A 132,356-nucleotide genomic window follows, 5' to 3' on the forward strand; every position below is an offset into this window, starting at 1 on the left:
TTAATGCATACATGTCAGAGACCAAATTCTGATCATTATACACAAGCCATTTAAAAATTCCAAGTATAATTAAAGCTGCTGCAGGAGGATAAACTTTTAACTACAGGACACACAAACAGTTAAAATGATCTGTATGTATAAATCTATACAGACAGATTATTTTAACTGAGACTTAATACTGAGTCTTAGTGTGTATCGCATTCTGTAAGTCACAACATTAAAATAGAGGATAAAGATTTATTTCTTAAATGTAGTACACCCCGTTTATTCCTGTTCACAATGCAGCTATGTATGGAAATCAGTTGCTCAAAGGAAAAAGCTTGGTAATATTTATTATTGGTTTATAGTCCTTTTCTATACACTTTCTCTTTTCTACAGTTTTTCCAATCCTCTTCTGTCAAGTGACCATATTTCAATTATTATCTTAACCAGAATTTATATTAGCATCACTATGCTTATATTTATCCATTTACTTCTTTTTATCTTCAAGGTTTAAGTTTATTTAAATGTTGTTACTTTACTGTTATCACACTATTAGTCTAAATTTAAGCCTGTGCTTAGTGGAGAGTGATGTGAGTGACAGTACCTGTCATTATAATAATCCTCCAGTAACTCTCTCCCTAGTGATGTTATTGTCCCCTTAGGGAAACATGTAATGATTTTCCATAAGTCTAGATGGCTAATGCTAAGAGTGCCTAACTCTCCAAACAAGAAGAGAATGAAATGGAGTGCTGGCAAGAAGCCACACAAGCTCAAAGTCAGTAGATGTCAGTATGGGATTTCAAGCTGAGATGCCCACAGCCTGTTATAATTAGTTTGCAACTTGTATGAATGTTTTTTTTCTGCATAATACTCTGTAAAATTTGTGTTTTAATATTATTTGGTGTGGTGGGTAGCGCTGTACCTACGGGTACTCCGGTTTCCTCCCATAATCCAAAGACATGCAGGTTAGGTGCATTGGCGATCCAAAATTTTCCCTAGTGTGTACTTGGTGTGTGTGTAGCAGGTCATTGATATCGGTCTATCAGACCATTTTCTTCTACTATTTAATATAGAAATAATGATAGTAAACATTCATGAGAAGCATATTGTTAAAAAATGCTTCTTTGACTCATCAGCAGCTTTAAAAATGACAAACATTCCAAGCAATCAGTCCATTTATAGAGCCAACTTTAATAGCGAGGATAATGTAAATAGTAAGGTGGAAACTTTTAATTCTAAAGTGAGAGCTGCTGTTGACATAGTTGCACCTGAAAAGACAGTTAAAAAGTCTTCTAGTATTGTTATACCATGGAAGACCCAAAGAGTGTCTGATTTAAAAAGAACATGTCTTAGAGCTGAGTGTAAATGGAGGAAAAATAAACTGATTGTCCAATATGAGATATTGAAGGCTAAAATAACAGAATACAATAATACAGTCTGTCTTGAGAGGTGCTGCTATTTCTCTAAGATTATAAATAACAATGATAGTAATCCGAGTCTTATTTTCTACAATTGATTGTCTGCTAAACCCAGGTAACTCAAAGGAATGCCTCCAAAATACTTCCAGCGAAACCTGTGAGGCTATTGCTGTATTTTTCAATCAAAAAATTAATGATATTAGAAATAACAAAGTACATCTCCCCAACACCAGGATAGATTTACCTGATTTACATAGAATAATCTCTCAACTGAAACCCTCCACCTGCATCCTTGACCCAATACCAACAAGGTTTTTCAAAGAAGTATCAGGCGGGCTAATTGACAATATTCTTGACATTGTAAACTCGTCATTAGATACAGGGGTCTTCCCAGACTGTCTTAAGACTGCTGTAGTTAAACCCCTACTCAAGAAAAATAATCTTGACCCCTCTGCTTTTGAAAATTTTAGACCCATCTCTAACCTGCCCTTCTTAAGTAAAATTCTAGAGAAAGCAGTCATTATGCAGTTAAATGACCACCTCAATAAACATGCTATTCTTGATAAATTTCAGTCAGGTTTTAGAACAAATCACAGCACAGAAACTGCACTCGTTAAAGTAGTAAATGACTTGCGGGTAAATCCAGACAGAGGCCATTTACTGTATCTGTTCTCATCCTCCTAGATCTGAATGCCGCATTTGACACCTTTGATCACAATATTCTTAGAAATCGCCTTAGTCAATGGGTGGGTCTCTCTGGCAGGGTCCTTAATTGGTTTGAATCCTACCTGGCAGGTAGAAAATTCTTTGTTAGTTGTGGTAATTATAACTCAAAGACGCATAATATTCTATACGGTGTTCCACAAGGCTCTATCCTGGGTCCGCTGCTCTTCTCAATCTATATGTTTCTGTTAGGTCAGATTATCTCAGGGCACAACATGAGTTACCACAGCTATGCTGATGACACACAGCTGTACTTATCAATAGCACCTGATGACACCGACTCTCTCAATTCACTAACACAATGTCTTACTTGTATTTCTGAATGGATGAATAGTAATTTTCTCAAGCTAAATAAAGAGAAAACTGAAATTCTAGTAATTGCTAATAATGGATTCAATGAGGTTATCAGAAATAAATGATGCGTTAGGATTAAAAGTAAAGACGGAAGTAAAAAACTTAGGAGTAATTGTTGACTGTAACCTGAATTTTAAATCGCATATTCATCAGACCACTAGGACAGCATTTTTTCACTTAAGAAACATAGCAAAAGTTAGACCTCTTATATCATTGAAAGATGCTGAGAAATTAATTCACGCTTATGTTTTCAGTTCACTAGATTACAGTAATGCACTCCTGTCAGGACTACCCAAAAAAGACATAAATCTTTTGCAACAAGTGCAGAAGGCAGCTGCTAGAATCCTAACTAGGAAAAGAAAATCTGAACACATTTCTCCAGTTTTGACGTCACTACACTGGTTACCTGTGTCTTTCAGAATTGACTTTAAAATTCTGCTTATGGTTTATAAAGCCTTAAATAATCTCGCTCCATCTTATATATCGGAATGTCTGACACCCTATATTCCAAATCGTAACCTTAGATCCTCAAATGAGTGTCTCCTTAGAATTAATAAAAACTTAAAAGAAGTGGTGAGGCAACCTTCTGCTTTTATGCACCTAAAATCTGGAATAGCCTGCCAATAGGAATTTGCCAGGCTAATACAGTGGAGCACTTTAAAAAACTGCTGAAAACACATTACTTTAACATGGCTTTCTCATAACCTCACTTTAATTTAATCCTGATACTCACTATCATGGCACCATTTTATGTTCTAGTTTTTTGAATGTTAGCTACTCTTTTGGCAAAGTTGTAACTAGTGATGAGCAAACTAGTTTGCACCGCCTCAGCTTCACTGAAATCACAGAAATGTTTGTGAACTTTGTCAAGCTCAGCAAAATGCATTGAAGTCAACAGGGAAGGAGGTATTGAATAACTTTTGAGTGGATTATAATGGTGCAATGGTCTTTTAAGTGTCCCTAATGGCTAGGGAAATTTCTGATAACTATGCCAAATAGGCACAACACTAAAGCATGTGAATTCTTTTCTCCATCCTGTTTGCTTCAACTGTGCAACACTCTGTGTAATACTATTAAAGGTGTAGGCTCACATATTACATACATGTTACATACAAATCCATACAAAAAGAACTTTAAGGCTTAAATAAACTGATACATTTCCAGTTTCCTTCAGTATGCAAGTTTTCTGCAAATTTTTTGTCCACTACTAGGAAACAACATTATATACTGTATTTGGTGAGATGTCACATCCAGCATTGACTGCAACAGTTCTATGATGTCACGCAAGCCTCAAAAACCATCATGGCATGCTAAGAAAAAAAAATGTCTAAGCCACCACACAGCGAATCTACAGGAAAATATTCACTGAAACAAGATCACTGGCGAAATATCATATTTGCTGCAGAAAATACTTTTATGCTTGATGTGCCAGGTACACTCCTACACAAGATGGTGGCACACAACACAAACGTGGAAGCGTTGGATATAAAACAAAAAAATATTTGTGAAGAAGTGCAACTTTGTTTTAGTTAGGGAAAGGATAATTTAGTTTTGGATAAGACATTCTTGGTCCTGTTTTGACTACAACATCGATCTGATGTTCTGACTTTGTTTATCTCTATTTGGACACTTAAAATTACCATTATTTTCCTATTGACTCTACGTTCGGTTAACCTCACATTTGTTGGATCATCTTCTGCTCTAAAGCATCTTGTGTTCATTTAGAACTAGCCAAAAGTCTCCATTGTTCTAACAGAGCCAAGAAGCATACTTTTTAGACATTGCAGCAATGGAAGTGTTGTATAAAGCTAGAAGCTAGCTAGCTTTCTGGTAACATCAGATGACACATAGGTGGAACTTGAATAGTCTGCATAAAGAGACGCTCAGTTGGAATCTTGAAAATCTAGCCCTTTAAGGATTATTTAATCCACTGGATTACAGGAAAACCAACGAGTGCTGGTGAATGTTCTTTCCAAGTATTCCTGCAGCTACAAATAGGCACCCCATATCCTGAAATGGATCAAGGAATATTTCCATTCCATTCCAGGAAGGGAGCAGTGAGGAAGATCCACAGAAAAGAAAAGGAGAGACCATATTGATAAAAGTAAAAAAGTTAGAAGTGCTTTGAAACAGATTGGCAAGTGAGCAAACTACCACACCAGACAGAAAGGAAGGTCCACTGTGGAGTCAAATTATTGTTTTGTGGTCTTTAACCCTTTCAGCCCTCGATTTTCAGTTTTTATGGGAAAAATTATTTTATGAGATATTCTACCTTTAGAGTGACTAGGAACCTCAAAAATGAAGAAAACAAAAAAAAGTCACTATTATTATACAACAGCTGCCAAATACTTCAATCTCCTTGACAAAATAAAATTGAAAGAGGAGCTACTTACTGTGTGGTGAGCACAGTCCAGAAGCATTCATTTTCACTTCCGTGTTTCGCGGACTGTATGCCAGTCTCTCCTAAATGGGCTAATAGTAGCATGCCTGGTTCCAATGGCTGCATATTTATGTACTACTAATAGGATGTCAGGGCCAAAAGGGTTAATGGCTTTCCCTTAGATTGTTCTTCCCTTTTGTATTTATCTGGAAACTCAGATAGTCTGTTTTTTTGGAAATTATTTTGAGTGAGGAAATTTGACCAGACAACACTCCAAGAGACCATTTTCATACAAAATTTTACTTTATCTATAATTCTTAGTTAATGAAACATCTTAGTACAACAAGGTCTCAATCCTTCATTGTAAACTGTAGACAATATCATCTTTACTACATAATTTTCCAATAATTGTTATGGCATCTTCTTTGAATGAAGTTCTGTTCAAAGGCCCTTTTGAGAAAGAGAAACATTTAGAAAAACAGTTTACAAAATTGTCAAAATATTGTCAATGCAGTAGAAGAATCCAGAGTTTTACAGGATACATTTCCTTAATTATTTTTAGAAATTGTCCACATAACTTCCTCTAATACAGTGTTGTATTTGTGAAATTATATTATAAATTGAATGTCAAAGTTTCCATGCAGAGAATTTATTTATTGCAATATAAGCCCACAAAAAGTAGCATATGGCCATGGTGACAGACTAACTAATATTATTTTTGTTTATTTTGCATAGCTTTTCCATCAACCTGCTCAAAAGTGGAAATATTCTAAGTCTACTTGCAAATAGTGGCATAAGAGAAAGACAAATTAAAAAGAAGCAATAAAGGAAAACAAATAATAATACTGATGTTTAAGGAATGCTTGACCCAAAATTGTTTTTTTTATTCATTATCTACTATTGGTGGTTTGTAGTGATGACTGACAAAAACATTTAATGGCATGTTTTCACGGAGAACGAATGTAAAAAACTTTCTAAAAGAATGGGTGTCTATGAAGAACCACACTGGTTCACAGCAAACAATTTAAAATTATCCATGAATAAAATCTCACGCTACTCTCGGCACATAATCCACACGTCACGCCATCCAGTCGTAAGCTTATAATGGGCATGCATTTTTTACTGAAATACTTCCTGAAGATCAGAACAGTGCACACAGAAAACTTACTTTTGAACTGAAGACTTGCACCTTCCCCTTATTTACTAGTCAAGAGTCCTGTCATTATCATTATCACGTTTGGGTGAAGTTTTCCCTTAAGTCATCAGTCTTTTTTTAAAAAAAAACAAGTTATGTTGTATACTTCTAATGAGTGCACTGTAAACCTTTAGGTAGCTGATTGTCAATGTTATTTAATTGTTAAATTTAATTTTTAACTTGACTTTGTCAGTATAGCAAGTCTGGAAGTTACTTCCAAATTCCTTTCATAAGGTGTGCTTTCTATTTTCAGACCTACCATTATATATTCAAATATAACATGTTTACATCTTACGTGCCACTCTTTACAGTTACTTACATTAAATTTCATCTTCACAAATCTGCCCAATCCTCTATGGTGTCCAAGTCCCTCTGTAATGATTCCACAGATCCTAGACTCTCTGCCAGTCCTCCTAGCTTGGTATCATCTCCAGACTTAACCAGCTTGTTCTTTATATTCCTATCCAAATCATTTATATATATTAAAACCACAAGTGGCCCTAGCTTTGTCGCCTAAGGGACACCACTCTTAACATCGCCAATTTCAGACAAGGTTCCTCACACCATCACCCACTACTTCCTTTTAGCCAGTTTTTAACCCATCTACACAGTATACCCTGAACTCCCATTTATTTTAGTTTGATACACAGCCTTTCATGTGGCACCTTATCAAATACATTCTGAAAGTCAAGACAAAGAATTTCATATGCTCCACTCTGATCACATCCTTCTGTTCTGACCCGACTGTTCAGTAAATCACCATCTTCCAGGACTGTTTCATAGAGCCAACTCTATGTGATGGGTGGTGCCAGTTGCTCTCTTTGTGGCTTCTTGGAGTGCGTGGAAAAGGAATGACAGTTAGTGTGAGTGTCCCTTGCCCCTCATACAGGAGTAGTACCACTTACTTCAGCAAAGCCAGGAAGGTGATCTCCAAGTACACAAGTGTGATACTATCAATTTAGCACATCTGGATTTTGCAATATTTGCAAACTCATTAAAATTGTGATGGACTCTGAATGGAAAACTTCCTTAAGGAGAGTCAGATTTTTTTATAGGATTGAAATTGGGGATTTGACTTGGCCATTTTGGGACATTTACATTTTTTGCTATTGAGTTGGTTGTACTGTATGCTTTAGATTATTGCTATATTGAAAGATTAACATTTTCTTTAGCTTCAGCTTTCTTACAAAGGTCGTCAGGTCTTCAAACCAAAATATTTTTAACAAAGCTAGAATAACTAGTTTTAACAAGAGTCCACACTTATGAAATCAAGTATTATTATTATTATTTTTATTTATTTTGATAAAAAATAGTCAATTTTTCACTTAGGTATCACTGGTTACATGACTTTATTAAAGATGAAAACGGACTGACATTACTTGGCATGATATCAGCCTTTACATTAACAAAAGCTGAAATTTCAATAAGGGTTTGTAGACCTTTGATATCCACTATATATATGAGAGCTTATGAGCTTAGTTTTAGTTTCAGAATGTAATAAAGAACAGATGGGGCACGCAATCCACCTAATTTTCTGGCTCAGTCTTTTGGAGCCTACTAGTTATATCTGGATTATCTACACTGCCTATAGTGACTGGTTTGTGGCAATTTTCCTGGGGAATAATAAAGGAAATACTGTTAATTCTGTGAACTTGAACAAAGTCTGGCAGTGAATGCATTAAGGTCATTACACATATCAAGCATGAAGAAGTTGCTGTTACATTAATAAAAGGAACTGATTCCTGTTTTCTGCTCAATTTCATATTTGAAGAGGTTGTGAGAGAGAACTTAAATTCATTGTTTTAAGCAAAGTTTACATTTTTCAGGTTTCAATGTCATTTTAAATACAAATATTTGTACTGCAGTGCTTACAGGAATGATTTCTAATACTAATTTAAAAGTGTGAAAGCCAATAATTTGAAAAACATTTCTTATAGTCCTCTTATATGTGTCCTGCAAACATTCACAGAAATCTGATCATAATTGGATAGCACTTAAATATGTTAGAAATCAAGTGTATATGCACATGTGATTGGGCAATTCAGAAATAAACAACAACCACTGTAAGCATAAATGTGCATTTTTTTCTATCCACTTTCAAAAACCACATAAGCAGAAACTGATTTGAGTCTGACATCTTGTCAGTCTCAGCTTACAATGCTGACACTGGAGATTTATTTTAAGGCCAGGTGTAAATGTAATACAGTTAAATTATATCTGGATAAATTCTAGATACAAAATGTATGTTAAATGTCAGATGTGAAGGGGACCTTTCTTCTTTCTGTATGAAAAACTAACACTCCTTTAGCAAAAGGATACTCTGCAACAAAGACGATTTACTATGCTACCAATCATTCTGGCCCTGCAGTTATAAAATGTGGTGACTTCTACAATGTAAATGTGGAAGGAACAATGACAAACTGGCATCCGTATGTGTCATGTTCAACTTATAGAAACAACAAGCTTGGCATGCTTTGTTTAAATGTTAAATGTAAATCTGTGGCACCATTGAACAAATATGACCACAACCTGTTTCATGTTATTCCCACCTACAGTACAAGCCAAATGTTTGGACACACCTCCTCATTTAATGTGTTTTCTTTATTTTCATGACCATTTACAGCACTCCATCACTCTTCTTCTTGGTCCAATAGCCCTTACACAGCCTGGAGGTGTGTTTGGGGTCATTGTCTTGTTGAAAAATAAATGATCGTCCAACTAACCTGACTTCTGCACAACACAACAGCCGGTCCCAACCCCATTGATAAAGCAAGAAATTCCACTAAATAACCCTGATTAGGCATACCTGTGAAGTGAAAACCATTTCAGCTGACTACCTGTTAAAGCTCATCGAGAGAATGCCAAGAGTTTGCAAAGCAGTAATCAGAGCAAAGGGTGGCTATTTTGAAGAAACTAGAATATAAAACATGTTTTCAGTTATTTCACCTTTTTTTGTTAAGTACATAACTCCACATGTGTTCATTCATAGTTTTGATGCCTTCAGTGAGAATCTACCAATGTAAATGGTCATGAAAATAAAGAAAACACATTGAATGAGGAGGTGTGTCCAAACTTTTGGCCTGATTGTACATGCCTGTTATTAGATGATAACCCACTGCCATCAGGAAAGTAAGGAAGTTGATACTAGGGACTGAAATGACTATTTCCAATTCCTCTGCATTTAGAGTATCTAGCTGGTGTCCGTAGTTTATCAAAAAGTGAATTAGATTGTATCTTGTGTTCTTTAACAATAAAATTCCTGAAGCATATGAAAAAACTCGTAATCCCGGCCAACCTGAAATCCCTTCACACCTCTCCATCCGCGTCTTTTGTGTTGTAAATGTGTCAATCAGCATAAGCAGGAAGCAGCCTGTTGTTCCATTTCCCGTCTTGACAGAGCTCAGCTTGGGCAAAAACTTCTCTCAGCTCAAGCCAAGGCTCCTTATCTATGTGTGAGGTGTCTGGAGTTGTATAGGGCAAATAATACAGTATATCGTTATTTGGAATACATGCATTTCATGTGTGTTCTGTGTCTGCAAAGATCTGGGTAAGTGCAGGATGAAAGGAAGTGCAAGAAATGCTGAACACATACCTAAAGCAAAAACCTTTTCCAAGTTATTCTAATAATGACATGAAGTGTATAATGGTCTTGCCTTTGTCCAGATGTCCACAATGATCAAGAAAGGACTTTGAAATCTTTTGACAAAGAGGATCTAAAGGGTGTATAGAGAGGTTTAAGAAAAAGATGAATGAAGAGGAAGGAAGCTCACCTAAATAAATAGAAACCAAACTAACTTAGAATAACATGAAAGATGTTCAGAATGGGCTCAGAATAATTATTGGACTCGTACAATCCAGAGTTCAGGTGGCAGAAGGGAATGTGGACAAAGCTAACATTGTTAGCAAATTTGATAATGGATTTTCTGTTCCACCACCACAACCATCACCTCCTTGAAATGACCTGTCACCCCACATCATCTCTACTGCATCAAAAACTTCTACTACTTTAACTGGAATGACCAGTGATGAGCCCACCACTGATCATCAGTATGGATTGTACATAACTGATGACTGACTAAGGAGACAATTGAGGAGGCTACAACCTGGAAAAATCACAGGACCAGAAGGAGTTAACCTTTAAGTACTTCAGGCTTGTGCTGACCAACTTTGTAGTTTCCTCTGTCAACTGTTCAGTCTGACTAAGAATACAAAAACTGCTGCTGCTATGGAAAACATTCTCTATTGTCCTAGTACCAAAGGTGGAAGGAAGGCAATTTTTCACTTAATACCTAAAAACCAGTGACCCTTATGTCCCACATCATGAAAACCTTCAAAAGGCTAGTCCTGAACTATCAGTTATGGGACGTACTCTCAATCCATTGGACGTAGTAGTGGAAGAGAGAGTGAAAACAAAACTGATGACTATTATTAAAGATTCTGCACATTCTCTCTCTTTAGCACACTAACACTGAGTACTTTTAGACAATAAAATTATTCAACAGAAATGTGTCAAGAAATGCTACCGAGTTCCTTTATACCAATGTTAATATCCCTTTATAATGCCTCACTATGTTCTTACCTTTAGTCAAACGTTTCTTCTTTTTTACCATTTTTTGTATTTGAGGGGGTTGTTGTTTATTATATTTCTTGAGCTTCAGTAAAAACATAATTTCCCCTTGGGGGCAAATAAAGTTCTTTCTATCTATCTATCTATCTATCTATCTATCTATCTATCTATCTATCTATCTATCTATCTATCTATCTATCTATCTATCTATCTATCTATCTATCTAATTACATGATTTACTATCAGGATCTCGGATATATAGACAGTACAGTATTTTCTTTAAAGCTGACATTTTTAAGTAAATAATACATTTAAAATTTGTGAAACTATCCTCTGGAAAACTTTGATACTTTATCTGTATGGTCAAATATTTGATTGTGTGCCAAACATTTATTATAATCAAGATGCACTGCATCACCTTACAAGTGAAAACAGAGATTAGAGCAATGCAACACAATCCTAAAACTAGAACATTTATGTATGAATAAAAAAGTCACACTCTTTTTCTATGTCAGTGTGGGTTTTCATTCAGGTAATACATTTTTTCATCCATAGTTAGCTTAACTGGAGATTTCAAACTGGTCCTGTTTGAGTTTGGATGTGTGCAAGACTCGGCCGTGTGGTAGTACGTCACCCTTCCTAGATTTTGTTCTTGCTTTATGTTCTGTACTCCCAAAATAGGCTCTGGGCCTTCAAGATTCTGAATTGTATTTAATTGGTCTAAGAATATTTTATTATTATTTGAAGACATTCCAGCTTTTAAACTGAACATCACTAGCTAACCAAGTGTAATAAATTATGGTTCTCTAATGTGTATTTAATGTCAATCTAATTTGTGTCTTTGTAACTCTGCTGTTCAGGCTTAGCAGTTTTGTTATATCACATGTACACATTATGTTATGGTAGTGTTTTTGAAACAGTGAACACTGCTTTTATTAGCCATTCATCAAGAAAAGATGACGGCTGTCCTGCTTTGTAGGACTACTAGCTAAAACTGTACATTTTTTTCTTTATACTATAGTATATATGAGATCTGAGAATAAAAAAAAATCAGTAGCCATATGAGATGTCTAGAGCATTTAACTTTATATTTTATCGTCATAGCAGTGCTGGTTAATTTGGTGAAGTACATGCAAAAGTCAATCAACCATTCTGCATGTGCAAAATAAATACAAAATAATAAGCTTTTATTAACAGCCCATAAAGAACCATTTTAACAAGAACACACAGAAATATTTATTAAATAAATTCAAAATATTCAAAGCCAGGGCTCTGAAACAGTCCTGGGGAGCCCATATTGCAGCTCCTTTTTTCTGTGTTTAATTGAGCTACTAGCCTAATTAAGCAAGCTGTTATTTTCCAGTTTCTGTGTATTGGGATGGTGGGGATATTTCAGAGCATTAGCGAATATTTAGCATTATTACAGAGCATTTTTGTATAACTTACATTTACATTTTGTACAACTTACATGCCATTTTCCTTTAAGCATGAGCTTTATTTTCTTATAAGACACTGTTAGTCCACAAAATGTAAACTTCTTCCTGGACTTTTAGCCTTATGCTACACAAGGTGCTTGACAATTCATGTAAATACCCAAGGAATTTGCAGATCACCTCTTTAATCTTAAAAGAGAAAGTTTTAGAGAAATGTTGCAGCAATGGCTGCTATCCCCACACTCCTGTTTGTTACCGTTTTCTAACCATGAATTATAAGCACGAGGTTAAATGAGCTGTCTTCCTATGTGCTAATACTCTCCATTTGTATAAATAAAGAGAGAAGTTTGGTATTTTTTTATTATAATGTATCATTTATGTATATTACATGAGGATACGGTAAGTTGTGTTTTTAAGTTGTTGGTTTTTAAGATTTAAATCATGATTTTAATTCAGCTTTTCCAGGTGTTTTGGTTTTTTAATCCATTATTTACAAATGACCATATTAGTGGATCTGACACTGAAGTATTTTAATTTCAGCAGTCAGTGTTATTTGCCCAGGTGTCTGCTCTGCTTGTTGTTAATTGTCATTATTAGGATACAAATTAAGGGAGAAAACTAAACAGAAAAAAGCAAATTAATAAGAAAATCCACAAAAGAGTTAACCATTTAAAGCTATTGTAAATATACAGTATATGTATACTATAAATGTCAAACTCACACTGATGTGCTTTTTAAATGCAGAATAAGAGAAGGGAAAATAAACATATACTTTAAACCGATCTCATTTAATTAAGCTGATTCTCTAGTTGTGAAACTGAATTGAACCACAACTTTAATCTCAAAAGAACTTTCTGTAAACTCTCATAACTTATAGGTAATTGCTATTATACAACTTGGATGTCTTAACTTTGATAGACCAATATCATTTATTAGATAGAAGGAGGGGTACGATGTGATGTGTCAGATAAGCCTTTTAAGGATTTAAAGTATGTTTCATTTTGGAAACAACCAAATTAATCTATAAGGAGAAACAGGAATTCCCTCCATCTAGAAGCAGTTCGAACTGCTCAATCCAGCTGCCTCATATGCGTCTTCAGAAAAAGAGACTATCATACCACGCTAAGAAAGAGAAGGTCAAAAAACTTTTGATAACAGATAAAAAAGGTCATTTTTTCCTCCTTTGTCTGAAAAAAAATGTAATGAAATGTCAACTTGTGACAATGTGGAAAATAGTGATACCCAGCAACGTGAAATTTTCCACTATCTGTGCAACTAGATTAATCAAATGTAAATGTGTCAGTCTATTTATTTATTTTTTGCTTCACATGAAGTCTACCAACAGTTATTTTGTTTTCCAGATTATATAGAGTACCCAATTTGTTTACGCTGTTCTTCTAGACAGACCAATCATTTTTAATGAGCTCTTTAAGATTAGGGTCATCAATAAATTTAAACCACATAAACAATATTACAGAATTTGTATGTGGAATGTGTTTTTTCCATTTGCAATGAAATGAGAGGTAGTGATAAGTCCTAGCCCCTGTGGGACACCCATACTAATGTCAGTCTAATATCAATCTTCTTTTATTCCTTGTTCATTATCTCTGCCTTGATGATCCACAAGGAAAAAAAAAATGGTGTTTTCAATGCATATGATTTCCAGCATCTGTTTTACAGGAATTGCACACTTCTGATATTACCCAGGTTGCTGAAGGACAGGTGAGCCAGAGTTTCCAGAGTGTCCAAATGTCTACATAGTTTGAAAAAAAAGCTGTGCCAGTCTCATGGGGAATTAAATAGCTCCACGCCCTCAAGGGGGCTATAGTAGAGTTATTCCTGATTGCTTCCTCTGGAGACTTAGTAAGGCAGTAGAGTGATGACAACAGACCAAATGGCATTATCCCAGACAGGCAACAGCATAGGTGTCACCAGGTCAGGGATGAATAGCAGGGTGCCGACACTCTCTCATTCAACCCACAGAGACCAGAATACAGTTCTAGTGGGAATGCATTGCTCTGAAAAGGAAATAGGTTGCTGTTATGGAGTTCCGTTCTTTTAAGTACTCTAAGGCCTTGTTCACACGGGCGTTAAGTTTTTGGATAAACGAACTTGCTCTGAACGTCCTAGACGTTTATGTTGCATTTTGTGGTGGCGATCGATTGACTTCTACACCGGCGTTCGTTTGTCTCTGTCTAACGCCAGCCTGCAGCCCAAATTGTAGTTTGTGTGTTAACCTGTGGAGGCAGTGTCGGGAACTGGATATGAAAGCCCTTGTCGTTTTATTTGAGGTGCCTTCTTTCAATATGGACCATTTTGCTATGTTAGATATTAATCTTCTTGTTTTAAAAATACTCGTAATACGGCGACGTAGGGAGAGAAAAATTGCCGCCGCTACTGGGTTCATCCTCTGACTGCACAACGTCGGGTTAAAGCAGTGCTTCTCAATTATTTTCTGTCATGCCCCCCCTAGGAAGAAGAAAACATCTCGCCCCCCGTGCGACTATAAATAGTATCATTTGTCTATAAAATTGTTATAAGTACACCTCTGCATAACACTGTATCCTTATTAACGTATAAGAGAATAAAAAGAAAGAAATATGGACCAATTTACAACAAAGAATAGCTTTATTAAATGTAACAGAAAAGATTTAAAGTGCATTCTAAATTCAAAAAAAATTTAAAAGAAAAATAAAAAGCATGTTCCCGAGGTCAAACGCGACCTCCTTGACGGAGCCACGGGGGCGCACCCACTATTTGAGAAACACTGGGTTAAAGGAAGTTTTTGTGCTTTATGAAGAAATGCGAAAATTTCCGCGCAAGTTTTTTAACTACTGTCGGATGTCGGTTTCCACTTTTGATTGTCTGCTGCAGCTGGTGCAATGCTGCATTGCACGCCGATCAACCAATATGCGACTTGGTGTTAGCCCCGAAGAGAGACTACTTGTCACTTTGAGGTACGGAAACAGCAGTCGAGTGTGCGCTTACACCGGTGTTATGCACTGAAATGCCCCCATGGATTGCCCCCCCTACATAATCGTTATCAAATATTATATTAGAACATAAATTAATAGGTTCATGGTTTACAAATTACACAAGACAATAAAATAAAATAAGCAATATGAAAATATATATGTTGTATATGAAAACATAAAAATATTAATATTTTTTCATATACAACATGTAAACTTATATATATCCGGTCCTCCGAAGCGTAAAATAAACGCGCAGAAAACGAACTAGAAGCGGTTTCCTTGCGTTCGTTGGGTTTTGAACGCCAAGAAAAAGCTGCATGCAACGTTTTTTTGATGACGTATAAACGCGCTGCCGGACAAACGCACGTCACCAAAGCCCGTGTGAACACTCTCATTGACTCCTACGTGTAGAAAACACTCGGCGCTTGATCCGCCACCGGACGCTACGAACGCAAAAAAAACGCTCGATTTTAACGCCCGTGTGAACAAGGCCTAAGAGTTCAGGGAAGCAACGCCTATAAGGGCTACTGGAGAAGGTCTAGCCTGGTGTCTCTGTAGGAACAACAACAAGGAGGGAACATCTCGAACCCCATTCAGAGAAACATTTCAGGATGAATGAAGAAGGGACCAGGAAATGAAACATAATCAAGAAATGAGCCAAACAGGTCAAAACCTGGAAATAAGACACTGCCGTCAAAGGCAAAATACACAACAAAGTTTCAATCACAGTTCAAAAGCACACAGATCAAGAACCTGAACACTAATTACCAAAGGTTTGTTTGAATGTCCACAGTTTAAACATTGTCACACTAATGGTGTAATGCAACTTCTGTCACGCCTAACAATCAACACCCACACCCTGGCAAGCAGATCCCAAAAATGTCAGTGCCTGACACCATCAGCATAAACAAGAGGTGAAAAAAGTTTTGCGTATCTAAAGTAAAACATAAATGACAGAACTTGGTGTACATTATAAATAAAAAATAACAAGAACAAAATACCAAGGGAAGAGAAACAAAGAACAACATTTAAAATGAAATAAAATCATAACAACTAAAGTGTAAGAAATAACCAGAAGGACAAAGGAAGAAATTATGGATTTAACGCACCCTTGAAGATAAGCACAACGAGGCAGTTAAAAGTCAGAAAACTAGCAGAGTCTAGAATAAGAAGAAGAGGAAGAGCTGGGGCAAAGGCTCACTTTTGTGAAGAGGAGGCTATACTTGTGACAGCATGGCAAACAGTTTGGAGGTACAGTATTAGAGAAAGTGCTTTTATAGCTGACATTATGATGATCAGGTGAGTGAGAAACTATCAAGCAGCTTGAGAAAACACCTCTAACCGAATACTCAAAGTAGTTGCAGAGATTTTGCGTTTGCTTTATTCTATACTTCTTTGTTGTTTGCTGTCTGTTTTATAATTAATAATAGTAGGAGCTAGTATCCTTGGCATCACTCTGTGTCATGAGAAATGTCACAAGGGTACTTTCTCCTGTTACAAATTTTATAGTCCTCATGTGAAATGAATTTAAAAAACTGTACTTTTGAGAATCACTTTTGGAGACAAACTAAAACCTGAAACTGTCATCTCCAAATCTGAAAATAAAAGAGTGAGGTAATTATTTATTTAGCCTCCTCTGTGTTCACTCCAATTGTGATTCAGGCTTGCAATTCTATGCAATTATGGTTAAACCTGAGTAAGCCCTAATAACTTTTAGAACAGTATTCTTCTGCCATCTAGTGGATGGCATCATGCTCCAAAAAAAAAAAAACTCTAAGGAAACTCATAAATATTTATAACTGGGAATGGAGAATCCAACAAAAAAATGTATGGCAAATGATAAGCTGTAAAGGCAGTTTTAGAACAAACTAAAACCGAACCATTGGTTGAATCAAGCATTAATGATGACACTGTGAATTGGTCATCAGATGTTGACATGGAAACTGATACATAAAACTGTTGTAATATGATGGCGAATTTGGTTTTCTGAAACTTCACCATGGTGCAACAGTAGCTGTGTGACAAAATGTTAAAATAATTGTAATCAAATGCAGGACACCTATTCTCAATGTGGCAACTGTCAGTGTTTGTGTCAGGGCAAATGTGGAAATTCCTAAACCTTGAATGGTGGTAGCCAGCAATAACATTCTGATTGAAAAAAATGTGCACGACATGTCTCATCAAATGAAAAATGCCTAAAACTTTAAAAAATGGACATAAATACATAAAATAAAAACTGAGTTTCTACATCACCTTAACAATTCACACAATTTTCTGATGGACACCACCTCCACTAATCCAGAAGTATTTAATAATCATTTAACCATTTCTCAGTTTAATTTATTGTACAAAAATGAAAAAAAAATACACTTCTTAAATCTCGTTGTCCCACGGTGTTTCCAGACAACAAAAATACATCTTAAGGTAGTGTCACAGATGACCGGGGACACTGCCCGGCCGGGACTCCTGGATAGTCCCCCAGTTGGACAATACTTTTCCTCAGCCACGAGAGGGCAGCCGCCCGGGACTATTTGGGGGTCACAGGGACAGAGCTGGGACGCCCTGCATGAGAGGACGTGGCCTCCGCCAGGGGGCGCCCGGTCAGTGAGAGAAGCCTGGATGGCACCACTTCCGCCACACCAGGAAGTGCTGCCGGAAGTAATTCTGAGGACACCCGAAGTGCTTCCAGGTGCTTTCCTGACACTTCCGCCACACCAGGAAGTGACGTCAACGGGAGCACCTGGGGTCATGATAAAAGGGGCCGCCTCCTTCCAGTAGATGAGCCAGAGTTGGGAGGAAGGAGACGAAGATTGTGAGGAGGAGGAAGGAGGTCAAGAAAGAGAGAAAGAAGGAAGAAGAAGAAAAGAAAGGAGAGGACAGGGTTGGTCATTGAAGGCATTGTGGTGCAGTGAAAAAGAAAATAAAGAAGTGTGTTTTGGACATCGGGCTGTCTGTGTCTGGGGGTACGCTTTCCACAGTGGTTAAAGCTTGACCAGAATTTCAGTAGTTATCTGATATTCATAGATCAATGATATCTAAGACATTACACAAGAATGGCTTTTATTGGAGATGTCAGAGAAGAAAGCCTGGCCTGAAATCCATGCCTCCTACAGATGTGCAGCCAAACATCTGTGAGGTCTGGAGAGACTAAAGGGACCTTTGTGGCCTGAATACTATGTGTGACTGAAATTAAACCCTGCATTACCCTTAATAAAGATTCTTTCAACCTTCTAGTTTTCTTTTATCTACTTCATTGCTTGCTGTTAGAATTTTAGATTTTTTTTTACTTTGATGAGTTAGTAGTGTCAGTGGGATTAGTATTACAAGTGGGAAAACATCTGGCTTTATAAATAAGTAATTAACCTTAATAAGATAATGGCGGTACTTCACCGCTTCTTTGTATATTACTCTTAAAATCCCACCACTCCATTTTATGTTAAAGTCCTTTGAAAATAAATGAGCTATAGTCAACCACTTTTTTTTTAGATTGTTAAGTGCATTGCACACTGGGTTTTCTGTTTGATAAAAATGTGATTGTGAGTTACCGTTAAAAAGAAACTGGTGAATTTCTTATTTAAATATAAAAATCTGCAGCATGTGGTAATGTTTATGATTCAGCTGTAGATAATGATAAGAACGTGAAGTAAAGCTGGTTCCACTCTCTGGCCAGTTCTGCTCCTCTTACATGTTAGGTGGATGGCTTTTCCTTAAATTGCGTACCTGCATTTTTAAAATGGAAATTGCTTTATGCTTGTTTAGGTCTTTTTTAAATACAACATAGAACTGCTCAGAATCAATATATGAGGAAATTTCTTGATGACTAATTATAACCAGCAAAGTAGTCAAATATATGTTTTAACAGTATTTAATTATATAAGTGTAATATGCTGTAAATTGCATACATTCTACCATCAATATAAAAGAAAACTGGACAATAAATTATATGTTTTCTGTAATGTTGGTCACTTGATTGTTTTTGCACGCCATGTTAATGGCTGAAACAGTTAAAACCACAGCATATCTAAATGCATAAGCTAAATGCTCCAAGGTGAAACAAAATTTTTCAGAAGAGTTTTGTGCTTTTGTTTGTTTTGCATTTTCAGAAATTTCTAAATAATTTAGTTATTCTTTCACACTATTGATATAACAAAATAGACATTAATTCTAAAAAATGTGTTTCTATAGCTGGCCCTGTCCCACTTGATAGAAGAGTTGCCATAGTAAATTGGCTTCAGGCAACTTTTTCAAGTGAAATGAAAGCATAAACCACAGGACAGTTGCTGGCTCAAACAACTCTTATTCCTTTGCATTTTTTATGAGAGCATCTGCTGCAACTCTCGTCTCTAAAACCTGGGTTTAGTAAATCACACAGTTCATCCTCTCAGTCCCTAAGCAGGTCTTTAAAAATAAGTGTGATCAGGTATCAGTACTCGTGAAGGAAGACATTTGATATTACAGGTTTAACATGTTTCATGTCAGTTAAAAGAGAAAAAAAAGAGATTCAGATAAAACTTGAAAAATATCTGCAAGAGATGAGTCTCCTTTTTATCTCTGCAGCTCTTTGTATGCTATTTGATTTAAGGTAACAGAGGGATGTGAAAGCTTTATGGGTGAAACAGAGCAATGATTGCCCAGAGTTTCATTGAAGTCTAACATATTGAAAAAGACAGATGAGAAGTAGGGTTTGATAAGTTTTTGCTCTTTACCTTCTGTACTGATGTACATCTGCTGAAATCATTATATGAATGACTAACAGCATTTGTAGTACTGTGTATTTGCCCATTACAATGAAATAAATATATTTACCCTATTCGATGCATCTCGTCCGGCAATATTTTACTGACAATTTTCAAGGTTAGGTGCATGCTTTTAGAAAATAAACTGCAGGACTAAAAAGATTCAGTCTTCCCTTTGTTTGATAAATGCATGTACAGCCTTGAATCAATTGGCATGCATGGATAAGTAAGAACCTGAACATGTGACGTACTAAGCCAATAGTGCAGTTTATTGATTAAGGTACCAGCTGGAAAGCAAGATACTCCATGTTTCTTCCCTTTTTATAAAATATTTTTTACTAATAGAATCCATTTACTTTTGCCTCTTTGGGCCATCACTCTCAAATAAGCCACCTTTCTTTAGCTTCAGTGACCTGTTTTTGAAATCATTTTTTATGTATCATTGTTTACTACAAGAATAAACTGATGATGTTAGGTAGGGAAATTAGTAGTGACATAATAACACTGGATGTCAACTGCAAAAATATGTTCCAAGTGTCCACCCTTTGGTTACTCTCTGTTGTGTCATCGGACTGTAGAATGACATGTCAATGTGCATCTCAGTTTCAATTCAAAGATCAAATTACATCTGTCTTTTTTTGCTTTTTCATGCAGAAGGGAGACAATACGAACTGTGTTAGATACAGTGTGTCAAACATTTGGGACATGGGTTGGATTAAACTAGCAGTGTATATACTGTATAAGCACAAAGTAGAAACTTGCAAGTACAGTAAATATTATAATTATAATAGGGTTACATCCGTCAATCCTTAATATGACTTTAATGTTTCAGGAAGTTGAAGCCTGCAAGGAAAGGATTAAGCACAAGACATGAACCAATCCTGGATCTGGTGCCATTCCACTGTTGCCAGACATATGCATACAGGCACACATCCACACTCTACCATTCAAAGACAATTTAGAGTCACTACTTGAGGGAAACTGTACATCTTTAGTATATGGAAAGAAAGCACAAAATTACAAAGCCTGAGATTCAATTCTAAGTTCTCGGACTAAAGACTCAGCAGTGCTAACTACTGCACACTCCTAAAAATAATGGTTCTTTATTGGCATTTTATGGTTCTTTATTGGGTTGTGTGTTTCCCCATAGAACTATTGCTTGACAAAGCAATGTTTCATTCTGGGAAGGGTTCTTTGCATATGAAGTTGGTTCTTCATGCTTTGAAAAATATCCTTATATGTAAAAAAAACAGAAATCCTTAATTTTTAGTAGGCTACCTAGCAGAACACTAACAGATTAAGAAAATCTGAACTTGGCCTGTGTTATTGTATGCAGTGAGAGTCCTTTCAAAATCATTGCCCATTGGTATTTTGCAAATCTGTTGCCATCTATCCGTGGTTATTTACTGAATGGAGCCTGTAACAGATTTAAATAAATAAAGGTTCTTTCTGGAACCTTTATGTGGATGTCTCTTTTGGGAACCATAAATGTTTATACTATGGCATCGCTCTGAAGAACCACTTTGGCACCTTTATTTTTAAGAGTGCACCACCATATTACCTTATTAACATGAATCATAAATATTAAAAATAACCATGCCATTAATTGAAAGCAAATGACACACTCAAAAAGAATAATTTTATCTAGTAATTCTAGTTAATGCATAAATAGAATGTTAGTTTGTATTTATTTATTCCTACCTAAATCAGCACAGATTGGTAAGCAATGTAGGAACTGATAAGTAATAATCAATAAAACACCCACTCAGGGAGACACCAATATATTGTAGGATTGAGTGTTATTTATCTTACCCACCCAGAGAGACACTAATAAATGTAAGAAATGGAAAGATTAATTTTAAGTTAGTTAATTATCAGTCTTGCCTTCGTCAACTGATCAAATAATTCGTCAACCTTTCTTTTTTTTGGTGGGTGTCTTTAGCCTTTAGGTTTATATTAACACACTCATTTTAAGAAACAGAATAATGTAATTTATTGATGAACACAAGGATTATAGAAATAGTACATAACTGCCTATATATGTTAACATACAAGACAAGATGCAGACAGCATAGACAGACAGACATATAAAGTAGAGAGACTGGCTGTTTATTTGCCATTTAGAGTTCTAATTTATCTTGGCACAGATACTTTTACGATATCCAGTCTTTAAAGGTTATGTCTAATGTTGTGTACATCTATTGCTTTGTTGCTGCTCTGGGTTCAAGATGATGACTCTTTTTGCTTTGGAGGACACTCTTTCCCTTTGCTGTATGATACATTCTCTGATGCTGTTTTCTCAGCTTGCTTTCTGCTGTTAGGCCCTTTGTTGTTTTGTCTGCAAGTTAGGGAAAAGCATTACTCTTTCTGGCATAAGCATTCAAGTGCTGAAGTTCCCTTCTTGAACTAATGGCTGTTTCTCAGCATTCTCATCTCATTGGTCCACAGCTTGGCTTGGCAGAGAGATTTTAAATTTCTGATCCACAGAGAAAGAGGTTGTCAGTTCTCAGCTCCCCAAAATGAGAACAGCTCATCAGCTTTTCGTTTGAGAGAGGACTTTTAGATGATCATTTTGCAGAGTAACAGCACAGTTTTCCCCTGGGCTGTACTGCCCTAGAGAGAGAGAGTCCTGTGGGAGTTTCCAGTAATTTCAGTGACAGTGTCCAACATATATCCAGGATGGGATGAGCGCATCTTAGTTACAAGGGAGGTATATCTTCTCCCGATAGGATTAAAATCACTTCCAGTTACAAAATCATTGTATCCTCATAAGTGAGTTCTTCCATCCATCAAAGTTATCACTCATATGTCCCTCTTGTGCCTTCTGGTCCTAGAAGTCTGCAGTGGTCTTCTGGAGAGGTGTTACTGCAACTCTGATTTACACCTTGGTTATCAGATGAAGTACAGGTAGATCCTGGTTCAATCTGACATTCAGTCACTTAGCTTGGACAGGAAGTGGGGGAAGGCACAGCTGGATGTCTGGTAAATCTGCTGCCTTACAGCACCCTTCAGCTTCCACTAACACTTTCAAAAAAGGTTGAGAGAGATTTGAGGAAGGAATCACATACATGGATGCCAAAGACTGTGCATTGCCATCTTTTATAGATGAGTCAAATGACAGAATTCATTATGTGACTGGCAATGGACATAGCCATATTAAACAACATTCCTGCAGCCATGGATTGACAGATTGATAATACTTCTTCTTCTTTCTGCTGCTCCCATTAGGGGGTGCCAAAGTGGATCATCTTGTTCCATATATTCCTGTCCTCTACATCTTGCTCTGTTACACCCGTCACCTGTATGTCCTCTCTCACCACATCCATAAACCTTCTCTTAGGCCTTCCTCTTTTCCTCTTGCCTGGCAGCTCTACCCTTAGCATCCTTTCCCCAATATACTCCTCTGCAAATGTTTGAAATACAAGATGTCCTAAATTGAGAATAAGTTCCAAAACCAACATTCCAGGAGAAGAATGCATAAATGGCTAAAGTAAGCTGCCATAGAACAAATGCTGCTCCTTGCCTTCAACCTTCAGGACAGGACATCTTTAGCAAACAGAGCTCATGTGACTTGAATTTTATATATTGTTCCAAAGTACCTTGAAATGACCCTATGCAACAACATGCACAAAGCAATTTTAGAAGAAGTCAGTGCTTTGAGAAACTGCTGAACAAAAAAATTTGATTTCTTTAAGAGAAAAATGCATCACTGACATTGGGGCTGATATATGGGACAGTCTTGGAAAATATAGGATATGTGCTTACCCTACCACTAATGGAGTTTGATTAAAACAATGCCGTGTTTGATAGCATTCTTCTTCTTTTTTAGTACACTGACCTCCCACTGCCTTCAGAACTCTATTAAGTGTCTCCGATTTTTACTTAAAGAACCAGACCTCCAACAAGATCTCCAAACCATCTCATATCATTATAATGTTCCTTGTGTACCTGTTTCCACAGACTTTAGAAAAGAGTGGAAAGTCTGTGAAAAACCACACAAATGCTTCTGGATTCTGCATTTCCACGCTTATTCAGCCTCATCGTTGCCTGTCCTCCAGAAAAAGTTAGGATTAACCGTAGCTCTTCATCGGTTGTCAGTATTTCAGCTTGCTGCTACTGAAGGTGCAATAGGCTATTCATTTTGGAATTACTCCTCTTTTAAATTTTCAACTTCCTGAAAAACAGAGTGACTGGTGACAAATTGAACGTAATGCATGGAAATAACGCTTTAACAAAATAAGGTAGTTATTTATTTTTATATCTGTTTCATACTTACTAAGTAGCTCCAACAAACATTCTAGGTGTCTATAAATGTCAAAGCAAAATGTACCCTTGTAAAATACAATTTCAAGAATTAAGAATTGCAGTATGCTTCATTTAAATCTACACTATATTGTAACAAACAAGCTCCCTTTAATCTTCCCTTCCTTTGGCTTTAAAATATTTTTAATGTACTAAATCAGATTTTAAAATTCACAAATAATGTTACAGGCAAAAAGAATGCAAGAAACACAACTGTAGCTCTTTTCTCTAATTGGAAAAACTCTGCTACACTAAGTCTATTCATAAATTAGAATCCCTACTGTCGTAACACTGTTTCCTGTCAAGCAAAACCAAGGGAGTTCTGTATTCAGAACTTAATTTCCTTGTAAATATCTTTCTTACGACCTAGAGGGCAATTCCAGGGGTGAAAGGATACAGTTGAAGGCCATGGTGGAAAACAAATACAGCATGCTCACTGAATCAAAAATATGTCAAAGAGCATTTTCAAAATGGTAAAGGTAATTGTTGAATACAGCCACAGGAAGCATTTTCCTAAAGACAAGGGCATGGTGAAGATATATAAATATAAATTCATTGGCTTCAGTATTTAAATCAAGGTTGAAGTCCCATTATTTTAGCCTAACATACTGCTGATGGAGCTGCTGCTGAGATGGTATATATTGCATTTTAATAATTGCAGAAGTTATTATAATCAGCTGTTTTCTTATTCTAATTCTTTTTTGCTCTCTTGCGGTGTTACTTGACGTTGATGTCACTTTGATCAAAACAGTCTTTTTGACTTTGGAATGGATCTTCACAGTAGCGGTAGCTTCACCAGTGACAGTTCCCATGTTAGGTCCTTCTCATAGTTTAGTTGAAAACTGACCTTTAAAAACATAGATATTTGTATTTTACTATGTACTTTTTTCTGAAAATAATATAGCATTTTGTTAAATAACTAGTACCTGACAGAGTAAAGGAAATAAAACTCAGCAAAAGTGGAATGCAAATTATATTGAAAGCAGGTGTTTCTACACAGGTGTGATCATTAAGCTAATTAAGCAATTAACAGCACATCATGTTTAAGTTTAAGAGTAAAAATGTGTGTCAGAACCAGTTGCTCATTATGTTGACTACCATGGCTCAAAATTAGAAAGAAAGACATAATCAGCTAGGGGCCACTATGAAAAAAGTGTAAACTCTTTAAATATGAAATAACCTTCATTAATTCAAGGTTTAGGGAAAAGTACAAAAGCAACTATTTAACATTTGATTGCAAATTCTAGTCTAAAATAAGAGAAGAAAGTTCATCTAAATCAGACACAGAGAATAGTATGATAGTTGGGCTGCAGCATGTAAACCCTTTATTACACTTCAAAATACACTTTTGTGTGTGAAGTGATGGAAGCAACAGAAACATTCAGAAGATCTGTTTCTTCACAGTATATGTTAGCTATAATGACATGAGGCTGAGGGATGTTTGGGTGAGCATGTAATTACTGACTATCCATCCATCCATCCATTATCCAATCTAAATCCTAACTACAGGGTCACGGTGGTCTGCTGGAGCCAATCCCAGCCAACACAGGGCACAAGGCAGGAAACAAGCCCCGGGCAGGGTGCCAGCCCACCGCAGATTACTGACTGTATAGCTTCAAATATTCAATCATTTGTCTTTTGTACAATGATGAGGTGGTTATGTACCAAATTAAGAAACCTAACTAGCTGCGAGTGGACAAAAAACAAACGAACAATCATTTTGGCTATATTTATGACCATGGATAGGTGGCAGCTAACTTTTAAGAATGACCTAGTGCAGAGGATGTGGACCCACCTGTGCTTGCTGCCCCACTGGTTTTCGTAAGAAGACTCTGGAGGTACCATATCATAGCCATATTGCTAGTATATGAGTCTTATTAATCTTTGTCCTGAGAAAATACCTCCAGATAGACATTGTTTTTAGTGAATACTTCAAGTCTTGCCCTCTGTTGCTGAGGTGTTTCACTAGCATGTTGTTGAGCCATTGCGATTGTTTCCTTTCAACATTGTGTATCTTCATCTGTGTCATTAGCATGATGTCACTGTTGCACAGCAGAGTTTGCTGCACACAGGTCTTTCGTGATGAAGTGCATGCATGCGCCATCTAGTGGCTGCAGTTAAGTGTGAGCAGAGCAGACTACTCCATTCATACACACAGGTCTCTCATTTATATATGTCTAATGGTAAGGATATTCTAAGGAAAACAGTTTTCCCATTAAACATTAAGGTTAAGTGTTGATTGCATTTTATGAAAAGAATATATTCTTGTATGTAAATGTAAAATATTTTTCTGACATGGTTAAAGTATATATTTATTCATTATTACAGAATACCTTCTACTGGAAATTCCAAACTTAATTATTAAATTCAGTATCAAAATCAGAGATTCACTTTTATTTAGATAAAGGCACACTCACACAAGCAATAGAAAAGCAAAGAGAATGAACACACATAAGCCAAAAATTGAATATCCATCATCTTAACCCATTGATCTTAACTGTACTGGTTTTGCTTTCAGCCTCATTGTTGTGGTTGCTCATTTCCTCATTCTTCAATAACTTTCCCACTAACTCTCCATCCCCCCAATCCCCCAATATTTCTGGCAGGACAACCACCCTAGTAGTTACACTTTTTTTTTTTTTTAGATTAACGTCTTGACTCTGGAAGAGGGCATCTATCAAACATTCTGGACAACCCTGCAAAATGCAGAGTTAATAGGCCACTGTATCTTTTAACAGATCAAAACTTTATTTACTTTAGGCTGAAGACATCCTTAAAATCCAGGGATGAGCAGCAAATTCTCCCCTGTCATATGTGTGCCATCTAGAAATGAAGAGAAACAATGCTAGCTTCCCCTTTAGTCCATTTTAACATCATTTTAATGATTGTGCCAATGAAGAATTTTTCTTTAGGTGAGCTTTACCCACTGTGGCAGACGGCCCAGGTCCATGCCCGGCCCGGGATGCCCCTTCACTATATGTTCAGGGGGAGCAGCCATGGACTGTGCAATACCTCCCCCTGGACACTAGAAGCCCACACCACTGGGCTGGAGCAGTGCCTCGGTTTCCCACAGGGCTTCATGGGAATTGGAGTTGGGTGCAGCCTTGTTGGGTTACACAGGTGCTGCCTGGGGGTGCTGCAGCTGGGTTTCCTGAGCCCGTATGGGCAATGTACCCGTAAGCTGGAACTTAGCAGTCAACCACCTGGAGCACTTCCGGGTGAACTATAAAAGGGGCAACAGCCACCACTCAATGGCCAGAGTCGGGAGGAAGAGGACGAAGCTTGTCGGGAGGAGTGGTGGTGCCCAGAAAAACGTGTGTTGTGGTGACTTCCTTTATTTGTTTGGTTTGTTTTGGGACTGTGTTGTGTCTGTGGGACACAGGAAAGATGTGCCCCACAGGTGAAGAAAAATAAAAGTTCCTTTGTTTATTTTAACGTGCCTTTGGTGTGAGTGTGTCAGGTCAGGTGCCTATATAGTGCATTGTTACACCACCAACACTTGCATTAAAAGGAAATCTTCAGTCACTAGTGTGGCCATCCCATGTCCCCTTAATGCTCATTCCATTCTGCCCAGGAAACAAAATAAAATGTATTATGTGTCATTTGTCACCTGAAGTTATCTATATATATATAAAAGTCAATGTGTGTATGTATTTATGTTCCAGCATCATATCAGAACGGCTGGAGCACTTTTCATGAAACTTGGTACACGTTTCTCATTGGTCGACTATAAATATTGTAGGGTGAAATCAGCCCTAACCCACCCCTTCTTGGTAGGGTAGGGGTGATCTTACAGTCTTGTATGCATATTATCATTCAGTTGACACTCGGAACAACCATCAGAGGGCGAACTGGAGGTGACTGCCAGCATTCTTTACGTTTAAGTACCACTGCGCCTGTTGCTTTTGAAATTAAAGAGTTCTACGTGTGCAAGTGTGTGTGTCTGTCCAGCCCGGAAGTGAGAGGTAGAGTTGGGGTGAGGGCTCTAGCTCTGAGGATATGCAGGCGAGGCCAGCACACTGGCAAAAGGAAACCTCCTAAGAAAGACTGTCGCTAAGCTGCTAATGCACAAACGATGCAAGCACTTGGGGAACACGAATCCTCGTAGCAGAGAGATGCCCAAAGTAGTTCTGATGATTTCAATACTTTCTAAGATCCCGTTCTTTTAACAGCACGGGCTTACACAGTTATTATATAGCAGGCGACTGCCAGCATTCTTTATGTTTAAGCAGCACCGTGCCCTTGTTGCTTCACAAATTAAATAGAGTTGGCTGGTTCCGAGTGTCAACTGGATGATAACATACATACATACAAGACCGCAAGACTAGCACATTAGTGAGTCTTTATTGTTTGTTAATTTATTTTTAATTTTTAATTTTAAAAAAACCTGTATTTTCCTCCTGGGCAACACTGGGTATTTCAGCTAGCATTATTCTATTTTTGGGATTATGTCCTGATGTATAAAACCATCACACATTCACATATTCTATTTGTGTTTTGTGATAATCTTGGTAGCACCTAATGTAAGGCAGAAACCAACCCTTTAATAATCATGTAGTGGGAAAAACTGGGTCTAGAAAAGGAGTAGATATATGATAAAATATTATGGAACTCACAAGTTTTTCATTTTTAACACCCTGGGCTCTCAGCTTAAACTGGGGAACTTCGGTTGTGTGAGTGACCTGTTCAAGAATTTTAAATGGATTCAGAAAGAATTTGGACCTCTTAAATTTTGGCACTCTTTATTGTGTTGTAGATTTAATTTTATATGGATAAATTTACCATGTTTGCTCATAATGACAAAATGAATACATGCTTTCAGAAGGTATGCAAATTTAATAAAAATCAAAATCTGTTTTCTCTCATTCATTTAAGTATTCAGACTCTTAATCTAGTACTTTGTAGAAGCTTCTTTGGGAGCAATTACACCTTTGGTAAATCACACTTTGCCAACCAGGATTTGATGATCCTTAAGCTCCATTAGATTGGAAGGGAATCATCTCTAAACTGTCATCTTCAGGACTGTGTTTAAGTCTGGGCTTTGTCTGGTTCACTCGAAGATAGCCAGAGACTGGTCCTAAAGCCACCCCAGTGATGTCTTGACTGTATGCTGCATGTCATTGTGCTGAAAAGTTTAATGCCGCCCCAGTCTGAGGTTGCATGCACTGTGGAGCAGATTTTTTTTTCAAGGAACTCTCTGCATTTGGCTACATTCTGCCTTCCCTCAATTCTGACAAGTCTTCCTGTCCCAGACACTGAGAAGCACTCCTATAGCATGATTCTGCCTTCGCTGTGCCTACCATTGGGATGGTACTAGGCAGGTGATGAGCAGTGTTTGGTCTCAGAAAGACATAGTGCTTGGAGTTCTGCCCAGTTCTCAGACCAGGAAATTATTTTTCTTTTGCTCTCAGTGTCCTTTAAAGGGCATTTGATAAACTCCAAGCAGGCTGTCATATGAACTTAATTGACAGAATTTTGCTAAAATGGTCATTCTTACATCAGGTCCTCAGCTGAAGAGACGGCCAACTGTAGGAAGAAACCTTGTGGTTCCAAATTTCTTCCATTTTACAATCATTATGGTCACTGTGCTCCTGGGAACATTAAAGGTTTGATTTTATACCATTGTCTCGATGTGTGCCTCAACACAATTTGATTGCACACGTCTACAGAACATTTCTTGAACTTCTTCTTCACTGCTTGGATTTTGCCCTGAGATGCAGTGTTGGACTGTTGTATTTGCAGTACTATACAATGACAGTTTACCTTTGTGAACTTGAAAGGTAGAAAAGCTTACGTGTGAAAGTGACATACACTCAGACTGAATTGGTATCATGATTCCAAATAAAGTGAGGGACACATTCATCAGTAAGTGCTTACGTTGGCTATCATGCAAACTAGTAAGACTCACAAGCTAATTGCACTAAACTGGCATCTATATTCTCACTAAAGCAAGTAAGACATATCCTTTAGAGAGCTTCCCTTAGCAAACTTGAAAGCTTGTAAGATTCACATTCTGAACACACATACAATAACAACATGTTGTGCAGCCTCATGCTTTTACTGGTTTTGCTAGGAAGATCTGTTGATTCAAGTATTTTGAGTACTAGAATCTGCATCTCCTGTGGCTCTACTTCTCAGCTACTTAATGGCAGTCCATTTGATAGGGTCTGAAAAATCATTTATTTTAAATGCATATTTTGCAGTTTATAATATCACAAGCATAGCTACCAATTCTTTCAAATTCACATTGACTCCTACACTATCGTCATAACGTGAACAACAGAGAGCACACACAGCACACAAATTGTCTTACTCAATTTTACCACTATCCATTGATGTCTTTCAATGCCAGTGTATAATATGATGTTACAGAAAGGTTTTTCACTTTTAACAGGTTATACTTATTTTTTCAACATGTACAATGTGCTCTCTGCACATGCGACACATTTACAGTATATGTTTAATAGGGTTTATTTAGGAGAGTTTATGACTGTTAATTTTAATCAGAAGCTTGCTTTCTGTCAGACTGGATTAAAAAGAGCACCATAGTTCTTTACAGTTTGAAATTACCACTCCTACATTGATCGCTGCCTTCATGAATGAGTTGTTTAATTGTTCCCACCTGGTTTTAACAAAAATCAACTCATGGTTGTCTCCAGCTGTATATATTACTGAAGTGTTTAAAACTATGGATCAGGTTGTTCCCATCGCCAGGCGACAGGAAAGTTCATCAACAGCATTTATTCTGGAATGCACAATCCTACTCAATGTTTTGGGAGTAAGTAGTGCCAAATGTGCACAACAATGAAATAAAATCTGGATGTAGATCTATGCACAGTAAACACTTAGCCACTGTCATCACTGTGTATAACACAAGGACAATCAACTGTAAAGCACTGATGCTGTCTGAATTCATCACAGACTTCAACCTTAAAATGTTGTGCTTCACTGAAAACTGGCATAAACCAATTGCATCTCCAATTGAGGTGACTCCATCCAGTTATGTTTACTTTGCAGCAGCTCGGAGCTCAGGTAGGACTGGATGACCTGCTGTAATTTTTAGATCTGAGCTGAACATCAAAAAAATATCAACTGAATTCCCATAGTCCTTTGAGTGCCTGGATCTAAAACTAATAACAAAATCTAGTCCTACCTTATTTATTGCTTTCTATCATTGTCCACAAAATAATGGGTCTTTCAGATCTATCTACATTGCTAATCCGTTTAAGTTCCCTTTCCCAGACATTCATTCTTGAAGGTGCTTTTAATGTCCTCATTGACCTTCCTACATGTAAGCTGACAAATTAATTCTTATCCCTGCTGAGTTGTTTGGACTTGGTGCAGCATGTTGATTTTCCTATCTACTCTGGAAGTCACATATTAGACCTAATCTGTATATCTGACTAATCTGCTAGAAACATTGCCAGCTCTGATTTGGGACTTTCTGACCATAAAACAGTACTTTTCACTGTTTTGGTGCCTTTTCCTGCTCTTACCTGTAAACGCAAATTTTCTTTAAGAGACATTGAAAATATCTGTCCCACCATTCTTGCTGAATGTATTTCTGATTTTTTTTCTGTCTTCCCCTTTAATTTTCACATTAGATAGTCCTGTTGACCACAGCCCTAACTCAGGACTAACTCGGCTCTTCAGTCAGCACTAGACAAACAGGATACTTTTAAGCCATGGTATCACCATGGTATAATTCAACAATTTAATCAATTTAATAATAATAACAATAATAATAATAATAATAATAATAATAATAATAATAATAATAATACATGTTATTATTATTAAAAAAACCTAAATAAATGAAATAATACAAGTTCATCCTCCTTTTGTGTTTTCCCTGTGTTCTCTGTCCATCCTACTCCTTTTCAAAATTTTCAACAGGTTCATCCATATTTATTAATGCCCTGCTCTGTAAAATGAGGCCTACTGTCTGTGTACTGGACCTTATCCCCACCACACTTATCAATTCCAGCCTTCATACCATATTCCCGACTGTTACGACAATCATAAATGCATCCCTTGACACTAACTCTGTGCCAGCTACTTTGAAAATCACTTCTGTAACCCCAGCATTAAAAAGTCTGGGTTTGATGCTGATAGTCTGAAGATATTTTGGCCTATCTCTCACTTATCTTTCATGTCTAAGGTTTATGAGTGTGTTGTAGCCTCCCAACTTACTACTTACTTAACTTTTAATATGTTGATGAAACCCTTTCAGCCTGGTCTCAGAGCACAGTACAACTGTGAAACTGCTCTAATTCGAGTAACTAATGATTTGCTAAATGAAGCAGACTCTTTGTAAATCAGCATATTCATTCTGTTAGACGTTAGTGCAGTATTTGATATTGTCAATTCTGATATTCTGCTGCCTAGGATGGAGAACATTCTGGGTATCTCTGGCACTGTCCTCTAGTGGTTTAAGTCCTATCTGACTGATAGGCAAGACTTTGTTACTCTTGGCAACAGCAGGTACAGCTCAGTACCAGTCACACAAGATGTTCCACAAGGCTCTTTCCTTGGCCCTCTGTTGTTCTGTATCTATACACTTCCCCTTAGCCATATTATTCATAGCTTTGGTCTGAGTTACCATTTTTATGCAGATAATGCTCAGATCTCTTTCAGTGTAAAAGGTGAAAGTTCATCAGAGTTTTCTTCTCTCACACCTTGACTCAGAGAAATTAAAGCCTGAATGGAAGATCCAATAAAACCAAAGTCATGCTAACTAGCACTAAAGCTGAGCTTAAGGAAATGAGCTTCTTTTAAATTGCTCTTATTGATGATTATCAGACATTCTTCTTCTGCTAGGAATCTTGGTGCTACTTTTGATTCTTCCCTTTCTTATTTTATCCACATTAATCACATTAACAAATTTTCTTGCACTTCCATAAAATACTGTATCCTGTCTTCACTCATTAATCTCATTTTCCGATGAAGAAAAATGTGTCCATGCTTTTATTACATCCCTAATCAACTACTGGAACACCCTACTGGCAGGTGCCCCTTCCAATCTTTTATCACAGCTCCAGTTTGGATCAAAACTCTGATCCAAGAGTCCTTACACTGACCCATAACAACAAGGACATCACAGCCATACTGCTCCACCATCACTGGCTGTGTGTGACTTACAGCAACCGTCTCCAGCAAAAGGTTTGTGATTGCCCTCTGAGGTCCATCGATTCCAGAAATGGCTCTGTGCCCCAAACCAACCTGTGCTCTTATTGTTGACAGAGCCTTCAGCTCTATTGCACCCAGACGTTTCAACAACTTCCCTAAATTAATGAGATCAGCTGACTCAATTAATTCTTTAGAAAGCAACTTAAAATTCTTTTGTACAGGAAGGCAATTAACTTACCCTGACTTTCTGACCCTTCCTTCAGTTCACCCACTTTGTCCAGGTGCTAAGGATGATTGTGTTTATATCTCAAATTATGTTATTTGTTCAGGGTTTTTTGTAGTATTTGTACTTTATTCTAGTTTAATGTTTCAAATTCTAATTGAAAGCTCAGTGTATTTTGTATTTATCTTCATCTTTTTTCTGTATTTATTTTATCATTTTATTGCAAATATAGTTGGTTCCAATGTTGTGTTGGCCCAGTTGTTCTTTTTGAATTTCTGTGAAGCACTTTGAGTTTGGGAAAAGATATATATATAAATAAAATGTATTATTATTATTTTTAGATATTATTATTATTATTATTATTATGATTATGATTACTGCTAATAATAATAATAATAATTGCTAGATATTTGAACATGAGCATTATAGTATATCACAATGAATGGCAGTGCTCCCTTACAGCTTGGGGTTCAAATCCTAATCTGGTTACTGTGGAATGTTCTCATTCTCCTCATGTTTGTGTGGCTTTTCTCTGGGTACTCCTGCTCCCTCTCAAATCCCACTGCCACAGTTCTCTGTTTTGAGACATTTTTTGTAACTGAAAGGTACAATATACAGTTTCCCTTCATTTTCAGTTTCAGGTGACCTAGCTGTCTCTCTCTCTACCTTTCTCTCTTTATTTCCATATGTTTACCTTGCATTACAAAAATAATTGTATACCACTGCATGTGTTTTCTTGGGTTTATAAGGATCTTATTAAAATTCAAGCATTCAGCATTTTTTCAGAGAGAAATTCATTCATCCATCCAGCTATTTATCCATTACCTCTACCTGCTTTATTCAATTCAGGATTATGGGTCATTGGAGTCTGGCAGGAATGGGCAGCAGTCTATCACTGAAACTCAGATAATTATTGAATCACCACATTGTTGGGATATGGAAAGATGGGGCCAAGATGTGCTCAAGCACAATGTCTGTTTGCTTACCACTTTACTAAATAGTTCTATAATATTATCAAAGCAGCTGAGTAAAATCAATAAATTCTTCATGTTTTTTTTGGTTAGTTCAATGTGCTTTGCAAATAGCTCTTCTAGGTTTTACAATGATTGATGCATGTGTTGCCCACAACTGGAATTCCCTCCTTGAACTCAGATGTCGATAGCGTAAACATTGATGGACTTGGGCAATGAGGACATCAACAAGAGTTGATGCAAATGTGTTTAATGCTTTTATTCCACATAGTTACAAAGTGCAATCAGTGCAGTGCAGTTATGCAGTGATAAGTAAAGTCAGTGAATAACCCAATAAAAACAAGTGCTCACCTGTGGAATTTAAAATGAAATACAAATTTCCAAACCAAAGTTAACATCAGAAAGTTAAGATCGGGTGCTCCCTTTCATTCTGAACCACAGTGCCTCTTTTCATTTCTCAACCCCAGCTCACCCATCTGATATACTCAGCCGGGGGCTGAGACACCAATGTGCGCAGACAACCTTTGAAACGGCTTATGCCCCAACCACCTCAATTGGTCACCAGGCTCTAATCAGGCTCTCTTTATTCTCCTAGTTACGACCTGAAGAGTAACGATGTTGATCAGCTGAACCGCTCTCACTTGTACCTTCACAGGTAATCGACTCGTCCCCACACTGAACACCCTGCAGCCGCTGAGCTCCACATCTGCATGCACCCACAGATGTGCACTTTGTTTCAAAATAAAAACACACATCACTGTGGACCCTTCAGTTCACCACAAATTGTCTGTTCATTGATCAGTGAATGTTTATCTAATATGGCTCGTCTGTTACAGCTTCTGCTTATTCACTTTGAACTATCAATTAAATGAAAATTTTTTTTTTTCTAAAATGTCTTTTTAAGTTTGAGAATTACAATATTTCACCAATTGGTGACTAAAGGACTGACAGCCGTTTGCAGTACTAAATATAACAAAAGTGAAAATGCACAGCCATGCAATTTTACACGGAAGATAAATTTATTACAAGAACATCGGGTGGACTCTGGGTACAAAAAAAAATTAAAATAGGATATCTACAGGTAGGCTGAATTTTGAAATATACACAAAGAAAGTAACTAAGATGGTGTGAATGGCTATCTTTGCTGATTAATGAAACTTGCATTCTTATTTTTGTTTTGAAAACTTATCTGCATTTACAAATAATAACTTTTGGATGGATGACTGAATAGACTGATGGATGGACTTATGGAAAATATTAATAACTGTAGAACAACAACAACAACATTTATTTATATAGCACATTTTCATACAAACAGTAGCTCAAAGTGCTTTACATAATAAAGAATAGAAAAATAAAAGACACAATAAGAAAACAAAATAAATCAACATTAATTAACATAGAATAAGAGTAAGGTCCAATGGCCAGGGGGGACAGAAAAAACAAAAAACTCCAGACGGCTGGAGAAAAAATAAAATCTGTAGGGATTCCAGACCATGAGACCGCCCAGTCCCCTCTGGGTATTCTACCTAACATAAATGAAACAGTCCTCTTTGGATTTAGGGTTCTCATGGAAGGGCCTGATGATGATGATGGTCACGTAGACTTCTGCCTTTAAATCTATCCATCATTGTTGGAGCATCATGAAGCTTTGAGTAGGTGGAGGTGGCGCAGGCCACCACCACAAAGAAACCGGAAAAAGAAACAGAAAAAGAAAAGGTAGAGAAGCTGTTTCATATTAGTCTCATAGGCTGAAAAATATTTTCACAAATGTCATTACCCATTTTATAAAATAGGTACATCTGCTTTAAAAAAATTATATGGGTTTGCAAAATAAATAAGGTACCATAAAAACAGACATTGGCTACAGAAGTACATTACCGTGTCTTTCCTGGATTTTCTGCTTTTGCTTTATGGCCAGAATGAGTTAAAATATTGCTTCTTCATATTAAATTTATTAATGACTGGAGTTTATCAGAGCAAAGACATCAATATCTCTTTAGCTTGGAAAATGATAAAGCAAAGATTTTCTTTTGTACTGAGCTCAAATATTTTCTTCCTTGTGCATGAGTGATTAATCTTGCTCCAGTGGGAATCTCATGTGCCAGAAAGAAGAACCCAAAGACAATGAGTCCATTAAAGTGGCCAAAGCAGATCACAACAAATAGCAGGAGAAAATGGCCTACAGTCCCATAATATGTGCCTTTCTCTTTATTTTACTTTTTTTTTCCTTTTGGTTTGACAGGTTGGGTTATTAATTACTGGTGCTCTGCTTGTGCTGGCACAAAGGAAGTCATGATGAGATGAAACTCTGCCGACTAGAAGAAGAGCTACCTAAGAGTATCTTACATGAATCAGAACTCTCTTTCTGTTTCTTCAAAGTAATGAGGCCGAAACTGTCTGCTCCTCTTTTCCCTATTGGGCTCCCAACCGGCAAAGAATGCAGCTGACTGTCTTAATCCAAGTGGCTTCATTACTATTCAGTTCACATGGTGTCTTTATGAAATGAATGAATTGGTGTCTATTAAATTCATATTTATGAGTGTACGTGAGTTTACTTTTGTATTTGTATAACAAGAAGAAACTTGTTTTTAAAGCAAACAAGACTAGGTTTCCATAGGGGCATGTGCATTAGAGCTCTGTGATGAATGATATGAAAGGGTGAAAGTCCGAGTTTGTGTTTCCAGCCCTTTTCATTGGTCTCCATTGACTACAAAAAGAAAGATTGATTCTCTTTGTGTGCTGTTGTAGTATCGCACTACACTAAAAGAGGAATGGGAATATCAGAAACTTATATCTGCATCAGGGGATCCCTGAAAGATGCCAGAAAGCAAAAGAACTGAGATGGAGCATTTGCAGCCAGTTGGTTAACAAATCAACCACAGCAATATTATTAAGTATGCCTTCAGGTTATTGTAGCCTGTGGTGACTGCATCATGGCATGCAGTCCTGTAGAGTAAGGAGGCCTCCTTTCCGATTGCATGAAGAAACTAGATTCAGTTTTATTTTGTATTCACTTCATAATAAGACAGCAATATAAGCATGTGAGATCTAAGTATTGAATTACTTTGTGGAGAAAATAAAATGTATCTGAAGATCAATGCTAACATAAGAAAACCCATGCATAACCCTTCACTCGCTACCCATGAGCTTTAAAGTTTCGGTGTAACATTAAAATAAAACAGAACAATAAATAATTAAGATTTTATCGACTTTGTCATCATACAGGAAAGTTTCAGAAAAAGTAAACAGCATAAAGAGTTCAGGCAAGATGCCCGGAGAGGGGACCTGAGTTGCCTCGAGAGCATACATATTGTAATCTTTCTAGTTACCAATAAAAGGTGTCATTTTGTTTAACTTCTCACTAGTATTGCCCAAAAATAAGTAAAGCTTGGATTGGGGGGGCTAAAGAATGTACGGTACATACTTTATATGTAACTTTTCTGAGGTCATGACTAGAAATATGCAAGTCGATTAAGAATGTTTGTCAAATAACACACAGTTGTGTGGCACAGAAATTAGCTGTGTCGTCTCAGAGCTCCAGGGCCTTGAATTCTCAGTTCAGGTGCTACCTGAATGGAGTTTGCACATTCTCTCAGGATTTGGTTCTTCGAGCATTCTAGTTTCCCTCTGATGTGTCGGTTAGGTTAACTGGAGACTCTAAATTGTCTCTGTATGAGATAGTGTGGCTGTGTGGTGTAACTGTACCCTGTTATTGACTGGCAGTTTCTTAATACATATCTCCAGTCAGTCCAGGACTCTGCTGCAAGAGTCCTTACACAGACCTGCAACAGTAAGGACATCTGCGCCATCCTGTTCCATCTTCACCAGCTCTGTGTGTCTTACAGGATTGAATATAAAATCCAGTTACAAACCTATAATGCTTTCAATGCCCTTGCAGAAAATACATCAGTAACCTCTTCCAGCACTATGTTCCTCTCCACCCACTTACGTCTACTGATTCTGGAAATGGCACTGTGCTCCAAACCAACCTGCACTCTATGAGAGACCGAACTTTCATCTGTATTGCACCCAAAAATTTCAACAACTTCCCTAAATTAATGAGATCAGCTGACTCAATTAATTTGTTCCAAAACAACTTAAAATTTGTTTGTTCTGGAAGGCAACTAACTAAAACTGACTTTCCGACCCCTTTTTCAGTTTATCCACTTTGCCCCAGTTCTCAGGTTTATTTTGTTTATAGCTCAAATTATGTTATTTGTTCAGGGTTTTTTTTATATAGCATTTGTATTTCTGTACTCTATTCTGGTTTATTGTCTCGTATTCTATTTCAAAGCTGTATTTATCATTATCTTCTTACTGTAGGTATTATTTGTTTCCAATATTGTATGTGCCCTTTTGTTCATTTTGAATTTCTGTGAAGCACTTAGAGCATTGGAAAATGCTATATAAATAAAGTGTATCATTATTGTTACTATTATTATGAATAAATGTTAAATATATATTATGGTATAGCACAATGAATGAGAGTGCTATCTCACAGCTTGAGGTTCAAATCCTAATCTGGTTTACTGTGGAGTGTTTTCATTCTCTGTGTTGAGTAAGGGCATGTTAAGTCTGTTATAGACTGGCACATTCAATGGCTGCTTTATGCCTTGCTTTCAGTGCTACTTAGATAAACAGAGACTTTCCTTGACACTGAACTTCATAAGCACATTACAAAAATGGAAGAATGGAAGAAAGCTAAAGAAATGCATTTAGGTTCAGAGTAATACTTTTAGCCTTTTGGCAATTTCCATGCTAGAATATACTGTACCTATTATCATTGTGAATTGAGAGAGGGAGAGGTTTATTTTGTAAAGTACTTGCCACCAAAATGCAATTTAAATGTTATATTAAAATATAAAAATCAATGATAATTATTTTTTAATTCCATCTAACATTGGAAATAAGCATGGGAAAGGTGCTATATAATAAATTTTGTTATTATTATCCATCCATCCATTAGCCAAATCGTTATATCCTAATACAGGGTCACGGGGGTCTGCTGGAGCCAAACCCAGGGAACATGGCAGGAAACAAACCCCAGGCAGAGTGCCAGCCCACCACAGGGCACACACCAAGCACAATTTAGAATCACCAATTCACCTAACTTGCATGTCTTTGGACTGTGGGAGGAAACCGGAGCACCTGGAGGAAACCCACGCAGACACTGGGAGAACATGCAAACTCTACGCAGGGAGGACCCAGAAAGGGAACCCGGGTCTCCTAACTGCGAGGCAGCAGTGCCACAGTGCCGCCCTATTATTATTATTATTATTATTATTATTATTATTATTATTATTATTATCTAATAAAGCATTAAAATACTACCTACAACCACCTTCAGTCCCAAATTTATGGAAATTTCCAGAAAATATCAATACACAACAACTCAGAAAATGTTACTGACACATCCATAGATCTTCTTTAAAGCTGCACTTTAGCACAATACATAAATTATTCAATCATACTATTTAATACCACTTTTGACAAAGCAGAAACATTAAAGAGATACTGGAACATTTGTTGTTTTATTTTAACAGGGTTCAATAGTGTCCAGAAAAGAAATATAGTCCCACAGTAAATTTTGTTCCATCTTTTCAGTGAGATGAACTGAAGCACAGATTGCTGTTTCTCTTTGTAATCAGAGGAAAGGGAATAAAATACTCTAGTGTAGATTACTAATGCATGGAAAATTGCAGAAAATGTTACATTAAATGAATCTTGCCATGTCTATATGGCATATCATTAGTCCTCCCAAGAAGAAATCATGATAGCCTATGGATAAGTCTAATTTTCTCTGCCAAGTCATGTCTCATTAAACATTCTTTCACCATTAACTCTTAAAACATTTATTAAAATGAAAAGTCATAATAAACCTTTATGACTTCTTGGCATTTGGCAGTAATATTGTAAAGTGAAAAGGTTTTCTGTGGTAGAGTAGTCATGCTAAAATAAGACTTCCTGATATGTTTCTTAAATACAATGAATTAACTGAATGCTGCATACATTTCTTAATCTTGCTATAATAAAATTTTTGTGTTACCTAGTAAAATTACTTATATTTAATTGTAAGCTTTCATACTTAATATTTTATCAGTTAATACAATTAATTTATTAACAAAATGTTTATGGAAACCACATTACTTACATGTAGAGTATATACTGTTCATACCATGGATTGCAAGATGGGAAAAGCAGTCAGATTTAGACCAAATTAAACCAAGAATCACACTGCAAATTCAATTTCACACAGATCACACAACTGTCCAGCATACATTCTAAATAAAATGGCCAAAAGAAATGACTAATCACCTCTTCTCTCTTCCCCGTAGAACTTCCAGTGTGCTTCTAGTGGAACTGGCCCTTCTGCCCTGGTAGCTATTTAAACAGCCATGGTGCTCAGAATCGATCACATATATTCTTGAAATTTGTACATTGTGGACATTTCAGATTGCTCAAACAGCCTGAAGAACACACAATAGCTGAAAATAGCTATTTTATTGAGAAGAATACTTATTCCGGCAATCATAAAGTCTTGATAATGCCATGTGCTTCACAAGAGCATCAATAGTGGCTTACCTATCAATGCTTTAGCAGCGTTTACAGTTCTGATAATTAAAGTATCCCTTGGCTCTACTGACTCCTACACATCAGTCAAACTTTCCCAAAATTCAGAGTGAGGGCCCTCCTGATGCAAAATGAGCAGCTATAGCATCTTCTTTCCAGACTGGAAGTGAACTGCCTTGCTCGCATCTACCTTCACTATTCATCCTGTGTCCCTGGGTCATGTAACCAGAAGCGTTTGGGCTGTTTTTCTAGATTGATGATTTTCATGGAAGGTTTTATGACCTTTTTTTCTGGTGTTCCTCACGGGCTTGGCCAGGTGCTGCTGGTTTCCATTCCTCTACTGGGGAAAAATGACAACATACCACATTCTGCTAAGGTTGTTGATATAACAGCATTAGAACATTAGGACAATCTGGACAAGAATAGGCCCTTCAGCTCAACAAAGCTTGTCAGTCCTATCTTCTTAATTCTTCCAAAATAGCATTAAGTTTTGAGCATCCCTAAAGTACTGCTGTCTACCAAACTACAGAGCAACTTATTCCATTTTTTTGTGGTTCTCTGTATAAAGAAACTTTTCATAATATTTGTGCAAAATTTACCCTTAACAAGTCAGCAATTGTTTCCCATGTTCTTGATGAACTTATTTTAAAGTAACAGTCTTGATCCACTGTACTAATTCGCTTCATAATTTTAAACAGTTCAATTATTTCACCAGTTAATCTCGTTTTGCTTAAACTGAAAAGGATCATATCTTTTAATCTTTCTTCATAACTCATCCCCTGTAGCTCAGGAATCAACCCTAGTCGCTATTTTCAGACTTTTTCTAGCGCTTCTGTGTCTTTTCTTCTAGACTGGAGACCATAAGTCTACACAGATGACGTCTAAACAGTGCGTTATAATGCTTGCGCTTAACCTGCTTTGACTTGTAATAATATAATATACACAAAACACTTACACCTGAACACCAGCAAGACCAAGGAACTGTTGGTGGATTTTAGGAGGCCCAGGCCCCTCATGGACCCCGTGATCATCAGAGGAGACTGTGTGCAGAGGGTATAGACTTATAAATACCTGGGAGTGCAGCTGGATGATAAATTGGACTGGACTGCCAATACTGATGCTCTGTGTAAGAAAGGTCAGAGCCGACTATACTTCCTTAGAAGGCTGGCGTCCTTCAACATCTGCAATAAGATGCTGCAGATGTTCTACCAGACGGTTGTGGCAAGTGCCCTCTTCTATGCGGTGGTGTGCTGGGGAGGCAGCATAAAGAAGAAGGACCCTCACACCTGGACAAACTTGTGAGGAAGGCAGGCTCTATTGTAGGAATGAAGCTGGACAGTTTAACATCTGTAGTAGAGCAACGGGCGCTGAGCAGGCTCCTGTCAATCATGGAGAATCCACTGCATCCACTGAACAGTGTCATCTCCAGGCAGAGGAGCAGCTTCAGCTACAGACCTACGTCACTGTCCTACTCCAATGACAGACTGAGTAGATTGTTCCCCCCCACACTATGCAACTCTTCAATTCCACTGGGGGGGTAAACGTTAACATTATACAAAGTTATTGTCTGTTTTTACCTGCATTTTTATTACTCTTTAATTTTTTTTTTTTGTATCAGTATGCTGCAGCTGGATTATGTGAATTTGCCCTTGGGATTAATAAAGTATCTATCTATCTATCTATCTATCTATCTATCTATCTATCTATCTATCTATCTATCTATCTATCTATCTATCAATATAATATAATATAATATAATATAATATAATATAATATAATATAATATAATAAACTGTGTTAATATTGTATAATGACACAAAAAACATAGGTAAAGTTTGGGGATACCACCTTGGTAAACCTGAATAATATCACATTTAAGAGGAATAGACTTATAATTAGTTGCAGAGATGTCTTTACAGACACAAGTCCAAATAGAACTGAAGCAGGTAACTGGTTTGCCGGTTTATGACGGAAGATGGTAGGAACGGGTGGGTCCAGGAGAACGGACACTGGAGATGATGTCAGTGATAGGCCGTCAGTTACCTGGTCTACAAAAGGAGAAAGAGAGAAAGGAGAAGGTTAACCCGCCACCCGTATGCATGTGTGTGACAATATCCAATAAGATCAGGAATGCAGAATGCTTAAAGGAAAATTACTGAATGTAGTTTGTTTTATAAAATACATACGGTACCTTAGAATAACTTGAAATTAAATTATACATTAAATATAACAAGAAATACTCTGCAATTAAAGTAAGCAGGTTTGGAATATTAATCAATTTCAATTCAATATAATTCATTTGTTTAAAGCAACGTTTCACTTTAAATCACCATGTGTGATAAGCAAAAATATAGCATAATTTGAAAATAACATAAAAGGATTTGTAACTAAAACATCTAACTAATTATTAAAATACCAATAGGAGAGCAATGTGAAGTACTGTACAGTATATAAAGAAACACAATCATAAAGTTTAATGCTAACAACAGTTTATTGAAGTGCTGAAAAGTTTTCCCTGACCAACACTAAGTAAGTTGCAGGCAGACAAAAGTAATGATTACCACAGGATGCCATGAAGGTTTGCTAATGGGTCCATTATTGCTGATGATACATTAACTCCAAGCTACAACAACTACAATCTCTGGAGGTAGAGAAAACAAAAAAAAAAATGCCATTGACAAAAAAATGATGCAGTTATTCAAAATTTTTCTGAAAAAGAAATATGAACAGCCTGAGAAATAGCAGCTCTAACAAGCTCCTGCTATGCAAAATAACAAGTCTTTAGATTTGATTTTAATGCTGAGGCTGAGGAGGGATGTCTAATATTAGATAGATAGATAGATAGATAGATAGATAGATAGATAGATAGATAGATAGATAGATAGATAGATAGATAGATAGATAGATAGATAGATAGTATAACAACAAACAACAGCAACCCCATCCTCAAAGTATTACTAAAAAGAAGAAACCCTTCACTTGACTAATGATAAGACTGCAGTCAAAATGAGGCATTATAAAGACTTATTGAGGTCAATATAAAGAACACACAGCAACATTTCTTGACACACTTATGTTGAATAATTTGTTGGTACACATTAATTAATTAATTAGTATGTAAAATATATTAATTGAATTGAACTTTTGCATACTGCCCGGTGTCAACTGTAAGTGTTGGGAGGTTATAGTGTTTATGGTTCAAACCTAATGAAACAACATCCTGATCTTGTAGGGAGCCTGAATCTATCTTGGCAGCTGGTGGTTTTAACCCTCCATTAATTTTCAACAAGTGGTTCCAACAAGTATGTTAGAAAGTAGAACTTGGACCTTGTGGCTAAACCTTACTTCACAGCAAATATTATATGCTCATCAGAATTGTGTGTCAATTTAAGTTTCAAGCAAATCACATTTAGAATGACACTTCATTCATACTGTTACTTAAAAACACCTCTACTATTTGTCTTGTTTCTATTTATTTAGACTATAATTGAAATTAAGATAATTTTTCTAGTGAAATAGGCGCACAGATTCTCCTAGTCCCTACATATCACAAGCTAGATGTAGTTTCATTTTTTGATCTGTATGCTAACGAAAGACACATCATGTCTATGTACAGTATGTGTGCCTCACCTATTGTATTCTACCTGTCAGAAAATGCCTGAATCACCACCATATTTTTCATCTTCATTAATTTTTTAAAGGTAGAGTAATAAATACATTAAAAACAGATTTCATGTCTTGGATGTGGTTCAATGCAAATTTTGTGGGCCCTTGGGGTTATTCTGACAATGTTATGAGATGTCTTTGATGGGGAGCTGTGAATTGCAATATGTTGCACACATTTGATATGAGCCCACCTCTTTGCCGTAAATCAAGATTTTCTTCCTTATCAGAGGGTGATTCACATTCATTGTGTTCAGTGCTGCATTCAGTGTCATCTTCATTGTCCATCCTGTCATTCCAGGTTCAGTCCTGGAAGTTTTAATTTTCCATCATTTTCAAAATCAGTCAAGTTTTTGTACTTATAATTTTGTAATGTGAGGATGCTTTTAAAAATAATGCAATCAAAAGTTTCTAAATATCAAAAATTTACTATAAAGAGCAGTACTAGGGTGTTGTACCGTGTTAGCCATTATGAATGTAGTGAAAAGTCAAGCAAAATGACAATATTTATTGACTAACTAAAAAGATTACAATATGCAAGCTTTTGAGGCAACTCAGGCCCCTTCTTTAGGCAAAATACATCTTACTATAAAGAGCAGTAAAAGATCATCAGATTACTCTTTGGTGTAACTAGCCTTTACCTGTTTAAATTGAAATTTTCTTAGGTCCAGACTTGTGCAGTTTTTAAGAGAATTAGTTGGTAGTTTGTTCCAAGCATCTTTGAGGATTTGTCCCAGTTCTTCCAAAGACTTGTCTGTCCAGGTAATCCCAGGCAGCTTCAATGATGTTGAGATGTGGGCTCAGTGGAGGCAATTTCATCTGTTGCAGAACTCATTGTTCTTCTTTTTGTGCAAGATCATACACTGGCAATGAAGTAATGAAACTTTTATCTGGGAACTGGTCCATCACTTAATATCCATCCATCCATTATCCAACTCGCTATATCCTAACTACAGGGTCATGGGAGTCTGCTGGAGCCAATCCCAGCCAACACAGGGCGCAAGGCAGGAAACAAACCCTGGGCAGGGCACCAGTCACTTAATATCTTGCTTTATTTAATAACATGCAAAAATTAATGTTTAGAAATCTGAAATTTTAGAAATATGAAATCTACTCTTTTCTACCAACACACCGAATTTTACCACTCGGATAAAATTTAAATAAAGATTTAGGTTGCGTAAGACTTTTGTACATTATTGTATATCACTACATTAATCAAATATTTGATAAATAATTTTTTGTAACTAATATCTGCCTCCCATGAAAAACCCAAAGCTGCTTCAAAATAAATGCAGAGTTGATACTCCCATGCCGATCCTTTTATACTGTAAGTAGCCTATCACACTTCCAGTCAAAAATGTGTCTCCCAAGGACATCACATTTGTTGTTTTCCTCATTAAAAAATCTGTACTTTTGCTCTGTTTTATCACTATTTATCACTATGTCTGTCCTTCCGTCTGGCTCCATGTGTAAGGAAAAATGGTAGATTTCAAAATAAATTTTAACACTAGAAATGCAGTTAATGACACCAAAGGATATTGTGTTTTTAAATGTTTAATTATTTAATCAGTGTACAAGTCTTTCCTTAACTTTTTCTAAATTGCTGCACAGCAAATACTCTTGTTGTTGTAACTCTAAATTTCTATTAAAATGTGAAAATATTTTTCTTTCTACCTTGACAATTCCTCTTCTTCCACTTACTACCATTACTGAACATTGCTATAATACTAATAATTCTTTACAGCCATTTAGCTCTTTTCTCACTATTCAAAGCACTTTACTTAGAGAGTGGGGAGCCACTTCAACATCCACCTGGATGATGCAACAGGAGCCATTTTATGCCAGTTCACTCACCACACATTAGATATGGGTGGTTAAGGGGTGAGAAAGATAGGCAGTTAAAGACAGGGGATGATTATAGGGACAGAATGACTCAGCCATTGAAGGAGGTTTAGCCTGGACATTGGGATAGACCCTGCTCTTTAAGAAGGATGTCCAGGGATCTTTAATGACCACAGGGAGTCAGAAACTTGGTTTTATGTCTCATCTGAAGGCAGGTGCCATTTTTACACCACAGTGTCTCCATCACTACACTGGGGCATTGGTATCCACACAGACTACAGGATAAACACCCCTTGCTGGCCTTGCCAACACCTTTTTCAGCAGCAACCCAAGTTTTTCCTGGTTGGTCTCCCTTCCAAATACAGGCTATGCCCGAACATTTGCAGCCTAAATGTAAAGTTTTGTCTCTCTTCTGCTGACAACTAGAAAAAAATCATCAGAGAAATATCACACCTATCATCACTCACATTGTTTCATATGATAAAGAAATAGACAAATCTGAAAAACCATTGGCACTCAAATTATTTCAGTTAGGTAGGAAATGAATATAAACTCACTTGAAATTATAGCCCGATGTTTTCACACAACTTGAAATATGAAGTACACAATGAACCTTCATTTTATATGGGGAAAGAATAACACAAGAGATGCCACAATTTGAATATAGCAGAAAATATTTGAAATATTATTTCTGAACTATATACATTTTATAATACACGTACAGTATATAGAATTATTTCTTCGTCTCAGTCATTTTGGTTATGTTATCCTGGAGTTGCTGCATGTTTTGTTATTGTACTGCTGGAATTTAATGTGATGGCAGAGTACTACTCATGTTAAAGTTTATGGATTGTGGTGGATGGCCAGGGCTCATGACTGGCCGGGACGTCCCTTCTGTATGAACAGACATGGGCTACACAAAGTGCCTCAGACTCCCGCAGGGCTTCATGGGAGTTGGAGTTGGTTACAGCCCTGTTGGGATCTGAGGGTGCAGCCAAGGAGTGCTGCAACAGTTGCTGATCCATCTTGGGCAGGTTTTCTGGCACACCCAGAAGTGGTGCCGGAAATAGGTCAATGAGCACCTGGCGCACTTCCAGGGGTGTTATAAAAGGAGCCAGCAGTCGTTACTCCAGGAGCCAGAGTCGGGAGGAGGGAGACAAAGCTGCTGGGAGGAGTGGAGGAAAGAAGATTTGATTTGTGTTTATTTGTACTTTTGTGTTGTGCTTGTGGGGACTGTGTTGTGTTTGTAGGTATGGGGAAGACGTAGTCCACAGATGAAGAAAATAAGTTTTTTTGTCATGTTAAGTGTGCTTCCGGTGTCAGGTCCGGCACCGATATAGCGCCATTGTCACAGAATATAAACACTAAGAAAAACAAGGTTTTTGATTAACAGTTTAGTTAAGGAAAACATATTAGATAGCTTTCTGGATTCTTTTCATCATTACTTTGACCTTGCTGATCAGTTTTGGTTTTGATGTCTTGTCATTCTGATCTTAGCTTGATCACAGGGTACAATTCTACTTGCTCCTTTATACTACATCAGGAGAGCAGTCTTGAACAGTGTTTCAACTAGTTCTAGTGAATGTGACAGTTTATCTACACTTGTTAAAGAAGAATTCTAGAGCAAATGTTTGCTCCCTTAAGACCGTCTGTAAGTGTTGCAGTTCCAGTCCTAATTGTGAAATAAAGTTTTATTAGCTAAGCAACTCATCTGAATGTTATTGTGCAACACTCAGAGCTTCAGGATATAGTCAGCAAAGTGGTAAAGTGGACTTGGATTGAATCCCAGCATGGCCACTGTCCAGGCACTGTATAGAATTTACCATTTTCCTCATGTCTGTGTGGCTGTTTCTCTATGTGTTCTAGCTTCATCCTACATCCTAAAGATGTTGGTGTTAGTTTAATTGACAGAACCTAAACTGGTTGTGTATGAGAGTGGGTGCGTATGTCATGACAGCTTTCTGCCCAGTGCTGCTGGGAAAGCCTATGCCCTCCAAATTCCCATGTGACCCTGTATAAGAGTATGCAAGAAAAATATAATTGCGTAAATAACTGAATGTCTCCTGGAAAATTTTTAGATTGTGTGAGATATTAATTTCTTTCTAAATGTAACTTAAACCATAAAAATTTTAAGTTTTCAAGAATTTTAGAGAGAGAGAAAGAGAAACTTTTCAATAAATAAATAAATGACACATCAAGTAACAAGTAAGTAGTGGTGTTTTTCATTTTGGTCAAAGATTTAAAATAGCACATATCCCATTTACTTTTATACATATGCATATACTGTAAATGTCCTAGATAAAAATCTATCATCACTAATTAATCAGAGGTTTTATTTCTGGATGATTTGAGTTAAGGTAATGTAATTGGAAGTACTGGCTGACTCTTGCAGTGTCTGCAATTTTGCATTTGTTATTCTTGGCATTTTATTTTAAATGACAGGTGCATCACTAGGAAAGTATATATTTTTAGTTTTCTTTTTTTTCCCTGTCTTCACCAGGGGCCATAACATACTTGAACGACAAAAATGTCTACATTCGTGAATTTTCTGCATGTTTGCACTTTGGGTAAAGTATTACACTCACCAATTCTACGCACCCAAGTTTCTGTTGCACTACTTTCATATGGAAGATGCCAGCAGAGTGGTTTGAGGACCCAGTAGTAGTGGCCAGAAACCTTTGAAGCTTTCCAGGCATAAACGAAGTAAAACATATTTAGAACACAGTCTAGAGCATGTTGCAGGCATTACATGTGTCAACCTTGTAAAACTATTATGACATACTATCACAACAACCATTCCAATTTTTGGTATCTAATGCTCATTAGATTTTTTTTTCCATTTCATGTTGTTATCAGGAGGATAAACTCTTTGGCTGTGGGAAACATGCTCCGGACAAGGGAGCTTTTGCAGAAACTTCTTCAAAAAAAAAACACAGCTATAAAACAATCCCTCATACTGCAATACCTCATGATGACTGAAGCCATTAATAAAAAAGAGCACAGCAACACTGTTGTTTGTCGTGTCCCTTGTTGGTTCTTCTCTTGAATTCTCCTTCAGGCTTCTCTTTTGTATAGCACTGTGGATGGCACCAGAGACCTGCTTTTGAGGATTCCTGAGATTTTGATGGATAAAGAGGATGTTATTGAGTTCTATTGAATGTTGGCTATCTGAATGAATCCCATCACCATTGTATGGCGCTGCCACTGAGCTTCCTGTATCAATGTGAAGTGAACATTTCCCCCCCCTTTCCTAATGCTTGTACTGTGCGTGATTGCAACCAAAGAACAGATCTGGTCCGAAGTCTTTGACTGTTTTATGACAGTGTAAAAATAAAAAAAAACATTGTACTGTAGAATCAATAATCATGTTTAAATGATTTTGATTTTTATAATTTCAGCCCTATGGGAACATTTTAAAGACGTTTTAAGGTAAAAATACTTATAACCTTATCCTTTAGATTACTTAGTGCCATCAACTTGGATGTAAATTGAGTAATGATGGATGACAATTTGGCATTATTACAGCATGTTGGCTTATAAGGATGCCTCTGTTTAAGTACATGTGGATAGGTATTACAGAGGTATTAAAGGAAATATCTGTTGGTATGGTTAAGAAGGATTTAACATGTCATACAGTACCAATAAACAATTTCCAGAAGAATAGGTAGCAAACCTGGCCTGGTCGCTGTGTGTCTGGAATTTGTATGTTGCAAATGGGCTTTTCTCTGGGTAATCAGGTTGTACTTCCAGATGTGAATTATTGTGGCTGTATGCATGATTATACTTTACAAATGGACTTGGTGTCCTTTTCAGACCTGGTTCCTGCTTTCTGCTTGAATTTCTAGCTTCCCACAACCCAAAAACTGTATTAAACAGATTCAGAAAATGAATAGATGGATGATGCACACAATAATCAGATGCAAGTAAAATCATAAACTGTTAGCTAAATGATAGGAGATGTAAAAATAAAAAATAGACTTTTATCTAAATATTGTTACTCACATAATCCAGGGCTATGGACAAAGCCAATGCCCTGAACCAATTTTTAAATAGATATTCCCTCCCACTGCTACCTTTTTCCAATGACAAGTCTCCCCACACCATCTCTATTACATCAACAACTCCTACCACGTCAACTGGAATGGCCATTGACAAGTACAACACAGTAAAGGTTGTCCATAACTGAAGACCAAGTAAGGAGACAATTAAGGAAGCTATGCACAGGAAAAGCTACAACACCTGATGGAGTCAATCATCAAGTTCTTAAGGCCTTGGCTGACCACTTTCACCTGTTCCTAAGGCTTCAGAAAGTGCTGCTGCTATGGAAAATATCCTTTATTGTTCCTGATCCAAAGAAGTGAAAGTAATGACTGCAGGCCAGTGGAACTTATGTCTCACATCATGAAGAATCCTCTTGTGGTTTACCACCTGCAGTTTGTCTCTCGAGCAAAGATTGAAGTAGAGGATGCAATTATCTATCTGCACCACAAGACTACACTTATGAGGTGCATTGACAGGGGATGAGGCAGAGTGTAGGAGTCAGGTGGAGAACTTAGTTTCTTGATGCAGAAGAATTGTGTGCAACTTAATATCAGCAAAACCAAGGACCTGCTTATTCACTTTTGCCACACTAATGGAGCCTCTATGTCAGGTCACTACTTATTGAGTGGATATAGAGGTGGTGCGCCTCTATAAGTATTCTGGTTGTCCACATCAATGACGGGTTGAACTGGTCTCATAACACAAAGGAGCTATATAAGAAAGGGCAGAGCAGGCTCTTTTTTTTCTCAGGAGACTGCATTTATTTAATAAGAATAATGACATCATTCACATCATCATCTACACCTCCATGCTCAGGGTGTTTATATATTCTGTTATGTGCTGGGCTGGAAGCATCAATTCAGGAGAGGTCCACCAATCAACAATCTAATTAAAATGGCACACTCAGTTATATAACACACTCTGGACCCCAGGAGGTAGTAGCAAAGGAGGAATGCTGGCCACTGTGAACAATGCTACACATCTTCTCTCTGATACACTAGCACTGAGTACTCTCAGCCAACAAATTATTCAGCAACAGTGTGTCAAGAAGTACTACCGGGTCTGCATTACACCAACAGCAATACACACGCATAATGTCTCACTGTGACTGTGACTGTCAAATCAGAAGATTTTCTTTCTTTTTTATCTATCTATCATCTGTAGATGAAAGATACAGACAATACTGAAATAAAACATGTGCAGCAAATAAAGTATTCCAACCAACCTTAACATAATCTGTTCTTACCTCTAAGGTCAAGCATACAGTGCTAGAGCATGAGAGGCCAGACCAGCAGCCTTAAAAGCAGTTTTTACCATCCATTGAGATGTATCATGAATCAGGAACTCTCTGACTGCTATTCTATAATACAACTCTTATTTTTTGCATTACTATATTTTGGACTTTGCTGTACATTGTCTTCCAATTTCTATACCATAAGTATATATTCTTTGTATTTAGTCGAAATATTCACTAAATTATGCTTGACCCATGATCCTATGGCCATTCTCATTATAGATTAAAACCCTTCTGGGAAGTAAAAAAAAAGAAAAATAACATATTAAAACAAATGCAAGGTAAAATATTTTAGAATTAAAAAGAGGCAATGCAGTTTCAGTGGATAGTCAACAAATTTAATTTGATTTATTTTATTAAATACAAAAAAATTGAAGAAAACACTAGGTTTTCGAAAACGACACTAGGTGATTACAGCATAATATGAATTTCCAGTATGCAAAGCACAAAAATTACACCTGCATAACAGAAGTTCTATGCCATCTGGAAAATACATTTTAGAAAATAAATGACTTTTCTTGGCAAGATAAAAAAAGAAAAACTCAATTCATTGATAAAAGCATGTCTTTTAGAAAATAAATTGTCATTTACACAATTATTCTCTTTGAAAACTCTGGGATTGCATGCCATTTTGCACCTTTGAACCTCTGAAATTACCCATCCAACTGCTCCCACATGTTGAGAGCAAAGCCTCCGCTCATCACTATAAGCTTTAAAAACAAGAGTGTCTTGTTTTTCAAAAATACAAAAAGTAATTTACTCATTGCTGAGGAGGGATCAATATAATAAACAGGATCCTTTTTAAGAACTTTCAATTAAAAATGTAAGAATGAAATTCTTATTTTACTTACAGTTATTATAGGAATTTATAAAATAGGTCTAATGAAACCAGATGTGTAAAATAAACATTTAATAGACCAACAAAATCATTCCTTGTTGAAGATGCTGGTTTATGGATGCTTGTTTGGTGGTATTTTTAAATAATTACGTAACTTTATATTCTGTTTGCATGGATTAATATTAAAATACTTAGTTGATATTAATAACAACAATACTCTGTAGCATAACAATTCAACTCATTCTCAGTGAAAGTTCTCTTTCTATCTATATACAGTACATTTAAAGTGATAATTCAGACTTGGAAAATTAAATATTTATTTACATTATAATATTATTCATTTTAATTGACTTTTAGGAATAGTATTTCCTAACTGATAACGTTTGCAACCTTCAGTGATTTTGAAAAAACATTACTAGCATACAGAGCTATCTAAATATTTAATACAATACTAAAATCTGCATATAAAGAAGTACTGTAATTGAATCTCTTGAAACGCACAAGGCTTTTTAATCTCTGTGTCTTCCTACTGAATGAAACATTCATGTTTAATTCAAGGTATTGTAGTAGTAAACAAGTGCGCTCCAGTTAACTGTTGACAGATCTTTAGCGCCATCAAGTGGTCAAAAGAACTCCTACGTTAAAGTCTGCAATACTGGGAAATTAAATGCAAAACCTGTTGAAGAACTTCTTCTTTTGGACAGTTAGCATCTATTATTTTACAAATGGAGTCTTCTATTCTCTTGTAGACTTCATCAACCCTTGAAAATAAAACAAAGTATTTCAGGAATATACCTAATTATTATAAACAAATACAGAAAGAAAGAATTGTCTTATAGATAGTAATTCTGATTATCATTATTCTTGTGAGTTTATTTGCTCTTTCATACAGTAAAATACATCTGTTTAAACAAAATAAAACTATTTAAAAAGAAAAGAAGTTACAAGAATATCACTAGAGAACATATTTAAACTGTTTATTAAAATAACATTTTATATTCAAGGGAAGGGTTGTTTTTTGTCTTACACTTAATGTGGCTGGCATACATATAGATCCCACTGATCATGTAATAAAAAATGAGCAAATGGATGGCTATCTTGTAAAAAATAATGCTGTAAAATATATTAATTATGTATTTAGATGTATCCATTTTTCCAAAACAATTTCTTCTAGTACAAGTTCATGAGGTGTATTGCAGCAACAAATAAACCTGAACAACTGGGTGTTGTGAGCTAACAAGTTGTTTTTCCCTTTGACTCTGATTGGATTCCTGACTGCATTTTGTTTGTCTTCCATTTGTTTCCTTTTCAACTCTAGTTTTCTCTGAGAGTTTAAAGACATGCTGCTAATTTAATGGTTGACTAAGTAACTCTGTAAATATACCCCATGATGAACTGGTTTCCTTCTAGGGATGTCTCCTGCTTTCTTGCAACTGACAATACATCCCAATGTCTCAAATGACTGACCAGAAAATGATAGGAAAATTAAAGGTTGAATGGATGACTTTTAGAGGTTAATAATCAAATTACATATATATTTATTGCAATAATCGGTACATTGTTATTAAGAAAATGAAATCTATTATTTTCTCTCCATACTTATGTTACATCTTATTTGAAAAATGTACCTTCTACATTCCAAAATATTTTAAGAGTGAAGAGGCCTTGAAGAAATCTCATGAAAAGTTCAATTTTACTGCAGTTCTATTAAGAACTAGAAGGGGTGCCTGGCACTACCCCCAGCGGGGGCACCAACTCAGTTTAGAAATGAAACATGATCTATGGTGTTTTCCTGTACAAATGGTTAAAATTTGCAAGATTTTGTGGAGATTAGTTAAATGGTACAGATTTCCATACGGTTATCTAATGCTACTTTGGGTGGGTGCACCAATTCAATTTTGAAACAAAACATAACCTATGGTCTTCACTGTACAAATGGAATCTATGCAAAAATTGGAAGATGGTGTGGATTTGCAAATTGCACAAACACACACAAAGGTTTGGTTGGCTGGTTTTACATTCCTTAATGAGGATCTGTTTCATATTTCATGTATTGAGAGGAACAAGCAGTGAAAGATTTATTCAAACAGACATACAAAAGGCATAGATTTATATTCACACTTCAATTTGAATTTATTTTTACCGTGTTTTTCTAGGAAGGTAAGCTTATGGTGTACTTTAAAATAGAGAAACAATAAATACAACATACAGAAAAATTTCTAAATATATTCTTCTCAATACTGAAAACTAAGGTAACATAAAGTAAGAAAAATACACCTTCAGAAAGTCATTTTGCTTGCTACACATATACCAGGGCCAGACCCCTTCCCTTATACCAAGGTCTGGAGATGGACTGCTGAATTCCATCATTTCAGGACGCCTCTTGACAATGTCACAGGGTATGACCATCCAAAGACAGACAGTTGTTAACATCTTTGTGAAATCATAATGGAGAATCATGGAGTGACAGGACATGAGATATGAGACAGTATACAGCAGGTATACTGTAGTATTATCTGCCATATACTGCATCATTAGCTGTGGGTCAGATGAATCCATTTTTCATGAACAATAAACATCAGCATGGTCTGTGCATGCTGGATGCCCGGAATATTAAACGTCTGATGCATTTCTTTATTTGTCTGAGTAGAAAGAGAAAATAAATTTGGACTGGGGAATATTTAAGATGTGTGCCATAACTTTGTATGAAACCTGAAAATATAATTATGACCCTGAGACCAACCAACAACAGAAACAAGGAAAGCATGGTAATTCTCCAACATCAAGCAATTTCAAGATCCAAGCCAGTCCTGGTAAAATTATGCACAATTTTCTTTTGATGTTCAGGGTTCATACTAATATCGATTCATACCTCAAAATGCCCACATAACCAGACAATATCATGCTGATTTCTTTTTTGTGTTGTCTGGCAGTTAGTTGGGGAGGAGTGCTGAAAAAAGCAGTCGACCTTCTGTCTTCTGCATCATGGCAGTACCCTGCGCAGACTGCATGAGTTGCCGCATAAGTTTCAAAATTACCTTTGCTATTTGATTTATCCGCATAACTACATAAATTCTGTTATTGAGGTCTTTTCTTTCCAACTACAAGTGTGAGGTAAGACAAATCCCTCTTTGTCTGTTGCTGATCTTGAAAAGGTGACTCGTGTCTTTATTTCTTTGTGATTTCACTACTGTAACTTGTTTTACAGTGAAGTTGTACAGCAAGCCTTTTCTCCTCTACAACTGACCCAAAAAGCAGCTGGTAGACTTTTCATGGGTACATTTAAGTGTAACCATCTACATCAGCATCCCTTCATTAGCTATCGTTGCATTGCTGTTGATTTTAAGGAGCTACAGTTTGTTTTTAAGTGTTCAAATTGATTAACGCCTTCTATCTCTCCAATGTTTTGCATCTTTAGAAAGTATTCCATCTCACTGGCTTAGGTCCACAGATCAGACACTTTCAGTAGTGACCATGGCTTGATTAGGGCTTAAAGATGAGCAAGCTTTAAAAACAGCCGCAATTAGGCTTTGGATTAATTTATCTGCTCATGTCAGGTCTGCAGCAATAGTGGTCATTATTAAATACAGGTTGACAACACAATCTTTTCTCTTTTGCTTTTGATTATAATTGGTTCCTTTAATAACTTTATCGTGTTTTATGTTTTGTCTTTTATTTAACTTTAATCTGTCTGAAAATGTTGTTCTTTTAAAGTGCAGAACGTTGGGACTACCTATTCACCACATTGTACGAATTTGGGTTTGGCCCAAATATATGTGCATGGATCAAACTACTCTATACCAGTCCTGAAGTCTCTGTTTGTATTACCAACATCATTTCAAACTACTTCAAACAAGAAGTGGTACTTAACAAGGATGCCCCTTATCACTATTGCTGTTTGCAATTGCTTTTGAGCTATTGGCTATTCACATTTAAAATGTATCAGACAAATGTATCAGAGATAAAGGTGATTACCAGAGAAGGACTTGAACAGAAAATATCACTATATGCAGATGATATGGTACTGTAAATGTAAGACCCACGAATTTCCATACCAGCAGTCCTCAATGGACTAGCAGAATTTCAAATGACATGTGGACTGAAAATTAATTTGAATAAAAGTGTGCTTTTTACAGTGAACAAAATATAGCACAAAATATTTGACTGGACACCTTCTCATTTATTTTAGCAGATCAGTTCAAATACCTAGGGGTAAACATCACAAGTAAATATAAAGATCTTTTTCAACAACATTTTGCTATCTGAAAAGAAAAAATTAAATAAGTTGTAAACAGATGGTCTACTCTCCATCACACTTCAGCAGGGAGAATCAATACTGTCAAGATGAACATTCTTCCCAAGGTTCTGTTTCTATTTCAGAGCATCCCTATATACATTAACAAATTATAACCTAATTTACTTGAAATTCAAAACATTCATGCATACAAAGGGCAACTCTACAATGACCTAAAGCAGAAGGGAGCATGGCAACCTAACTTTCAAGTTTTTTACTGGGAGGCAAATACACAAGGTATAAAGGCCTGGACATCGACATAAATCCATGAATATACTCAAGCCTGGTCTGCAATAGAAATAAAATCATGCTCTACTTCTTTGCCCTACTTTGTGCCCCAGTAAATACAAATTATTGTCAATATACTAATAATCCAATTGTCCATCAATCACTCAGAAAATGGAACCAATGTAGGAAGCACTTTAAGACAGAGAAGCTCTTATACGTTGCACATCTACATGAATACCACCTTTTTCTACCCTCTTAAACCTACACAGTAATGTTTGGAAAATGTCTGGGATTAAAATATGATGGACGTTCAAAAAGTTTCCACACTTTTATATTTTCGTTGGAAATGGTGAAGGCTGGAGGAGTAATAATTAGGAATTTAAAAGTTGGTATGATGCTGGAAAAATAGCATTGCAAACAAAGATGTGTAGAAAAGTGATGTAATTTGTTTTTGAAATTGTTATTAGATAGAGTTAAAAAAAGTGTGGAAACTTTTTGAATGTCCTTTATACTTAATTTGTATATATTATAACACTTAATTTGTATATATTATAACACTTAATTTGTATATATTAGTCTTTGCATCTTATGAACTATTATGTTTCAAATTTAACTTCCCACCAACACAATTTTTCCACTATTTTCAAATCTGTAACTTTGCTAAACGAACCCTTCCCAATTTTCCTCATCTCCCAACCATTTCTATTCTAGAGGCAATACTGGTCAGTTTTGAAGACTCAGATAGCAACTCAATAATATATTAAAACATTTTAAAGTCTCTTCCTTTCAAAGATCCTAGGGTACAATGGGGAAAGAATCTTTCTCTTAACAGTTCAGAAATGGAGTGTAAGGCAGCCATGTACAGAATATACTCTAGCTCCGTATGTGCAAAGCATTCAATCATTCAACTTAAAATCTTTTATTGATCACATTTTCTTGTTTAAAATTGTCCAAAATGATTCCAGGCCAAGATTCACTGCACTCTATCTCCAGACTTAGTGGGCCACATGTTTTGGGTACTCTGAACCCACTCTGAACCCATTAACACTCCTGAATGGGCTTAAATTTGAGAAGGACAAATTGATTGTAATTACTTCCATCCATCCATCCATTATCCAACCCGTTATATCCTAACTACAGGGTCACAGGGGTCTGCTGGAGTCAAGTGTTTGTTTTTTTAAATGTTCTTTATAAATAAACTAAATTAATTTACTACAAAAAATAAACCATGTCATCAATATTTAATTAACATGATATCTTCTTTGCCACATTGTAAAAATAACAGAAAGATGGTTACCACTAAAAACAGTGAAACAACTATGAAGGAAAACAGAAAAACATTAAGCTTATTATAATTTTGTAATGGTGCAGCTACAGCCCTGCCAAAAAAAATGTGACCATGGCAGTCTGACGTGGTTGCTAAGGAAATGGGCTTTAAACCTCAGAGCTACCAATTCAATTTCCAACTGTGACATGTGACCTGGAGCAAGTCACTTAACCTGCCTGAGTTCTTACTGTAAAAATGCAACTGTAAGCAATTGTACTATATATATGTGCTTGGTAAATGCCTTTGAATGGTACAGTACTTTCAATAGAATGTCAGTCAGTCATTATCCAACCCACTATATCCTAACACAGGATCACGGCAGTCTGCTGGAGCCAATCCCAGCCAGCACAGGGCGCAAGGCAGGAACAAATCCCAGGCAGGACGTCAGCCCACCACAGGGCACACACCACACATCAAGCACAATTTAGGATCGCCAATGCACCTAACCTGCATGTCTTTGGACTGTGGGAGGAATACCGGAGCACCCAGAGGAAACCCACGCAGACACGGGGAGAACATGCAAACTCCATGCAGGGAGGACCTGGGAAGAGAACCTAGGTCTCCTTACTGTGAGGAAGCGCTGCCACTGCCCCACCGCGCCGCCCTTTAATAGAATGATGCTATACAATATAAAGAGTGCTTGTCATCTCTATTCTCTCACAGTCTGACCAAAAAGAAAATGAGGTAACCAATACACCCATTGATCTTAAAAAGTTTGATATATGTGACAGATTATAACTGTAAGAATTTATACATTAGGGTCTTAAATTATCCTTTACAATATATGAAATAATTAAAAGTTATTTTGAGCACAATTTACAAAGTATATTATACAGTTGAATAAAATTTACATGTTGTGACCTCTGCTTGATCAGTCATAAATTTGCTTGTTTCATTGCTCTAAACAAATGAGAAATCTGACCAGGCTAATTCCATGGAACATTAAAAAAAATAAAAACTCCAAAAAATCTACCTTTAATCATTTGGCTTTTTCATAGATTTTTAAATTGCCCCCTCTAATATATTACATATTATATAATTAATAGATTTGCAATCATTATTACATTCTACTACTCTTTTCTAGCCATCTGATCAAAGTACATCTGATCACAGCAGTCGCCTGTGATATTGGAAGGAATGTGGATACCCCAACCATCAACAAATCTCACTGCATTGAATGATCTAGGACAAAGCTTAAAAACAGTAAGTGTTATGATTTGGTGTTGTATTTTAATTTTTTATGCCATTTTGTTACTCATTTTTGTCTATATCTATATATCCGTTTTTGAACATTCATTTTACCTTTTATGGCACTTTGAAAAAGTAAAAAATATTTAGCATTTTGCATCAACACCATTTTGTCTGACCTTGATTGCCACCATTTTATGCACTTTTGTTGTGGTAGTTGCTATGGCATTACTATGGAAGATGTTCAGGTTCACAATCTCCATGTTTCTGGGGTCAAGTGTATAAAAGTTTGCCCCATACATTTTCTGGTATCTGAGATTTGAAAAAATAGGTTCGGATGTGTTACTGTGGGTGGGTGGTGTGGGTTAATGAATCTTCTTATGGTTTTTAGGTCTTTGACGTTTGGTTTACATTTTAACTCTTGATTACAAATTGGTGAGACTTTTGGTTATGGCTACAACTTTATTTTTCATGTACATTTCACATTCTGATCCTCTTTAATAAAATTCCGTCTGTCTCAGTGTCTAAGTGAGTATAATAAGGAATAACTTAAGCACATTTATGTTTGGTAGAATGCCCAAGTTGGGTGCCAGGCTCTCATTTGGTCTTCAAACCTATGCAGGTTTATTTTCTCCTGTATCTTGCTGGCTGGAATTCTTATTTTTACACCTCCGTGACTATCTTACCAGGGCATCAGATTTATTATTACAGTCATTAGAGACATTAGAGAGAAATTGAATCGATAATTAAGAACTGTACTTTCTCTGATATTTATTTATCTGTAATTTATCTGTGTTGATACTTATTGAATTATTCCTATTAATTCCTTAATACGTATTTATAATTTATTGTTTTATTTTAACTTGCAGTTCTTTCTTTTACATCTTGTCCAGCACTTTGAGCCACATGTTTGTTTTTTTTTATTAAAATGTGCTATAGTAATAAATGTTGAGAAGCATATGATTAGCAATGACTAGATTTAAATACCACCCCAGATACTTTCTGTGTCGAGGGTTGAAAGACATTTTTCTATCAGTTCTCTGTGCTTCTTTTCACATCCCAAAAAGTGTAGGTTTGATTATTTAGCAACTCTAAATTGGCCCAGTAGTGTATGAGTGTAGGTGTATTCATAAGTGTATCCAGTAATTGACTAAGCAGGATCACAAAAAGAATTGATGAATGACTAATCTTAAACTGAAATCCAGACAGGAACTAATGCTGTGGCAAACGCGACACAAACCTTTTACAGTACAAATAAAGTGTACAGTACAAAACAGATTTGAATGTATCATATGCATTAGGGTGGTTCAAGAATTGTTTGTAATTTTACTTTATCTGGGCTTCAATAACACCTCTCAACACCACATTACTATGTTATGTAATCACTAACTATGCTACAATAAGGAAAGGATAAGAAAATGTAGCAGATATCAAGTCCACATAGTTCAATTATAGATTGCAGTCAATAAACAGAAAACAAATAGTTAATAGAATTCATTTAGGATACTAAATATACAATTTGGAAGGGGTCCTTTTGAGATGATATTATCAGGAAGTGTACACATTTTTTTCATTGCAAATAAAGTATATACTGTATCAATGTGCACTTAAATGGGGGCTGGTGATGTATGTAAAACACTCAGAAGCCGATCATATTTCTCAGAAACCTCTGACACACTCAGATTTAGCAATTTAGCAAATGTGTCAAAGGATTGCTTGCTTTATGTCTAATGTTTCTATAAAGGAAATCAACGTAGCAAGAGAAACACAATTTAATCAAATAATCCTGACCAAACTGACCACAAATCATTTGTGGATTTGCATGCATGCATTCTTTGAGCAAGCTGAGGTCTGGCAGAATACACGTACAGTCTTTGGTATGCCCATTATTTACCACAATTCGGAATTCTATATTATAAAAGTCTACTCCTAGGGGAAAAGCAAGTATTGATTACTAGAGCTCATAATGTTCATGAGGAAAACCAGAACTAATAATGGCTTCCAGTATTACTTTCTCAGTTTTCATTCAACAGCTAGCAAAAAGAAAGAAAAAAACATGTTGCTATTCTAAAACCCATCTTTATGCAGAAGTAACACAGTAGCACAGTGGTCCAAAGACCTAGTTTTTAAATTCTGGTTTTTTTATTGAGTTAGAAACTCTATCACTTTTTTCTGATGGAATCAAAATAGATTATAAGATATACATAAACCATCTTTGCAGAACTCCCACTCCAAAGAAGGCTTGCCCAACCATCTAGTCATTTCCCGATTTCACTTAAATCAATTCAATGTCGTGATGAGACAAAATCTACGCTTACAGCATCAACCACAAGGCAGGATTCCACTCTTGGTATGGTGTCAGTCAATCACAGAGCTGCTTCTCTGCCCAAGGCAATAAAGTGACTATTTATGATGTTTTTATCGGGTTGGATAATGGCTGGATGGCTGGCAGCCTTATACCAGCTTGACAAAATAAAACAAAGGTCAACTCCTATCTTATGTGTTGGTACTGTTTGATTTCTGACTAACACATGACAGTCTGTCAAAGATGACAGCACACTTCTTCAGTCTTTGTTAGCACTAAAGTCCTTTCTCATCTTCTATATAAACTGTTCTGTCAATACCAGTCCACACCACCTTGTTTAACTAAGTGCCATCTCAAAGGACACTGATGAAATAATGTATAATGCTAACGTTTTGGGCCTAGTGGGACAAAAATGATGTGTGTTTTAAATTCAGAATGACAGAAGGACTTATGAATTGGATTAACATGTATGGAAAAGGAATAAATGAAGCAAAAGTTTAAGTTAAAAAATACAAAGCATGATAAATGCAATTGTAGAGGTTGCATTTTATTAAAAGTGTATTAAGGGTTACACAATTATCTGAAAATGTTGATCTTCATTATGCTTGTGCAGAAATGTCTGCTCTGTTTTACAGTTATGGTCCTTTGGTGCTAAGAAGAAGACATTAAACATGGTTTATTGCACAATAATTCAGAGTGTGATCCAATACTGCATGGCAGCATAGTACAAGAGCTTAATCTGTGCAATCAAAGTTCAGACTCCTCATCCTCTTGCAAGTAGCTCCAATGGTAATTGGTTTGCAAATTGACCAGAGTCTTTAAAACAGCAACTGACTATTATGCATGTTGAAAGAGTGTCAGTAAACTTTAGCCAGACCTGTCTTAAAAAGGAAATAACAATATCTGCCATTAAATAGGTTTAAAGATCAGTTATTTTAACATGTACGCAATACAGTGCAATTTGTACTTCCACGTACTAATGAACTAGTAACATCTTGCCACTCTCCAGCATCATGACAGATATGATAGGTTGTAAAAGTGCAAAACAAATAGATATAAAGGTCTGTAATAAATGTACTAAAACATTTAAAGTCCATGTTTGTTGCTTTATATATGGATGGTGCATGTGGGTGGGTGTCTCGGCCGGGATGGAGCAAGGTTCTTACCCGGACGTGAGGCTAGTCCTTCATAAACAAGAAAAAGAAGACAAGGATCATCCAGTCATGGCCTCGAGACAAGCATGAGATACCAAAATGAAGATGGTTACATGGGCATCCCTTTCAGGGACAGATTCAGGTTTCTTACCTGGCCAGAAGGCCAATATAATGGTAGAATCAGGGGCAAACCTGTTTGGCCCATTTGTTCCCCCGCTGTTTTAGATGGCAGCATCTCTGGGCTAGGATTCCCACACAGACACCTGCAAGACATGCTAGGTCCTGTAGTCTCAATGGGTAGTTCTGTTGGGTTCTGTGCAGGCCGCCAGGGGGAGCTACCGGGTTAATAATCCCTACTTAGTAGGGCTTCCATTTGACTCAGAAGTTCTTCCAATGGGCACTAATAATACTGCATTTATCTCAGAAACACAAAATACTGGATAATGGTGGATGAGGAAAAGTCAACTAATCTAATGAATAGGGCCCACGATTTACCACGGCAAGAAATGGTAAATGTCGTGGCATGTTTTTTTAAATTCCGCGGTGTACCGCGGTGTGGCAAATGCAGTACCAGAACTCCATAAGACTAATTCGTAACTCAAACAAAATAAATGCAATTTTTCTTATTCTTAATCCTTAATAATAATCAATTATAATTCATAATACTAATCAAATAGGTATATCAAAGCGTTCACATCCGCAGATTTTAATCCACAGATTTGCTTTAGGCAAACGATGCTGAAACATATGTAGGCATAATATTATTCTCAACAAACTATCGAATAATGTTTCTAAAGTTATTGTTTATTTTCTGTTGAAGAAAACGGCACTGTAAGTTCGTAGGTTTTCTTGTGACAGAGAATATCGCAGTGGTGACAACACCGATCAATATTTTGAGAACGAACGTTCCACATCAACAGAAGAGATTGGCAACGCAATGTAAACTTTAGCAAGAACTGCAAAGCGAGGCAGTCTGTCCTCTAAGGAACGCCAAAAAGCAGTGATATCAGCTGGAATTAGTTCACGAGATGCTATGTCCAGATAAGCTTGCCATTCATCTGCTGCAGCCATCATTGTTGGCACTGATTGTGCATGATCAGCAAAATTCTTCGATAAGAGTGGTAGCTGTCATGGATCAAATATTCTCACAGATCTGAATAGGTCTATTGCCGGCTGTTTGGTTCGCACAAAATATTCTTCAAGTTTAGCAGCAGCATTGTGCTTTGCATCTTCACAGCTGCAGGTTGCAATTGGAAATCTGGAAGATTTCAGGCAAGACAGTAAGTCAGACACTTTGTTGTAGACATCGACAGCCATGAATGACTGTGCCTCAAAAGAAGTCAGAGTGTTCATAATTGGCTGGCAGTGCACAGATACAAATTCAAGTTCAGCTCTCAGCTCGTTAAGTTTATCAGTATTTTGCAGCAACGCCAACAGCTTCTTTAACTGGACTGTAGCTCCAATGCGTTCGATTTCAGTAGCAACAAACGAGATATTAATGAGATGATGCAATAGGCTAAAGAAAGAACTTAAAGAAGTAATCAAAACTAATCATACTAATATTAATATGCTTTAAATGATGAGATTTTATTCAGATTTGGTATTTTCCGCGGCAGTTAGGTTAATTCCGGGGTGTGGCGTTTTACCGCTGCAAAACCACAAATTCCGCGGTGTGGCGCTAAATTCCGTGGGCCGCGGTAAATCGTGGGCCCTACTAATGAATTCTGCAGATTCACACTTGTGTTACAGGTGGAAGAGGAAATAACAGGAGCTCACTGAGATCAAGGATCCATCCTGGAATCAAAGTACATTCTGACAACAAGGCAACCTTGTGGTCTAGTGGTAGTGTAAAGGATTGGAATGCATTTTCAAGATAAATTAGAGGTGCCTTAATACAAGTAGTTTAAATTCCAGAGCATATCTGAACTTTGTTTCCAATCAGGTATACCTCTTCATGGCAACACAGAACCTCTCTGTAGGTTTTAGCAGCATATTTTCTCCATGTCACAAAGTTAGAAAAATTACAAGAATGGTTTTAAGAACATGAGAGTGAATTGGACTTAATGGACAGATCAGGTTAACTGGACATGTATTAAAAGGGAGTTGCAACAAGCAATTCTAACCAGACATCCACTATAAGCTAAGTATGAACAGTCTGATAATGACTGGTATCAAAATGGGACAGCCTTCCTGTGACACACTTTTAACATCTACTGAAGTTCATGCCCAAATGAATGAATTCTGCCAGCTTTGAGGGCTAATAGAAGAGCAATTCATCATTAGCTATGTATACCTCAAACATTGGCTGCTTGCTGTACATACAAGCCTGGATATGCAGGGGATTAGTTACTATATATTCATCTTTAAAGAATATTGAAAATTAATTAATGTTTACATGAGAGGTTTAGTTTTTGCCTTTCAAAGGAAATAATGTGTTGTAAATGATTCTTATGCTGCTTCCTTCACACCTCTTACAAAAAGCTGCCTTTTTCTGATAATTCACAACAGGCCTTCCAACTAGACAACTGGCCTGACAAAAGCTGACAATCCCTTGCTAAATTTATATTCCAGTGTACAAAAATTCTTCAAATTTACAACTGAAATTGTATCAGCACCATTTTGTCCTTGAATCTGTATCATAAAGTGAAGCACTGTATCAAGCCAATATGATATTGCAAGACTGAAAAAGCACAAACATTGCTCTCTATATACGCTGTCACACATGTGTGAGTAGGAAGGAGCTGTATGGACCAAGTGAAGGTAATTCCACACCAGGCCAGGGGGTGGAGGGGCATACTAAACCTTCTTCTGTTGTCTCTGCAGTCCAAACATGGGAAAACCTACCTGATTCATCCTGGATGACTTCATTTCCGGTTCCTGCACCCAGAAGAATCTCACCTCTGGTTCTGGCGCCCAGAAGAACGTCACTTCCGGTTCCTCCATGTCACTTCCAATCCTGGCCTTTAAAGACAGCATGTTTTCATTAGACATCAGTTCAGTTGTGGATTCCAACCTATGCACAACAGTGCCATTTTCATACCCTTTTTTGTATCCGGATATTATACTTTTTTGAGAGTGCCAAGTCTGTTTACAGTCATATGAAACAGTTTGGGAACCCCTCTTAATTGCTTGGAATTTCGTTTATTATTGGCTGAGCTTTCAAAGTTTCAACTTTCTTTTAATATATGACATGCCTTGTGGAAACAGTCAGCAGTGACATTAAGTTTATGGGATTAACAGAAAATATGCAATATGCATCATAACAAAATTAGACAGGGGCATAAATGTGGGCACCCCAACAGAGATATTACATCAATACTTAATTGAGCCTACTTTTGCAAATATAACAGCCTCTAGACTCATCCTATAGCCTTTGGTGAGTGTCTGGATTCTGTATGGAGGTATTTTTGACCATTCTTCCATACAAAATCTCTTCAGTTCAGTTCAATTTGATGGCTGCCGAGCATGGACAGTCTGCTGCAAATCATCCCATAGATTTTCGATGATATTCAAGTCAGGGGACTGTGACGGCCATTCCAGAACGTTGTACTTCTCCCTCTGCATGAATCCCTTTGTACATTTTGAACTGTGTTTTGTGTCATTGTCTTATTGTAATATCCAACCCCTGGGTAACTTCAACTTTGTGACTGATGCTTGAAAATTATCCTGAAGAATTTGTTGATATTGTGTTGAATTCATCCAACCCTCAACTTTAACAAGGGCCCCAGTCCCTGAACTAGCCACACAGCCCCACAGCCCCACAGCATGATGGAAATTTGACAGTAGGTAGCAGGTGTTTTTCTTGAAATGCTGTGTTCTCCTTCTGCCATGCAAAGTGCTTTTTGTTATGACCAAATAACTCAATTTTTTTCTCATCAGTCCAAAGCACTTTGTTCCAAAATTAATCTGGCTTGTCTAAATGAGCATTTGCATACAACAAGCGACTCTGTTTGTGGCGTGAGTGCAGAAAGGGCTTCTTTCTCATCACCCTGCCATACAGATGTTCTTTGTGCAAATTGTGCTGAATTGTAGAACGATGTACAGATACACCATCTGCAGCAAGATGTTCTTGCAGGTCTTTGGAGGTGATCTGGGGGTTGTCTGTATCCATTCTCACAATCCTGTGCATATGCCGCTCCTGTGTTTTTCTTGGCCTGACAGATCTGGGTTTAACAGCAACTGTGTCTGTGGCCTTCCATTTCCTGATTACATTCTTTACAGTTGAAACTGACAGTTTAAACCTCTGAGATAGCTTTTTGTAGCCTTCCCCTAAACCATGAGACTGAACAATCTTTGTTTTCAGATCTTTTGAGAGTTGCTTTGAGGATCAGATGCTGTCACTCTTCAGAGGAGAGTCAAAGGGAAGCACAACTGGCAATTAACCACCTTAAATACATTTTCTCATGATTGGACACACCTGTCTATGAAGTTCAAGGCTTAACGAGCTAATCCAACCAATTTGGTGTTGCAAGTAATCAGTATTGAGTAGTTACATGCATTCAAATCAGCAAAATTACAAGGGGACCCACATTTTTGCACAGCCAGTTTTTCACATTTGATTTAATTTCATACAACTAAATACTGCTTCACTAAAAATCTTTGTTCGGAAAACACCCAGTACTCAGATGTTCCTAGAAAATGAAAGACATGCCACTGTTATATTTTTTGTTGAAAGTAGAGTAAATTATTATGCAGGCTGAGAGGGGTTCCCAAACTTTTTCATATGACTGTATTTCACAATGGTGTCGTCAGCAGGATGATGCCCTCCTTGTTGAACTGGAAGTTGAACCTAAAGAAAGACTCGAAACACAAACGAATCCTACAACCAAAGAAGATTGAATCAGGTAGGTTTTCCTGTGTTTGGACTGCAGAGACAACAGAAGAATGTTTGGTGCACCCCGCCACCCCCTGGCCTGGCGTGGAATTACCTTCACTTGGTCCAAACAGCTCATTTCTACTCACACATGTGTGACAACACTGATACCTAACAGCTAGGTTAATCACCAGGTAATTATTAAATGTGAGAACTGCTGAGAAAACATTGCAAATAGCTGGCAGGAAATTTTTGTCTGCATGGGGTTAGGTTTATAAAAGTGGAAAGAAAAAAAATACAGTCATATGTTTCTTCAGTGCATTACGTCCTGGTCACTTGGGGAATTTGGGAAACTGAGAGTCTGTGGCATCATAGACAGCCAAAAAGAGAGGAGTGACCTGCTCTGTGAACATGGAGGTACTGCAAACATGCGGAAATTTTAAAGACTTGACCTAATTCAAGGTAATTAACGATACAACTGACTATTTACTGTTTGCTATATGCGATTAATATTGGTTTTCTGACTAGAAATCACAAAGAAAGAGATTACCAAATTCCAGGAAATCAGGAAGAAATAGCTCAAAAATGTACAAATTCCTTCACAGGAATTTTCTACTTCAAATGACAAAATATTAGGAAAATGTTCTCAGGCCATGGAATGAGCATTCCAGGATAATTGTGAGGTAGACAAAGCGGCAGTATGTAGACCTTTCTACATTAGAAGTGTGCTGGCCCATACTATTACCAAGATGGACTTTGTCATAACAAAAAACTGTTCTTTCTGTCCAGTGCCATATGTACACAGCCTCTCCTGGCAATAAAGGATTCATCCTGCCCTGGATGAAATGCCAGCAGAAAAAATAAATAAAAAGATTTTTCATTTTTTTAAGCTGTAATGGAAAATCTGCAATCGTCTTAAGAACAAACTGCATTGAGGCCCCAGAACTAATTGTTCTGAAAAATAATTATCAATAGATGACACAGCCTTTCAAATAATAGCAGAAAGCAGCACACTGATTGCTTTTAAATGTCTGCTCAATAGTGTTTCATAATCATGTGGTGAAAAGTATCCTAGCAAACTACAGCTGGTTTGGAAGCAATTATAAACACTAAATCTTTCACAGAATATTCTGCCAGTCACATATGATTCACTTCTGCTCATCCAGACAGGCTATAAAAATTTAAATTGGATAAAAATGAAAAAGGATACTGGTATATTTATAGCAGGTTATATTTTTTCTAACTGAAAGTAAGCAATAGCCAGGATCTTAAAAAATTGAAGTAAAATGTGTCTCACAGTTGTTCAGATTAATAGCAACAATTTAACATGCATTTTGTGAACAATTCTCACATAAGGTAAAGAATTTTAAGAAATAAGACATGGAAAGTTCTGATTATTATCAGCAGGGGACAGAAAACAATATCAGAAAGCTCTAAAGACACATGCAATTATTTGATCCAATTCTTATTTACATCTATAGAAAGACACAAAGGTGTCATCAAGCAAATCAATTATTAATTTTTTTTCTGACTGCAATCCTCTGAGTAACTCCTAAGGTAACTTTATACAGCAATAAATGTGTGCAGCCATTCATCCATTATTCAGCTAAGCCAGTCGATCACAGGACACACTCACGTATACACACTCACAAATCAGCAAAACACACATGCTTTTAGGTTATGGGAGAAACAACTAAATACTCTGAGGAAAACCTACATACACAAGGAGAGGACACACAAAGTTCACATGGGCAATGCTTATAGCTGGGAGTATACAGCTGTGAGGCAGCACTACTAACTAAACCATATTAGTTTTTAAACACTTTATAGCTCTCTTTTTTATGATGTTTATGAACTGATGCTAATGGCACTGAAAAAACATAGTTGTGTAAAACATACTTTTTGATCACTGCTGTGTACTCAGAAAAGTAACATCAGTAGGCTGGACTGAGAATTCTCTGCATACATTGATGGAAATAAAAGCTGACAATTGAAGGCAAAAAGTATGTTATAAGCGCTGACATTTAGAAAAAAATTCCAAAAGGTCATGCACATCTTGGCATAGATCTGCACAAATTTGAATCAAATACTGTAGATATGCAGCAGGCAAATTGTACCATATGATCCTACTCTTTCAATCCCTTCAATAACTTCAGTGCAACTCAGCAGGGACTCAGATCAGACCCTGACAAACATCCTGCTAATTGCAAATCTGAGACAAGCTAAGAATATTTAAATGAATTCTCCTGAATGCTGAAGATTCAATTTTGTCAAATAAATTAATCTATGTACAATATAGATGCCTGATTGGTAAAGATACATATCACATATACATATTAATGAAATAATAATAAATATATTAACACAAACTAATGAAATCATGTTATTGTAACATACAGAAAAAGAGTAGTACAAAAATATACAAAGTACCAGGTATAGCTTAAATGAAATAAATCGAGCTGATCTTTGTAACCTTGACCAATTAACCCGATGGGAAAACTTTCTTTAATTCACTTCAATAATTCAAGTGAAAATAATCAGTTGCACATACTTCATTAAAAATGCTTAAAGTTGCTGAGATCCATTCTGTCATCAGGTATCTTCTCACGAAAACCACCACCACATTATACAACTTCTGGTTGGGGTGATGCCAAGCATTACAACTGCAGTTGCTGATCTCGTTGCACGAGTATGTCACATTACACGACTAGTTTCACTGGGGATGTCAAGTTATGTGACTCAGTGATGATGTTCCAGCTCAGTTTCACATTATCAAAGTATCACAGACTCAAATGACAGTCAATGAAACGCTGCCTGATGGTGCCGGTTCCCATGTGAAAGGTTTAGAGGTATGGAGAACTCAGCCACAATCTATGCCCTTTTAAATTTTTCCATTCTGTTGTAGTACGTAGATATCAGATAGATGAACCTCCCTTACATTTGTGAGGTCCAAAACACCAGTTCCTTATTTCTCCTTACTGGATTATATGGATTATACTTCCTGGTGAGTGCTAATTAGTTGTCAGCTCTCAAGCACAGAGAGCCTGCCATTTAAAACAAAATCAAAGCTTTTTGATTATTTAAGGGCAAACTAGTTGGACTGAGTCATCGGGCATGTCACATTGCATGCCTTTCCCAGTTGTGTAGACTTCCCCCAATTCACTAAGGTTATATAAATGAATTCTTCAACTCAAAATCACTAGAAAAGTCATGCAATGTGACATGAGTTTTCCAGCTCACATGCCCTTAGGTCAGGGGTCCTCAATCACGGTCCCGGAGAGCCGCAGTGGCTGCAGGTTTTTGCTCCAACCCAGTTGCATAATAAAAAGCACTTATTGCTAAAGTAACACTTCTGCTTCACTTTAGTGATTTTGAGCCCTTATTGCTTAATTTTGTCTTAAACAGCTATTTTAATTGCTCCTTATTATCAATAACATGCAAATGACAAGAGAGAGCAGCATTTCTCCATTTAGCTTATTTACATTTACACCTGTGTGTATTTATCTGCACTATTGGGTTTAATTAAATACTTGGAAGAAAAATAAAGAGAAAAAAGTGAAGGACTGAGAATTAATCGTCCATTTTAGCCTTCAAATCATTTGCATGATAGAAAGGTAAAGAAAATCTAGGATATGAGAATGACCTGACATAGCAGAGTTAATTTAATTTCATAGCTTGTTAGTGCTTTATTGGCAAGAATTGCTTTCTAATTAAGCAACCAGGTCAGAACAAAAACCTGCAGCCACTGCGGCTCTCCAGGACTGGGATTGAGGACCCCTGCCTTAGGTCATATGTTTTGGAGGGCTTTACAATAAGACCTTTTTGGCTTAAAATATGTTCACATGGCTTTGTATCTAATGTCAGCCTTAACACCTTAACAACAATATTTAGAGCAACACCAGATGGGATAGCGTTAACTAAGAGGAAATCTACCAAAATATCCTATAACACACAAGTTGCGTGAAGACACGTCTTACTTAAGCAGAACGATTCAAATCCATCTCACATAACTCACTGAAAAAGGTTTTTTTTATATTATTGTAAAGGAATACTCAACCTAAAAATTGTATTTTTATATATTACTTACCCTCATTTAGTTTGCAATGATGGCTGAGAAAAAAAAAGTAATCTGAAGCTTTCATGCAGAATGAAGAGAAAAAAATGTTCGTCATTAGAAGCCAATAGTGACCAATATTCCGTGGGAAGAAAAAAATGTCATGTTACTTTATGTGTTGCATAATCTACATGTTAATTATCCAGTCATATTCTCAAAACAGGAAAAAACACATGCAGTTTTTGCTAAAATATTGTTAAACAGATACTTCCAGAAAAATGAGCATACACCATAAACAGGGAACACAAGCCCCTTTGGGATTGACTTTGGAACTGAAGATAAGACTGACCAAAGAATGAGGGGGGCAAGTGGTTCTGGCATAATGTGTAAAATTGATTTATACCTTACATCAGTGATTCCTATTGGGGCTGCAGGTTTTTTGTTCCAACTAACTTCTGTTTTTCATTGGAATCTTAGCCTAATTAAATTATTTCCCAGTTTCTGTGTTTTGGAGTAAATGTACAAATTACAAACTAAGGTTTTATTAAAGTGTAATCAGCAGTTAATGGGGAAAATGTATTTTTTTAAGTCGTTAACAGTATTTTAATTCTGCTTTTCCAGGTGTTCTGGTTGTTTAATTGATTATTTACTTATCAGCAAGTCTGACAAGTCGTTGCTGCTTTCATCATCCTGGGTGTCTGCTGTGCTGTTTGTTAATTGTCACCATTAGGGTTAAATGAAGGGATCAAACTACACAGGAAAAGGGGGAAATAATAGGAAAACAAAAAAAGAGAGTTAAGCATTTATAGCTTTAGAAAAACACAGAAATGTTTCTAAATGTCTTAAAAATGTAAAAACCATTCTGAATACAGACTAAGAGAAGAGTGAAAAAGACCAGCTAATTTAATGAGACCAGTTGTTATCGATTATTATCACCGATTGTAAATCTAGTTGGAACAAAAACCTGCAGCCACAGTGGGTCCCCAGGACCGAGTCTGGGAACCACTGCCTTACATGATAGGCTCCAATACGCTGTGTGAGGTTCAGAAAAATTGACAGGAAAATGTGTTCTGTTTGGAGCTATGTATGCAGTAATGTATATATATTTAATTTCAAGCATATGTAGTTTAAATTTCCTTTAACTGCAAAACTTTTACTGGATTTCTTTATTTCATGATAATTTGCATTAGCAAATGAAGACACATACAGTATTTACACAGCTTTTAAGATTTTGTGATCATGTTGGAAAGTTGGTTCTTACTGATCATGCTCAAACTATGAAGACAAGCAAGGCAGCAGAGAATACTGAACACCAATTAAAGAACTCTATTTAACATTGGAAAATGAAAGCACAGACAGTTGTGAAAAGAAAGCTCTGTACATTTCCTCCACTGTTATATACTGTCTAAAGAAATGTGAAGGAACATTGAATTGGGCAATGCAACCAAAGAAGACGGGCATAATTTATGATTCCTTCAGCACAGGATGCACATAAAATAACAATGTGGAACACTTTATTCATCACCCCACCATCCATATCACTGATTGCTAAATCAGTGGCCACATCATTTATGTAGACAGTAGAGTGGGCAAGTAGACAGATGCCTAAAGATTGTGCGTGTGTGCAGTTTACAGTAGATCATGTAGGACCACTGATTTGCACAAAATTAACACTCAACAATATAGGAGCATCTCAGAGATTGTCTCAAGAAATGTATGTCCTTGTATAAACAAGCAAGAACTGTAAATGATGCGGAGATAGTAGAATAATTAAAGAAACAATTCCATAACATCTGTGGGGAGATAAAAAACAGTAATTTCCCAATTTGAAGCTTTTGAAACTCATTTTGGACCTATCATTATTTCAAACTAATGTGAAGAAAGAAAGAAAGAAAGAAAGAAAGAAAGAAAGAAAGAAAGAATTTTGCTTCAACTACATTACAAGAATTGCCACACATGAAATTTCCTTTAACTGAAAATCTTATACTGGAATCAAATTTTATTTCATGACAATTTGCATGAGCAAATGAAGACATATATACAGATATTCACTGTAGTATTAAATAGAGCTTTTATAGATTTTCTGATATTGTGGGAAAATTTGTTCTTACTGATTATTCTAAAACTAGGAAGACATGCAGGGCAGCATGGAATACTGAACACCAATTAAAGAACTCTGTTTGAAAACACTGGAAAATAAAGGCACAGACAGTTGTGAAAAGAACTTCCTCCAGTGTCATATACTGTATAAAAAGGTGTTTTCAGCATACAGTAGAATAAAGTAGAGTAAAAAGAGCCGCCTCACTCCATTTGAGGAGCCAAAGTTGGGAAGAAGAAGGACAAAGCTTTTGATGGAGGAGTGAAGGCAGAAAGACTGTGAACTGGAAAGGAGGTTAGGATGGAAACAAAAAGGGACTGTGTAGTGCTTTGTAGTACTGTCCTGTGGGAGCAAAGAAAAAGTGTCCACCCCTGGAATAAAGTGTGTTGTGTGCTGGAACTTGTGTCTCTCTCTCTATATATATATATATATATTTTAATTTAGGGAGAAAAGAGCTTTAAAATGTCTTGATAAAAAACATCCATCCATCCATTATCCAACCCATTATATCCTAACTACAGGGTCACGGAGGTCTGCTGGAGCCAATCCCAGCCAACACAGGGCACAAGGCCGGAAACACACCAAGCACACACTAGGGACAATTTAGAATCGCCAATGCACCTAACCTGCATGTCTTTGGACTGTGGGAGGAAACCAGAGTATCTGGAGGAAACCCATGCAGACACGGGGAGAACATGCAAACTCCATGCAGGGAGGACCCAGAAAGGGAAGCCGGGTCTCCTAACTGTGAAGTAGCAGCGCTATCACTGCGCCACCGTGTCGCCCTGATAAAAAACAAATGTATCCAAAATACTGTCAAGTTAAACTCTGAGGGTACATTGATTCAGGTAGCTTCCATTATGTATTCAGATTTATTTTTAGTCATCTTCCATTGTTACATTATTATCCTTAATGAAGTGCATACTGTACAAGTAACTACAAAAAATAAAAGTAATGTATGCATAAACTGAATCAATAGAGATGGTGGGTCACTGCTAGAACAGGTTTAGTGTGTCATGATGAGTGGTATCTCTGTATTTAGGGCAAGTGCTGTACTGTCCTCCATCTCCAAGCACCTGCTGCTGGGCAAAATTTTAAACAATAGTAAAACTTCTACTGAGGCTGGTTGATATTGTCCACAACTCTACCATTCTAGCCTGGAGTCTACTACCATACCGTTGTTGGCAAGTTGTAGATTCTTTTTTAGAATTCCTTGGAAGGTGTATCTTTTTTTGAATGCCCCTTCAAAATCCAAATATCTTACAAGCCTACTACAAATACCACATTTTCAAATAAATAAAAAAGCACAATATTTAATACATTTATAAAAAATATACCCTTTAACAAAAATTATCAAAGTTTTGAAAAGCATTAATCATAATAACACATTGCTACATGCCAAAAAGAATAAAACAAATACATGAATAAATACATTCTGAAATTGGATTCAAGTCAGAGTCAAAGGGCAGCACTGGGTGCAAGGTAAGAAAAAATAACATTTTTCTGCTTGAAAAATTTAAATACGTAACTGCTAGTCATCTAAATAACCAACGATTAAAAACTGTGCGGCAGATTTGCTGCATAAGAAATATTTCCCCACATAATTCACCTTGCTCTAGTAAAAAGAAGTGAACTATTGACTGTAATACTTGTTTAAGAATCATAGACTTCTGCCTAAAAAAAATTTTGGAAAAGTCAAAATTGGAAAGGAAATTTTTACATACTTTTCTCTAAAGAGATTATTTTCTTCCAGTTCTTTTTCTTCCTGTGTCTTTACTTGTCCCCTCTCCTGTAATCTGCGTATCCGTTCCTCAGGACTAACCATTAGTACCACCACTAGGTCTGGTTTTAACAGATCAGTTGGCCATTGGTATACCTTGGAATATAGGCTGGGTAAGTTATCCTTCTCTCCAACCACTTGAGTAGCAATCGCATAAGCTGTAGTGCTGGGCCAGTATCTATGTAGCAAGCAAGACATAAAATAAATTTTATTATAAGTTCTGAGATATGCATGATGAGATATACTAGACTAATATGAAGGCAAAAAGGACTGATAACGGTCTGTGCAGATGGATTTCTCCTGGTGCTCTCAAGCTAGCCAATACGTATAATCTTTTGAGTATGCTGTCCATAAAAAAGAACATATGGGAAATTATAATTTCCTTCTTCAAAAGTTACAGCTCACTGCTGAACATATGGACGCAGGGCCATCTCCTTAACTGTTTAAATAGGATTGCTAAACTGTGCGTCACTCACTCCAAGGTTTTATGACAAGTGAACATTATAGATATATATAATTCCATGTATATAGCTGCTGCTTTCCAATACACAGTCAGGTGCAATAGACCACATTCGCCTTTTGAGGATTGCTGTCTAAGACAGAGGCTGATGTCATCAGGCAGTACACAGCTATCTTCAGGTGTTTCAACCCTCAACTGCTACACCTTCTAGCTGGTAGGCCAGCAGTGACAGCCAAATCACTTCCCATCAGCTCCTGACTTCCAGCATGCCTTCTCCCTTCTAAACCATAACCAACAAGAGGCACTCTCTGCTGCCTGCCCCCACCTCCAGGCTGAATACATGCACTTTGCCATGGAGGTCTAAAAGGTCATTCCAAATTGACATTTGATTTCCAGAAAGATTCCATCCACTAAAAATTTTAAATCATTACGATTTGATTGGTAACTTATAGGCATGTCCATCTAAAGAGAAAGATGTTGTGTTTCTAATCTCAAGAGCAGAATTCAGGATTATTATATGATACTGTTTCTAATAAAGATAAGAAAGAATATATACTCTGCATTGAATTTCCCAGAACTGCCCTAATAACCCTCCAGTTTGTTATGAGTAATTCCACATAGGTAGAATAATTCACACTTCAGACGCAGAACATGTAGACTGCTTTTCTCTTGAGGTATCTCTATCATTATGAATATGTGAGTATTGAAGGCTCACAATAGGGATACAGTAGTCAGGACCTTTTTGAGAATGTGTCTGATCATTTCAAACTAGCCTATATTCTCTGAATGGTTAGGTGTATATACACAAAAAATATTCTTTAAGCTTGAAGTAACACTGAGGTGACTGGCAAAATGCTGACTGCGCTTCACCAAACCTATGATTTTCATAGTATTTTCATTTCTGCTCATGATCTTATCTGTTGGACAATTCAAGAATGTAAGACAGGCAGTTCATCTCCTAAAATTTGCAGTTGTTTTCCTTTCCCTGAAAGTTTTAGCTGCCAATGTCTAGTCAGAGCTGTCCTGATCATGCAATTTATTCAAATGGAATTCCATCTGATTCTCACTTTTTGATTGTCACATATAAAAATCCAGAAGGAACCAGCTTTGTATAGGACCTGCCTTACCAGAGTTCACTCACACACACAAGTCCACTGCATTCATTTAGTGCCACCAATCAGTCTAACTGCAAGTCTTTAAACTGTAGGAGAAAACCCAAATGAACAATAAAACATGAACTCTCAACACAAGATTTCCCAAATCAAACAATATAAGATAACAACACCATCCTCTTTACACTATATTGCCAATGCCTTTCTATTCAAATTATGCACCTACTTATTAAATGTATATAACATTTAGCATTAAATGTTGTAGTGTTTAAAATGAAAAAGGGACATTCATACAGTGTGCAGCAGTTCTTTTCATTCAAAATAATGAACATTATTTAATAGAAGCACATCTTGAACCAGCAGCTTGTATTTTAGAGGAAAAGATGGCTGAATTAATGAAACAATGGACCAACATTGAACACCAACATTGAACAAATGACAGCAGCACTGGAAGATAGGAGAACTGAATTAGAACAGCTCAAATGATGACTCATGATGTTCTCCAGTCGTTATGAGTCCAGTCATATAGCTAATGTCACATCCATTGCTAGTGCATCTGTTGAATGGTGTGAACAGGAAAATGTGAAAACAAAAAAACGAGTACCCACAGGCGATTTATACCGAATAATGTGGTGTAACCTTTCATTCTTGAAAATCAGCATAAGAGAAATTAGCATGTTTTCAATGAAGTCCCTTTTATCAGCATGGAAGTTCATTGCATAAATGTGCTAATTACAGTTGCACAAAATTGCCAGTGTCTTTCCACTTCAAACTCATGGGATAAGCCACACTGCAGCTTTAAAATAAGCATATATAAACTGCTCAAAAAATTACTTTGAAAACACATAAGATCTCAATGGAAAAAAATTCCTGCTGGATATCTACAGTATACTGCTATGGACTAGGTAATGTGTTAGGAATGAAAGGATGCAAACATTGTTTGATGGAAATGAAAATTATCAACCTACAGAGGGCTGAATTCAAAGACACCTCGAAAATCAAAGTGAAAAAATTATGCTAGTCCATTTTGCCGAAATTTCATTGCAGAAACTCAAAAATCATACTCAGAAGTTTGTATGTCCCCCACATGCTTGTATGCATGCCTGACAACGTCAGGTGTGGAAGAAAAGAATTTGAAAGAGACAAATGTGGAATGCCCCGATTTAAGCAATAAAACACAGGCACGAGAAAGTGTCAATTGTTATTTTTTATCTAAATCTCGTGAGAGGTAACAAGTGCATTGCATGTTATCCACATAGGTCAAATACTGTAGTTCAAAGAAAAAACTGTCCTCTGCACTGTATTTATACAATTCATTGATTAGGTCACTACGCAAAAAAGGAATTCATTACATAATCAGAAAACTTTTAACCTGATTGGTTACACCTAGTTAGTTGCTAACGGGACATGGCAGATGTTGATACCTTAAATGACCACAATTTGATTGATAGTATGGTTAGCTTAGGATGTACATGACTTTTTAAATGTATTATTTTTATTCTTATTTTAGGAGATGTGCGAGTTCCCCTACAGGTTTATCTGGTTTTGAACAATAAGAAGAAAGATGTAATTCTTTATGATCCAGCTAGGTACAAAAACAGGAAACTTAGTACTAGCGAAAATATAGAAAAATGATTATGCAATAAAATGGATAATTTTCACTTAATGGGTTATATAAATAACAATGCATTTATCATTGCGAATAATAAAAGAGCAGAATCAGCTTTTAAACATAAGCTCAGAAGGATATGAGACTCAGACATATGCTAGGTGCACATAGGACCAGGATTCAAATTCAACTCTTACACGGGGCATGCTCTTAATCAGATGATGGATGGTGTCCTGGGGATCACCTCCCAGATCTAGACCAGGGCATCACTGAGTTCCTGGACAGTCTGAGGTGCAACCTGGCGGCATCGGATGGACCGAAACATAATGTCCCAGAGGTGTTCTATTGGATTTAGGTCAGGTGAGCGTGGGGGCCAGTCCATGGTATCAATTCCTTCATCCTCCAGGAACTGCCTGCAAACTTTCGTCACATGAAGCTGGGCATTGCCATACACCAGGAGGAATCCAGGACTCACTGCTCCAGCATAGGGTCTGACAATGGGTGCAAGGATTTCATCCCGATACCTAATGGCAGTCAAGGTGCTGTTGTCTAGCCTGTAGAGGTCTGTGTGTCCCTCCATGGATATGTCTCTCTGGACCATCACTGACCCACCACCAAACCGGTCATGCTGAATGATGTTACTGGCAGCATAATGTTCTCTACGGCCTCTCCAGACCTTTTAAAGGATGTCACAATTGGTGATCAGGCTGTATCTGCTCTCATCTGTCAAAAGCACAGGGTGCAAATCGTAGACCTGCTAATTCTGGTATTCTATGGTGTTTTATCTTGGTAGAGTAATATATATATTGCTCTACTGTCCCCTATTGTATTATTAATATGTAGCCTTAGAATACCTAATCTCACAGACTTACCACTGTTTATAACTTCTCCCCACCTTCCCTTCTATAGCTATAACCTCAGGCAATTAGATGTAGTAAAAAGACAAGCAGGAGTTAAGTTACACATAAAATAATGTATTACTGATAATATTCATAAATAATAACAAAATGCAAAGTACATTTGAATATTGGCAACCATACAACCTGATAAAATGGTGATGTGTAATTCAGGTGGCACACAGACTTGCAGTTACTTAAAATGTCTCTAGTTAAGGCATCGTTGGTGCTCAGCTTTCAGCCACATGTCTGTTCAATATGGCTGCTGAGCTGTGCTCTTCATTGTGTTGTCTTCATCATCACAGGTTAGCAAGAGAGATGCTTCTTCATATGTGGGTCAGTCAGAGAGATGCTTCTTCATATGTGGGTCAGTCAGAGAGAGAGAATGTGGTTGAGCAAGTACATTTATAGATGTTCTCTCCAATTCCTAGAACCAATAGGACATCATGGTACTTGAAGGCCTCTGAGACAAGCCAATTCCAAACAGCCATACCTCAGACCAATGGGTGAAATAGAACATCTTATCTCCTGCCCCCCAAGACCATATATTACACTAACCTGGCTTTGTGTGGGGGATGGGAGAAAAGACTTTAGCAAAGAAATGCTCATCAAACTGGTTTAAGACACATCCCCAAATCCTGTCGTAAAATTACAAAGAAAAGTCGTAAACATGGGGGGGATAAACAAGAATGCCTCTCACCAAGGTACCACTAAATTACATTGGTTTGCCTAAATTATAAATAAAGACATACAAAACATTTATCAAGTTATATGCAAAATCCTACATCACAACACTCCACCCCGATGAATGTTTTGTACAGTGTCTTTATACACAATGTCTTTAAATTGTTTCAAGAGTCTGATGCATAACTTGTGCATTGATTTGCAGTATTTGCTCTCCCAGTGTTAAAAGTTGTCCGTGATCATTTGTCTTTATTTCAAAGACAATCTGAAGAACTTGGAAGCGCTCCCGATGACTTTTATCTGCTCCAGCTTGCGTCAACTCTTTCTGCAGTCTCCATATGTCATCAGATCTGGTGGTTCAAAATGAGACAAGTCCACACCTTCCACTACACTAGCCCACTACAATTTAGTCTATTGTGTGAATTTTTAATCTGTTTTGTGTCTAACTGCTAATTAGACCCCTGTCCCAAACTATCTGTTTAAGCATATGCAGCTGTACAATTAACATCAAAATTTGAAAGGTAACATGCCACAGGTGCCAGTACAACCACTTCTGCCCAAGTGACAGCACATGTGCCACTGCATAAACTGTTCACAAACCAACATCTGTGGCCCCTCTGCACACATTTGGGGTTGACTTAGTTGCCTCTTGTGCTTTCCTACCCATGGTGCAACTCTTGACTGCCATCAGCCTTTACCAGTATAGGCTGGCATCACCACCATGAGACATCAAAGCTTTGCAACTCTCATCATTCCCCCCGTAGGCCACCCCTAGAGTTGTTTGCTCACCATATGCATACTCATTGTGCTAAACACCTCGGTTCAGAATTGGCCCACTGGTCCTGTGCCTGCACCATAGCCGACAATCTCAGCAGGGCTTCCATATTTTCCCAATTAGACTATATCTAAACATCGGAGCCCATATGACTTGCAAATGTACCAGCTGCACCTGCTTTCCTGAAAAGTTCACCAATTTGCTCAGTATACCTTTTCTTATATTAATTATCCCTCTTAATTAATTAATACCCAGAATGTATACTTTATGAGCCCAAAATAATCCCCTTATTTTGGCATTCCTAACTGGTTTGTTCAGTTTCCACCCCTTGGAATATAAATTTGCTGCAGTAATGAACAAACCTTTCCTTTTAAACTATAGCTATTGTGACTAGTCCTATTATTGCATGACTTGTGGACTTGTTACTCACTTAAACCCCAGTAAGTGTCTTTTCTTGATGTCTCTTCAGTTCTTCTTCATGTCTTTGTCTTTAGTCTTTACGTGTTGTCTTTTCTTCATTCTGCTATGTAGGCAGGTCTGCAAAATGGAAGGTGACAAAGCAGTTTCTGTCCATCTCATTTTCTTGGCTGTCGACCTGGTGCCAAAACTCAAACTTTGCTTCCAGGCATTCATTGGAACAGCTTGGCACTAGTGCCACGCCACTCCAATGTGCCAATGGTAACCCGATCTCCTGCATGGATTTTACTCTGCTAATTGCCTTCACTATTTATTACCTGCACCAAACCAAAGTCCATAAAAACCTTACAATAGAAGTAGCACTATTGCAAAAGGCCAGAAAATTGAAACAGAAATAACTATTTTCCTTTCCTGTCTTCCTGCTACCCTTCTATTTTTTCATTGCCTGTGTGTCCTTTTTTATTGTATGGTAACTACTACCTGAAAGTGTGGACTGAAGCCTCTCCAAACCCAAGTTCTAAATCCAGCATTTCTGCTAAAACTGACCTGTGTTCTTTACTAAAGACCAGCTCACTTTTCTCCATTTTATTGCATGGACAGTCATAGGCTGTCTTTTGAACAACTGGTCAGTCAGGTTTCAATTACTGAACCTAAGTGTGTGTGCTTTTAATTACTGCTGGCCCTAGCACAGCTGTTAGGACCTCACACCCCTGTGCATTCCTGGCTTCCTGCCTGAGCTTGTAAAACTTCCTGCTGCACCATCCCCCATCCTTTGTTCTTTGGCTTGTCCTGTTTCATTCAAACCAACTCCTAAACTGGTGCACTTTCTTTCCAACTCAGCCATTCTTGCACTAGCACATTCAGACCTTTCACACACAAGCACTTGAATTCCTTTCATTTCCATTGTTCTTTGTTTAAATTCCACACTTTCTTTACTCAGTATCCTTAAGCCAATATCCAGTTCATGCCCTCTAGTCAACAATTGCCATTCACACTCACCAGCTCCTCTGCCTTCTATCTGATCTCTTTGTCCTAAATCAAATTTCAGTGCAGCACTGGTTACCTTTCCTAACAGTGGTGAAATATCTATCAGTGTAGCATGCTCTTTAAATACTGGACAGGCCTCAGAATTACTTGGAGATTGTGGTGCAGTGGAGAATAAAGGAAGAAAACACCCTTGCTGTTTTCCCTTCCTTTCATCTCTCTCCTTTTCCTCACACTCACATTCCCACTCTTTATCTGAGCACACATCTGTCTCATGTAAGTCACCCACCCATGTTTTAGGGTTCCAGTCCGATCTGGTTACTATTGCCCTAACTTTCACCATGGGTGGTTTACATTTCTTTTTTCCACTTCTTTCACTGCTTTCTACTTTAGCAGCGGATGTTCTACATGCTAACACTTCACAATTATCACACCAACTGTTACATCTTTCAAAACTCTCACTCAACATTCCACAACTTTCACTTTCATTCACTTTGCTATTTTCTTCCTTATCATGATCTTCCTTATTACCAATAATACAAGCTAGTAAACCTCTTATAACAGCAGCTGTCTTCTTTAAACCTGATCTCTGTTTTCTTGCTTTTAATCCTTCCAGCCCCCTTCCATTTTGTGGCACACTCAGCTCAGCTACTGCTTCTCTACCTGAACTACAGGTTTCCTAGCTTTAGCCTGCTTCCTCTGCCACTCCACTGGAAGATGGCTGACTTTAAAATGAACTTAGGCATTTCTAAGTCTACAATTTTCTCTAATACAATTTGCCAAATTCGTTATGGGTTGGCCTACTTTTGCCCCTGTAAGCAAACATACACATACATACACAAAGATTCTAAACGAATAAGTACCGTATGAATAATGAATGCATGTCCCATCACTCCCTAGCACTTTAACCACTTAAATGCCGTATGAATGACGCATGCATCTTTCACCACTCCCTAGCACTTTAATTAGGGACTCACTACCACCAGTACTAACAAACATGCGGGTGTCCTAGTGACACACATGAAGTCTCTACACTTTGTTGGTTATATTCCATTCAGCAACCAAACAATGTTTTACTTCCACCGCATTTGTACACTGGGTGCCCTAAAATTCACATACATAAACAAACACATACATCAAAACAGTATTTGCAAACAGGGTGCAAAACTTGGTTACCCCAAAATCCTGCCGACTACGCCAATTGTTTTATCTTGGTAGAGTAATATATATATTGCTCTACTGTCCCCTATTGTATTATTAATATGTAGCCTTAGAATACCTAATCTCACAGACTTACCACTGTATATAACTTATCCCCACCTTCCCTTCTATATCTATAACCTCAGGCAATTAGATGTAGTAAAAGACAAGCAGGAGTTAAGTTACACATAAAATAATGTATTACTGATAATATTCATAAATAATAACAAAATGCAAAGTACATTTGAATATTGGCAACCATACAACCTGATAAAATGGTGATGTGTAATTCAGGTGGCACACAGACTTGCAGTTACTTAAAATGTCTCTAGTTAAGGCATCGTTGGTGCTCAGCTTTCAGCCACATGTCTGTTCAATATGGCTGCTGAGCTGTGCTCTTCATTGTGTTGTCTTCATCATCACAGGTTAGCAAGAGAGATGCTTCTTCATATGTGGGTCAGTCAGAGAGATGCTTCTTCATATGTGGTCAGTCAGAGAGAGAGAATGTGGTTGAGCAAGTACATTTATAGATGTTCTCTCCAATTCCTAGAACCAATAGGACATCATGGTACTTAAAGGCCTCTGAGACTAGCCAATTCCAAACAGCCATACCTCAGACCAATGGGTGAAATAGAACATCTTATCTCCTGCCCCCCAAGACCATATATTACACTAACCTGGCTTTGTGTGGGGGATGGGAGAAAAGACTTTAGCAAAGAAATGCTCATCAAACTGGTTTAAGACACATCCCCAAATCCTGTCGTAAAATTACAAAGAAAAGTCGTAAACATGGGGGGATAAACAAGAATGCCTCTCACCAAGGTACCACTAAATTACATTGGTTTGCCTAAATTATAAATAAAGACATACAAAACATTTATCAAGTTATATGCAAAATCCTACATCACAACACTCCACCCCGATGAATGTTTTGTACAGTGTCTTTATACACAATGTCTTTAAATTGTTTCAAGAGTCTGATGCATAACTTGTGCATTGATTTGCAGTATTTGCTCTCCCAGTGTTAAAAGTTGTCCGTGATCATATCTTCTTTATTTCAAAGACAATCTGAAGAACTTGGAAGCGCTCCCGATGACTTGTATCTGCTCCAGCTTGCGTCAACTCTTTCTGCAGTCTCCATATGTCATCAGATCTGGTGGTTCAAAATGAGACAAGTCCACACCTTCCACTAAACTAGCCCACTACAATTTAGTCTATTGTGTGAATTTTTAATCTGTTTTGTGTCTAACTGCTAATTAGACCCCTGTCCCAAACTATCTGTTTAAGCATATGCAGCTGTACAATTAACATCAAAATTTGAAAGGTAACATGCCACAGGTGCCAGTACAACCACTTCTGCCCAAGTGACAGCACATGTGCCACTGCATAAACTGTTCACAAACCAACATCTGTGGCCCCTCTGCACACATTTGGGGTTGACTTAGTTGCCTCTTGTGCTTTCCTACCCATGGTGCAACTCTTGACTGCCATCAGCCTTTACCAGTATAGGCTGGCATCACCACCATGAGACATCAAAGCTTGCAACTCTCATCATTCCCCGTAGGCCACCCCTAGAGTTGTTTGCTCACCATATGCATACTCATTGTGCTAAACACCTCGGTTCAGAATTGGCCCACTGGTCCTGTGCCTGCACCATAGCCGACAATCTCAGCAGGGCTTCCATATTTTCCCAATTAGACTATATCTAAACATCGGAGCCCATATGTCTTGCAAATGTACCAGCTGCACCTGCTTTCCTGAAAAGTTCACCAATTTGCTCAGTATACCTTTTCTTATATTAATTATCCCTCTTAATTAATTAATACCCAGAATGTATACTTTATGAGCCCAAAATAATCCCCTTATTTTGGCATTCCTAACTGGTTTGTTCAGTTTCCACCCCTTGAAATATAAATTTGCTGCAGTAATGAACAAACCTTTCCTTTTAAACTATAGCTATTGTGACTAGTCCTATTATTGCATGACTTGTGGACTTGTTACTCACTTAAACCCCAGTAAGTGTCTTTTCTTGATGTCTCTTCAGTTCTTCTTCATGTCTTTGTCTTTAGTCTTTACGTGTTGTCTTTTCTTCATTCTGCTATGTAGGCAGGTCTGCAAAATGGAAGGTGACAAAGCAGTTTCTGTCCATCTCATTTTCTTGGCTGTCGACCTGGTGCCAAAACTCAAACTTTGCTTCCAGGCATTCATTGGAACAGCTTGGCACTAGTGCCACGCCACTCCAATGTGCCAATGGTAACCCGATCTCCTGCATGGATTTTACTCTGCTAATTGCCTTCACTATTTATTACCTGCACCAAACCAAAGTCCATAAAAACCTTACAATAGAAGTAGCACTATTGCAAAAGGCCAGAAAATTGAAACAGAAATAACTATTTTCCCTTTCCTGTCTTCCTGCTACCCTTCTATTTTTTCATTCCCTGTGTGTCCTTTTTTTTATTGTATGGTAACTACTACCTGAAAGTGTGGACTGAAGCCTCTCCAAACCCAAGTTCTAAATCCAGCATTTCTGCTAAAACTGACCTGTGTTCTTTACTAAAGACCAGCTCACTTTTCTCCATTTTATTGCATGGAGAGTCATAGGCTGTCTTTTGAACAACTGGTCAGTCAGGTTTCAATTACTGAACCTAAGTGTGTGTGCTTTTAATTACTGCTGGCCCTAGCACAGCTGTTAGGACCCTCACACCCTGTGCATTCCTGGCTTCCTGCTGAGCTTGTAAAACTTCCTGCTGCACCATCCCCATCCTTTGTTCTTTGGCTTGTCCTGATTCATTCAAACCAACTCCTAAACTGGTGCACTTTCTTTCCAACTCAGCCATTCTTGCACTAGCACATTCAGACCTTTCACACACAAGCACTTGAATTCCTTTCATTTCCATTGTTCTTTGTTTAAATTCCACACTTTCTTTACTCAGTATCCTTAAGCCAATATCCAGTTCATGCCCTCTAGTCAACAATTGCCATTCACACTCACCAGCTCCTCTGCCTTCTATCTGATCTCTTTGTCCTAAATCAAATTTCAGTGCAGCACTGGTTACCTTTCCTAACAGTGGTGAAATATCTATCAGTGTAGCATGCTCTTTAAATACTGGACAGGCCTCAGAATTACTTGGAGATTGTGGTGCAGTGGAGAATAAAGGAAGAAAACACCCTTGCTGTTTTCCTTCCTTTCATCTCTCTCCTTTTCCTCACACTCACATTCCCACTCTTTATCTGAGCACACATCTGTCTCATGTAAGTCACCCACCCATGTTTTAGGGTTCCAGTCCGATCTGGTTACTATTGCCCTAACTTTTACCATGGGTGGTTTACATTTCTTTTTTCCACTTCTTTCACTGCTTTCTACTTTAGCAGCGGATGTTCTACATGCTAACACTTCACAATTATCACACCAACTGTTACATCTTTCAAAACTCTCACTCAACATTCCACAACTTTCACTTTCATTCACTTTGCTATTTTCTTCCTTATCATGATCTTCCTTATTACCAATAATACAAGCTAGTAAACCTCTTATAACAGCAGCTGTCTTCTTTAAACCTGATCTCTGTTTTCTTGCTTTTAATCCTTCCAGCCCCCTTCCATTTTGTGGCACACTCAGCTCAGCTTCTGCTTTCTCTACCTGAACTACAGGTTTCCTAGCTTTAGCCTGCTTCCTTCTGCCACTCCACTGGAAGATGGCTGACTTTAAAATGAACTTAGGCATTTCTAAGTCTACAATTTCTCTAATACAATTTGCCAAATTCGTTATGGGTTGGCCTACTTTTGCCCCTGTAAGCAAACATACACATACATACACAAAGATTCTAAACGAATAAGTACCGTATGAATAATGAATGCATGTCCCATCACTCCCTAGCACTTTAACCACTTAAATGCCGTATGAATGACGCATGCATCTTTCACCACTCCCTAGCACTTTAATTAGGGACTCACTACCACCAGTACTAACAAACATGCGGGTGTCCTTGTGACACACATGAAGTCTCTACACTTTGTTGGTTATATTCCATTCAGCAACCAAACAATGTTTTACTTCCACCGCATTTGTACACTGGGTGCCCTAAAATTCACATACATAAACAAACACATACATCAAAACAGTATTTGCAAACAGGGTGCAAAACTTGGTTACCCCAAAATCCTGCCGACTACGCCAATTGTTTTATCTTGGTAGAGTAATATATATATTGCTCTACTGTCCCCTATTGTATTATTAATATGTAGCCTTAGAATACCTAATCTCACAGACTTACCACTGTATATAACTTATCCCCACCTTCCCTTCTATATCTATAACCTCAGGCAATTAGATGTAGTAAAAAGACAAGCAGGAGTTAAGTTACACATAAAATAATGTATTACTGATAATATTCATAAATAATAACAAAATGCAAAGTACATTTGAATATTGGCAACCATACAACCTGATAAAATGGTGATGTGTAATTCAGGTGGCACACAGACTTGCAGTTACTTAAAATGTCTCTAGTTAAGGCATCGTTGGTGCTCAGCTTTCAGCCACATGTCTGTTCAATATGGCTGCTGAGCTGTGCTCTTCATTGTGTTGTCTTCATCATCACAGGTTAGCAAGAGAGATGCTTCTTCATATGTGGGTCAGTCAGAGAGATGCTTCTTCATATGTGGGTCAGTCAGAGAGAGAGAATGTGGTTGAGCAAGTACATTTATAGATGTTCTCTCCAATTCCTAGAACCAATAGGATATCATGGTACTTGAAGGCCTCTGAGACAAGCCAATTCCAAACAGCCATACCTCAGACCAATGGGTGAAATAGAACATCTTATCTCCTGCCCCCCAAGACCATATATTACACTAACCTGGCTTTGTGTGGGGGATGGGAGAAAAGACTTTAGCAAAGAAATGCTCATCAAACTGGTTTAAGACACATCCCCCAAATCCTGTCGTAAAATTACAAAGAAAAGTCGTAAACATGGGGGGGATAAACAAGAATGCCTCTCACCAAGGTACCACTAAATACATACATTGGTTTGCCTAAATTATAAATAAAGACATACAAAACATTTATCAAGTTATATGCAAAATCCTACATCACAACATATGGCAAATGCCAAATGAGCTCTAGAGGACGTCGGGCCATCAGGCCACCCACATGAAGTCTGTTTCTAATTGTTTGGTCAGAGACTCACACCAGTAGCCTGCTGGAGATCATTTTGTAGGGCTCTGACAGTGCTCATCCTGTTCCTTTTTGCCCAAAGGAGCAGATAGCGGTCCTGCTGATGGGTTAAGGACCCTCTACGGTCCTGTCCAGCTCTCCTAGAGTAACTGCATGTCTCCTGGAATCTCCACCATGCCCTTGAGACTGTGCTGGGAGACACAGCAAACCTTCTGGCAATGGCACGTATAGATGTGCCATCCTGGAGAAGTTGGACTACCTGTGCAACCTCTGTAGGGTCCAGGTATCGCCTCATGCTACCAGTAATGACACTGACCGTAGCCAAATACAAAACTAGTGAAAAAACAGTCAGAAAAGATGAGGAGGGAAAAATGTCAGTGGCCTCCACCTGTTAAACCAGTACAGTTTTGGGGTTCATCTCATTGTTGCCCCTCTAGTGCACCTGTTGTTAATTTCATTAACACCACAGCAGCTGAAACTGATTAACAACCCCCTGTGCTACTTAACTGACCAGATCAATATCCCAGACGTTTCATTGACTTTATGCTATACTCTGGTTAAAAAGTGTTTGTTTAATTTTTTAGAGCAGTATATATACAGTATGATCAGCAATAAAGTACTCATGTATGCAATTGATTATTTTTCCTGCTGACAAATAATCTTTAAAATATTGTTAAAGCATTTACATTTACTCACCGGTCCACTATAACAGGTGCTTTTTCTGATTCTCTAGCTATTGCGGCTGCTGTGATATAATTACCCAAGGTATAAAAAGCCCTTCTGATGACAGCTGGCTGAGAATCAAATTGATCCCTCCAATGTGAAAGCTGTGGTGGTGGAGATCTTAAGAGAGTTCCTTTAAGAGTTTCTTGTAGTGATTTAGTCAGAGTAGTTTTTCCTGAAAGTTTAATATAAAGGAAAATCTTCAGTAAATGAAAATACAATAAGTGTTCAGTTATCACTGAGGAAACATGATCAAATATTCTTCCTAGTTTAAATTAAATCTTCTTCTTCTTCTTCTTTTGCCTGCTCCCATTAGGGGTTTCCACAGTGGATCATCTTTTTCCATATCTTCTTGTCCTCTACATCTTCCTTTGTGACACCCACCACCTGCATGTCCTTTCTCACCATATTTATAAACCTTCTCTTAGGCCTTCCTCTTTCCTTTTACCTGGCAGCTCTATCCTTAACATTCTTCTCCCAGTATACTCAGCATCTCTCCCCTGTACATGTCCAAACCAATGCAATAATTAAATCTTCAAAAATTATTTTGGAAATTAAATTTCATACTGATCCACTGAAGTTCTGAATATGCTAATCCCAGTTTCTGATCATAATTTAAAAAGCATACATGCATCTGATATGGTAATTCTACTATTAAGAAAATACTTCATGAATATAACATGTGTCAAACACACGTGCGATTCGGAGACAACTTTAAGGCTCATATAAATGTAATTACAATCCCAACCAGGGGTTGGTGCTGTTGTCTAATGCCGTTTCTCTTCCTCCCTCTGCAGAAGCAGTGGTTGACGGTCACATTCCTAATGATGACACATCTGGTCTCTGACCATCTGAACTCACTTCTTCCTGTCCTCCTGAATGAAAACCATCTCCATCACCGTCTTGAACCCAGATGAAGATCGTCTCAAATCTAATGACAATACTTATTTTGATTTTGTGAGATATTATATGAGCATCATCACGGTGCCCCAACAGTTTATCTGTGTTTTCTCATTCTTACACATGCTTACTGTAGCTATGCTTGAGATTAGTAAAACAAATCTGCATGATTTCCATTGAGGCATATGCACTGAAAATATTACTATATTACTATATGTGCTATAAAAAAAGACATAGCAGTGCCTGAAAAAGACCAGAGAAGTAAGAACAACTTCCTTGACTTCATGGTATGAGGAAATATTAAAGGAGCTGAATCTTTTTAGATTAAGCAAATGGTGATTAAGAGGTCACATGATTGAAGCATTTAAAATTAGGAAAGGAATTAGTAAAGTCAATCAGCGCTGTCACCTTAAAGTCAATTCACCAACAACACAGGGAAAAAGTTGGAAATTTTGAACAAGCATTCAAACAGTTTCTTCACACAGAAAATTATAGAAAGGGGACCAGGGACCTTCTAAACTTGACTTGATGTATTTTGGAAGAATTAAGTGTATAAGACTGGAGAGCTTTATTAGGCTCAATCCAAAATTCAAATATGCTAATCTTAGTAATTATTTTTCTTGCAACTACTTTAGAGTATTTCTTCTCAAAAGGCACTTTACTCTAAAAAGCATCTATTGAGATTATAATGCACAATAAACAATTAAATTTAAGTATAAATACAAGTATAATGGAAACAACAGATTAAGTGTAAACAATCACAGCTGTGCCATATTTAGTATACTATGAGTGCTGTGTTACAAGATAGACTTTAAATTAGCAAGAAGTCTAACACGACAATATTTCAGTTAGGTGCATGAATAATAAGCATCTAGTCAGATTTGCAAATTTCTTAAAAAAAGCAGGCACTTGCTGCCTTGTAGAATTCTATTATTTGACATTCATCAAAACAAAGACTTTTTTTTTTAACTAAGGAGTTAATATGTTAACAATTAGCAAGGTACAGATAAACAAATACTCTCATTCTATGCTTTGCAAAAGATACAAGCACTATTACTGGCCTTTTTTAATCTTACCAAAAAAATCAGTTGTTATATAATATATATAATATGTTAGCAAATAAAATTGTTTAAATCTATTTTTTGAGTTTCTTACAAGAATGAATGATTACATACCATCAATAAGTCTGATAATTATTCCTTTTGGTGAAACCTAATTAAAAGCTTAACCACTTCCTCATTAAAGAATAAAAAGCATTCATCATTGTCTGTGTCTATTACTCAGTTTGCTTTGGAAACTGCAGAGTGAGTAGGAACAAGAATTATTATTGGTTGTTGTATTTATTGCTTAAACAATACACTAATAGAGCTATTGAAAAAATCATACCGAATCTTACTGAACTTACTGAATACCTTCACTCCAATGTACACTAAGATCACAAGATACAGAAATCCTAAAAATCCCAGGATAGATAAAACTAGTGTGTAAGTCAGAATTTTTAGATATAGAAAATTGAACTCTGGAATGTTCTACCAGTTATTAACAAATATGGTCATTTGGTTTCAGCATTAATGTCAATTTTTAAGGTTTTTAACTTTACCATAATGTAATATTTTTAGTGCTGGAACTGAGTTTTTTCATATTGTAGTTTAATAATGGTAGAAATAATTTTATGAAATGCACGTTTCCAGATCTCATGTCCTGGGTTTATATTCTAATTCCAGCAAGTGTCTGCATTGAATTGAATTTGCTTGTTCTCTTTGTTTCCTTCCAGGAGGCAATAACATACATGTGTAATTAATATAAGCCCACATTTATGTAGTGGTTGGCCTTGTGATTGACTGGTATCTTATTCAGCACTGGTTCCTACCCTGCACTCAGTGGTTTTAGAATTGTGCTTGTCCAGCCTGTAACCCAGAATTTAATTAAGCCGGTTTGAGAATGTCATTTTATACCTGTAAAAGTGTATTGAACTGAATGTATTTGGTTAACTAGACTCATATATGTTAGTGGTAAGATTGTACACAAATGTTGAGATGCTTTAATCTAAGAACAACTTCCATACTGTACTTAAAAGAGAAGTATGAATGTGCATAAATAATTACATTCCAGGAAAATTGAAACAATCATTTTCAATACATTCATTTTCTGAGCCTCATGTTTTCTATTTAAGTAATGAATTCTTGCAGTATCAGGTGTAATACAGGAACCATCTTTGGGTGGAGGGTTAGTCCTTTGAATAGAATTTGCACATATGCACCCAAACTCTAATATAATAACCAATAAAAATAAATACATTACAGCTCAGTAAATGCAACCTTCTCTCCTTAGGTAATTAACATCAACCTTCTCTTAGATTAATTCTAGATCTGTTATATATATATCGAAACAGCAAATAGAGATCACCATGGCAATAAAAATGAATGGCAGTTCAAAATGTATTAACAATCCTTTCTTCTGTATCTTCTGTATGTGTTATATATGTCTACATTCATTATATATGTCTACATTCTATTAATAACTCCTGAAAACATCCAGTAAATATGCGTTTCATTTGGGAATAATACAACATATAATTTACGCACAGGATCACATACACTTCAGTCACTCTAATGTACTGTATCAGACACACTGGATTCAGAGCACTACTAAGGCAAACCTAAACCTACCATTTAATTTATTTATTTTTTACTTTGATTCACAACTTCTTGTTTTACTACCTGTAGAAAATAAATTATTTTCTGTCACGTAATCAAAATCTGGGACACCAAGAACATCTGAACAAAAATGCTTGTATAAAAAGCTTACATATAGTACTATTCAACATTAACTGTGTTTCTATCAAGAACCTATTTGATGGAATGATTTTTTGCAATCAGATTATTTTATGATCTAATCTGTAGGGTCATTGAATGACTTTAAGCATCTTCAAACATTGAGTATTTATTGTCAAACCTGTTGCATCCAGTCCTTCTATGACAATCACTGGAAAATTACTTCTCTGCATGTGCCTTGGGCTTTGGTCTGCTAAATGCAAGATTTCTTTTGCCTCAGGAATACATTCTTTGCACTGTAAAAAGGGAGATGTAAACAGTTAATGTATTATTTTATGAATAAAAGTGCAAATGTTCACACAACAATATTTTCAAGAAAAACAAAAATCCAGTGTTAGAGAATTAGATTCACATAGGTGTACCTGTGTACATATCTTTTTGTTACACTATGCCCATGGGGAATTCTACATAAGATTTCTAGTTTAGGGCAGATGTGTTTTCATTTCTGCTCCACTTCATTCATTTTATTTTCTGCCATTATGCTTAGTACTACTGTATACATTTAAAAGTATTTGGACACCCTTCCAAATTATTGTTTAGCTGTTTTAACAACCCCATTGTTAACGGGTACATAAAATCAAGCACATATCCATGCAATATCCATTGATAGACATTGGCAGTAGAATGAGCCGTATTGTAGAGCTTAGTGTCAATCATAGGATGCCACAACTCAGTATGTGAAATTTCTGCTCTGCTGGATCTGCCCTGTTTACTGTAAAGTGCAAGTGTCTTAACACCTCAGCCATGAAGTGGTGGACCATGCAAACTCACAGAACAGGGCTCTGAAGCACATTGTGCGTTAAAAGCGTGTATCATTTGTTACATCACGTACAACAGAGTTCCAAATTGCCTCTGGAAGAATCATCAGCACAAGAACTGAGTGTCGGGAGCTTCATGAAATGGGTTTCCATGGCAAAGCAGTTTCCCATACACTTAAAATCACTAGCTGGAGTGGTCTAAAGCATGCTAGCATTGACCTCTAGGGCAGTGGAAACAAGTTCTCTGGAATAATGAATCACACTTCACTATATGGCAGTCTGATGGATGAATCTGGGTTTTATTGTATTTCAGAAGAATGCTACCTACTAGACTGTTCATGCAACTGTGATGTTTGGTGGAGAAGAGATAATGGTCTGAGGCTATTTTTCAGGGTTTGGGCCCCTTGGTTTCAGTAAAGAGCACAGTTAATTCTATACCATTCAAAGACACTTTAGACAATTGTGTACTTAAAGCTTTGTGGCAACAGTTTGAGAAAGGTCATTTTCTGTTCAATTATGGCTGTACCCTTGTGCACAAAGCTGTTTGGCAAAGACATGGCCTAATGAGTTTAGTGTGGAGGAACTCAAGTGGCTTGCACAGAGCCCAGACATTAACCCTTCTGAACAGCTTTGGGATGAATTGGAATATAGAACTGGAATGTAGATTGTTAGCTGGATCATCTCATCTAACTGCAGTGCCTGACCACACAAATGCTCTTTTAGCTGAATGAGCACAAATTCGCACAGACAAGCTTGAAAATGTTGTGAAAAACCAGAGTCAATACAAGGTGTCATTTCTGACCTTGTAATGAAAACTTATGTATTTCTAAGCCAATATGACATCATTGCAATTTTGAGTGCTCTATGAATGGGAGAAGGAAAGGCTGGAGGATGAGGTAAACTGCCAAAGTCAGTGTATGTATGCTAAATGAGGAAATCTCAAGCGACTACCATTCTCATTTACCCCTGTCATAAATAATGCGATTATAAATCTTAAAGTAAAAGATTTCCATGTAACAGCTTATTACAGTTGGGCAAGTTAAGCATAGATAGGAGTCACCAGCTTAATTCAGTTTAAATATTGCTCCATGACAGGGTAATCAAATCCTAGTGTCTTAATCTAAAAACCATACACTTCAGTGTCCTGTTGCTACTTTGCATGTGAAACTGTTACATAAAAGATTTATTTATCAGTGGAAACAATGCATATGTTTGACCTGTTAAAAGCTTACATCTTACAACCACAAATGCTTTTCTCCTTGACTAATAATGGAACATGTACATTTTTTACACTATCCTTAATACAGTTCTCTGTGACCTGAAAACAGTTAGCGTCATACTTTGCATAAAGTGGAAATAGAAAGCTATAGATAATGTAGATGGAATGTACTGCCTGGCTTCACTTTACCTTGGGCCCAATCAAAACATGTATGTGGTTTCATCATACATGTTGGACTTAAACTGTTTTTTCCCGCACAGTTCAGGAACAGGTAACACACATTTGTCATTTTTAAGTGTACATCCACTCAGAATAATGTACAACTATGAAGCTGTGTTTTCTAAAAGTTAACTACAACACAATGTCAACTAGAAACCAAAACTTAACACAAGTTTCCTCAGAAACCACTTCTGGATGGCATACAATTCTGTTGGTTTACTCTTGCCGACACACCCGTGAATTACTCACACATTGTTAATAAGTCTCCAATAACCTCACATGGGTTTTCAGACATTCACTTTAAAGCAACCGTAATTACACAGCAATCTCAAATACACACACAGGCCAAATTTGTCCCAGTATATAGAAATCATGTTTTATGTGCTTCTGATTTCTTCAAAAGTAATTATAAAATTAAATATAATAAATAGGAATATAACGCAAAATGAATATAAAACAATTTGTGAACTCTTGAGAACCAATGTACTTTATTCATACAAACACACACACACACACACACAAATTAGATAGATAGATAGATAGATAGATAGATAGATAGATAGATAGATAGATAGATAGATAGATAGATAGATAGATAGATAGATAGATAGATACTTTATTAATCCCAAGGGGAAATTCACATAATCCAGCAGCAGTATACTGATACAAAGAAACAATATTAAATTAAATAGTAATAAAATGAAAATGAAAAAATAAAATAAAAAGCAGACAATAACTTTGAGTAATGTTAGCATTTACTCCCCCGGGTGGAACTGAAGAGTCGCATAGTGTGGGGGAGGAATGATCTCCTCAGTCTGTCAGTGGAGCAAGACAGTGACAAAAGTCTGTCACTGAAGCTAATCCTCTGCCTGGAAATGACACTGTTCAATGGATGCAGTGGATTCTTCATGATTGACAGGAGTTTGCTTAGTGCCCGTCGCTCTGCCACAGATGTTAAACTGTCCAACTTTACTCCTACAATAGAGCCTGCCTTCTTAACAAGTTTGTCCAAGCGTGAGGCGTCTTTCATCTTTATGCTGCCTCCCCAGCACACCACCGCGTAGAAGAGGGCACTCGCCACAACCGTCTGGTAGAACATCTGCAGCATCTTATTGCAGATGTTGAAGGATGCCAACCTTCTCAGAAAGTATAGTCTGCTCTGACCTTTCTTACATAGAGCATCAGTATTGGCAGTCCAGTCCAATTTGTCATCCAGCTGCACTCCCAGATATTTATAGGTCTGCACCCTCTGCACACAGTCACCTCTGATGATCACAGGGTCCATGAGGGGCCTGGGCCTCCTAAAATCCACCACCAGCTCCTTGGTCTTGCTGGTGTTAAGGTGTAAGTGGTTTGAGTCGCACCATTTAACAAAGTCTTTGATTAGCTTCCTGTACTCCTCCTCCTGCCCACTCCTGATGCAGCCCACAATAGCAGTGTCATCAGCTAACTTTTGCACGTGGCAGGACTCGAGTCATATTGGAAGTCTGATGTATATAGATTGAACAGGACCGAGAAAGTACAGTCCCTGTGGCGCCCTGTATTGCTGAACACAATGTCAGACCTGCAGTTCCCAAGACGCACATATTGAGGTCTGTCTGTAAGATAGTCCACAATCCATGCCACCAGGTGTGAGTCTACTCCCATCTCAGTCAGCTTGTATCTAAGGAGCAGAGGTTGGATGGTGTTGAAGGTGCTAGAGAAGTCCAAAACATAATTCTTACAGCACCACTGCCTCTGTCCAGGTGGGAGAGGGATCGTGTAGCATATAGATGATGGCATCCTCCGCTCCCACCTTCTCCTGGTATGCGAACTGCAGAGGGTCGAGGGCGTGGCGGACCTGTGGCCTCAGGTGGTGAAGCAGCAGCCCTCCATGGTCTTCATCAGATGTGACGCCAGAGCAACAGGCCGGAAGTCATTCAGCTCACTAGGACGTGATACCTTTGGGACAGGGGTGATACAAGATGTTTTCCAAAGCCTTGGGACTCTCCCCTGTTCCAGGCTCAGGTTGAAGATGCGCTGTAGAGGACTCCCCAGTTCCAACGCACAGGCCTTCAGCAGTCGTGGCGATACACCATCTGGACCCGCTGCTTTGCTGGCACAAGTCTTTCAGCTCTCTGCTCACATGGGCTGCTGTAATTGTGGGTTGGGGGATGTCTCACCTATGCTGGTATCAACAGAAGGATGGTTAGAGGATGCAGGACTCGAGGTGAGAGTGGGTTAGGTGATCAAACCTATTAAAGAAGTTGTTCATTTGGTTTGCTCTCTCCACGTCTGTCTCGATGGCGGCACCCCGCTTCGAGCTGCAGCCAGTGATAATCTTCATCCCATCCCACACTTCCTTCATGCTGTTGTTCTGCAACTTCTGCTCCAGCTTTCTCCTGTACTGCTCTTTCGCCCTGAGCTGGACTCGAGTTCCTTCTGCACGCTTGAGCTCATGCTGATCACCACCTTTAAAAGCCCTTTTCTTCTGGTTCAAAAGGCCCTTGATGTCACTTGTAATCCATGGCTTGTTGTTAGCATAGCAGTGTACTGTTCTTACTGGAACTACAATGTCCATACAGAAGTTGATGTAATCAGTTGTGCATTCAACAGCCTCTTCAATGTTCTCACTATGTGACCCAAGCAATATATCCCAGTCTGTAGTTCCAAAGCAGTCTCTCAGAGCCTGCTCTGCCTCAGGGGACCACTTCCTGAATGAGCGTGTGGTTGTAGGTAGCCCTCACTCTTGGTTTGTAGTGAGGCTGAAGCAGAACCAGGTTATGATCTGCTTTCCCAAGCGCAGGCAGCGGAGTGCTGTATGCGTCTTTAACGTTTGCATACAGTAGGTCGATAGTCCTGTTTCCCCGGGTGTTACAATCCACATACTGGGAGAAGGCAGGTAATGTTTTGTCCAGCGTTACATGGTTAAAGTCTCCAGCGATTAGCACAAGTGCCTCAGGGTGCTGCGTTTGTAACTTAGCAACTGCGGAATGGATGATGTCACCGCTATCTCGCGCTCGCTTGAGGGGGGATGTAAACAATAACAACAATCACGTGTCCAAACTCTCTGGGCAAGTAATAGGGGCGCAGACTTACGGCCAACAGTTTGATGTCCCTGCAGCAATTGGAGATTTTAACGTTTACATGTCCTGAGTTGCACCACTTTGTATTGACATAGAGAGCGAGTCCTCCTCCTTTCTTCTTCCCGCAGGTACTTGCGTCTCTGTTTGCTCTAACTGTGCTAAACCCGCGTAGCTCCACGTTAGCATCTGGGATGGTAGTTGTTAGCCACGTTTCACTAAAACACAGCAAGCTGCATTCTCTGTAGGTTCTGACATTTTTCACCAGCACAGCCAGTTCGTCGATCTTATTTGGTAGTGAGTTCACATTTCCCAGGATCACAGAAGGCACCGACGGTTTATAACGCCATTTTCTCTCAAGTTGTCTCGCTTTTATCTTATCTTTTATCTTTGCGCCGCTCGGCTGCCCCGATATCGTCTTCTTACCTTCACCATCAGGTAAATAAGGAACCACACCGGCATGAGCATTTCTTCTCAGTGCTTTAAGCTGACTACTTGAATAGGCGAGTCTCGAAGTGTAAAAATCCATGTCAAGTAGTAAAAATAGTAAAAAGTGTCCAGGGAGCAATTCCACATAAAAGAAAGTGGTAGAAGTGATCAGTGAAATAGAGAAATAGAGAAAAAAAATAGATAAAAAGGTAAAAAGATAAAGTCATACACGGAGCTGCTGGAAAGGCTGCCACTCGGATGCGGCGCCGAAATGATTATGATTATTGCACTATTAGTTTATTAAAATACACAAAATACAAAGATATTTGTCTCCGTTTCACAAATATTAAGAAAAGTGGACACAATTTACCCACCTAGAAATTTTTTTAAATAACCAGAGGCCATTATACAGAAAGATCAAAATAATATGTTTTCCAGCATTGTGTATTTCTACTTCTCCCAGATTCAGAATGGTTTCCACCTGCACGCTTTATATGCAGGTATAATAAGTTCAATATGTCATTGAATAACAAATTTTGAGTTTGATGGAAGCAGAAAATAACAGTTTTTGTTTAAACTTATACCTCACAGTAACACAATGAGCTTTAACTGAGGCTGATAGCAACTTACAGAAAGCAGGTTATACAATAACCTAAGCTGTAATACAAATAAAAAGTAAAAGAATTTGACATTTTCAAATACACCCATATACATACAATTTTTTATTTCCCTACACATACTGCAGACACATGCACACACATATACTGAATATATTGTCATGAATGGGCTGGAATCCCAGCTGGAATAGACTGTAGTTCCATTTCCCGACCAGGATGACAGTTTAATGGATGATCAAAGGGAATGAAGGAACATCCCAATGAAGAAGCGAGGCATTCAATCCCCAGCTAGGAGGCTGTTGTGCAGGGCCAGCATTATTGAGGCTATGGAATGAAAAGCTTTCCAACCAGGTTGGTTTCTGTTTTCAACCCTAAGCTGGGAGGTGTGAATAACAAACTGACAAAGAGTGTGAAAGACTGCCTGCCAAATTGTCCCAGTATGGTATATGGCATTGTTCCTCTTGTATGTCTCTAGTTTGGACACCTGAAGGACGGTATGGTAATTGTAGAATTGGAGGGAACCCCTATCGGATTTCTTGAGGGCCACCAGATGGCAATGTCGGGACAGATGCTGGTTCTGCCTGACCTGAAAGTGCTTTCTTGGTGCAATGTTCTAGTACCAGATGTTACCCTGGCAAGTTGGAGTCAGAAGAGAAGGACTACAAAACTCACTTGTGAGTAGTGCTGAAAAAGAGGACAAAAAAGAATTGTGTTTGAGCTAATTTAAAGAAAAAGCCTGTGTGAAAATATTTCTTTCCCACCCTGGACTAGTGTGAAGTGCAATAGTGCCTGGGATATAGAGTTCTGCATATACAGTATATCTGTGTGTATATATATATATATATGTGTAGTACACATATGTGTGTGTGTTTGTATATGTCAGAATGTGTGTTTTCTGGACACAGTAGGCTACCTCACTTTGTGAAAATGAAGCACAGAATTTAGGATTTGATTTTTTTATATACTGTATAACTAAAATGTTTCCCTGTTCATGGGAATATTAACGTTAAAATAAATATTAACCATAATCACTTTCAAAGCCTTCACGGGTTCACAGTTTGCGTATCTGGTGCTTACCTCCTGCAAAGCTGCATACGCGTCTTCAAAACAGTGAAAGACCACCGAATCGACATTCAGTACTGAAACGTGGGCGGCAGGTTTTGCTGAGGGGATGATGTAGTGCGTGCTGCCCTCCACTTCTGCGCCCTCCGTCGCGCACCAAATGGACTGTTGCCACAGATCGGCACCTTCTGATTTCTTATACGAGCACAGCAGACATTCATTGCTTTTAGCCATATCCTTCAATGTAATTTCAGTCTCTTCGTTTCTTTGGAAGTCTTGGACTATAAAACCAGGGATCACTGAACGGTTCTGATTTGGAAGAAAAGAAACAAGCTGAATCAACACGCAGTTCTCCTGTAACAGAGACGAGAATTGTGTTTGCAGCTTAGAATGGATTGTTTCCTTTAAAAATCTATTCTCTGTTGTGATATGGATGGAATATACGTTGGCATTGGAAAATATCCTTCGCAAAGACAGAAATGCATTTTCCTGGTAGACGGGGCGCTCTGCACTTAAAGCAAAGTATAATGGCTCTGCCCTGTCAGAATAAGCGGCGAAAACTCGAGCGCTCCATAATGCAAGCTGTCTAGCTAAGTTCCGAGCCATCGCAGCTACAGTTAATGGCCAGTGTGGTGTTCGTGGCAGTTTTATAACTGGAACTTGCCCCTGAACGTCAGATAAACAAAACCGACGTTATTTTGCGAAAACCGAAACCAAAGCGACTCTCAAGTCTTACAAAACGAAAGTGAAACTCAAAGTAATATGAATGTTAGTGTTGACAACTTCAGCGTAATATACTGTAGCTGCTGAACCATCGATATTATTCAATAATGTTTTTCTTGCGCACCTCAAGTTCAAAATATGATGAGGCAAAGTTTTCTCAACGCTTGACAGGTACTCCTCATATTCTTTCCATCCCAAGTATGTTATAATGTGGTGTAATTAATGTACAATACATAAGCTGGCTGTGAGCGAATTTGAGCGCGTTGGCGTGGGGCGTGTTCTGATATGGGCAGGCTGTCTGCCCAGAGATGATTCATGTTAATAAACCAGGGATCAGCTTGGATTGGATGATAAGATGGATGGCTTTATAAATGTTATTGGAAGTCAAGAGCAAACAACTTGTGTTAACCAGAATGGACTTCGGTAAAAGCGGTGGCACAATTCGGAAATTCCTGCCTGAGTGTTTATTGTGTAACAAACTGCATTTCATCATTTAATGCACATATCTAATTTTCATCCCAACATTTCAACATAGATGTTTATCAACTTTTGGTTCAACACTGCTTTATTTCAGCGAAGGATGATGCAGCGGTGGTTAACACTACTGCAGTGCCCTGTTGGTGCCCTAAAGCTCCAAGGTCAACGTTTAATAATAGCCACTATCTATGTGGTGTTAACTCGTTCTTGTTCTCCCCAAGTTCATGTGAGCTTTCTCAAACGACCCTGGCTTCTTCTCACATTAAAAAGATATGTGGATGTGTTGTATTGACTGACAGATAAACAAGAAAAGATTAACAAGATCAAGACATTGTGCCAAAATATAGCACTTTGAAAATTACATTTCATCAAGGTTTTCTAAAATACACATTCAATTGATTAAGTATACCTGCTAGTTAATGCAAGTAATGTGCTCCTCCAAACAGCTAATTATGTGGCTCAAATTCAGTATACTGTAAATGGCATGCAGCTATGGTCAAGTAGTTTAGTTGCTGTACAAGCAACCATTTAAATAATCAAACATTACAGGGACTTTTACTTAATGCAATGGCCTACACAGTTCAAGGATCTCAGTATTATAGAGCAGCTTTGGGATGAGGTGAAATTGGAGCTTTGCAGCACTAATGAGTGCCCAAAAAATTTTCAAGAACTGCATGGTGCTATTTAACCAACCTTTAAACATTTGAACAACTGAGGCTGTTCTATAAAGATTGGTCCTACCCAGTAGTTGGTAGGAGGACATAATAAATTGGCCACCAAGAATAAAGTCTGGACCTGAAAGTACAAAAACTGCTAGTATACTGCTGGGTAAATCGTTCTCTGCTTTTTTAGTTAGCAGCATGTAAAAATGTTTTGTAACTGGTATGTGAAATGTTCCCAAAAACATTCTGTTTCTGATATACATCTCATTTTTATGCAATTAGTGACTTTTTTAATGCATATACTGTATATCGGTTTTGTGTAGGCTGAAACAATTCAAGTCAGTCCTAGACTAAGGGTAATACCTTCTCAGAACTTTCTCTAGCACTGTTACAGCCTTGTATTATGGACACCAAAAGTGCCCACAATATTCCAGACATCGCTTTATAAATACATTATGCTGCATTCACCTCTCTTAAGGTCGGTGATCCATGTTATTTTATTTAACTTTTTTAGTCACCATTACACTGCCTGTTCTTCTTAATGACCACTATGTCTAATATTTCCCCTTATCTAGATGTATACTCTTGAAATAATAACTTCAAAGCGGCACTTTACTGGGTTGAATGGGTTACGAGAACCACTGCTTGACAAATACATGGATGAGTTCTTTTCATATGAGCGTGTTTTTTGGGATTAGAAAAAGTTCATAACACATGAAAAAAACAACAGAATTCATTAATGTACAGTAGCCTATAAGAAAACCTGATATTAGCCTGTGTTATTTTGCGCAGGGAAAGGAAAACAGCTGGCAGGTGAACTCAAATACAGGACAAATGATTCGTGAAGCGGCAGTACTAACTAACTACGTCGCCCTCATTTGATCAAGGCGTAGGGTAATACTTTCGGATTTGGTCACATATGAAAAGAGATACTGTTAGTTAATATGGTACATTTTAAAACGTGTTTACTTTCGCTGTTTTATGTTTCATTTACAGAATTTTTAGTAGCATATTCATAATAATTAATCTGATTTTAGGAAAGGTTGTTTATCACTTGTAGCTATCTAAAAATCCGCCCATGCGCAAGTTAGTCAAGTTTCTGTTTTCATTCATCAGTTAAACGCTTTCAGTTTCTAATTCTCAGGCAGCCAGTCCGGTGACGATCCTGTGTTATTAGCCAGAAGCCGTGCAGTATTTAAGTCAGCTGCAGTATTCATTGAGTGCTGTAATATTCAACGAAAGCAGAAGGCTAGAAGAACATTTGAAAGGGGAAAAAATGTTTGAAACCCAGATTATATCTTTAACGTTTCTGTTGCAATTATATTTAAGAAAGGTATTCTACGTCTTAAGAAACAGTATCGGTGAATTTGTAGTTGTAATGCATGGTGCTCTTAAGGCAATAAGAACAAAATCTGCAGAAGCTCAACATGGAGAAGAGTCGAACAATCCAGAGCCGACAAGTGTCAACTACCACTTCACTAGACAGTGCAACTATAAGTGTGGATTTTGCTTTCACACAGCAAGGACGTCATTTGTTCTCCCACTTGAAGAGGCAAAACGAGGGCTGCAGTTACTGAAAGATGCCGGTATGTTAAAAAAAAGGCATACGCAATGTTTCAAGTTTATTTAATTTTCCCTTGTTACCCTTTATGAGTTATACATCTGCATTTCAAGAATTATTAGTGCAGTATTAGAATATTATAGCGGCTGTTCATATTGTTAGTTTAAGCAAAACTGTAAACCAAAGTCTGTTGTTGAAATATTCTGCATATAGTTTCCTTACCGTGAATATATATAAACAAAAAGTAAACATTGTAGCTCTTTTTGTAATTTATTTTGTTACCGGTGTTTGTTCCTGCCTTGCGCCTAGTGCTGGCTGGGATTGACTTCAGCAGACCTCCGTGACACTGTGTTAGGATATAGCGGGTTGGAAAATGACTGACTGACAAAAGGTTAATTTTGTTTAACTTAGCTCAGATGTCGACTTGGGTTAAAGCCGGCTTGACAGTCGACATCACAGCTTCTGCCTTAGTGTCTCCATAGCCCTGAACCTTCTTCCGCATGTTTAAAACTATGGTTGCGAAAAATTGAATATGTTGAATTCAAGATCTGATGCATTTTCAAAAACAATTAAAAGTTTATTTATTTATTTTACTTAACACTCTTATTCAATTGTGAAAATTCTCAACTCCATATACATTCTTAGGGATAAATAGGCGTGAAACGTTTGATAAATCTTAAAAACCTATTCATACATTAATTTCAGGTTCTGAAATCAAGAGTGGGAGCCAGAGGTACTGTTTCAGAAGTGATACTGTATGTGGATGAAAAATAAACTTTTGAAAACTTTGAACTGAACTCTGTTTATTAGCTTTCTCCTGCATCCTGATGAGGGAGACACTTAGTTTTTTTACAGACTGAAATTCTGAACTGACGTTGATAAAACACTTAATTTGCTAAAAAGTATGAACTTATTATAGTTTGGATGTCTGAGTTCATGCATTATGATTTGTTTGTCAGATGTTAATGTGAAGTCCATTTGACCGGTGTACCATATGAGCTCACATAGATGTATTAAGCATTTACTTGGTGTTTTGAAGTTTTATTAAAAATTAGATAAGAAGGAGGCATGATTCAGCACTTCCACGGTAGGCATATTTTTGCCTAATAGAGAATACAAACCAGAGAGTAGCCTAGTTAGGATGACATTTCTTATCCTTTTTTAAAGGACATGGGCATGTTGTAAATCTATACCACTGCAAGTGCTGTAACATTATATATGCTGTGTTTACATGCTATCATAGTTTTTGGAGCTCCAATGTATGATTTTACATCTTTCCGCTTCAGTGCATTTATGTGAGTTTCTGGACTGATTTTTTTGGGAGAAACATGAGGTTGCTATAGACTTGTCATTTATTCTATAAAAAGCCATTAAAGAAACTATATTTTTTCATGAAGATTAAAGGCAAATTTTGACACAGTAGGCTTGACAGGTCTGTCTAGTAAGTAGTTAATCACAAATACAAAGACTCCAGTGGAAGTTAGGAGGAAGTAACAACTTCTTTAGGCAAAATGATGTGGGAATATTTAACAAATTATCAAGTCATGTACATGAAGTGGAACCCCTTAAAAAAGTATCGGGATGAGATACAGTTAGATCTTAGCTATTTGCTAGCCAAGAGTGCTTGATGGAATGAATGGTAAAACTTATGTTCTTATGCATACTATACTTTAGTGTTGATTTGATTTATATCTTGATTTTGGTATTGTGTTTCAAAAGAGATTATTTTTCCTCATAACAAAAAATAAGGACTTTTTATAAGTATACATAAATAATTTATATTTTACAACATAATGTTTATAGCTTGTTTCAATGACTTTATTATTTAGGGTTTAGATATATGGAGCTTGAAGTAGCAAATGTCAAACAAATCTCAAATAACAAACAATTTTAATTTTGCTATGAATCACTGCCATAGCACTACTCTGCTACTTTAAGTGTAAGATACAGAAATATTGTATTATATACCTTATATATTGTTATAAATGGAGTAACGAAACACATGTATGTACATTCCTAAAAGTAAGGGTTCTTTAATGGCACTTTACTAAGTTGTGTGGTTCATTTTAGAACCATTGCTTGACAAATAACTGTTTAATTCTGGGCAGAAATTCTGAATAAGAAAATCAGTTCTTTGGGCATTGTAAAGGTTTCTAATAAGTAGAAAAAAGAGAAATCTTTAATGTATAGTAGACAAAGTAGCAGGGTACTAACAGATTGAGAAAGCCTGAACTTATTAGCCTTTTATTAAATGCAGTAAGATTTCCTTATAAATAAGGAACTCATTTGGATTTCACAAATCTGTTATCATGTATGTACGGCTATTTATGGAGACTATTAAAGATGTAAATAGATAACGGTTCTTTATGGAACTTACATAATATGGGAACTAAAAATGGTTCCTCTATGGCTCTAAAGAAACTTTTTGGGTCCTTTATTTTTAAGAGTGGGTAAACTTTTTAAATTCTGATGAGTATACCTTGTCTTTCTTTCAGTTCACATTTTATCTTTCTACTACTCCATCATCTGCTGTTTTTCTTACCTGGTATCTAAATTGTACACTGGAAAAGTCTTCAATAAAAATTGAAGCAAACCATAAAAACTTATGCAGCTAATGTATGTAGGGACATAAGCAGCAGCTGCAGAGATGCCTTGGATCTAAAGTTTCTTCCAGATTTATAACTTAAAACATAAAAATACCATAAAAACACTTTGCTGCTTTCCAGTTGGAAAAGTCTTCCAACTCAGCTTAAGGAAAGAAGAACACCCATCTGCTATTATTATGCATTGTTATCCCACCAGTTTTTTTTTATTTTTCTGTACAGGATGATGTGGAAAACCAAAACAAAATAAAAATGATTCTCACCTACACCCTGATTCTCTCTCTTGAACATTTTTGCATCATTGCACAATAAAACTTTTACATTGACTTATGAGTGAATTGGAAAAGATTTACAATACAAAAAAAATTCAGATAAAAAATGGACTTCAGAAAAAAACACTCATAAGTAAATAAATAAATAAATAAAAAGTGGTTAATCAGAAATCACAGGTAGCAGAAAAGTTCTGGGCATTTGCTAAAAGAATTAGTTTTCCCATTTGCTTGACACCACCATTGGCTATTTCAGTAAACTCTCTTAAGTGGCTGTTTGTGACATTCATGGGCGAGAGTCTTCACCTACTCATCTATAACAGCACAATACAAGTTAAAGTAAAAGTTACAGTGCATCCGGAAAGTATTCACAGCGTATCACTTTTCCACATTTTGTTATGTTACAGCCTTATTCCAAAATGGATTACATTCATTTTTTCCTCAGAATTCTACACACAACACAACACAACACAACACAATGGCAACATGAAAAAAGTTTACTTGAGGTTTTTGCAAATCTATTAAAAATAAAAAAACTGAGAAATCCCATGTACATAAGTATTCGCAGCCTTTGCTCAATACTTTGTCGATGCACCTTTGGCAGCAATTACAGCCTCAAGTCTTTTTGAGTATTATGCCACAAGCTTGGCACACCTATCCTTGGCCAGTTTCGCCCATTCCTCTTTGCAGCACCTCTCAAGCTCCATCAGGTTGGATAGGAAGCGTCTGTGCACAGCCATTTTAAGATCTCTCCAGAGATGTTTAATCGGATTCAAGTCTGGGCTCTGGCTGGGCCACTCAAGGGCTTTCACAGAGTTGTCCTAAAGCCACTCCTTTGATATCTTGGCTGTGTGCTTAGGGTCGTTGTCCTACTGAAAGATGAACCGTCGCCCCAGTTTGAGGTCAAGAGCACTCTGGAGCAGGTTTTCATCTGGGATCATCATTCCCTTTATCCTGACTAGTCTCCCAGTTCCTGCCACTGAAAAACATCCCCACAGCATGATGCTGCCACCACCATGCTTCACTGTAGGGATGGTATTGGCCTGGTGATAAGCAGTGCCTGGTTTCCTCCAAACGTGACGCCTGGCATTCACACCAAAGAGTTCAATCTTTGTCTCATCAGACCAAAGAATTTTGTTTCTATTGGTCTGAGAGTCCTTCAGGTTCCTTTTGGCAAACTCCAGGTGGGCTGCCATGTGCCTTTTACTAAGGAGTGGCTTCTGTCTGTCTACTCTACCATACAGGCCTGATTGGTGGATTGCTGCAGAGATGGTTGTCTATATGGAAGGTTCTCCTCTCTCCACAGAGGACCTCTGGAACTCTGACAGAGTGACCATCAGGTTCTTGGTCACCTCCCTGACTAAGGCCCTTCTCCCCTGATCGCTCAGTTTAGATGACTGGCCAGTTCTAGGAAGAGTCCTGGTGGTTTCAAACTTCTTCCACTTACAGATGACAGAGGCCATTGTGCTCATTGGGACCTTCAAAGCAGCAGAAATTTTTCTGTAACCTTCCCCAGATTTATGCCTCGAGACAATCTTGTCTCGGAGGTCTACAGACAATTCCTTTGACTTCATGCTTGGTTTGTGCTCTGACATGAACTGTCAACTGTGGGACCTTATATAGACAGGTGTGTGCCTTTCCAAATCATGTCCAATCAACTGAATTTACCACAGGTGGACTACAATTAAGCTGCAGAAACATCTCAAGGATGATCAGGGGAAACAGGATGCACCTGAGCTCAATTTTGAGCTTCATGGCAAAGGATGTGAATACTTATGTACATGTGCTTTCTAATTTTTTTTATTTTTAATAAATTTGTGAAAACCTCAAGTAAACTTTTTTCACATTGTCATTATGGGGTCTTGTGTGTAGAATTCTGAGGAAAAAAATGAATTTAATCCATTTTGGAATTAGGCTGTAACAACAAAATGTGGAAAAAGTGATGCGCTGTGAATACTTTCTAGATGCACTGAACATGCTCTGAGTGAAGAGATGATATACTTTTTTGCCTCGGCTGCCTGTAGGCATGTGCCTCATATGCTTATACTGTCAGTACACTTGTAATATAGAGAAAGTGAAATAACCAAATCAACGGAGGCAATATTTGTTGTCAGACTGTCTCAAGAAGGTATTGTGTATTGTTGAGATGATTAGCTCTACTTAATAACTTTTAGTACAGTAGTCAGAAGTGAAATACATGAGATCAAAGAATACCTCATATTGCTGATGATGACAGACATCAACAACAAAAATGCCTGAGCAAGCATTCCATTATGCCTGTAATTATTTCAAAAGGTCAGTATTTTCAGATAAATTCACTGCCCAAGTGTATCCATACAGAAATTGCCAAGAGCATATTTGGAAAGAGGAAACTAGTCCAGCACTTATTCTAGATTGTACACACCACCAAATGATATTCAGAAAACAGCTTTACTGTTAAAGTGAAACTGCTGAATTATCATTCTTTTTATATACATTATAATAAATAACAATAAATAGCATTCTGAAAGAAACCTAATCCAATTCATGGTTGCAGGGGGCAAGTAGTATCCTGGTAACACTGGGCACAAGGCATTAAGCAACACTGTATACAGTGTCAGTCCATCACAAGCCCATTATAATAAATATAAGCATACTAGGTAATTATTTTTCTTTCTTGGTATTTTGTTGGCAATTTTTTTTTTTCTTTATAGGAATGGAGAAGATCAACTTTTCTGGAGGAGAACCATTTTTGCATCAACGTGGTGACTTTCTGGGGAAGCTGGTTCAGTTCAGTAAAGAAGATCTTCAGCTTGCAAGTGTTAGCATTGTGAGCAATGGAAGCCTGATAACAGAAAATTGGTTTAAAAAGTATGGTATGTGAAATCAACTGAAAAGTTATTGAACTATCCTTAGTGAATGCTCATTTAGTTTTGTGTTGGCCTTTCTCTCTATATCTGATATTTATACTTAACTGAAATATCAAAACAGAAATTCCTCTCACATTTATAGCATTAAAAATGTGAAATTCACAAACACCGTTTTTCATCCTGGTTTATACTCGTATATTTTCTAGCTCTTGTAATCCATCCTTTCAATAAAAGGTTTTTTTTCATTTTTATAGATACAGTACTTCTGCTTTTATTGTGCTCTGAGATTTCTGTACCCTCGTGTCTTATTTTCTATGTTCATGTTTAAAGTCACTGTCTGTCAGGTGATTTAACTGCCTTAAATTTCCCCATTGTTTGTGTCACTGAGCTTGTGTGTTTTCTTTAATGAACTAACATTAAATCTAAGGCTACCGTCTCATGACTTTTACTATTTTGAAGTGGAAAGATTTTTGGCAGCTCTTACTTGCACAGCATATGATATTTTTACATTTAGCTGCCATAATTTTCTTAGATTAAAATATACTGCATAATATAGTATAGTATATAGATCTAGTAAAAACAAGTACTGCTACACAAGATGTTGATGGTTTGATGCAGCTATGGTTTCTTTTCTATCCACACATCTTTTAATATTTTAACCTGCTTATTCCACTATATAGATACCCAAGTCAAGAGCAAAGTGTTTATATTTAAATGCTGTGAACATTGCCCCGGACACAGACAGGCTGACACACTCATGTCACCCAGCACACATTTATTTTTTATGACTTTTCACAGTTCAATACTCACAAGCCCCCCAATACCCTTCAGTCCAGGTCAATACAATGCCTTCTCTCTCTCTCTTCTCTTCTTCAGGCTGCCTCCTGCCTCCTCCAGAGACCTTGTCCAATCTTCCACCCGACTCTTGTCCCCCTCTGAAGGGAGGCGGCCCCTTTAAATAAGCACCCGGATGTGCTCCAGGTGTGTTCCCGGCAATCTCCCACCGACACGCCCCAGTGTGGCGGAAGTGCCGGCTGTCTCCCCGGAAGCACTCCGGGTGTCCCTGTTCCTCTTCCTCCCCGCACTTCCTGGTGTGGCGGAAGTGCTGAGGTCCAGGATCTTCCAGGTATTGGGGTCCCCCTAGCGGTAACCCCAGGTCCCTAGAGGGTCGAGCTTCCCAGCTCTTTACCCTCTGCCCCCAGGGCGGTCGCCCCCTCGAGGTCTGGAGGAGGCACAAGCCCTCCTCCAGTCTTCTCAGGTGTCCTGGCTGGGTACCACCTCCATCTGAGTACCACAATGTATATCAGTTCATATCAATGTAAAAAGAAATATCCAGTGTTTGTCATTTTATGTCATCACATAATACCCAACCATATCTATTTTGCTGTATGATTAACCAGCATGTGAAAATGGCCTAGACAAAATATAAAAACAATGACTCATTTGGGAATATGAAGCTGAGTATATCAAAAAAGAAGCAGCTCATAATAAAGTGGTAAATATTTACCAGTACACGTTTACAGCCAAGCACTGTATTGTGTAGCCTTTAATAATTCTGTTTAAAGGGAAAGAGAATATAGAATAAAAATTAGATATTCTCTTAACGTATACTCTATTGTACTGTACATTAATTCATTAATTGTAAACAAGAATTTTCATTAAATAGTTGTTATATTTTGTATTACAAAAATTATTGGTTTTCTGCTTTTCGATACTTTGTATTTACAATACCGTGCTTCTATAATTCTATTGCTGAACACATTACTGTTCATGCATTTTTACCCCTCTAGGTGGCAGCAAAGCACGAACACACACAGTAAATGAACCTAAGTTTACTTTAGGTAATGCAGGTTTAAGAGTATCATGCTCCAAGCAATGATCATTTTTGAAATTCAGCTGAGTTTTTGAAAATATCATAAAAGTTCAATTTTGTTTATTAAGCTGATACATTTACACTGATTTATGAATAATTTTATTTTTATATCAATTTATGTACCCTTAATATTTTAAGAGTACTTCTTCAGTATGTTATACTGAAATGAAAGACATGAGTTTAACAAGTCTTTATATAGTCAATATGCAGGCTGCAAGGTGGTAAATCTAATATTTACACTTAACAGTACATAGTTTTCATTACATTAGCCACCAGCAAATACCCAAAAAACCCTGCCACGTTTTTTTTTTTTTGTCCTTTATTTCGCCTTGTACAATTCTTGTATTAGGAATTTGTTAGTTTTCGCATACCCCTTGGGGTCAGGGTGCAGGGTCAGCCATTGTACAGCACCCCTGGAGCAATTGAAGGTTAAGGGCCTTGCTCATGGGCCTAGCAGAGTAGGATCTCTTTTGGCAGTGATTCGAACCGGCAACTTTCGTGATACCAGCGCAGATCCTTAGCCTCAGAGCCACCATATACACAAAGAGTGACATTTCCCAGAAATATATGCTTAAGAAAATAAGGAAAGTGGAACCTTTGACTTTCACTTGTAAGAAATTTAAAAAAATGTATCACGTAAGCAATGTAGTGTTAGCTCCTGCCTTGTGCCCAGTGTTGCCCTGGCTTCTCTTGGCCCTGTATCGAATACATCTCATTAATCGAGAATGGAAACATTAATCATGTCCTTCCAGTGTGTGTTCTCCCTGTGTATGCAAAAAAAAGAATCAATCATGGTCAAAGTTAGAGTGGGTGTGAAAGTGTGCCGTGTCGTTTGCTCATAGTCAATCCACAGTTACTTCTCAGTACTGACAGAATATATTTCAGATTTGTATTGCCCTGTAATTGAAAAGGTGATTTTAAGATGGAATAAAGTGGGCATCACCTTCTGTAATACATCCACACTTTCTTTCTTACCTGATGCTGAAATTCTAAAAGTAGCACATAGTGACAACATAGTAATGTGACAAATAATATTAACTTATAATAATTAATAATATACTGTATCATAATCTTTTTACTATCAACAGCAATAATAATACTATTAATAAAACTAGATAGTTAATTAATTTGTACTATCACATTACAGAACAGCTTAATCCATCGTCATACACATTTTATTCTTGGTATGGTATTAAAGTACATTTACCCAAACTCCTCATTAGGTACCCAATGACCTAGTAGAATAAGCAGGACTAAACATGAAAGAATAGATTGAATAATTATCACATAACTTTCACCAGAATTCTTTCTGTTTCCTACTGTTTTATCTCTGTCATACTGCAAGTTATAAACTAATATACTGTATATTATGTGTTTGCATGTGCAGTATGTATGCTTAAATTGTATACCTCCTTTATAAGAGTTGAATAAATTTGCAAGGTAATCAAGGTATTCCTAAAGACTCTAAAAGTATTCTAAACAATGTGTCTTGTCAGATTTGTTGCACTGACCTTCACATTTTCTTTTACTATGACAGGAGAATATCTTGATATTTTGGCCATTTCATGTGATAGTTTTGATGAAGAAACCAATGCTCAAATTGGAAGGGGAAGTGGGAGGAAGAGTCACCTCAAGAATTTATACAAAGTACAAAGCTGGTGCAAAAAATACAAAGTGGCCTTTAAACTAAATACAGTTGTTAACTCCTACAATGTCCAAGAAAACATGAGTGATCATATTAGAGAACTCGCCCCTATCCGTTGGAAAGTAAGTCTGTGAATTTGCTTATTTAAATTTCAAATTATTATTTCTGCATTTTTGTGACCGTTTTGTGCATGATACTCATCAGTCTAGGTAGATATTTTTTGCTTTGTGAACAACTTAATATAGATGATCAGATAAATCCATCATTGGTGATCCATCAACAGAACACTGCAAATGTACAGGCATGCATTTTTATACATCAATATCTCTCAAGGGTAGAAGAAATTTTTTGATGATTATGTTTAGCTTGAGTAGTGTTTGTTCCTGTTATGCGATTAGAGAAAACCAGCAAAACAGTGTTCAGTTAATATAGAATATAGAAGCTTATACGTTTAAAAAAAGGTTTTATTAAATAAACTAAGTTAGTTCTTAGAGATGGTAAGTCAAAATCATTGCTTTTTTACTATTGTTATTTTGTAAATTTAGTCAGGAGTTAAAAAAAAATGTAACACTAAACTAATATTCAGCTAGTAATTCATTTTTCCTCACATACTCATGAAAATATTTCATTCATTTGAAGTGGTTATATATATGCATTGTTTAGCTTCATCAAAGCCTTCTGAACAAGGACAAATTGGGCCTACAGATTAAAGAGAGATACCATTGGCCTCTAAAGAGTGGCTAATTTGCATCAGTTTTAAGAGTGATACAATGGGTCTCTATAGAGTAGCTAATTTGCATCAAATGTTTAAGTGATTGTTTAATATTGAATGCATTCCACATGCTAAAATTCATCTAGATAGTCTTAAGGTTAAAACAAAGAATCCAAGCTGTGATCATTCATAGTAATACACATACATTATATTATCTATGTTCCAAAGACTGCATGTGTTTTGTAGACATTTGACTTTTTGGGCTAAAATTTACCTGTCAGCATGGTTGGTTTTAACTGGGCCCTTTTAGATACTTGCCAGCCCACTGTAGGACACACTCACTCATGTACACACCAAATCTTAATGGCTGACTGAAATCACATGACTGATGCACCTAGGACAGACTCTGGATCCCCAACACCCTATACTGAATTAGAAAATGGACTGACAAAAGAATGACCAGATTTTACTTCACCATATATTTGAAGTTATATTAGACCTGTAAACATTTATTCATAGTTGTGTCTTCATGTCACAGTTCTACACTAATAATTATATTAAAATGCTTACAACAGAATCTCTTGTGCTGTGTTTAGGATCTTACCTCTCTTCAGTATTCTCTCTCAGGAAGAGCTATAAAAGATTTTTTCCCCATTATTTAAACTGTGTGTAACTCTCATTATTTTCCTAATTGGTTAACTTAAAGGTATTTCAGTGTTTAGTCATTGATGGGGAAAATGCTGGTGAAAATGCTCTGCGAGAAGCTGAAAAGTTTGTGATCAGTGATGCAGAATTTCATCAGTTTCTGGAGCGGCACAAGGACATAGAGTACTTGGTTCCTGAGTCAAATCAGAAGGTACATAAAAATTGTTAGTTTTTATCTTTCAGCTGGTATACTGCACCTTATTCTGTCTTTCTGTTTCCCTGTGTTCTCCATTTTATATAGAATTTTACATACTATTTGAATGTTACCCAAAAGGATAAATTATATATTCAGTGGAGAAGCCCCATGATGTTAACAAAATTTAGCTTTCAGAAAAGAAGCATATGCACAAACTGTCGTAATTCAGTTTTGCCATATTTTCATTATTCTTTCTAAAACCACTTTGTTCTTTGTTATATTCATATGTATTTCCACATACCCTCATCTTTAACTCTGCAGCCAGGGAAAACCACAGGACTGACATGAGAACTTCGTAAAACAACTATAAATAATAAAAGACATCTTGACAACTTAGACAAGTGTGGACAGGCATACAATGCTAGATCACAATAATTACTGATGCTTTCTTGCCAGATAAACTCATTACCTTTTATTTCATTAGTGCAGAATTTATTTCTAGTCAGATTTTGCCAATTTATTTAAGTTTTAGCAATGCTATAAAAGTTGTGCTGCCATTTTGTTTTTCATGGACACCACCATTGTGTATATTCTTTCATGGTGACAGCTGTGTTCTTGTTGGCAACAGTGCTATGGTGCTTCATTGAGAAAAAAAGGAAGTTTCATTTCTTGTCATCATCACTAGACAGTATTTAATCTGTTTGGAGTTTAATGCGAATGGCTTTCAGCATAAGATATTATGATGCAATATATAGCATTAAGCAAGAAAAATACTCAAGGCAGTATTCCACTCTCATCTAGGGTATAAAATAACACCATTTTGCAAAGATTTCGTGAATAATTTTATACCTTTTGCCACACTATGGTAACTCATCAGTATTCATGGGTGGGCAGAGCCTTGAACCATAAAACACTGTAAATCCAGTTGTAGAACAAACTTAAACTGAACCATTAGTTGAATCAAACGATAGTGGTGACAATCTGAATTGGTCATCAGACGTTGACACGTATAGTGAAACTGATGCATACGGCACGGTATGATGGAAATGCTGTGAATATGCCTGAATATGAATATGCCTGGTGAATTTGGTCATATGAAGGTTGAAGGTGGTGCAAGTGCAGTGGATATAAAAAGTCTACACACATCTACCAAAATCGCAGATTTTGTGTAATAAAAAAAATGAAACCAAGATAAATCCTACCAGAATTTACTCCACCTTTATTGCAAATTACAATCTATGTAAAGAAGGTGAAATGAAATCATAAACTGTTTAGTAAAAAAACGAAAAAAATTCTTACAAAAAACTGGTTGCATTAGTGTCATATTATTATTATTATTATTATTATTATTATTATTATTATTATCACTTTGTTTGTTTTGTCATATGCTTAAAAGTTGTATTAAATTGTTTTCTTATTTCACATTTTACTTTAGTTTAAAACTCAGAGTCCACCAAAAACACTGATTATACAATTATGATTATGAATACTATTTAATCTTTCTTTTTACCCTATGCAGATGAGAAACTCTTACCTGATCCTCGATGAATATGTAAGTATTTTATTCTTAAAATTAGCTTTCAGTTAATTTTGGGTTTGTGGAATTAGATTAAAGACTAAATATGTTGGTAAACATTAAGATTAATGATTACATATGTTGGTAAACATTAACCAATAACAGCATACAATGTCTACTGAGTGGTTGCCTTGAGGCAGTTTTATGGTATCCATTTAGTCTAGTTCAGTTCAGTTTGGTCCTATTTATATAATACAGCATGAGTCATTACCAGTCCTAGAATGTTGTAGCACTTCTAAAACAAACTAATAAAATATAAAACTTCATTAATTGACAAAATGCAATGTACAATACAATATTTAAACACTCATGGAATTAAAGAGCAAAAAAACAAAATTTCAAATTATACAATTTTTCTTTCAGCATCTACCCTTGATCAATGAGTCAGCCATGTCCTCACTCTGCTAACTAATAATGGATTACAATTCACAGTGAAACATCAGCTCCATAACCTAATTTTATTGGCAATGATGTCAAGGTCCACCACTGTATACAAAAATGCTACAATGTTTAGAAATCTTATTCTTCTTCATTTATGAGTTGCTTCTTTTTATAGAAGTTATTCAGGGTGGCACGATTTTAGCAGGGCTGTTGACATATATACTCCAGCCAGTATGACAGGAAAGGCACTACATGGTCATCTTGTGACAAACTACTCACTTAGAAAGTGCCGCAAGAGTGCAGTGAATTAATGAATATGAAGCAGAATATTTCACTCTGGCATAGCATTGCCACTCTCTGGGAGAAAAACATATATTAGCAATGCCAGTGCATTTTGCACATACTTCACTATAAACTTCTTTTTGAGCTCTGTGTTTATAAACATAACTGGATTTGGCTGAAAAAAGTGTCCATCTAATATTAAAATCCTTTAAAATTTAGAATACTATGAAACAATGTACCTATAAGAACTACTTCTCTTGTGCATGCAGAACTGAGCAGTGTTTTTAGCTTTTCTTAAATGACTTCTTTTGGTATACATTGCAGTTTTACAGGAGTTGAGGATAAGTATCTTCTAATTTATAACTCTCATAGACAGATGAAATTCTTAAAGTATGCACTCGCAAAATGATCATTTTGATGAGCATAGCCATGAATGAGTCACAATATTTTTTGGTAGTGTAGGATTTTCTCCCAATCTTTGTTTCTTTTTGCGGCATACCCCTGTCCTATGTTTCCCTAATTGCACCTTTACCCTTGGCACTACTTTGTCAACCAGGCAACCATTAACAAACCCCTCCCTGTTAATGCCAGAAGATGAGTATAAAGTCAAATTATAATATCTGATTGAATTACCCAGGTTACATTTATGCACAATGATTTCATCTCTTTTACTTTAAATGTGCCACATGCATTTAAAAAGAAAAATAATGTTTGCTATACAATTATAACTAAGAAGTTGGGACGTTGTGTAAAGTTTAAATAAAAACAGAATGCAATGATTTGCAAATCTCATTAACCAATATTTCATTCACAGTAGAACATAGAAAACATACATATCAAATCTTGAAAGTGAGAAATTTTACTATTTCATGAAAAATATAAGTTCATTTTGAATTTGATGGCAGCAACACATCTCAAAAAAGTTGTGGACGGTTGCAACAAAAGGCTGGAAAAGTAAGTGGTACTAAAGAGAAACAGCTGGAGGAACATTTTGCAGCTAATTATGTTAACTGATAACAGGTCAGTAATATGATTGAGTATAAAAGGAGTATTTTAGAAAGGCAGAGTCCCTCAGAAGAAAAGATGGGCAGAGGTTCACCAATCTTCAAAAAACTGTATTTACAAATTGTTGAACAATTTCAGAATAATGTTTTTCAACGTAAAATTGGACGGCTTTGAATATCTTATCATCCACGTTACATAATATCATCAAAAATTCCAAAAATCTGGAGAAATCGGTGTGTGCAAAGAACAAGGCTGAAGATCAATAGTGGATGCCCGTCATGTTTGGTAACATTGGGCAGTACTGCATTAAAAACAGGCATGATTCTGCCTTGGAAATCACTGTATGGGCTCAGGAAGACTTCCAGAAATCATTATCTTTGAGCACAGTTCACTGTGCCATCCATAAATGCAGGTTAAAGCTCAATCATGCAAAGAAGAAGCCATATGTGAAAATGATCCAGAAACGCCACCATCTTGTCTGGGCCAAAGCTTATTTAAAATAGCCTGAGGCAAAGTGGAAAGCTGTTCTGTGGTCAGATAAATCGAAATTTGAAATTCTTTTTGGAATACATGGACTCTGTCTCCTCCAGAATAAAGTTCAAAAGCATGCATCTCTAATAGTATGGAGGCCCATTAGTGACAATGTAATTGGTAGCTTGCACATCTGAAAAGGCACCATTAGTGCCGAAAGGTATATACAGGTTTTAGAGCAACATATGCTCCCATTCCAAAGATTAATTTTTCAGGGAAGGCCTTGCATATTTCAACAAGACAATGCTAAGCTACATATTGCATCTATTACAACAGCATGGCTTAGTAGTTGAAGAGTCTAGGTGCTAAACTGGCCCACCTGAAGTCCTGAAACTTGAAAACATTTGGTGCATAATGAAACGAAAAATACAACAAAGAAGACCCAGGACTGTTGAGCAGCTAGAATCCTATATCAGACAAGAATGGGACAACATTCCTCTCCCAAAAATTTAGCAACTAGTCTCCTCAGTTCCCAGATGTTTACGGGCTGATGCTAAAAGAAGAGGGGATGCTATACAGTGGTAAACATGGCCCTTTCCCAACATTTTTGAGACATCTTGCTGCCATAAAATTCAAAATGAGCTAATATTTTTCATGAAATAGTAATAGTCTGTTTTTTGGAATTGGGGGTGTATAATAGGAGCAGCACGACAATTTTCTGTATGGTATTTATTGTTAATTAAAAAAAGTAAAGAAGGCACTTTTTCTGGGAGCTTAATATTATTTGTTCTTGTATATATAAATATTGATAAGGGTCTGTGATGTGTTATAGGATATGCAGAAATTTGCTAGTTTAAAAAAATTTATAGACTACATTTTTATTAATTATGATGCCAATTAATGACAATGTTTCAAATCTTAGATGATTAGTACTTCATTTGTGCATTTTTAAAAGAGCAACAATATATTTAGACTATGCTATTCTTACAATAAAATGTTGCATGTATAATTAATACATCCATTCAGTTTTCTGTTACCTGCTTATTCATTTAGTTCTGAGTGATACAGAGCCTGCTTCACCCCTAAGCCTAGAGCACACCCCTAGATACTGAATCATTATGTCTCAGCAGTCACTTATATGCACTCTTGCCATTAGCATTTTAGAGTCTTCAGTTGACTGTGACAGCAAACCTGTGGCAGTCCACCAGCGAGAGGAACTCAGCACAAAAGACCCTTCAGCCCGTAATAAAACTTGTGTGAAAGCATAAGGACATGGCCACATTAGCGCAATGTTGTTCTGAAAAGTTAGAATATTTAATGCAGGTTTTTTAGCATTGAAACTGCTAGAATGTATTGAATATTGCTTCCAGAAAAAGTTCTAGTGTACAATTAAATATATTTGAATTTAATAAATGACTTCCATTTAATACCATATTAATTTTTTTTAGAATAAAATGTGTTTATAATTATAATCTTGAATGATAATACATAATTTGTTTGTCATTTTTCATATTTTTCAGATGCGGTTTTTGGACTGCAGAGATGGTAAAAAAGACCCATCCAAGTCTATCCTGGATGTTGGTGTTCGGGACGCCATCCAGTTTAGTGGTTTTGATGAAAAGATGTTTTTGAAGCGAGGGGGAAGATACATATGGAGTAAAGCTGACATGCGCTTGGAATGGTGATTTACTTGTAATTCTCCCAGAACAGTGCCAAACTAATGTGTTGTACTGTATGCGAAGTGCCATGCAAAATTTTTCATTATTTTGCAGTTTAAAAGATACACCTGTGTTACAGTATAGTATCAGGTCTGTAAACCTGAATTTGGAAAGTTGTACACATAAGCCGGTAGTTACAGTGATAATCTTTTAGAATGCATTTGTTAGAAATATGCCAGATTTTATTTTCACTGGTCAAAGCCAGAATGCACTGAAGGAGCTGAATTATCTGAGATACTTGTAATAATTTACAAAATATCTAGAAAGACATGAAATTTGTTAGTAGTGACATAGATACCTTCACCAGGGCCCAAGAACAAGAAGGAGCAAATAGTTCCCATTCCCACACAAGTGGGGTAAGGGTATCAAGGTTTTATATTCTGCTCTTTTAGAAAATCTAAAGTGGATGTATAAAATCTGTACAAAATCTGTATAAAGAAAAAAATGTATTTTTTCTATTTTAAGTTATACTTTAATTCTGTAATTCTAAAGTATTTTCAATAACATTGTTATTATATCATTTAAAGTATTTTTTTTCTGGAAAAAGTGTATATAGTCTTGATTTGTAAATAAAGTTCAGTAAGTATGTTGACTTTTGATATTGAAATTCTTAAATTTGGATGCTTTGGAAATGTTTTGGTACTACACACAGTAGATAGGTAGAACTTTATTTGTCCCCAGGGGGATATTTTACAGAAGATCTTTAAATAAATAAATAAATATACACACACGCTTTTGTCTGAACACACACCAGAATGACTATAAAGCAAGAAAATGAAAAAGACAAAAAGTTCTGACTTGGCTGTTACCATCACAGTGAAGCATTATGCAGATGTATTACTGGTGGTATAAAGGAGCCCCAGTAGTGCTTCTTGATGCTCTTCTGGTGAATAATTTGCTGGCTGAAAGTACTCAGTGTTAGTGTGTCCGAGAGTGGATGTGCTGCATTGTTCATAATAGCACTTAATGTGTTGCTGGGTAAAATACAGTATAATTGCACATTTTTATCCAATCTCTGTTTTATTTCAAAATCCACATGCTCAAGAATAAACAATCAAATACAACGTATTGCATAATGGTGAAAATGTTTTTTTTGTACACTATTAAAAATAAAGGTGCCAGAGTGGTCCTTTTCAGTGATGCAATAGGGGAACCATTTCTGGTTCCCAAAGACTCATCCACATGAAGGTTCCATAAAGAACTTTTCTTTATTTAGACCTGTGACAGGCACCATGCAGTAAATAACCAAGAATAGATAGCAACAGATTTGTGAAATACCAATGTGTTATGATTTTAAAAGGACTCTTTTGCTACAAACAATAACACAGGCCAAGTCCTGATTTTCTTAATCTGTTAGTGTCCTGCTAGGTAGCCTACCATACAGTAAAGATTTCAGGTTTATTTCAACAAATTGGAAGTTTATCAAAGCACAAAGAATCAACATCATATGCAAAGATCCCTTTCCAGAATGACATGGTGCTTTGTCAAGCAATGGTTCTATGAAAGCCATTAAAGAAGCATTGTTTTTAAGAGTGTAGTTGTGCATATAGCCTGAGGCTGTGTAAAGCATACGACATCAAAGGTAGAGTGTCTCATTTTATGTAAAATAAAGTACTGTAAATAAATTATTTAAGTATTTATTCCTGAGTATAACAGTTGCATTTTTTAAAAGTGAGCCCAGTATAGTGATTTCAAAAATGTATTGGGGTTGATCCATCTGAAATTTTTATTTGTGTCTTATAATAAAATTATACAAGATTTAATAAAAAAAATTCTTTCCACCTTTAACCAACAATATCCATGTCTAAATGGCGCGGCTCTTGCCCAACCGGGACGCCTGGAGGATGACAATACCTCCCCCAGGACACGAAAGGGCAATCCCCCTGGTTTGCATCGGGGCCACGGGATTGGAGCTTGGAAGCTAAACCCTGCTGGGGATCGTGGCCACCGCCAGGTGGTGCCTGGATGATCCCGGAGCCCTGGACTGCAGCACTACTGCCACACCAGGAAGTGCTTCAGGAAGATCATCATGGAGCACCTGAAGCACATCTGGGGGAACTATAAAAGGGGCCACTTCACCCCATTCTGGGAGCCGGAGTCGGGAGGTTTAGGACAGAACTTGCGAAGGGAGGAGTAGAGGCGGCAGAAGAGAAAAGGAAAAGAAAGAGTAAAGGAAAAGAAAGAAGGGACTGAGCTATTGTAGTGATTGGAGCACTTTGTGCTACGTGCTAAAGGGAGGAGTAGAGGCAGCAGAATAGAAAAGGAAAAGAAAGTAGGGACTGAGCTATGGAAGTGATTGGACCACTTTGTGCTGTGTACCAAAAAGAAAATAAAATAAAATGTGTGAGCTTTTGTAAGTGTACCTCTGGTGTCTGTCTGTGTTGAATTGGGTGGCTGGCACGCCCCCTAGTGTTGTCACAGTGGCTACACACTTTGTGCTTAGGAGAAAAAACATAATAAAAATTTCTTTTAATCACTTGATAATATTACCAAATAAAGCAAGCAACTCCTGATAATTCCAGTTGATTTCATTGGAAAAGACTTTGCTTTGTGTGATCAGTTGTCTGCCTCATTTTCGTATACCAAGCAGCACAAAGACTAAGCATCTGCTGGAACATTATAAAAATGTGTATTTTGAATTTACTGTGAAGTGCTGCACCATGTTCAGAAAGTGGATCTGGGATTATCAACTTTTATTTCAGTTTCTTATTTGCATTTCCCACTTTCTGTGAAATGTTCAAAACATTTTCCTTTGTATTACTTGTCATTACGGTCATCTTTTTAATACTTCTTCTTTTTCTTCTTCTTTCGGCTGCTCCTGTTAGGGGTTGCCACAGTGGATCATCTTGTTCCATATCTTCCTGTGCTCTACATCTTGCTGTGTCACACTCATCACCTGAATGTCCTTTCTCACCACATCCATAAGCCTTCTCTTAGGCCTTCCTCTTTTCATCTTGCCTAGCAGCTCTGTCTTTTCAAAACCCTCTCCAAATACTTTTTTTTTAAATAATAGTGTGGTCATATTCTTAAAAATGAAGAACAATGATGAAGTGAACGTGTGTGCCTACTACTTCAAAGGATGGTCTCAGACATGTGAACAGTTTGGGTGACAGGTTGCCATTGATTCCATTGATTTTCTGTTTAAAAGTGATCCAGGCATGCTTTTTTAAAATATTACGCAGAATGGTTTTTCTTTTTGGTTTTAATGAATTATTCAAAAGATCTATAAAGTGTTGTCTTCATTATATGCAAGCATGCGAAGCCTTTTTAGACAGTATATATGGAGTATGTAAAATATGCTTTTAAGAGTAATCATAGAAGCTATTAAATATTTTAGATTTTTTTTTCAAGGTGAAGTCTTTTGTTTTCAATGCGTTGAAAAAATGCAAATGTGATGTGAAATGAAAAGGGCTCACACACACTTTACGGCATGAAAAAAGAGATGGAAGAAAGGGGCACTTTTCTATTGAGTAAAACAAAGGGGAAGGGACAATAGAAAAAGAAAAATCAAAAAGACAAGAATATTTTGGCAAAACTAACATTTTAAACTACATAAGCATTATCATTTTTTTTAAGTGCGGTAAAGATTTAAGTTTAGTTTATTTAATACAGCATGCCATGAAAGCCTCTAAAGCTTAATAAACATTCAGATTTAAAATTTTTAGAACATCATTTTGTGCAAAGTACCTGAAATTGATCATAAATTTATAAGGACTTGTCATAATATTAACTTAATTATTGCTCAATTCATGACTTTGTGATAAATTGCTAAAAGTCAAGTGGAAATATTCTGTTCAGAATTATTACTTTATATTAAAATTAAAATTGACTTCTACTTGCTTTTTGTTGAGTAGTTCATATTTTACTGTCCTTATTGAATAATCTTTTTAGAAGGTCATATCTAATTTCAGAACTGGCTCCTTGCTGTTCAAATGTTAGACAGTGGAAGACAATGTATTCATTTGAAACATTTATTCATATTTTTTTCTTTGTTGACATGGTGACAAGAGAAGATGAATCACTCTATCAGTGAAAAGGCTACATTTATTATCTGAGAAAGGATAACTCAACCCTGTGATTAATATACAGTATCACACAAACATACACCAGTTTCTAAAATATTTGTGATGGTCAGGTGTTTTATTATTTTCCCTTATTGCTTAAATAAGCAGCACACTTCTATTTTTAGAGGAGACAACAACTTTAGCTTGTATTTATTTCACATGCCTATAGTAGGTTAAGTGCATGGCATATCATAACATTCTCAGACTTGCAGGGGCAGTAATGTCTTGCAGCAATATTCAGATGTTTGAAGGTTTCCAAATGTAGCTGTATTATAGATATTGTTACAATCTGTACTCAAAAACTTAAATATACGTTAACAAGAGTTCTGTAAGTGTTTAACCACATACAAAGTTAGTCCCAAACAGGGTTGAGCTTCCAAGCTCCAATCCCGACAAGCACACTTATTTTGAAAAAGTAGCTAGTCTTTAGGGTTTTTTCTTAAGTATATGGTGCATGCTTTTTATCTTCTTTTTAGTTTACTGACAACTACAACTGGGAAGTATAATTTAATTTAAATCAACATTTTATCTGGAGATAATACAACGGGCCACAACTGTCATGGTTGTGCAGTGGTAGTGCTGCCGCCTTGCAATAAGGAGACCAGGGTTTGCATCCTGGGTCCTCCATGTGTGGACTTTGCATGTGCTCCCTCTGTCTGTGTGAGGTTCCTCTACGTGCTCAGGTTTCCTCCCACTGTCCAAAGACATAAAGGTTATGTGTACTGTCTACACTAAATTGGCCCTAGTGTGTGTTTGGTGTGTTGGTGCGTGTGTTTGTGTGTGTGTGTTTTCCTTGCAATGGACTGGCACCCTGTCTAGTGTTTGTTCCTGCTTTGCACCCTATGCTAGCTGGGATAGGCCCCAGCTTCCATCCATGACCCTGGTGTGGATTAAGCAGAAGAGTACATGACATGACAAAACTGGTCACATTTTGTGTAGGGGCATGTAATGCATATATGCAGTAGTGCCTATAATGAGTAACGTGTGGTGGTGGTTTACACTGGAAAGGTTGCAGCATTCGATAGAGACGAGATTAGGTCACAGGTTAGCGATTCATTAAAAAATAGCAAACTTTATTAAAAAACATTCTCTGAGTTCATGCATTTTTGTAATTTGGTAATCAAAAAAGCCAACAAATAATGATACAGTTCTTCTTCACAATGAGGTCTGCTAGTTGATGTGTGACAAAGTTTTGAAACATCCTTTTAGGCTGAAATTATTTATACTTTAATACAAGGGTGAGCAAAGTCAGTCCTGGAGGGCCGCAGTGGCTGCAGGTTTTTGTTCCAACCCAGTTGCTTAATTAGAAAACAATCCTTGGCTATAATTAAATTTTATGACTTGTTACTGCTTTAACTCTGTCTATGTGAGGTCTTTCTCATATCCTAGATTTTCTTTTCCTTTCTAAGGATATCATTCAAATGACTGGAAGTCTAAAACGGAAGAGTAATTCTCAGTCCTTCACTTTTCTCTCTTCACTTTCCTTCCAAGTATTTAATTAAACCAAATAGTGCATTATAAATACACAGGTATAAATGGTAACAAGCTAAACAGAGAACTGCTGCTTTACTTTGTCATTTGCATCTTACTGCTAATAAGGAGCAACTAAAAACTGAGAATACAGCTGTCTAAGACTAAAATAAGCAATAAGGGTTCAAAATCTTAATGAGAGAGACAACTAAAATAAAGCAGAAGAGTTACTTGAACAATAAATGCTTCTTATTAGGCCATTGGGTTGGAACAAAAACCTGCAGCCACTGAGGCCCTCCAGGAACGACTTTGCCCACCATTGCTTTAACATAAGCTCTATATTCATTTTTCTAAATTGGCTACCTTTATTTCTTCACTTTATACAAAACTAGCTGAAATACCCAGCATTGCCCGGGAGGAATATAAAGTTTTTTTTTTTTAATTGTTTGAGAAAAACATAATAAAAAAAAAACACAACTTCAAAAATAAAAAATAAATTAACAAACAATAAAGACTCACTAATGTCCTTGTCTTCTGGTCTTGTATGTATGTTATCATCCAGTTGATGCTTGAAACCGGCCAACTTTATTTAATTTCAAAAGCAACAGGGACATGGTGGCGCTCAAACATAAAGAATGCTGGCCGTCGCCTGCTATATAGAAACTGTGTAAGCCCGTGTTGTTAAAAGCACGGGATCCTACAAAGTATTGAAATTATCAGAACTACTCTGGGCATCTCTCTGCTATGAGGATTCTTGTTGCCAACGTGCTCGTATCGTTTGTGCAACTGTCTTTCTTGGGATGGTTCCTTTTGCCGGTGTAATTGCCTCGCTTGCATATCCTCGGTGCTGGAGCCCTCACCCCGACTCTACGTCTCACTTCCGGGCTGGACAGACACACACACTTGCACACGTAGAACTCTATTTAATTTCAAAAGCAACAGGGGCACGGTGGTGCTCAAACATAAAGAATGCTGGCAGTCACCTCCACTTCACCCTCTGGTGGTCGTTCTGAGTGTCAACTGAATGATAACTTGCATACAAGACCGTAAGATCACCCCCCACCCTACCAAGAAGGGGATGGGTTAGGGCTGATTTCACCCTACAGTATTTTTCGTCGACCATTAAGAAACATTTGTACCACATTTCATGAAAATCGCTCCAGCCGTTCGGACGTGATGCTGATACATACAGTACATACATATACAAATTGACTTTTATATATATATAGATACCTGACTTCAATAACTAGTATTCCTGGCAGTGAACTGAATAGAAGTCTTCTGGGTATCAGCATTATTGCGTTTAACACGTAGGACTAGGCTGAAGTAATAATCAAACCCTAACATACTGATCAAGCAGCATAAATTCTAATACACTTCAATGTTTTAATTTGTAACAGTCATTTACAGGAACAAATGTAGTTGTGAAATCTAATCAGATTTTGAAACTAAGTTTACAATCCACATGAAGCACTGGGATTATCTCATGGTGTGATAAATGTCCAGTTAAAATGATAATTACTCTACATTTCTGGGCAAAAAAAATAGAGAGTCACCACGCCTAATGAAGTAATAGCACTGATGCAGTTTTTCAAAAATGTCCTGAATGAGGTATATTGCTTTGCACCCTCCCCAACCATAATCTATTGTCTATGGGAGATGAGTGAAAGCTTTAGTTTCTTCAAAATTGTTGATCTCCAGTCTTCGACAGATCTCTACGTTTTAGAGTCCCATGATATCGAAAACATTTGATGTGTCAATGATGGGTGTGTGTCTGCGTGTCACAGTTTCTTGAGGATGGTCTAGAGCTAAAACAGCTGGATGGAGAAATACCAAACTCGAAACTGAGGCCTCTTTATGAGATAACGATGTGCTGATTAGTTTTTGGCCCAAATCGTGCAAGAGAAAGAGGCTCTATAGAGGAACCCTCAAATACCGTAATTCTGTGATTAATTATAAATTTTTCTCATCAATTGTCCTAATGACCTATTTTATGATCAGAAATATCAGCATCAGAGGGGTAAATAATTACTGAAATGTTATAAAATAGTTCAGGTAACTTCCTAGGGCGCAAAGCCTACTGATGCACATGTCCAAATTCTTTTTCAGTGCTTTAATTTATGAAGACAAATTATTGTCAAAGTTTGAAATCAGAGATTTATCTAAGGATAAAGCTGCTGCCAGTTGCTTTCCATATAGCTGTAACAAAAAGCAAGGTCATCGTCTTACTGAGAAGTGACCTTTTTGTTTTTGGTGAGACGCTACCACTTTTTATACTGTATGTGGCTGTTAATGCATCATACATTGACAAGTTTTGTGTGAGCTATGGATAAATTGTAGTTCAAATTAACTGCTAAAATGCATGATCCCTTGTGCAGAAGTGCAAGGGGGAAGATGACCTTTTCTGTTCATTAGAATAATATTTACACAAATTTAAGGAAACATAATGCCTAACATGAAGAATTTGTTTTATAGGTTTTAAATAATGAAATCTTACATTTGTTTTTCAATACATAGCTGCACTGAGAAAGTCTCCAGATGTGGTTTTAGCTTTACATCACCTTCAGTTGATTTCCCAGCCCTTCTTCTTGGGAAGGTAACTTTCTAACAATTACACAAGTCCACAAAGGCACTGTTAAAATAATTCTCTAACAAAGCAAGCATGATAATATAAGGCATATGTAAAAGACTCAATATGAGGCAGCAAAAAGGTTTGGGGTTTTCCAGCCCCGTATATTGTCTACAATCCAGAACTCAAAAATCAGGTCAAAAGTATAAACAAACAGTTCATACGCGCGACGCCATTCTAGGCGTTGGCGGCCATTTTATAGGGGAGGAGCCGGAAGTGGAGGAATGCTGGGAAGGAGGTGTGAGGGATGACGGGACTGCTGACGTCAGGGAAGATGGCGGAGGAAGGGCGGAAGTGGACGTACTGCGGGAAAGGTCCTATGGCGGAGCGTCTTTAGTTCTGGAAAACAAAGGAGAAAGGTTAGTACCCCGCCACTCCCTTCCGGTGAACGTCTTTCAATGTGTTTTAAGGTCCATCCGCGGCCTCCTACTCGTGCATGCATGACACGCCCCCCCTTAGCCCGAGACCGTCAGGACAGGCGGACCGAACCGAGAGGTTGTGAATAAGAGAGAGGGCATCGGCGTTGGCCTGAAGGCGGCCGTGGCGATAAGTGACTGTGAACTTATAGGGCTGTAAATCCAGAAACCACCAGGTGACCTGCGGGTTCGACTCTTTATGAAGGGGCATCCACTGCAGTGCAGCGTGGTCAGTCACTAGAGTGAATTCGCGCCCCAACAGGTAGTACCGGAGATAAGTCACGGCCCACTTAATGGCCAAGGCTTCCTTCTCCACCTCCGCGTACCGGGTCTCCCGGTCTAGCAGTTTCCGGCTCAGGTACATCACGGGGTGTTCGACACCATTGATGCTTTGGCTCAACACGGCGCCCAGGCCTGTGTCCGAAGCATCGGTCTGGAGAATAAATGGTAACCCAAAGTCAGGGGTCCTTAATACAGGTGCCGACGTTAGGGCCTTTTTTAAGTCATTGAATGCGTGTTCCGCCTTGTCGTTCCATACCACATGAAGGGAAGCGCCTTTCTTTGTTAAGTCAGTCAAGGGTGCTGCCCTCTCGGAGAGTACTCGGTAGTACCCGGCCAGCCCCAAGAAAGCCTGCACCTGTCTCTTGGTACTCGGACGGGGCCATTCCAGGATGTCTTTAACTTTGGAACATTGGGGTCTCACCTGTCCTCGTCCCACAAGGTAGCCTAAATACTTGGTCTCCTTTAAGCCAAAGAAACACTTACGGGGGTTGATACGGAGGCCGGCCTTAGCCAGTGTCGCGAGGACAGCCGAGACCTGCAATAGATGTTCCTCCCAGGTGCCGGAATAGATGACGACGTCATCCAGGTAGGCGGCACTATAGGACTGGTGGGGCTTCAACACTTTATCCACCAGATGTTGAAAGGTCGCAGGGGCCCCGTGCAGCCTAAATGGGAGGACCTTGTACTGCCAATGTCCGCTAGGGGTGCTAAAGGCAGTTTTCTCTTTCGCGGATGCCGTTAAAGGAATTTGCCAATACCCTTTCATCATGTCAAGGGTAGTCAAGTATCGGGACGCACCCAGCCGCTCGAGTAAGTCGTCAATGCGGGGCATCGGGTAGGCATCAAACTTGGAGACCTGGTTTAGACGTCTAAAGTCATTGCAAAACCTCCAGGAGCTGTCCGGCTTGGAAACGAGGATGATAGGACTGGACCAGGGGCTATGACTTTCCTCAATGATGTCCATATCCAACATTCGTTGCACCTCCAGTTCCACTTTGGCGCGTTTCGCCTCCGGGAGTCTATAGGGCCTCTCCCGGTCGATTACTCCGGGGTCCGTGACTATATCATGCGCAATCAGGGTGGTCCGGCCTGGTGACTCGCTCACCACTTCAGGGATGGCGTGGATGGCCTGGGTCATCTCATATCGCTGTAAGGGTGTCATCTCGTCCCCGAGGTTAAGGGCAGATGTGCCGGCGAATAGGGAGAGGGACCTACGGGTGTCGGGAGACTCTTCCCTGTCCTTCCAAGGCTTTAGCAAGTTGACGTGGTAGATCCTCTCGCTTGGTCGACGATTAGGCTGGAGAACCAAATAGTCGACGAGCCCCTTTCTTTCCTTAACCTTGTATGGCCCCTGCCAATGAGCTAGCAGCTTAGAGTGGGAGGTGAGAACGAGCACCATTACTCGATCCCCCGGGCGGAACTCTCGGAGGATGGAGTTGCGGTTGTAACACCGGGCCTGCGCTGCCTGCGCACGAGTCACATGGTCTTTTAGGATAGGCCTGATTTTAGCGAGCCTGTCGCGCAGTTGCGCAACATACTCCAGTATATTGGAGGAGGGAAGGGCCTCTGCCTCCCAGCCCTCTTTTAGTATGTCTAAAAGTCCCCGGGGTTGTCGCCCATACAATAATTCAAAGGGAGAGAGGCCTGGGGCACCTCCCGGTAGGCAAAAAGCACGAGCGGTAGGAGCTGGTCCCAATTCCTGCCATCGGCGCTCACTACCTTGCGAAGCATCTGTTTAAGCGTCTGGTTAAAACGTTCTACCAACCCGTCTGTTTGAGGGTGGTAGACAGACATCTTTAGGTGCTTTATCCGGAGTAATTTGGCAACCTCCCTGAACGTATCCGAGGTGAAGGGAGTACCCTGGTCCGTGAGGACTTCTTTGGGGATACCCACTCTTGAAAATACGTTGACTAATTCCCGTGCGATATTTTTTGTGTTAGCGGAGCGCAGGGGAACCGCCTCTGGGTATCGGGTTGCATAATCAACCATGACCAATATGTACTTGTAGCCACGGTTTGAGGGTTCGAGGGGTCCTACTAGGTCGACCCCTATTCTGTCAAATGGAATGTCTATAAGAGGAATAGGGACGAGAGGAGCATGGTCCCTCCTGGGAATCTGGCGAATCTGACACTCTGGGCAGGACTGACAGAAGCGCCGGACCTCCTTGTTAATCCCGGGCCAGTAAAAGCGGAGTTTGATTCTCTCCAGTGTCTTCTCGGCCCCGAGATGGGCGCCTAGGAGGTGAGCGTGTGCTAGTTCACACACCTCCCGCCGGAAGGTATGCGGCACTAGCAGCAGTTTCGGCACCTCACCCTCGTGGTTTGCTACCCGATACAACAGATCATTCTCCAGTACAAAGAAGGGCTCGCGTGGCATGGAACCGTCAGCTTGTGAGCTGCCTGGAAGAACAACCGCATTCCGGGCAAACCGCAGGGAATCGTCATTCCACGACTCCCTTTTAAATGAGGCAGGCGTGGACCGAAATTGATGGTCCAAATTGCTCAGTGGGTCTTGTGAGCGGTTCTGCGGGATCGTTCCCTGGCTTGTCCCTTCCCCGGCGGATACTTCCGGGTCAGAGTCCGTTGCCCAAGAAACGTCCCCTGACGTGCCTGCGCCATCTTGGCTTGCCCCCGAGCATGGCGTGGAGACCGCGGGAAGGGTGCCTCGTCCCCTCATAGCTAGACCTAGGGGGGCTTTGGGAGTGGTGTTCGTCTTACCGTAGTTTGTTTGCGACCAGTCTTGTCCCAAGATTACCGTATAGGGGGGTTCGGGCAATACCGCGACCATCAAATTGGAAACCTGCCCCTTCCATGTAATGAAGCACCGGGTGGAAC

General features: G+C 37.5%; 2 protein-coding genes across 5 annotated transcripts; one reads left to right on the plus strand and one right to left on the minus strand.

Moving 5' to 3' along the window:
• Nucleotides 1–52,129: 52,129 nt before the first annotated feature.
• cmpk2 (cytidine monophosphate (UMP-CMP) kinase 2, mitochondrial) lies at nucleotides 52,130–102,044 on the minus strand. Of its 3 annotated transcripts, XM_039748854.1 has the most exons (6): nucleotides 101,861–102,044; nucleotides 101,029–101,322; nucleotides 93,769–93,883; nucleotides 89,887–90,088; nucleotides 75,825–76,058; nucleotides 52,130–53,400 (listed from the first exon to the last, which is right to left on the minus strand). In XM_039748854.1, the coding sequence occupies exons 2-6, from the start codon at nucleotides 101,245–101,247 to the stop codon at nucleotides 53,280–53,282; spliced, it is 891 nt and encodes a 296-aa protein (XP_039604788.1). In that variant the 5' UTR covers nucleotides 101,248–101,322; nucleotides 101,861–102,044; the 3' UTR covers nucleotides 52,130–53,279. The 3 variants fall into 3 exon arrangements, with proteins under 3 accessions (XP_039604788.1, XP_039604786.1, XP_039604787.1); XM_039748852.1 differs by lacking the exon at nucleotides 101,861–102,044 and having other exon boundaries at nucleotides 101,029–101,716; XM_039748853.1 differs by lacking the exons at nucleotides 52,130–53,400; nucleotides 101,861–102,044 and adding an exon at nucleotides 66,016–66,096 and having other exon boundaries at nucleotides 101,029–101,715.
• rsad2 (radical S-adenosyl methionine domain containing 2) lies at nucleotides 101,733–121,089 on the plus strand. 2 transcript variants are annotated; one of them, XM_039748856.1, is made up of 6 exons: nucleotides 101,733–101,907; nucleotides 110,002–110,163; nucleotides 113,568–113,797; nucleotides 115,094–115,243; nucleotides 116,748–116,780; nucleotides 120,464–121,089. In XM_039748856.1, exons 1-6 carry the CDS (start codon nucleotides 101,844–101,846, stop codon nucleotides 120,626–120,628), a joined length of 804 nt encoding a protein of 267 aa, XP_039604790.1. In that variant the 5' UTR covers nucleotides 101,733–101,843; the 3' UTR covers nucleotides 120,629–121,089. The 2 variants fall into 2 exon arrangements, with proteins under 2 accessions (XP_039604790.1, XP_039604789.1); XM_039748855.1 differs by lacking the exon at nucleotides 101,733–101,907 and adding an exon at nucleotides 103,916–104,461 and having other exon boundaries at nucleotides 120,464–121,088.
• Nucleotides 121,090–132,356: the final 11,267 nt, after the last annotated feature.

The sequence above is a fragment of the Polypterus senegalus genome, chromosome 3, assembly GCF_016835505.1.
Source record: "Polypterus senegalus isolate Bchr_013 chromosome 3, ASM1683550v1, whole genome shotgun sequence".
NCBI lineage: Eukaryota > Metazoa > Chordata > Cladistia > Polypteriformes > Polypteridae > Polypterus > Polypterus senegalus.

Bases quoted from the DNA above. Each gene is read 5' to 3' on its own strand.
- rsad2 (XM_039748855.1), top strand. From the start codon at position 104,152: ATGTTTGAAACCCAGATTATATCTTTAACGTTTCTGTTGCAATTATAT. The intron at 104,462-110,001 runs GTATGTTAAAAA...TTTTCTTTATAG, and splicing joins GCAGTTACTGAAAGATGCCG to GAATGGAGAAGATCAACTTT. The intron at 113,798-115,093 runs GTAAGTCTGTGA...GTTAACTTAAAG, and splicing joins TCGCCCCTATCCGTTGGAAA to GTATTTCAGTGTTTAGTCAT.
- cmpk2 (XM_039748852.1), bottom strand. From the start codon at position 101,619: ATGGCTCGGAACTTAGCTAGACAGCTTGCATTATGGAGCGCTCGAGTT. The intron at 90,089-93,768 runs GTTTGACAATAA...TTAAACTTTCAG, and splicing joins AGAAGGACTGGATGCAACAG to GAAAAACTACTCTGACTAAA. The intron at 53,401-75,824 runs GTATGTAAAAAT...TTTATTTTCAAG, and splicing joins AATAATCTCTTTAGAGAAAA to GGTTGATGAAGTCTACAAGA.